The 144,179-nt window shown below is 40.4% G+C and overlaps 1 protein-coding gene, 1 non-coding gene and 3 pseudogenes across 2 annotated transcripts; 4 read left to right on the plus strand and 1 right to left on the minus strand.

The window, feature by feature from the left end:
* Nucleotides 1–7,726: 7,726 nt before the first annotated feature.
* On the plus strand, nucleotides 7,727–8,646 carry LOC148001963 (18S ribosomal RNA; annotated as a pseudogene; the record flags this gene model as incomplete).
* A 1,096-nt stretch (nucleotides 8,647–9,742) lies between these two features.
* Nucleotides 9,743–9,895, plus strand: LOC134481424 (5.8S ribosomal RNA). The gene has a single exon (XR_015635027.1). It is a non-coding gene; the product is annotated as a 5.8S ribosomal RNA (ribosomal RNA).
* A 28,867-nt stretch (nucleotides 9,896–38,762) lies between these two features.
* LOC148001964 (reticulocalbin-1 pseudogene) lies at nucleotides 38,763–41,631 on the plus strand (annotated as a pseudogene).
* A 4,759-nt stretch (nucleotides 41,632–46,390) lies between these two features.
* LOC134481229 (uncharacterized) lies at nucleotides 46,391–114,184 on the plus strand. Its single transcript, XM_087579615.1, has 5 exons — nucleotides 46,391–46,580; nucleotides 47,502–47,661; nucleotides 49,815–49,998; nucleotides 80,788–80,836; nucleotides 113,971–114,184. Exons 1-5 carry the CDS (start codon nucleotides 46,451–46,453, stop codon nucleotides 114,072–114,074), a joined length of 627 nt encoding a protein of 208 aa, XP_087435741.1. The 5' UTR covers nucleotides 46,391–46,450; the 3' UTR covers nucleotides 114,075–114,184.
* Nucleotides 54,405–54,970, minus strand: LOC134481218 (partner of Y14 and mago-like; annotated as a pseudogene).
* Nucleotides 114,185–144,179: the final 29,995 nt, after the last annotated feature.

Consider the following 144,179-nt stretch of genomic DNA (forward strand, 5'->3'; position numbering starts at 1 on the left):
TCTATAGATTCAATACAATCTCCATCAATATCCCTACTCAATTCTTTATAGAGATAAAAAGAGCAATTTGCAAAACCCAGGATAGCGAAAACTATACTCAATATTAAAAGAACTTCTGTGAGAATCACCGTCCCTGACTTCAAGCACTATTACAACGGAATCATCATAAAAACTGTATGGGATTGGTACAGAGACAGACAGATAGATCAGTGGAATAGAATTGAAGACCCAGAAATAAACCCACACACCTATAGTCACTTGATCTTTGACAAAGGAGCTAAAACCATCCAATGGCAGAAAGATAACATTTTCAACAAATGGTGCTGGTACAATTGGAGGTCAGCATGTAGAAGAATGCAAATTGATCCATTCTTATTACCATGTACAAAGCTTAAGTCCAAGTGGATCAAGGCCCTCCATATCAAACCAGATACACTCACACTAAGAGAAGAAAAAATGGGGAAGTGTCTCGAACACATGGGCATTGGGCAAAATTTCCTGAACAAAACGCCAATGGCTCATGCTCTAATATCAAGAATTGACAAATGGGACCTCATAAAGCTGCAAAGCTTTTGTAAAGCAAAAGACACTGTCAATAGGGTGAAATGGCAACCAACAGATTGGGAAAAGATCTTTACCAATCCTACATCTGATACAGGGTTAATATCTAAAACATACAAAGAACTCAAGAAGTTAGAATCCAGAGAGTGAAATAACCCTATTAAAAATGGGGTACAGAGCTAAACAAATCATTCTCAGCTGAAGATTATCGAATGGCCAAAAACAGCTAAAGAAATGTTCAACATCCTTAGTCATCAGGGAAATGCAAATCAAAACAACCCTGAAATTCTACCTCACACCATTCAGAAAAGCTAAAATAAAAAACTCAGTTGACAGCAGATGCTGAGGAGGATGTGGAGAAAGAGGAACACTCTTCCATTGTTGGTGGGTTTGCAAACTGGTGCAACCACTTTGGAAATCAGTCTGGAGTTGGAGATTGCACTACCTGAGAACCCAGTATACCTCTTTTGGGCATATACCCAAAAGATGCTCCAACATACAACAAAGACTCATGCTCCAGTCTGTTCACATCAGCCTTATTTATAATAGCCAGAAGCTGGAATGAACCCATATGCCCTTCAACAGGGGAATGGATACCAAAAAGTGGTACATCTACACAGTGGAGTACTACTCAGCTATCAAAAACAATGAGGTCATGAAATTCATAGGCAAATGGAATGAACTAGAAAATATCATCCTGAGTGAGGTTACTCAATCACAGGAAAGCACACTTGGTATGCACTCATTTATAAGTGGATTTTAGCCAAAAAGCTCGAATTACCCAAGATGCAATGGATGCTCCCACTCCTTCTTAAAAGGTATATATATATATATGTGTGTGTGTGTGTGTGTGTGTGTGTGTGTGTGTGTGTGTGTGTGTGTGTGTGTATGTGTATGTATATGTATATGTATATGTATATGTATATGTATATGTATGTATACTAGATAAGATTGATGAAGTTATAAAATGCATCTTGAAAGGAACCAGATATAGATCTCTCCTGAGAGACACATCCAGATCATGTCAATGCTAGCAGCAAACCACTGATCTGAGAGCAAGAGCCTTGGAGGGAATTAGACGAAATATTGAAAGAGTTGAAGGAGCATGCAACCCCATCAAAACAACAATGCCAACCAAACAGAGCTTCCAGGGCCTAAAAAAGTTCCGAAAGACTATACATGGAATAATTCAGGGCTCCAACTGCATATATAGCAGAGAACAGACTTGTTGGGGCACCAGGGTTAGGGGATGCCCCTGGTCTTGCCAAGGTTGGACCACCAATGCAGGGGAATATGGGGGGGGATAAAGTGGATGTTTAGGGGGAATACCTGTGTGGGGGAGGGGGAGGGGAGGAAATGGGGGCTTATATACAGGAAATTGGGAAGGGGAATAATGTATGAAATGGAAGTAAAGAAATATATCTAATAAAATTTTTAAAAAATTAAAATTTAGGAACCAAGAAGATGCCATTGCCAGTTCTAGCTATAATGTTTAGGTCCTGAAATGGAGAAAGGGAGTTAATAAAAGTGAAGACACTGACCACCTTTGATTTTCAGGCAAGTGGCCACAAATAACTTGAGCCTTCTATATTTATACAATGACAAATGTGCTTACCCAAGCAGTGATATCATTGCTTACATTATTAAAAAAAACCATAATATCCACATTTCAAAAGCTCTATCTTTACACAAAGTCCCCGATAGTTCCTCCTCCTCCTTCTCCCATTCCTTGGATCAATCACCACCTAAACTTATTTTGCATTAAAAAGCACAATTTCAGCAAGACAAAAGAGATGTCTGGCCAGCCATGTAAACAGGAAGACATAACCAGTCTGGTAGCAAACATGGTTACATAGTTATGCATGGTGAGAGGCCGAATTAAACATTTGTTGGTAAACTATCTCTAGTCATTATCTCCCATCATAATTCCCTTTTAATTGCAGACAGACAAGTTCATTTTACAAAGCAGATCTTCTAGACATCTTTCTAATATATAGATCTTTGTGAGATGTAATCATTCTAAGAGCCATTTTCAAGTCTCTATCAATCCAACATAATCTCTACATTTCCCATGTCTCCATTGATCAGATATAGCTTCTTACATATAGTTATGTAAGCAGGACATACCTCTCTCCACAACTGACACAGACTTGCTCAGTGTGACTGGGTACTTCTCTAAAGATATGATTATAAGTCTCAAATTCCCAGGATTTTTGGTAACATCTGGAGGATTGATAGATACAAAAAGAGGAGAAGAACATTTTATCCCTTGAAAGAGTTTTGAGAAAGATGTAGAATCATCCACAGTGACGTAGCCTGTGTGACCCCAGATGGCCTTGTCCATGACTGATGAAGTGATACAATTTTTATAATGACTATATGCAGTACAATGAAGGAAAGGAGAGCTTGTAGGGCATGCAAACTTGGTACTAAATATAAAGGCCACCAAATTTCCCTTGTCAACTGAGAAGTGGTTTAAATGGACTTGCCACATTAGAATCCTGTCACTGAATCACTCATATGTTATTCCTTGCAGCAGCTACATGGCCACTGCCAGAAAGAGGTAGCACCTCTGCTAAATTATTTCTGATACATGCATGAGGATCTGAGTGCAGTCTCCAGAGAACATGTAAAAAGTCATGGGACTGTGCTCCAAGCTAATCATCCTGGTGCCTGTGAAATGGAGAAGAAAGAAACCCTGTTGCTTTACAGAGCCCCAGTCTAGCTAAATTGGTAATTCCATGGTCAGCTTGAGATCATGTCACAAAATCAATACAGTAGAGAGTGACTGAGAATGATACCCAGTATTGACCTTTGACCTCCTTATTCCCACCTGTGGACATGCACCTGCAGACACATGTACCCCCACACAAACATGTACACACAAATTACTGCGACCTTATAAGCAGACTCAAGCCTCTTTAGAAAGTTTCATGACAAATATTTTCCCTGCAACATCTCTCATACAGCACACTGTTCCTTATTGTTTGCACTTTATCTTTTCTAAGTTTTAGATATATTATGCCCATTGTCTAATATAATGAATTTCATCTTTAAAAATAACCTCAGAATCATTATATTCATTCAGCCTCCTTGTCTTTAGGCAAAAGAAATCATTTTTTTTAAACTTATTTTTACAGGAGACTGGAGAGATGACGGAGAAGTTAAGAACATGTACTACTTTTGAAGAAGACCCATGTTAGATTCAAAGAACTAGATGACTCATAATCACTGGTAATTTCAGTTTCAGGGACCCAATACCCTTCCTTTTCTAGCCTCCACAGGCAACCCTATGCATGCAAATACTCACACATAATTTAATAAAGACACACACACACACCCCACACACACATTTACAATTTAAATTATTTTCTGGCCTTATTTTTTTTTACTAGGACGAAGAGGGTAAAATTATTCAGTCTTCTTCAAATTTCTGAAGGGGAACAACATTTTGCCTTCTCAATAGGAGACAAACCCCTCCAGATTTAGAGGAATCTAAATCCAAGTTGACACAAGTGTCCATCATATACATTAATGTTCCTTTTGAATTGTCTTTTACTTTTCCATAATGGGTATTGCTTGCAATTGTGTTGCTGTAGATTTGGTATTACCACAGGTTTCTTTGATGCTCTGAGCTGTTTTGATTTTAATTTCTGCTCCTCTCTCAATTAGCTTCTCAGCCTACATTGTTTTTCTATCTTATCATTCATTTTATAACATCCATGCTCCATAAATTTGAAGAAGATAACAACAATTTCTGCTTAAAGTGTACTTCTTTTCCTTATAGTCACTGTATTGAAAAACATAGACTTTTGCCTTTAATTGTTGTTTTGTTTCTTTGACTCGAGCTTTTTCCTTGAGTATAATAATATTGTTTTACTCTTTTAAATTTATCCTTTCCAAGTAAGACAATAGAAAACTTGTGGGGGTGCTTTGTAAATGAATATGAGGATGATCCCTCTTGTCTACATTTTGATGTCTTATAAATTTGAAAAATGAGTGCTGATTCAGCAACTAAATCCTGCACAGGCAACCACTGTGGAGAGTCCAGTGGAAGTACTCCATGGCTCCTGATGGATGTCAGATCCCCTTGGACTCATACACTTGACATTTTAACCTAATATATTACCCTAAACCCAGGTTGTTGGGGGTATTTTCTTTCATCCTCTACCTCATATCTCAGAAAGAATGAAGAATATTATATTGGAACAAGGTCACTTGATTCTATTTCACGATGTGACTAAGAAACCTGGAATCTCCTAATAATATTCCTGATTTGGGTATAAAGGAGAACATTTTGTTTTATTTCTCTAGTTACATATAGTACATTTCAGTGTAGATGCCTATTCCTCCACCATGCAAGGAAATGTCACTATAAATCTAAGTGATACAAATGCAAGTGCTATTGTCTGGTCACCCTGGTTACACAATTCCACTGTGGAAAAGTTTCTGGAATCTACATGCCCCATATTTAAGTTTTTTGATTCACCAATCTGAGTACTACATGTTGATGAGTCTGCGCTTATAGTATCCAGGAGTTGTTTAGCTTATCTCTGCAAGACCAAGTTGCCTTCATATGAACTATATGTATTCTTTTTTTAATTCTCAATATTATGTTCTGTTGCTCTGTAATACTAGGCAGGAATTCCATGTATGTAATTTTTTTTCTTGCTCCAGAAATGGGAGAAACGGAACACACATATGTATAGAGATACTTTCTCTAAGTCTGGGTATGTATCAGCTTTACAGAATTCTTACCATATCTCATGTCAATCTATTTCCTTACTTTAATTTATGCATATATTTTAAGTCCTATATTTATAGAATTCTAATTTTCTGATTCTTTTAGTTGAGTATTTGCTTGTTTCTGCATGTGATTGCACACATGTGGATGACGGAGTACAATTTATGGCATCCATTTCCTCCTTCCATTGTGTATGTCCCAAGGACCAAACCAAGGTTAACAGCCTTGGTAACAAATATCTTTACCTACTGAGCTATTTCACTCTTCCTAGTATATTTCATAATTTATCGTTGCAAGCCCAATTGCTACCCCATGCCAAAAAATGAATGTTTTCTTGCTGGTGTGTGCTATAATCTAAAGCATTTCTTTAGATTAAGTCATTGTCCTCTTTAAATACCTTATTATGATACATATAATATCTGTGGGCATGCAGAAACACATATACATACATAATTTCACTGACATACACTGTCGGTGCCCCATGCCTGCACCGAGACGGTACCAAGAATCGGGCGAAAGCCTGCGGAATTAAAGAAACACACACACACAGGTTATTATTAGCCATTATTTTGTAAAATTTTTAATATCACTTCAATACACAAGCTTAGAGATATACGCCCACAAACTCTCACCTACAAACTATATAGGAAGGTTTTTTATCAATATGATATAATACTAGAGATAACTTGGAAGAGGAAGAAGAAATCTTTTTTTTTCTTTTTCTTTTTTCTTTTTTTTCAGAACCCAGGGCCTTGGGGCAAGCGCTCTACCACTGAGCTAAATCCCCAACCCCAGAAGAAGAAATCTTAACTAAGAAAAAAATTCTTCATAAGATTGTCCTATGAAAAAGCCTCTGGGCACTTTCTTGATCAATAATTTTGTTGGAGGGCCCAGCTCCCTGTAGGTTGTCCCACTGCTGGGTTTATTGTTCTAGCTTTTATAAAAACACAGGCTGAGCAAGGCATAAATATAGACCAATAAACAATCTTCTTCCCATGTCTCTCTAACATTTCCCGCCTGCTTAATCACTGGGATATCTTCCCACCCTACCTGATGCAACTAGGATTTGTTTTAGTGATTTTGTGTTTTGGACTTATGGCTGCTAATGGGATCATAAAGCAAGACTTAAGTTGAATCTTTCAACGTTCTAGAAAATGTGTAGAATAATTTTATTCTAATACCCCCATCTTTGAGACACAGGACATCATATATGAAAGGTCAGAAAGTTTCTGCCATAAATATAGGCATCCTGAAAGGTTAATTCTTTACAACCAATAGGTCCAGGTAAGAACTAGGTAGACAAATATTAGCAAAATGATTGTACATTGTAATGTTAGTTCATATAAGGAAGTAGCCATGTTTGAAAGTGTCATATAATTGAGGGCCATGTGAAGTAGTAATTCAAAGAAAAAAGTGACAGAATGTATCACAGATAAAATATGCCCAAGTCACATGAGAACAGCTTAGGAATAAGAGAATACACAAGAGTAGAGAAAGAGAGACAAAAATAGATAATAGAAAGACAGAGAGAAGTAGAGCAAGAAAGAGAAGTTGTGTGTGGCATGTGTTTACGGAAGCTTTCTGGACATGATTTTACAGATTCAGGTTCTGAGAGAACAAACTATTCACTGGGGAAAACAGAAAAAGCTGGAGAATTAGAAGGATCCAGAAGATTGTAACACATTGTCCAAGTTAATGTGAGTCCAAGTAGAACAACTCATGAAGATGCCAAGAGAAACCACATTGAATCAGGCAGCTTGGAAGGTTGGATTACATGTAGGCTAGAAGCTCCTAGTATTAGGTCTATAAATAGTAGAACAGAGGGAAAAAATACTCTGGCCTCAACCTAAAGGACGTATTTGCATAGCTTGGGTAAGACTCTTATCTCATCACTTTATCTAAGAAAAGAAAAGTGACATTCACTTAGAAAGACATACAGACGGGCACACAGACAGACAGACAGACACACAAATACACAGAGACACACAAACACACAAACATAGAAACATAGAGCAGTGTGGGGAGGGAGGGAAGAAGAGAGGGAGGGAAGAAGGGAGAGAGAATGCTCGCAGTCAAGCATTGAACTGAGAACAAGGTTCCAAAAAGAGAAGTTAGAGAAAGAACTGAAGTAGTTGAAGGGGTTTGTCACCCCATAAGAAGAACAATATCAACCAACCAAACCCCTGCCCTCGATCTTCCATGGACTAAACAACCATCCCAAGAATACACAAGGATGAGCCTATGGCTCCATCTGCATATGAAGCAGAGGATATCCTTTTCAGACACCAATGGGAGCAAATGCCCTTGGTCCTGTCAAGGCTTGATGCCCCAGTGTAGGGACCTGTCAGAATGGGCAGGTTGGAAGGTGTGAGTGGGTGAGTGAGGAACTGCCCTCATAGAACAGGAGGCATGAGGGGAAATAATAGGTGGTTTCTAGAGGGCAAATCAGGAAAGGGGATAATATTTAAAATGTGAATTAAAAAAATCCCCTCCCCCAATGAAAGAAAAATAAAGAGAAATAGAGAAAGAAATAGAATAACAAATGGGGGTGCATAACTAAACAGAAGCAGGCTGGCAATATGGCGGCATTATTCCCATGATAGTCAAGCAGCTTCCGGGAAACCAAAGTCTTAGGGTTCCAGGGGAGTATGGTTGCAAAGCTGAAACTTAACGGAATTGAGGGAAAGGCACCACCAGGAGTGGAGCCTGCAGCTTAATTTGACTCAAGAGGGGAAACCTCACCCAGCCCGGACACAGACAGGATTGACAGATTGATAGCTCTTTCTGGATTCCATGGGTGGTGGTGCATGGCCGTTCTTAGTTGGTGGAGCGATATGTCGGGTTAATTCCAATAAGGAATGAGATGCTGGTTAGCTAACTAGTTACGCGACCCCCGAGCGGTCGGCGTCCCCCAACTTCTTAGAGGGACAAGTGGCGTTCAGCCCCCCGAGATTGAGCAATAACAGGTCTGTGATGCACTGAGATGTCCAGGGCTGCATGCACACCACACTGACTGTCTCAGCGTGTGCCTACCTTACACAGGCAGACACGGGTAACCCATTGAACCTCATTCGTGATGGAGATCAGCGATTGCAATTATTCCCCATGAACCAGGAATTCCCAGTAAGTGCGGGTCATAAGCTTGCGTTGGTTCAGTCCCTTCCCTTTGTACACACCACCCATTAGCTACTACAGATTGGATGGTTTAGTGAGGCCTTGGATCGGCCCCGCCAGGGTAGGCCCAAGGCCATGGCGGAGCGCTGAGAAGACGGTCGAACTTGACTATCTAGAGGAAGTAAAAGTCGTAACAAGGTTTCCGTGAACCGGCGGAAGGATCATTAACGGAGAAGGCCGAGGGGGTGTCCGGTCCTTTCTTGGGCCTGTGTGAGTCCCTCCTCTCACCAGGAGGCGTGTCCCCGGGTCCCAGTGGCCTTCTTGGCGCGCGCTGCGGCCGGTCGGCCAAGTGAGTGTTTCGGGAAAGGCGGGGGACGTTACAGAGCGGTGTGGTGGGGGGTCGGGTCTGGTCTGTCCAGGGACCTCCTCTGTTCTCTCTCTCTCCCTCCCTCCTCTGCTTCTGTCCTCGCCTCTGTGTGCCTGCCTCTGCCTCCGCCTCCGCCACTGCTGCCTCCACTGTAGCCGCCTGCTTCTCCCTTGCCCGCCAGCCAGCCACGGCCCTCGGAGGACCGAGGTCATTCTGCCTCTCTCTGGACCGGCTCCGTAATCTCATCTCGTGTGCACCGGGGGCGGTACTTGATCTCTTCCCGGTCGGAGGCCGGGACGCGCTCGCAGTCCTCATGCCACCTGCTGCCCCTCCGCCACAGCTCTCCCGCTCTGACGGTGCTGGGGTGGCTCTGTCCCGTGCGGGGGGTGCCTGTGCCGCGGGTGGGCTCACGCACCCACCCCGCCTTCTGGGCCTCGCATGGCCGCCCCGCACTTGTCCGGTACCTACCTGACCTGTTCCAGCGTGGAGGTTTAAAACCCGGGGGGGGGTGTCGCCCTACAGTCCGTAGGTCGTCCGTGGGAGGGCTTCCTGGTTCCTCCCCGCACCTGGTGCTCCCTCAGACTCAGCGGGCCCCCTCCGGCTGCCAGCGCTTCCAGAGGCGGCGGTCCGGGGTCCGTGTCGCGAGCCCCCTCTGGGCGCCCGTGGGGTCCCAGCCCGAGCGCCCTACTTGTCCACCCATTGGCCGGCCGCCGCCAGGTGCTGGGTTGGCAGCGTCCCATGTCCCATGTGTCCTGCCTTTCCGTTGCCGACCCTGTCTTTTTTTTTTTTTTTTTTTTTTTTTTCATTTCACATGTATCCTTTAGTTTCCCGCTGGCTGGCCTGAGGTGGAGCCGCCTCGCCATGGCCCCTCTCTTCCCATGCAGCAGGGGCGGACGGGTGAGCTGGTGCCATCTTTAGCACCCATACGAGTTCGCTCACACCCCAGATACCGATACGACTCTTAGTGGTGGATCACTTGGCTCGTGTGTCGATGAAGAATGCAGCTAGCTGCGAGAATTAATGTGAATTGCAGGACACATTGATCATGGACACTTCGAACGCACTTGCGGCCCTGAGTTCCTCCTGGGGCTACACCTTTCTGGGAGTTGCTTGAGGATCTATTGCCACCCCCCTGCGGTTTCACTGTCTCGGGGAGGGGGGGCGCGTTGCTCGGCTGGGACTCTGCTCGCAGGGCCTCTCCCCTCGGCCCTCAGTCTCCCTAAGTTCAGATGTGGGCGGCGTACGGCGGTCCTCCACGCCCGGTGGGTCTGGGATCGCCTTGTCCTCCCTGTCCACCAGCGCCGCTTGCCGGCCACCCTCCTCGTGGCTCCTTCCTGCTCGCTCAGCCGCTCCCGCTCCCATTCTCGCCCGCTCTCCCCCACAGTGGGGACGTGTTGGCGTGGGCTGGTCGGGTGCCTGGGCGCGAGACGGGCCCTGTCCCAAGGGTCGGTCACAGTGCCTCTGGTCTGGTGGGAGGCGGGCCCCGCCCACTGGCTCAGTGCATCCATCGCCTCCATGCACCCGCCAGTGCTCACAGAGAGAGCGACCTGGGAGGGTCGGATGGGGGTAGAGGGGCATATCGCACCCGCCCGGGCGGGTCTCAGGTACCTCTCCTCCCCCCCTCCCTCTGCCGGGGGGCAGACCGCTCGGGTGCCAGCCGGCGGGATGCCGCAGCGTCCGTGCGCTGATGTGACTTGTCCCCGGGATGTGGGAGCTGGCCGGGGTAGAGAGGTGGCAGGCCCCAAGCCCTCTCGCTCTCCTCTCCATCCGTCCGCCCGCGGCCACCCGTTCCTTCTTTTCCTCCTTCCCCTCTCTACCGAGACCTCAGATCAGATGTGGCGACCCGCTGAATTTAAGCATATTAGTCAGCGGAGGAAAAGAAACTAACCAGGATTCCCTCAGTAACGCCGAGTGAAAGAGCCCAGCGCCGAATACCCTCCGCGTGCCGTGGCTCCGGAAATGTGGCGTACGGAAGACCCACTCCCCGGCGCCGCTCGTGGGGGGCCCAAGTCCTTCTGATCCAGGCCCAGCCCGTGGAGGGTGTGAGGCCGGTAGCAGCCCCCCAGCGCGCCGGGCCCAGGTATTCCCGGAGTCAGGTTGCTTGGGAATGCAGCCCAAAGCGGGTGGTAAACTCCATCTAAGGCTAAATACCAGCAGGAGACCGATAGCCAACAAGTACAGTAAGGAAAAGTTGAAAAGAACTTTGAAGAGAGAGTTAAAGAGGGTGTGAAACCATTAAGAGGTAAACGGGTGGGGTCAGCGCAGTCCACTGGGAGGATTCAACCCGGCAGCACGTGTTCGGCCGTGCAGGTGATCCCAGCGGATCTTTCAAGCTCCCCGTTCCTACCGACCCCTCCACCTGCGCGTTTTTTCTCCCCCCTCCACGCGTCCCGCTGTCACCGTCCCTGCTCCTCCTAACAAGGGGGTCGGCGCGCGTTCAGGCGGAGGGCGCGGTGTGTGGTGGGGGCGCGCGGGTTGGGCCGGGGTTGGGGTTGGTGGGTGCGGCACCCAACCCACTCACCCCCCACCCCCGTCAGTTACTGGCCTCCGCCGGGCGCACTTCCACCCTGGCGGTGCGCAGAAAACAGCTACGGGGCCGCTGGGAAGGCCCTGCGGGGAAGTTGACTGGGGAGGCAGTGTGGCATCACCCGTGGGCCCCGGAACACCCCATCCCAAGTGTTACAGCACATGCTCTCCATACAGAAGACACTGACAGACAGACAGACAGACAGACAGACACACACACTCACACACACACACACACACATATTTAAATATTTAAAATGATGTTTAAAAAAAACCGTCTTCCTGTTTAACAGAGGTTTAAAGGGAAGTTGGCTGACAGAACGTTTTTGTGGTTTTTTATTCTCTTTTTTACCAAATAGGAGGTAGATTTGTTGGCCCTTCTATTAAAAGCCAAAGTATTAAGTGGCCAGCCGATGTTTCAACTTTTCCCATTCTGTTCCTTTCACGAAAACCAGGGAGTGTTGTTTCTTTGGCTCTTCCTTTTTGAAACAAAATGCAAGGAGCTCTACCAGTTGACCTGGTTTCCCTGTTCCTTTTCCGTCTTCCACGGTATGCTCGATGAAATTAAGTAAATAAATGAAGTTTCTAGTTATTTATTTGTTTGGGAGACCTGAACTCTCACTCGAGATATTTCCATCCCCCCCCCACACACACACACACACAAGTCCTCCTCCCTGTATGTGGGGGAAGCAGGATGGGTGGACTGGAGCTAGCTGAGAGGGGGTGGGGTGGGGTGGGGCTGGAGAATATGCATGTCCCTGAAGGTCTATCGGGGAAATACTGCTGCTGCCCTAGCATGCTTTGCTTCATTGCTGAGTCAGGTGGTGCCTCTTTAGGGGGGGCAAGTTTTCTACCTCAAATCAGTGAGTGATGATTTCAGTGTGAATGTCTGATCCCTCTATGTCCTTTCAGTGCTCTGGCTCATGGCAAATGACTGAAGAAAACCTTAGTTAGACTCACACCCAGCTGTTTGGAAAGGGTAATGGAGTTGATAGCACACCCTCAGGTGTGCTCACTCTCAACACCCAGCCTCGCCCTGCCAACTCTGGATTTCTAAGTAAGGCTGAATCTGGACCATATTTACAGGATTTGGCATTTCTGATTCATGTTTAATGTTTAGTTAAATAAAGCTTGTGAAGGGCTGGAGAGATGGCTCCGAGGTTAAGAGCACTCACTGCTCTGCTCTTCCAGAGGTCCCGAGTTCCATTCCACAGAAATCATATAGTGGCTCACAACCTTCTGCAAAGGGATATCCCATGTACTCTACTGCCGTGTGTATATGAAAAGGGCTTTAGTGTGCTCATATAAATGAAAATAAATAAATAAACCTTTAAAAGAATGAAGCAAAATGAAGCTTGCACAGAAATTGAGCATCTTATAATGCCAGGCATGTCTACCCACTCCTTTTATTTTATTTCGTGGGTGGATCACATAACCACAGAGGTGGTTCCCCTTTCCTTAACCTCGACAGCCCAACTGGGACAGAAGTGCAAACTATCATCTACCTATCTGGGAGTGGAGTGGTTGGATACAGGGAGATGGAGAATTTGCAGTTAGTAAAGTTCTGCTGTCGGTTTTTATTTCCTTTCATTTTTGGATAGATATCGGGAGCCTTTTTTTTTTTAAGTACAAATTTTGTTTTCTGTGCAACATTCTGATCATAGCTTCCCATAGCAAAGCTCGTTCCAGATCCTTCCTCCCTATCCACCACCCTATTCTACCCAAGGCCTGCCCTTATATGTGGTTGATGCATACCCAGGTGAATCTCCATTGGAGAAAGCATGATATTCACATCTCCTATGACTGTCAATGGCAGATGACTTAAATGCCAGTGACTTCGGACATGACTCCATTTTTCCCTTGGAGAACTGTGTTTGGATTTGTTGAACGAAGGCAGGCCCTGTGATTTGAACCAACCAAACAAACACACCAAAAAAATATTTAAAGCAGGCAACAACTGCCTGCACGCCAAGAGACTGTTGACTCCTCTTTGGAGCTAGTACGATGTGAAACTTGCAGAATCCACACAGCACCAAGGGAACACTTTAACAAATTATGAAGGAGAGAGAGAGAGAGAGAGAGAGAGAGAGAGAGAGAGAGCGAGCTGTTTATCTACCTCCTCTAGTTTTTCAGACTAGAGATTTCATCTTCAACTGCTCTGGTGCTGGTGGTTTTACCGCTGGTTTGGGGGGATTGGGATAGGGATAGGAAGAAAAAAGGCTTGAGTGCTGATTTTAAAGCTCTCTTTCTCTCTAAAGCTCTCTCTCTCTCTCTCTCTCTCTCTCTCTCTCTCTCCCTCTCCTCCCTCTCTCTCTCTCTCTATACACACACACACACACACACACACACACACACACACACACACACACACACACACTTCCTAGGATGAAAGAAAAAAATGAAAAGGAAGGCACCCATGGTGATTCATGACTTTGATCTCACTTTGATCTCAGCACTGGAGAGGAAGATAGGAAGACCTATCTAGATGCAATGTGAAGAAGGCCTATGTCAGATGAGTTAATGGCTAGGGAACTGCTACCTGGCTAGTCTGCCATTTTCTTGCAGTTGTTAATATTATAAGGACACTTTCTCATTGGTTGTTTCTGCTGTTACTGCCAGAATTCATTACATATTCTGTTAGGTTCTTCTGTGTGATAACACACTCAGAAACCAAATACTGTAGAAGTAAGTCTAACTGCTTTCTTTGTTGTCTAGTTACCCGCAATAATCTTGGACCTGAACTGAACACCCAGCAGCATTTCCCGCACCCACCCATGTGTAAGCTTTTATAAGCTGGACCACCAACACTAGAGGGACCGTGCAGACAGAGACTATTTGGAACCAGACTTCTATTTTGAGTTTTTGTTTTCTTGTTTTTTTCTCCTGTCCTGTCCTGTCCTGTCCTGTATGTCTGTCTATCTGTCTGTAAATCCACACATATAGTTCTTTCCACGTCTTATATTTCAATACAAATAATGCTTGTTGTGATCCTCTCATTTCATTCAAGGGTACTACTCTCTAGATAAGAGAAGCCCCCTTACAATTCTCCACAGGTAGTGATGACCCGAGTGTTCAGTGTGACTAAGCAGGAATTACATGGTTGCCGCCATTATACTTGATCTTACCGAAGGTAGGGTTGTGGGGCATGGTTGTCACGATGGTGACCAATAGACAGTGATTGAAGAGATGGAACAATAACCTACAATTCTCCCTCTCTGTCAACTGTTTCTCTGTTACTCTCTGTCTCTCTTCCCTCCTTCCCTCCCCCCTCTCTCCGAACTGAATGAACATTGGAACTAACGTAAATGTACATGTGAAAAGAAGCCAGGTGTGGTGCTGCAGGTCTTTAATTGCATCACTTGAGAGGTGGAGGTGGGTAGAACTCTGTGAACAGGCTGCAGACCTGATCCAGGTACTGATTTCCAGGGCTTTTGTGCAAATACCCCTTACTCAACTAAAGGAATGAAGAGGAAAATAAAGAAACAGATAAACCAAACAAACTAAGAAAAAGGAAAGGCAGTAATGGGGTGACCTGGCTTACAGAGGAGGGGCAAACATTTATCTGTCATTGCCTCCTCATTTGAACACACAAGGGGGAGAGAGAGAGAGAGAGAGAGAGAGAGAGAGAGAGACATCTGTTAATCTTTTTGTCTCCCTCCCCTAGTTTTTCAGACAGGGTTTCTCTATGAATTCCTCTGTAGACTGGTGGCTCAGAGGGCAAAGCTGCTGGCTGTTAAAGGTCTAGGTAAAATAATGTGATTGCCTAAGGGAATTGTTAAGGCCTAGATGCCGTGTGAAGGAGGCCTACATCAGATTGGTTACGATAACTCTGACCTGATTAACCTGCCCTTTTTTACAGTTATTATTATTGCAAGGACGCCTTCTCATAGGTTGTTTCTGCTGTCACTTCCAGAGTTCATTACATATTTCTCTTAGGTTCTGTATGACACAAACTCAGAAACCAAACATTGTAGAAGCCAGTGTGTCCTTGAGTGGGTGTCTACAGTGCCTGTGTGCGTGTGTGCGTGTGTGCGTGTGTGCGTGTGATCGTGCATGCCCAGGGCCATTCTAGAGCCCACCCCAGATTTGTGTTTCAGAGATCCTTACTTATTTATTTTTCCTGCCATGGCTTGTGTAGGCACTAAGTCACCACACTTCCCAAAAAACAAAATGAAACAAAACAAAACAAAATCCACCAACAAATGGACCAAACCGAAACCCCAAGCCAAACAAACAAATATTCCTGCCTACCTGTCTGTCTATCAGGGCTACAACAGAGAAGTGGAATCTTGAATAAACAAACCTTGAATACCTAAGTCTGCCTGTTTCCCCTCTTCCCGCCCTCCAGTGCCCCCAGCCCATCCCCTAGAGCTGTGAAAGCTGAAGTGGAATCCAATCTATCATGTATAACTCACTGTGCTATCAGGATTGAGGCACATGTTCTCTCAGCTGCTGGGAATTTGATCCAAGGGCCTTTAACTCTCCTGAGCTAATGTCCTCTGACCAGGATCCTAGTCCTTATTCAATGGCGAATTTAAGACTGGGCCTCCTGCTTGTTCCAATTCAGGCTAAGAGTTCAGGGTCAGGCCACACTCCTGAGCCCCACACAGGGCTGCCTGCATACTCTTGTGACTGCAATAGAGGCAGAGTGCTCTCTGCCCAATTCTCTTCTCTCCTCTTTGTCACAGCCATGGTCCCCAAGAGCACTTGTCAAATACATCTATCTCTGTCTAAAAGTTAAGTTCCCAGAGAATCAATCCCCATAACTGACCATAAATGAGGATTCACTCTGTGTATGTATATATTGTTGCAGTTTGTTGCAGTTTCCTCTCCAACGCGAATCGGCCAGTACAATGAAAACGCAACTCAATTAATATGAAAACAATCTAGCGTCTAGATTGGGCAGATCCACCCTACACTGTCCTATTCCTAGCTCCCAACTCCCTCATCCCTTGCACCTTTTATTTGCCAGGTCTCCAGCTTCTCCTTCTCCCAGTACAACTCTCTCCTCACTTCTTTCCTTTCTCCTCCCTGACTCCTCCTCCTCCTGACTCCTCCCCTCTCCTGACTCCTCCCCTCTCGCTCCCGACTCCTCCCTCTGCCCAAATCTCGAGTTCTTGCCTTTATTTTACAAATTCAGAGAGAACTCCAAGGCAAACCACAACATTTCTCCCTTTCTGTCCAGTTAAAAAACCTTTTCCCTATACATATGTGAACTAAGTATTATTACCATTCTGCAATTTATAAAACCAACAATACACTCATCACCCAGTCCATCAATTTTGTTCATCAACCATGTCATCTATACTAAAAACTATACCTGACTATATCCTGGTTCTAGATCCTATGCCACCTGAAAACAACCCTAACAGATTCATCATCTTTCCCAATACTAAACCGCTTGGGTTGTCTATGAGACTACCAGTCTCCAACCACATCAGAAATCCAAGAATGATTAATATTACCTGAAAATATGGGAAGCACAAAACATGGCTTCCAAGCTTAGCCAATTTATAGAGACTACTGATCACCTGGACAGTCCCCCTATTCCTTAATATGTCAGAGCTTCAGTCTTCAGCCTTCGGGCCCAGGATCATCTGACAGACCTTTGTAATGCAGATTTTGAAGGGCTGATCACCCTGCCTTGGCAGAGATTATCAGTCGAGTATTCTGCATAATTTGTCCTTTTCTGGACAGTGCTTTGTCTGTATATGAATTGAAGCAATTTGCTCAGTGGCTGTGTCACCACGATTTGAGCAACTCCATTGATGCTCAATTTCTTCTTCGAGTCTAAGGGGTCCTGTCAGGGGCAGAAAGGTCTCTAGTCAAATGATCTAGATGAAGAAATGTCCATAAATGGGTTATTCTGTTGACTTCTGATTCCCTTGAAGATTTCCTATCTACATAGGCGTTTCTGAACTGTTAAGCATAGACTACAGTTGGCCCTCTCTAATCGAAGTATTTCCAAAACCCATCTAAACTGAGTCAGAACCATGACTTTGCTATCTGGTCTTTAGTTGGTACTGGTTAATCAATTAAAAATAATGTATAATAGCATTTATAGGACTGGGTCTAAGACTTGTATTTTTAGATGCATAGTGGAGGCACAATGCTTATGTTAAAGTAGCAATATTAATCTCAATTATAAATCAATAAGAAAGTATACCAATGAAAACCTCGCATTTGTGTAAAATGCATTCTATACCAATGAAAAGATTGCAGCTTCAACTTTGTATCAATTACAAACATTTCTATCAATGTAAGATATAGCTGTAAAATTTTGTTTAAGAGTAAGTTTGCTAATCTATCCCTGTTTGTCTATTTCTCTAAATTCTATGAATTACTATATCACCCCCCCTTTTTTTAAACTAAGAAGGATAGAAAAGAGGAAAGGAAATGTAGCAATCCCTGAGTTTAAATTCTCTAGTTCCCCCTGACCAAAGCTACATTTGTATAGTATCCCTTAAAAGAAAACATAGCCACAGTTCTTAGAATAACCAGAACCATCCACCCCAACATAAGGAACTGGGACAATGATCTTCCTCATCTGATTCCAGCTGAATTGTGGTGAAGAATTCCCTTCTGGGGCCCAAGGGGAATTAGGAAAATTTGGCTTTGTCGAAGTAGAGCTAGCTGGGATTCGCCTGCCAGTCACTCTGTGCTGAGAAAGTTCATCGCTTAGCTGACATCTTGACTATGACAGTCTGAAGGACTGGATAAGTAAGCTGGCCATTCTGGAAAAGTTCTGAAAGCAAGCCTTTAAATGAAGCAGCTTCAGTGTAATTGAGGGAGAATCAAACACGAAGTTGGACTGGAAGGTCCCGGAATCTCAGCATCCCAGAGTGTGGATCATTTCAGGGCTGTCTTTCTCTTCTTTCATCCTGCAGCACACAAAACTTTACAAGCATCATATAGTTCTGTAAGCACATTCACATGGAGTAAGCAGGGTGCACAGCTTAGTTAATAAAGATCAACAAAGAAAGGTGACTGCCTTTCTTCAGGTTAGTTTGATCATATAATCAAACCGTAACATAATTTTGTAATACATGCCATTTTACAGGATGCTTGTAATAACAAGTTATGAGAAATTCGTACTCAAAATGTTACTGGCTGTTTATAGACATTTTAGTCTCAGCCAGTTCATACACGGAGACCTAAACATCCTCATATATACATCACCTATTTGTTGATTGTCTTAGTCTCCCTTTTCTTCTGTGTTGCCAAGGACTTCAGGAGGTCTCCCCTTGTCATGTCTGATCTTTATCAGCTTGGAAAGAACCCACAGCTTTTCTTCTCCTGTAGAAACATAGGCATAACCCCTTCCCCAGAATAACACATTTCCCATTTTCCATTCTGACGTCAGAATATCCTTAATATAAGCAGGCTGGTTTAGTTCAGTAGCCTTTTCCACAATCCAATGTCTTTCAGCAGCTGTGCTGTTTTGTTCATCAGCATTTAAAAAATTTAAGGTTAATAAAGCACTATGTAGCCTATCTCTGGGAGTTTTTACTGCCCCTTTTTGCCTGTTAAGCATCTCCTTTAGACTTCGATTAGATCTCTCCACAATTGCTTGTCCTGTAGGATTGTGTGGTATACCTGTAACATGTTTTATATTATAATATTCAAAGAAGCGCTTAATCTTGTTAGAAATATATGCTGGACCATTGTCCGTTTTAATTTGTATGGGTATTCCCATTATAGCCATAACTTCTAACAAATGTGTAATTACAGAATCGGCCTTTTCTGATGCTAAGGCAGTTGCCCATTGAAATCCTGAATATGTGTCTATAGTATGGTGTATGTATTTCAGCTTACCAAACTCTGTAAAATGGAGAACATCCATTTGCCAAATTTCATTTCTTTGGGGGCCCTTAGGGTTAGTTCCTGTAGGCAATGCAGTTTGATTATATAACGAGCAAGTAGGACATTGTCTCACAATCTCCTTGGCTTGTTGACAAGTGATAGAGAATTCTTTCTTTAAGCCTCTGCTGTTAACATGGTGTTTTTTATGGAATTCTGAAGCCTCTAGTACACTTCCTATCAGTAGCTGGTCAATTTCATTATTACCTTGCGCCAGAGGGCCTGGCAGACCTGTATGGGATCTTATGTGTGTTATATATAGTGGGTAACTCCTATTTCTGATCTTTTGTTGTAGCTGAATAAATAGCGATGTCAATTCAGAATAATCCTGAATAAGTTCAGCAGTCTCTATGTGTAAAACAACCCTTTCTGCATATTGAGAGTCAGTTACTATATTAAGAGGCTCTTGAAAATCTGACAACACCATGAGTATTGCATACAATTCAGATTTTTGAACTGACTTATAGGGACTCTCAGTCACCTTGCTTACATTTTCTGATTTATATCCTGCCTTTCCTGACTTACTGACATCAGTGTAAAATGTAGGGGCTCCCGATATTGGAGTTCCCTTTATTATACGAGGGAGGATCCAGTTAGTTCGTTTTATGAACTGAAGTCGCTTGCTTTTAGGGTATCTGTTGTTAATCTCTCCTAAGAAGTTACTGCATGCTCTTTGCCAATGTTCATTTTGTACCCACAAAGAGGCAATTTCTGCATTAGTAAAAGGTACCACAATTTCAGCCAGATCCATTCCAACTAATTGTCAAAGTCTCAATTTTCCTTTAAGTATCAATTTAGAGACCTTCTCAATGTAGGTTTTCAGTTTCTTACTCTGTTTATGTGCTAAAAATATCCATTCTAAGATATAATCTTCCCTCTGCATGAGAATTCCTGTAGGGGGATGAGTAGAGGGTAAGATGACTAATATGCAGGCCATCTTTGGATCAATACGATCTAGATGTGTGTCCTGCAATTTCCTTTCTACCAAAGCTAGCTCTTTCTCAGCCTCAGCTGATAGTTTCCTTGGGCTATTTAAATCTTTATCGCCTTGTAACTTTTGAAATAAATTGCTTAACTCTTGAGTGGTCAAGCCAATCACAGGCCTCAACCAGTTAATATCTCCCAGTAGTTTCTGAAAATCATTAAGTGTCCTTAATTGATTTCTTTTGATTTGCACCTTTTGTGGCCTAATCTTTTGTAGACTTATTTTATACCCTAGATAATTAATAGAATCCCCTCTTTTATTTTCTGAGGAGTGACTTGTAATCCCCAGCAAGGTAAGGTTTTTTTTCACTTCATCAAACATTCTTTCCAGGATATTTATATCTGAATCAGACAATAAAATGTCATCCATGTAATGATAAATAATAGATTGGGGAAATTGTTTGCGAATCATCTCCAATGGCTGCTGTACAAAATATTGACACAAGGTAGGGCTATTCAACATTCCTTGTGGCAGGACTTTCCATTGATATATTTTTATGGAGCGACCTCTATTGAGGGTAGGCACTGAAAAGGCAAACCTTTCCTTATCGCCTTCATGTAGAGGTATAGTGAAAAAACAATCTTTTAAATCAATCACTATAACAGGCCACTCCTTAGGCAACAAAGAAGGCAGTGGGATCCCAGGCAGCAGGGAACCCATCGACTGAATAATCTTATTAATTGCTCTGAGATCTGTCAACACCCTCCATTTGCCAGACCTTTTTTTAATGATAAATACTGGAGAATTCCAAGGGCTGGTGGACTTCTCTATATGCTGAGCCTCCAGCTGCTCCTGGACTAGGTCTTCTAATGCCTGTAGTTTTTCTTTTGTCATAGACCACTGATCAATCCAGATGGGTTGGTCAGTCAGCCACTTTAGTGGCAAGGCTGTTGTTGTCTTAACAGCAGTGGCTCCTTGGGGTAGCACTAAATTGTCAGCCTCTGCTGTATCTTGCTTATGGACAGCTTGGACAGTCTCTGACTGTCCTTGATAACATTCCCTGACTGATTTAAAGTTTTTATTAGGAGCCTGATGAATTTCGGGGCCAGACCCTGAAACTGAGGGGATATTAATTTGAGTTTTCCACTGCTGTAGTAGATCTCTTCCCCATAAGTTAATGGCTATATCAGCCACGTATGGCCTTAATTTTCCTACCTGACCTTCTGGTCCTATACATTTAAGACACCTCGTGCTTTGTTTCATGTGGGATAAAGTGCCAACACCTTGAAACTGCATATCCACTCCTTGAAGTGGCCAACTAGTGGGCCAAGATTTTGGAGAGATGATGGTAACATCTGCTCCAGTGTCAACCATTCCTTCAATTTCAATATTGTTTACCAGTATTTTTAGTTTTGGCCTTTGGTCCTCTATAGACGTTTGCCAAAATATTCGTTTTTCGCTCCCTTTGAGACTTTTGGAATTGTCCATAGGACTTCCCTCAGCCTCCTCTGGTCCCAGAACATCTATTTTTGAAGTCGTGCCATTTAATTGTTCTGAGGAAGAGAAGTCTCCCTGCCTGGCATTGGGCCCTGCGAGAGCCCCCCCTGGGAGTTTTTTGGGAGGATGTGGCCCCATCTGTCTGTTATTGCTCTACATTCCTTAGTCAAATGTCTACCTCTGCCACATCTTTGACACATTCCAGGAGGCATAGTCCCCCTTTTGGTATTACTTTGGTTTTTCTTGCAGTAATATCTGAGATGACCCTGCTCACCACAATTAAAACATTTGAAATCTTGGGTCATCTCTAGCTGCCCAGTGGCAGCTTCTCCTATCACAGTCGTATCAGGAGAACAAGATCCAACAATAGCTGTATATCTAATCCACTCATCTATTGGTGCAAACCTAACTTCAGTGGTCTGATTACTTCCCTGCATTCGGTATTTGCATTTTCAAAGGCTAAAGACTCAATTATCGCCTTTCTTGCCGCTGAATCTGATACACTCCTTTCCACAGCTGAGGTAAGCCTTTGTAAAAAGTCAGGAAAGGTTTCTTTAGGACCTTGTATGACTTGAGTGAATGTTTCAAGTCTTTTCCCTGATTCTGCGACTTTGTCCCAGGCCTTTAAGGCTGACAATCGACACCATGACAGAGTTTCTTCATCATATACAGCCTGCACCTCTACTTCAGCAAAGCGGCCTTCACCAAGCAGTTGATCTGTGGAAATCTCTCTGCCCCTAGCTCTATTTTGTCGTGCTGTCTCCCTCACTTCTTCTCTCCACCACGAAATCCATTGTAAATATTCAGCAGTTTCTAGAATTGCTCTTACCATATCTTTCCAGTCTTGGGGGACTACTCTATTTTTAATAGCCCAAGAAATCAAGATTTGTTTTACAAATGGTGAATGCATTCCAAAATTAGTTATGCTTTCCTTAAATTTCCTCAATTCTAACACATCCATGGGTTGCCATTCAAATTCTTCATAACCCTGTGGATGATCATCGTCTGGAGGCCTTTGTTGTACAGTAACTGAATAGACTAAAGTTTGTTTCCTAATAACCTTAGGTTGGCTTTCCCTAATTTTATCTTCTTTCTCTACCTGAGGTTTTTCTTTAGTTGTAATTTTAAATTCCTCTCTTAAAGTCTGTACCCATGCTTCATATCTCTCCTTCTGTCTTTCCCCCTGTTCCTTGAGTTCCTGAATTCTCTGTTCAAGGCTTTGCTTCCACACTTTGAATTTTTCTTTATATTGTACTTCTAATAATCTGCTATCCATTATCTTTTGATTGATTAATTTTAAAAAGTTATTCTCCAAGTCTTGCTTCCAAACCTCATTACTTTCTCTCTGCTGTTCAGTATTACCTGTGAGCTGTTGTATGTTCTGTTCTAACATCCTTTCCAGTTCCTGTCTACCACCTTCATTTTCATCTTTTTGTCTCTTATTCTGATCTATAATTTCCTGTGTCTTCAATTCTATTGTTCCTTCTAGGCTACATTGCCAAGACTTAATTTTCTCTTTCTGTTGTTCATGTTGTTCCATAATTACTTGTATCTTCTGTTCTAAGCCCTGCTTCCATAATCTTAGCTTCTCTTTATGTTGTAATTCTGATATTGCAGCCTCTGCCTTATTTTGATTTGCTAGTTTTAGTAAGTTATCCTCTAGACTTTGCTTCCAGATTCTATCTCTATCTCCCTGATGTTCAATTTGATCTACGAGTTGTCGAAATCTTTTTTCTAGTGCCTCTTCTAGCTCCTGTTGCTAAGACTTAAGCTTATCTCTCTGTTGTTCAGAGTCATGTATAAATTTCAGAAATTTCTGTTCTAGCATTACTTGTAATTTCTTTTCTAAGGCTAGAAATTTGCTATTTAGGTCCCTGTCTTTGAGAAGATATAGTAAAACAGAAGAATGAGTATTGCAATACCGGTAAATGATAAAGTGTCTATTTCCTCAAAAGTCACAACCGTCAGACCATTCAAAATATCATCCCATAAGGCCCAAAAGATATTCATTGTGTTTCTCATCTTTAAGTATCAAAAGGTTATATATCTCTCTTACATCAAAGTAGTACCTGATCCGAAGCCCTTTATACCTTTTTCTCCCTCCACCTCAGAACATGTGCAGTCCTCTCGATTCTTTGTTCCCAGAGAGGGGCCTCTTTGGGTTGTCTCCGGCTTTGCTTGGTCGTGTGGTGATCTCAGGAATCCTGTTCAATGTGCCGGCCAGAAAACTCCCTCACAGGTAGTTGTGCTCTAGGTTCTCCTATCCCTTTCCTCGATTCTAGATGATGCCCTCGGCTGTAGCTCTCTGTCTGGGGTTTGGGGAAGGAAGCCTCTCTGCAGTTCTCCGTAGACCCCTCAGACCCAGTCACCTCCCAATCCACCAGTACTCCTGCCTAGATCTCTATCAGAGCCCTATTCTGGGGGTGAGAGGGAAGTAAACTTTTATCTCATGTTAGTTGAGTTCTAATGGATACGTTGGGCGCAATTTTGTTGCAGTTTGTGGCAGTTTCCTCTCCAACGCGAATCGGCCAGTACAATGAAAACGCAACTCAATTAATATGAAAACAATCTAGCGTCTAGATTGGGCAGATCCACCCTACACTGTCCTATTCCTAGCTCCCAACTCCCTCATCCCTTGCACCTTTTATTTGCCAGGTCTACAGCTTCTCTTTCTCCCAAGACAACTCTCTCCTCGCTTCTTTCCTTTCTCCTCCCCTGTTTCCTCCCCCTCCTGACTCCTCCCCTCTCACTCCCGACTCCTCCCTCTGCCCAAATCTCGAGTTCTTGCCTTTATTTTACAAAGTCAGATTGAACTCCAAGGCAAATCACAACAATATATAATGTTGTAGAACACAGAATAGGGATTCTTGGTGAAAGCTTTGTGGATATGTGTCTTTCCTAGATGTCTTTGCCCTGGGATTTTTCTACATGACTTAGATATCCCCGCCACCTTGCCATTTCAGTTTTGTTTTTCTTTTGGATGCTAATGCTGTTTGACATAAGATCCAAGGCTGAACTTCCATACTGGGCTATGGTTTCAGACTTGATTTATAGCCATGTGGCCCTCGGGTTGCTTCCTTTTGATCCTAGAGGTTTATTAATCTTTCTCGAAAAGCTTCCAATACTTGATAGGATTGTGCTATATGCTGTCAGAGCAGAGTTACACAGAATTCATATGCTGACCTTCCTCTGATGATGCTTACCATTTCCAAGTCCTCAAACAGGGCAGCGCTTGGAAAAAAAAAAAAAAACCAAAACACCGCAGGCAAAGAAATCATATATGTGGGTCTACCCCTGGCTCCATGAGAAATGAAAGAGGAATATATTCTTGGCTTACTGGTAGTATTATCCCAAGTCTAGGGAAGGGGACTCCTAGAGAGTACTAAGCCTTCTCCTCATCCATCAGAGTCTGTATAGCTTGTAGCTTTCATTTGGTCGGTGTGGTGACCTTAACATGTTCTAGGTATTTCTGCCATGTTACTTCTCTATATCTAGACAAGACCTCAGGTGTACAGTCACATTGGAAATATAAAAAGCCTCTCATCTGAACTGTGAAATTCAATGTGTGTTATATTTAAAACCACAATAATTGAGTGGCCATTGCCACAGTAAATTATTCGGGGGTTTCTACCCCACCATAGATCATTTAGTTCCCAAATAAAAGACACAAAACTTTTAGATTTATAAGAAGCCTGAAAGTACTAGAACTGGGCAGACATCAACCCTCTGTGCTATTTTTCCTGCTTCCCTGTCAATAACCCTGAGGTATGGATTGCCATGCCCTGCCTGGGCCACACCTGTTCTAACATTCTTGCCCTCATGGAAATATACTCACGGTCCACCTACCCTATGGGGTGGTGTCTCCTTCCTTCTCCTCCCATGTCCTTTCCTTCTCCTCATGGACCCTGCCTGAGCCCCCAAGCCCTGGAAAACTTTGCTCTGTCCCCTCTCTTCTGCCCAGCCCATGTTGTAGGGATATTTATTAACCAGTAAGGGATAACTCGGGAGACAAAAACAAACAAACAAAGAAACAAACAAACAAACAAAAATCTGGTATACATGAGGATCTCCTTGTCCTGGAGCAACCAGATCTTCGGGTACAGAATTTAGCATTTGAATATACAGCAGGACCAGACCAACCCATTATATGCCAATCTACTTTTAGCTGGACTCAAACCTTGGCTCTCACACCAGTTAGATGTTCAACTGTGGAGAAGTTATTTTACCTGTGTGTGACTCAATTCCCTTATTGCACAGTGAGGATGAAAATGAGTGTTTAATTCAGACTTGTCTTGGGGACTGATGAGTTAATGTACCAGTATTAAAATATTAAATACCATCTACTTTGCATAATTAATAAAAGTCTGTGGAAAGGGCAAAGTAATAAAGCCAGAAGAACATTTGATTAGAAAATAGAGCCATACAACTACCTCTAATAATAAACTGAGAATCAGGGAATGGTGGAAGACTAAGACCAGAGAATTGGGAAATCAAGGCAAGCCTGGGTCACATAATAAGATCCTATCTCGAAATATCAAGACAAGTCATTATCGTAGTAATTATAAATCAAGAAATAGCCATTGAAAAAATTTACAAAATCAAGGCAATGGAGCAGTGTGGATACTGTGTGTCAAGTCCCTCTGCTGTCCATCTCTGGGACCAAGTATGCACCAGATAAGTGACTGGAATTGAGTGCTGAGTGCCTAGAGCAAAGGGATGCTGGCTGAATGGCCACATTTGAACAGCACTAATACAGGACTAAATGCTAAGAAAAAAAAGTGATATCCAAAACATGTAAATTTTAATGTCCTCCAGAAAGGCAAAACCACAATAATTTTAGTTTGTCAAGGTGCTTGTGTCCCAAAACTTCTAATATTGGTAAGGATGCGAAAAACTCTTCTGATGCAAACCAGTTGCCAATAAGAAGAACAACCACTGTCCTTACCAAGGTGACCTGGATGCTGTCAAATAGGCCGAGGCAGCCTGAACAGCCATCAGAGTAAGTTAAACACACAGATATCTGTCATTTCAAAAAGGGGAAAATGAGGACTGACCACGCCCCCCCTTTAAGGAAAACCAAGAATACTCCAGCATTGAGGCTTACAAATCAAAATATGCCAAGAAACTTCATAGAATATACATTTATCCTGTGTGCTACTGAGTGTGCGGGTGTGTGTTTTGTGTGTGTGTGTGTGTGTGTGTGTGTGAGTGTGTGTGTGTGAGTGTGTGTGTGTGAGTGTGTGTGTGAGTGTGTATGTGAGTGTGTGTGTTTGAATGTTTGTGCATGTGTGTGTGTGTGTGTGTGTGTGTGTGTGTGTGTGTGTGTGTTTGTATGTCTTTGTGCACTAATGCTTCAATTAGCTGCTATGGTGAATACTATCCCCAACTCAATTATGAAGGTTAATATTAAGTTGTAAGTAGTATGTGGAGAGTGGTCACAAAGAATAATCAGGAGTCTTCTTCTGTTAAGTTGTCTGAGACTTCCAATTGCTGCATGCTGTGAGTGGGCCTCACATCTCAGCACACGAATGTTTTTATGTACAATTCCCGTGTGTTTTACTTAAACAATTTTCTATGAAAAACTTTAAGAATTTTTTTCTCCCTTTCATTTTTTGGGGAGGAGCATGGGTCTTTTTTTAATTTTTTTTGTTGTTTGTTTTTTGTTTTTGTTGTTGTTGATAGTGGTGTGTTTTTTTTTTTGTTTGTTTGTTTTTTTGTTGTGGTTGTTGTTGTATTTTTTTTATTTATTTAATTTTTTTTTGCTTATTTTAGGTCCACAGGATTTTCTGTAGCCTGTGAGGAAATCCTAGATTTAGGACACTGGATCTGTACACCTTAGAGAATTAACCACTTCACTGCCCATTTTTTTTTTTTTTTTGGTTTCTGTTTTTCTTTTGAGATCTCACTGTGTGAGCAGAGGAAGCCCCGAGGAAGTGAAGCCCTGAGTGGATGTGTGCAGTAAGCATGAGCATGTCCATGCCAAGGACACAAATCCATTTATCCATGGGGAAAAGGCAAAGGCCCCCATGCCCCTTGAGGCTCAGACACATGCCAAATCCTTCTCAGGATGGTGTTGATAGTGTGTGCAGAAAAAGTCTACTCTACCTTTCTTCCTGGCCCCATCTGGATATTTACAGCCTGAAGACTGCTCCCTGCAGAGACTGCTCCTACTGAGATTAGCTAAATCTGCCCCTTGTCATTTACATATACATAGTCCTCCCCTCCTTGTTTATCTGCAAGTAATGCCCACCTCCTTGCTGCTGTGTGCAACATCACTGCTTTCTGGCCAACTATATAATACACATGCTGAGCTTCTGGGATGCTGCATTTTCTCCAGCCCATGGACCCAGCCTTCCCCATGTATGTGTGTCCAATGTCATTCTTCATTTCCTCCTCTCTCTCGGTCAGGCCCAAGTCCCTGGAGCCACGCAAAGGACTTGGCAATCTCAGTCTGCTCCACTTTGAAGGAAGTGCTTACTAAACTGAAATCTAAAGGACACAGTGGATTAAGCTCCCTATCAAGTGTCTTTGGTGAGGGTTGGGGTGGGTGTGAGACCAGTTACATTCTGACTATTGCAGAAGAGTAAAGGATTCACAGTTTGCTTTTGGTAAAGGTAAGCTCCCCAAGAGGCTATCATTGCCAACGTTTTCCCAAGTCACTTCTAGGAGGTCAACTGACTCCTAGGTGAGTCTTTGGTTACACTGCTTCAGTTTTCTGTGGCTACACTGTCCAAATGGCACCCACTGGTCACACATGGCTATTTGAGACAAACTAAACTTAGAACTAAAATCTTCCTCTTTAATTACAGCAGGCAAACCAGGAGCAAACAGCCAGCCAGAATCCATAGCCAGAAGCACAGCAGATATTGAATATTTCTATCATCTAGAAATTACTCATGGACAGCAGTGGTCTAGGTTCCTGCTGTCTGGTTTTTCCTTCAGGGAGAATTACTTGCTGTACCAATATCCAAAGATTTATTTTTAAAACAACTTTACCAAAATATGACTTACTATCCCCTAAATTAATCCAGTTTAAGTCTACAATGCAATGGTTCCCCATAAATCTACCCAAGTTCATCACTAGACCACGGAACAAAAGAAAGAGAGTGTATGCAGTTACATAAAATAGTATGCAACAGTAATGACCACTGCATATTTATACTGCACTACTTTTGAATTCTTCAAAATTCATGCCTTTTATTGCTAGTTGTACAAAAATACAGTATTCTAGAGTTGAAAAAATATTATACAGTATTTCATTGAGACTTTAAAATTTATTATCTTTTGCTAGTATTTTTAGATTCTTTATAAGAGTTTTACTTTGTGGATTTTTTTTTTTTTTTTTTTTTTTTGCCAATCTGGTCACTATTTGATGCCATTTCAACGTTCTCAGGATTTTGTCGAAAATATTACCACAATGATATAGTGATACTCATTTTCTTTAGGCATTTACATATGTATATACACATATATGGGAAGTTATATATACATATTTTTATGCTATACTGTTAGAATCCAATTCTATTATACATCAACATATACAGTTTGCTCAATCTGATTTCTGCGAATGTCATCAGTCATGGGGAAATATTAAGAGCCTGAATAAACATGGACAATATTTGCAGAATTCACATAAAATTGAAGATGGTATATAAGCAAAAATGTGAAGTATATCACTTACAGCCTTCATATAGAATGCACTTTAAAATGTTTAATGGATGAAAAATATTTCAATTATCTTTACCTACTTTTTTGTTTTTTTCTTCAAAATGTGTCTCCTAGATGATTTGAATTATATATGTCGCTCAAGATTCTTTTGACAACTGTAACCTAATGCCTTAAATGTGTTTCTGATATTTCTATTCAGTTGATCACTGTTCAGTAACTGTACCAAGTTGATAGGTGTAATTTTATTATCACTTTCAGAATGTAAATTTCATGGGTGAGTATACACTTTTGATTCTAGCTCTTGGGTGGCATAGGCAGGTGGATCTGTTTTTTGAGGTCAACCTGGTCTACATAGCAAAACCCTATCTTAAAAAATCAATCAATAAATAAGCAAATAAATAAAAAGATTCTAAAATATTTGAAATTTGTATGAACACAACCACATCTTTAATAACAATTGAGTTTTATTGCAGATAATTAGTATAATTAATATTTACAAAATGTTACATAGTGTCATATAGGAACTCAATTTCATTGTAAATTAAACCTGCTTTTCTCTTTTCATTGGTTGCTCTTAGTTAACATTTTTATACACATATACAATTTATTCCGATTATTCTCTCCCCCACATCATCTCATCCCTTCCCCTATGACTTAAACATACATAGTCTTCTAAATTTAGGCTTTCCAATGTCTGATTTCTCTTTTATTTATTATACATTCTTTTACTTTTCCATCTACATTTTATGGTATCATAATAAGAAATCTATTCTGTCATTAGCATTATCTCAGTGTTTGGTAGGAGACATTCACATTCTTCAGTAGCTTGTCATCAGTGCAAGAAATGACATTGAGGTATCTCTCTGTGTCTCTGTCTCTCTCTGTCCCTGTCTCTCTCTGTCTCTGTCTTTGCCTCCCACTCCTATGTCTCTATGTCTCTCTGTCTCTCTGTCTCTCTCTCCATCTCCTCCCCAATTGTTTTGTTTTCTAATATAAGGTCTCAGACTGTAGTCTAGGCTAGCCTTGAACACAAGGCAATCCACCACCCTCAGCCTTGTGAGTGTTGGGATTCCAGGCATACACCATCTGGCCCAGTGAATTTTATGACTCCCTTATATCCCTTTACCATTTCTGAATTATTTTTAATATTTCTCTGACCCTTTTCTAGCTTCTAGATGTAGATACATTAACTTGATTAGAAGGTTTTAGTTTTTAAAGATTTATTTATTTATTTATGTACATGAGCACTCTGTTTGCGAGTGTGCCTGCATGTCAGAAGAGAGCATCAGACAGAAGAGGGCATTGGATCCCACTAAAGATAGTTGTCAGTCACCATGTGGTTGCTGGGAATTGAACTTGGGAGCATTGGAGAATTAGCACTCTTAACCACCAAGCCGGCTGGCTCTCCAGCCTGAAAAAAAAAGATATTAAAATTTCATTCTTTTTTGTGTTTGTTTGCAATCTTTCTTCTTGAGAACATTGTGATGGAATGTCCAAATGGTACTTAGTGGCAGTTGGTGTAGAAGGAGCCATACCTGTGTTGCTAATTTTTTATAATCAAGTACACGGATACAAACAGTCTACTCCAGGGAGAATCTTGACTGTTTCTCTGTTGGATGGGTTCCCTCCTCTTTTTCTTTACTTGTAAAATGTTACTGAGGTTTTGTACTTTTATGATGAAGTTGGGGCTCAAAAAATTCATACTGTTTTGAAGAAAGCATGCTGTACCTTAAAACTTTATCTTAGAGCAATTTAAGTAGTATAGGAATGACTTATTTTTTAAAAGCTTTGGAAGAACTCATAACTAATGTACTGGGAAAATATCACCTAGCTCACCCAACTGTTTTCTGTTTCTGACTCTGTGTTTTTATTACATGCCTGTGCAAAATCAGGAAAGCATGACTATTAAATCAATTAGTCAGACACTTGCAGCTCAGAATAATGGCTTTTTGTTGGTTCCTTTGTTTGCAGGCTAGGGATGAAACCCAGGGCAAACCCTTTACCACTAAGCTAAATAACTAACACTGAACAGTGTTTCTTAAAATGTAATAAAAATCAATTTAATGTTCCGCTGATCACAGTACCTTTTTGCTGTTTTTTTAGTGGTTAATACTCTGCCAGTTTGTCCTGATTTGTCAGAATGCATACTACTTTTGTGTTGGATTATTTTATATGATTGTGTTTTTACTTTCTTACTGTGTTTTGGCTCATTACTTCCGTGCTAGGCATTTTGCGTACAGAGTTAATATGTGTTCGTTGTTACTCTAGTTTCCTTCTGAGAGGACTAGTGTGGAACATTGGCTTTTATTTTTCTGACCTTGTCTCTGTAGAACACTATTCTTTTTATTTAAATGTAAATGTAATGGGAGAATATGCTGTCATAGAATTCATGCTCTTGTTTCTTGTTTCAGCAGAAGGGCATTTGTCTATTTCTATATACAATTAGTTTGTGTAACTAAAGAGCATGTTTTAACCCTTTGTTCTCTGTATACTCTCCATATGTTGCGTAGTCTGCTTTACTTCTCCTGTTCCCCTGTCAGCCGTGGACTTTCTTTTCAATTTGTCTGAAGATTCTGTCATATATTATAGTGCCTTCACCTGCAGTCATATTTCTCAGGGTCCCCTGCTGTTCCCATATGTGCTTACAGAGGGAGCTTCCAGGATGTTATGACCCACCCATAGGTTCCTATTCTCAGCATTCAGTTTAATTCTTGCTGATCATCTGCTCTCAGTGTCCTGGGATTCTTAGTCATCTCAGCACTTGCCCTTTGCAGAGAGCCCTCCTGCCTGAGTCATGTAGCCAACCCTGTGCAGTCAATGGCCTTGCTGAGGTACATTTTGTCACAGGCTGATTGGAGATACTTTGTTGGACTTCCTAGATAAGCCATTGCATCATCTAAATGAAATAGGACTCTGGCAGGCAGTTTGGGGAAAGTTCTCTCGTTAGCCTCCTCCCCGACCAGGGTGAAATTAGTACAAGCAGTTCTCTCTGTGTCTCCTTCATTTAATCTCAAATGTTCCCTTGTTGCTTCCAGAGGAGCTTGAGGTCAGATGTCCACCAGATGGGACCGAGCTCAAGCCCCACCAGTTCTTTAGTTTGGAGCAGCTGGAGTAAAAGGAAGCTCGGGTTTTAATCTTTTTCTTCCAGAATCCTTCTGCCTTAATTACATCCCACCATCATCCTGGAAGTCCAAGTCTCACACTCCTTTAAATACAGGAGGAGTGGAGGAGGCAGCTGAGTCTTCTCTGTGAGTTCAGAGATTGGAGATGTCTTTGGTAGAGTAGGGTGGGGTTTAAGCTACTCCAGAGTGTAAGAGAGATCTCACTTCTTTGTCAGGACACTCATAATCCTGACTCCTTATTTCTCTCCATAAAATGGGGAAAGAGCAGTAACAGCCCATGTGTATTTGTGTGAGTTAAGAGAGGTGACTCTGAGAAACCTTTAAACGAAACCAGGTGCCTAATACAAACTCACTGCTTCTTTGCTGAGCTGCATGGACGAGCCTCGAGCTTACCAAGATGGTGATGGTTCCTGGATATTCGGAAGTATCTTGTTGTCCTGTTGTTCCAGGGAGGAAAATGGGGAAAGAACAAGAAGATTGGCATTCTCCAAACCTCAGTGCTCTGGTTAAGGTATTAACTATCCAGGTGACTGTCGTGGGACTGTTCTGGAAACGATGGTCCTGTCTACAACTACCCATTCTATTGACCTGTACTTTAGTGGATGGCGTCCTTGAAATTGATCAGTAGTGACATAAACAGGGTTGGCTCAAGAAGAGCTGCATAATTTCAATTATGCTTTAGCATCTTGTCTGTGAAATGGGAACAAATGTCTGCCTGCTCTTGCTATGCTGTTTTTCCTTCTGTCACAAGGGCGTGGTGTCAGCTCAGAGGGACATAAGCATGCTTTGCAGACAACCTGGATGTGAACTACTCTCTGATGCCCTACTCACCCCAGAAATCTTAGATGTTCTTAGAATTCTTGAATTCTTAGAATTCAAGCCTCTTACCTGAGGCTTGGAATCAGCCGCACATGCCAGGAGGACCACTAATACACCTTTCAGTCCTCTCTGCTGTTCTGTTCTTGCCTGCATTCGATGACTGAGCTGGCTGCAGAAGGAAGGCCCTAGTTCTCATATGTTCTTTCATTTTCATCCTGGGAATATTCCCAACCTGTGATCCTTGTTACACCAACCTGCCTTTCAGAATTGATGAGTGCACTTCTCTAAGACAGTCTCTGTTTGCTAAGCAGGCACCTCTCTTTTTCAAAGAGATCATCTGTTTCTCTCAGGGTTCTAGTTCTCCCTCTTTGGAATCAGCAGCTTAGATTTAGAAGACTAAAGCAGTTTTTATTTTTTAGGGATTCTTGTTTTTTTTTCCTTGTTTCTTTTTTTTTTCCACCTTACATCCCAATAAGCCCCTCATCCCTCTTCTCCTCCCAGCTCAACACTTACAAATCCTTCCCCCACTACCTCCTCCTCCTCCCTTCTTCTTAGAGAAGGGGAAGTCCCATTGTGTACTGCCACACCCTGGAACCTCCATTCATAACAAGACTAAGTGCATCCTCTCCCACCGAAGCACAAACAGGCTGTCCAGTTAGGGGAAGAAGAACCAATAGCAGGCAACATAGTTGGCAACAATCTCTACTCCAATTGTTAGGGGACCCACATGAAGACCAATTAGCACATCTGCTACTATGTGTAGGAGGCCTAGGTCTAGCTCCCTGCATGCTCTCTGTTTGCTGGTTCAATCTCTGTGAGCCCCTGTGAGTCCCAGTTAGTTGACTCTGTAGTAGAAGACTAAAATGTTTTATAGGTCAATATGGATGGATAAGTGGATGTGCAAAGAACTCTAACTTCTATGAAATTTACAATGCCATGAAAACACTTCAGCAAAAATTTTGGCATGCTATTTACAATCTCTTGAACACCATTCCTCACAGAACAGGCGTGATGGAAATCCCATAGTAACTGAAGAGGCATAGGCATGAAGGAGGAGAAATACTTGCTTACTCTATTGTTTGTAAGGAAAAAAACCTCTTAACTGAGCTTAAAAATCCGGTTGCCAGCCAAGAATTGCATGTTCCAAGAACATGCCTCTTCCTGTCACCATATCAAGGTACCAAACCGTTGGCTGCTTGTGGAGCCAGTATCTTTCTAACCCACGTGTGAGCAGGAGTTTGTGGGAGACAAGTACTTAGGTCAGGGATCAATCAGAACCTGGTACAGGTCTTGGGTCTCTGGCATCATTAGTTACAGATATGCCAAGATGCTTTGGGGAAGGTTTTAATTTAAATCCCAAGTTTATTTCAACGAAATCTCCCTGATACGATCTGTTGGGAATTTAGAGTGAACTAGACAAGTGTTCATTTTGGAGGGCATTTGTGAATTAGACAGTAGGTCCATAAACAACAACCAAACAAACAAACAACTAAAACAACAACCCATTCTGGGTGTATGACTCTCAGGATGCCCCTACTCAGTTCAGAGCTCTCAGTGAAAGGGTTGAAGAATCTTTGTTGGCTACATCAATTTTTTAATTGACATGTAAATGCAGAAGATTAGAGTCCACTACAGGAGTGGCAGGATCCTTTAGGTGATTAGTGAAAACATCACTTTTAGAGAACTCCTACAGGAAGACCCCTTCATTCTGTCCTGTTGGGTTTAGCAGTCCAGGGACATAAAAGGAATTGATTTCTGTATGTGAAATGGGTTTGCTCCACTGAGGAAGTTCAGTGGGAGCAGGATGGCAAGGGACCGGGTTGTGAGTGGGGGGCTGGCAACAAGGTGCAGAACGAAGACCAAGGCCCGGTGCCCTGCGGCCTGCCTGTGGGATGTGAGCTAGCTGCCCCCTCAGGATGCCTTCAGGTGAGGACAGGTGGGGGTGGCTTGTGCCCTGCTGAGCCGGTTTAGGAGAGTGTCAAACACAATCCCAATGCTCGCACTGGAGCCTGAACAGGTCCCCGCAGCCTGTAGGGGGCAGCGTGCAGCTCAGCAGGCGATGGCCGCGGGCAGATCATGGTGTGCCTGGGCCTCCGAAGAGCCACGAGAGGGGACTGAAGGGCCTTGGTGGAGCCCGGACCTCCGCGTTACGCGCCTCCCCGCGTTGCCCGTGTTGCGGAGTGGCTGCATGTATCCTCCCCACCCCGGCTCCACCGAGCATGAGCCTGGACTGAGGGCACACAGAGCTCTTCAAAGAGCGTGGGACCTTAAGGCACTGGGAATTCGTAGGTGAGCGCAGGGCCTGACGGGAAGCGGCGCGCGCGATATTTTTGGCGACTGCAGTGGCGCGTGTGCTTGGGCGTGTTTTTCTTTCACATGTGCCAGCAGTGGGGTCGCAGCTGAGAGTGACTAAACTCTCTCTCCCTCTCGGATCGCCGCAGGCCAAAGAGGTGATTCTGCCTGCATGTTATCCTCCTTGCTGGAGGCGAGCTCTTTAGGCGCCACATCGCGATCAAAAAGGGAAAGAAAAAAAGAAATGAAAAAGTGGAAGAAGCAGCCAGGTAAGGGGGTGGTAGCGGCGCTGGGGGTCACCTGGGCCACGGTCAGGCGCGCTTTGATTGTGGCGGGGTTTCCAATGGTGACCTCAGCCTCGGAGTGTCCAGGGACGTAGCCCAGGCCAGTCCTGCCAGGGTACCTCGAGGCATGGCATTCGCACAGACCCCTAGCCTTGCCGCAGGTCTGATCCCCAGGGACAGCAAGCTGCCAGAGCAGCAGCATCAATGTAGGTAGGAGACCCGCGGGCATTCTTGAACTCACTCTCACAGCCCTGGGGAAGCAGTGCCAGAAGGAGGCGTTGCAAAGTGAGCCCATTGGGTAGGGGAAGCGAGGATTCAGGGATGTTTGGAGAGCTGAAGCAGGGATTGCAAAGCCCATGGCATTGAGAAAGAATGGACAGGTGATTTGTTGTGTGCATGAGAGCTGTGCTCTGACATCCCCAGAGCAACTTGGGGCTCTCACCTCTCTCTAGATTGACTTGAATTAAATTGCCTTGTACCTCCCAGGGCAGGACAGGCTTTTCAGAGGCAGCTTAGCCTGGTGGCGCCCTCCATGTAAAGTTTCTATTGTATGTTAAAGAACGGGAATCGGGGATCGTGGGAAAATATTTTCTTAAAACCTCAGGCAATGAATATATATATATATATATATTATTTAATAGATTTCTTCTAATCTATTTGTAATTGGTTGCGCCTTGCAAGGGATTGTATTGGGAGGATGTGAAATACCCCTCCTTCACTTACTTGGAGAAAGGGAACAGAAACAGAGATTCCCTCTTTTTTAGCCTGCAAAGCTCTGAGAGATTACAGCTCCGCATAATTTAATTCTTCCCCTACCTGCTCTGAGCAGGCCTCCAGATCAGCAAGTGCCTTTGGAATGGTTTTGCTTGTTTTCGTTTATTTTCCATGGTGCTGTTTAGAAGGCCACGAATTGTTATGTGAATTTTAAATTTCAGGAGGTGACACCCAGAGTTTATGGTGGTTTCGTTCAAATATTGCCGTGTAGTTGCAGCGTAAAAAAATATTTCCTGTGACAAGAAGTGGAAAAAGAAAGTTGATCAGCTAAGAAAAGTAAAGCCTTGAGCCAGACCAACCATTTGGCTTCCTAAAATATGGAGCAAGCATGGAATGTCGCTTTTTCAGAATCGAAAGGGTTTTTAGAACAGGGAAGTGAATACTGTGTGGTGCTAACCCGTCCTTTTTGTGGCTGACAACAATTAGGATACAGGTCAGAATGTGCCAACAGCACAGAGTTGGCGCTGGAGGTATTTGAACTAAGAAGTGCTCAGGAACTGTGAACGTTTCTCTGTTATCACCCTGGATCCATCTAGTGAAGTAGAGCACTTTGATGCCGTGTAAGAGGCCGTTGTGAGGGCTGGAGAGATGGCTCAGTGGTTAAGAGCACCAAGTGTTCTTCCAGAGGTCCTGAGCGCAAATCCCAGCATCCACATGGTGGCTCACAACCATCTGTAATGAGATCTGATGCCCTCCTCTGGTGTGTTTGAAGACAGCTGCATTGTCTAACGTATAAGTAAGTATATTGTACAAAAAAAAAAAAAAAAAAAAAAAAGAGGCCATTGTAAAACTGCATCTAGCCTTGTCATCTACTGCTTCAGTTTCTATGCGGACAGGGCACAGTTGGAGAGCTTCAAGATCAAGTTCATTGCCTGTCTTTAAAGATCAAGTGTATCACCTAACTTTTTTTTTCTTTTCTTTTTTTTTTTTTTTTTGGAGCTGGGGACCGAACCCAGGGCCTTGCGCTTGCTAGGCAAGCACTCTACCACTGAGCTAAATCCCCAACCCCCATCACCCAACTTTTAAACCAAGAAATGTAGTGTCTTTTTTGCTGCTTGTGTAGCTTTTAGTGATGTATCTTATCTCCTAGTACATCCTTTGTTTCCATGATAGTTGTTTTCAAGTATATATGATTATTGATCCTATTTGTAGACCTATTCAATATTTCTGCTTTTATTGGTTAAATATTTTTGGTGAATTTGCATTGTGATATCAGTAAAATCCTATGTGAATGTTTTAGAGAATATACCGGTTTGTGTAATTTGCCCTCAAGGATTTTTGGTGGCCTGTATTCACATTTAAAAGACTCGAATTTATACCATCCATAACAGGATTGATAGGGAAGCACAATGGACAGTGACAGTGTTGTTCCCGTTGACAGTTGTGGGAGCCAAGAAAGAAGTGTGACTTGCATATTTGCGACTAACAAAATCGAGACTGAGTATCATTACTGTTGAAGCCCATGTAAAAATGATGAAATTTTCAGAAATCACCAGTTAAGAAATCGTAGTGTTGCTTAAATGGAATCTGAGTTTCAAAGTTATGTTTCATTTTTCTTTATTCCTTAATGAAGCTTTTTATTAAGTTTTTTATTCACCATTTCACCCTTAGATGCACAGTGCTAAGATCATAGTAGGTGCTCAATAAATCACTTAACCATCAGGGCAGAGGAATGGTAAGAAAGTATGTATTTTCTATAAGTTCTGTTAGTTTTGGGAACAGGTGGTTTTAGGTTTACCAGTCATATCTTGGTATCTTGTCCCACATAAGACAACTTGACAGAATCCCCTTTCTGGCCATTATGTTCAAGTTATTTTTGTCTTAAGCCTTCTTGAAAATCATGGAAGTAGTGTAGAAACTTGATTATACCTGCAATATAGCAAAAAAGGTCAGTCTAGATAGGTAAGCAGTTATGTTTCTCCATGAGCTGATGTCTTAAAACATGTAAATTTTAGGAATTTAGTGTTGTGTTTTCTAAAGATACATCGTACAACATACAGATAACATTGTAATAGAATAAAGGAATCTTTTGATTTAGCACCAAATTCCATAAAGCAACGACTACTGCACAGCTCTCTTGGCCATATGAATAGCAGAAATTGTATTTCACTTTTTTAAAGCAGTAACAAAAGTACTTAAGGTTAAGCGGAGCCCATGGGAAAAGGTCCCGGTGGTGTTTCTCTTTGGTTTCTTGTGCTCTTTCTAGAGAATGGCTTTAAGAAATAAGTGCGGTCAGGTGGTCAGTGTGGCCAGGCAGTCATGAGCAGATGGTTAAGCAATGTGCTAGGACCCCATAGACCACTGAGCCCAGCTGAAGAGGAGAGGCTAGGCAGTGAGCCCAGCTGAAGAGCAAAGGCTAGGCAGTGAGCCCAGCTGAAGAGGAAAGGCTAGCCAGTGAGCCTGACTGAAGAGCAAAGGCTAGCCAGTGAGCATGACAGAAGAGCAGAGGCTAGACAGTGAGCCTCGCTGAAGGCTGAAGAGCAGAGGCTAGCCGTTGAGCCTGACTGAAGAGCAGAGGCTAGCCAGTGAGCCTCGCTGAAGGCTGATGAGCAGTGATTTTAACATTTCGATATAAGTTCTTCAGTTTTCCTAAAAGTTTGTACAAAAGTTTGCCTCCAAAAAGTTCGCTTAAAAAGTTCTCTTTGCACTCTTCTTATCTCCTTTCCTCTTGCTCTTATGTCACAATAATTTCCTTACTCTCAAGGCCTTATTCTCAACGCTATGCCTTTACTTCTAAGTTCTTCTTGAGTTCTGTCCTGTTCGGTTCAGTTCTGTGTAAAAAGCTTTCTCTCTCTTTGTCCTCAGCATTTGTATATCTTTCGGAATACATCATCACATGGTAAAAAGTTCACCACAAGTTTGCACACGAATTCAAATCATAAGTTGAATAATAAGTTTACAACAGAGAATATTTACATGCATATCCATTAAGAGTAATTATCAGGATAAACTGTCATCATCTGTCACTGGCTCTACAGGTTCGTGGAGAGTAAAAACTGTAATTTTTGTGAGAAAAGAGTAAGTGAAATTACCTATAGGCAAATCCAGTCAATTTTTTATGGTCGGTCCTTGCACCTACAGTAAGTCATTAATTCTCTTTTTATGAACTTTGGTTAATTGGTTTATACGCTCTTAGAATGGGCTCTAATTTGGAGATGCCTGCTTGGTATTGCAGAAGCAATTTACTCATGACACTTTAAGAATGGAAGAGTTTTCAATGCAATTTTGATTATCAGAGAGAACATAATAGCAGTCCTATTATAAACAGGCTTTGAATTACTAATCTAATTTTAGGAATTCTTTTACAATCATCATTAAGAAGTAAGAAATCATCTATTTGTCGATACAACATCACTCCAAGACAATACATCTTTGTTCTTCTGTGGTGATCTGTTCAAAAAAGTAGACTAAAGAGCATGACAAATACAGAGGAAGATGCTTACAGCCGACCACTTAGCTGAGAACAGGGTCCTCAATGGAGGATTGAGGGAGCTGAAGGGGTTTACAGCCCCATAAGAACAACAATAAGGAACACCCAGAGCTCCCAGGGCTGACACCATCATCCAAAGAGTACACATGGACAGACCCATGACTATAGCTGCATATGTAGAAGAGGATGGCCTTGTTGGGCACCAATGGGAGGAGAAGCCCTTAATCTTATCAAGGCTTGATGCCCCCGTGTAGGGGAAAATCAGAACAGGGAGGCAGGTAGGCCTGGGTGGTTGGGTGGTAACACCCTCATAGTAGAAAGGGGAAAGGGGTGTTATAAGGGGTTTTATGGATGGGAAACCAGCAAAAGGGATAACATTTGAAATGTAACAAAAGCCCTCTGTGGGTAGGGGACAGCGGATAAGGTGCTGCTAGCCCCCTACTTCCCTGCTGCCTCCCTTTGTTCGTGACTCTGGTGCCAGGTGTCATCCTGGGACTCTCCATGGGCTGCTGCTGGCACTGGTGCTGGTGTTCAGGGCCAAGAGCATGATGAGCAAGGAGCACATAGTTTGTCCCGATTCAGAGCTGGGCCAGTGGCCACCAGAGGACAAGCACAGCTTCCTGTACGATCATGAGGTCTTCCTGGGCAAGGAGGACTCCAAGACCTTTGATAGCTAAGCCTGGATGAGAGCAAGGAGAGGCTGGGGAAAATTGTTGATTCAATTGACAGTGATGGAGGCAGCCTTGTTACTACTGAGCAGCTGAAAGTTTCGATCAAACAGGTACAAAAAAGATACATCTACCATAATGTGGCTAAACTCTGGTAGGATTATGATAGGGACATAGACGAAAAGATCTCCTGGGAAGAATACAAGCAGTCTACTTTTGGCTACTACCTGGGAAACCTTGCTGAATCCCAAGATAGCTCTGATCTTCACGCCTTTAAAAAAATGCCTCCATGAGATGAGGAGGTTTAAGGCTTCAGTCATTGACAGCAACCTGACAGCTACTCGAGAGGGATTCATTGCCTGTCTGAACTCAGAGGAGTTGAAACATATGAAGGAGATTGTAGTTCTGGAAACCCTGGAGGATATCGACAAGAACAGGGAAGGACTTGTGGACCAGGATGAGTATATTGTGGACATGTTTTTCCCACGAGGACAATGCCCCTGAGCCAGATTGGGTTTTGTCCAAATGGGAGCAGTTCAATGATTTCCCAGATCTGAACAAGGATGGGAAGCTGGACAAGGATGAGATTGGACACTGAATCCTCCCTCACAACTATGACCATGCAGGGGCTGAGGCCCGGCGTCTGGTGTATGAGTCAGACAAAAACAAGGATGTGATGCTAACCAAGGAGGAGATTCTACAAAACTGGAACATGTTTGTGGGAAGTCAAGCCATCAATTACAAGGAAGATCTTACCAAAAATCATGATGAACTTTGAAAGCTACTCATCCTCATGTGGCCTACCGTCATGGGCTTTGGGCAGATGTTCTGGGTGATTGCTATAGTTGTCAGTTGTATAGCAGTTGTGTCCCTAAACCATGAGAAACCTTACTAAAGCTCAAATCACACATTGCACCTCAAACAATAATAGTTCTACACCCCACTTTCATCAATGGACAGTTTGGGGAAACAGAAATTAACCAGAGACATGGAGAAACTAACAGAAGTTATGAAACAAATGGATTGAATAGATATTTATAGAACGTTTCACCCTAAAACCAAAGGATATACCTTCTTCTCATCACCTCATGGTACCTTCTCCAAAATTGACCATATAATCGGTCACAAAACAGGCCTCAACAGATACAGGAAGATAAAAGTAATCCCAATCATCCCATCAGATAACCATGAACTAAGGCTGGTCATCAATAACAACAAAAATGACAGAAAGTCCACATATACATGGAAGATGAACTCAATGTCAACTTAGTCATGGAAGAAATAAGAAAGAAATTAAAGACTTCTTAGAATTTAATGAAAATGAAGATACAACATACCCAAACTTATGGGACACAATGAAAGCAGCACTGAGAGGAACACTCATAGCTCTGAGTGCCTGCAAAAAGAAACAAGAAAGAGCATATGTCAGTAGCTTGACAGCACACCTAAAAGCTCTAGAACAAGCATTAAATAAACCCAAGAGCAGTAGAAGGCAGGAAATAATCAAACTCAGGGCTGAAATCAACCAAGAAGAAACAAAAAGGTCACTACAAAGTCAACAAAACCCGGAGCTGGTTCTTTGAGAAAATCAATAAGATAGATAAACCCTTAGGCAGACTAACCTGAGGTCACAGAGAGTGTATGCCAATTAGCAAAATGAGGTCTGAAGAGGGAGTCATAACAACAGAATCTGAGGAAATTAAATAAACTCATCAGATTGTACTACAAAAACCTATATTCAACACAACTGGAAAATGTGGAAGAAATGGACAATTTTCTAGACCGATACCAGATACCAAAGTTAAATCAGGAACAAATAAACCATGGAAAAACCCCATAATTCCTAAAGAAATAGAAGCAGTTATTAAAAGTCTCCGATCCAAAAAGAGCCCAGGACCAGATGGGTTTAGTGTAGAATTCTATTAGACCTTCATAGAAGACTTCATACCAATACTGTGCAAACTATTCCACAAAATAGAAACAGACAGAGCACTACCAAATCCCTTCTATGAAGCCACAATTACTCTTTTTTTTTTTTTTGGTTCTTTTTTCCGGAGCTGGGGACCAAACCCAGGGCTTTGCGATTCCTAGGCAAGCGCTCTACCACTGAGCTATCCCCAACCCCGTCACAATTACTCTTACACCTAAACCACACAAAGATACAACAAAGATAGAGAACTTCAGACCAATTTCCTTTATGAATATTGATGCAAAAATGCTCAATAAAATTCTTTCAAACTGAATCCAAGAACACATCAAAACGATCATCCATCTTGATCAAGTAGGCCTCATCACAGGGATGCAGCAATGTTTTAATATACGGAAATCCATCAACAAAATATCCATGTAAACAAATTTAATGGAAAAAAACCCATGATCATTTCATTAGATGCTGAGAAATCATTTGACAAAATTCAATACCCTTTCATGAATAAAGTCCTGGATAGATGAGGAATTCAAGGCCTATATCTAAACATAGTCAAAGCAAAATACAGCAATCCAGTAACTAACATCAAACTAAATTGAGAAAACTTGAAGGAAAATCAGGTTTTCTAAAATCAGGGACTAGACAAGGCTGCCCACTCTCTTCCTACTTTTTCAATATGGTACTTGAAGTCCTAGCTATAGCAATCAGACAATGAAAGTAGGTCAAAGGGATACAAATTAGAAGGGAAGAAGTCAAAACACTAATATTTGAAGATGATACGATAGTATACTTACGTGACACGAAAATTCCACCAGAGCATTACTTAATCTGATCAACAAATTCAGCAAACTGTTGGAGTATAAAATTAAGTCAAAGAATTAAGTAGCCTTCCTCTATTCAAAGGGTAAACAGGCTGAGAAAGAAATTAGGGAAATGATACCCTTCACAATAGGCCCAAATAATATAAATTATCTTTCGGTTACTTTAACGAAACAAGTAAAAGACCCACATGGGGTGGGGGTGGGGCGCTGGAGGGGGCTTATGGACTGGACACCTGGAAAGGGAATAACGTTTGAAATGTAAATAAAGAAATATATCTATTAAAAGTTAAATTAAAAAAATAAAAAATAAACTGAGAAATAATCAAAAAAGAAAATATGAATAAGAAAGAAATTTTTGGATTTGAAAAATGATGAATGCCAGGCATTTGACAAACTGTATGACCATGGTAAACCCTTTAATATACTTGAGAAATTTTTTTTACTTGTTAATGAACTGGGTCTTTTTTTTTTAATAGTGAATAGAAATATAGTCCCTTTCTGAGTGTGAGGCTAGGAATCCAGGTGTAGTGGAATTTATTATTTGTTAAGTCCTGAACCATTGAGCCTGCCCCTAACACAGCTTATGCTAAAGCAACAGGCCAAGGTGATATCTAAGCCATAGACCAAACTATCTGGACTAACAATTACAGATGAAATTCCTACTTGTAAATGGGAGGAGAGGAATAAAGGATACCTGCGAGGATTGAAAAAAAAAAAAGAAATATACCCAAAAAAATCCAATAAAAATGTCAAAAATAAAAAAAAAGAAATAAAAGAACTTAGGAAATGCAAAAGATTGGGGTGTAATTCCACAGTCATGATGTGTTTCTTCTGTGATAGCTTACAGATTAACTCACTTCTCTAAGACTGTTTTCTTATTTGAAAGTAAGTAATGGCATCATCTGTTGACTGGTTGGTAAGAACAAAAGCTTTGCCTAACTTGAATAATAGGTCCCTCCAGAGCATGTGCTTAACATTCTAAGCACAGAGATATTTGCTGAGGGGAGTAAAAACAATATCCAAACATAAAAAAGCGATTTAAAAAAATTCTGCACGCTGATATTAAAGGCATGTTGCAACTTTAACCAGCTTTGTAGGTATTTCTAATAAACAAATTAAGAAACAAAAGCCCTATTACTCTTCTAGCAGTTGCATCCAACAAAGAGAGAGCTGTGAGGTAGTGTGTGCTGCTTCTTTCCCCAGATACCGCTGGGCCTCAGGCCTGCATCCGGTGAGCTGGACCTAAGAGCAGCCTAGTTGAAACTCCTACTGCCATGGCAGGATTCTGCAGGAATATTTTCCTTTGACAACAAGGAATCTGTGTTGAGGAGACCTCTTGGTGGGTCCTCAAGGACTCTACAGTTCCTATTCTACAGGGAGAAGCCCTGCCAGGTCTTTGAGTAAGGCCAGCCAGTTGTTTGGGGAAATCTCTGGTCTTGTGGCAGAGATGAAGGACTGGGTGAAAGAATGGCAGCTCCACTGAGACCAAAGGCAACCCCTTCTAGGCCTATGACCTCCTAATTGATCTTTTTACCTGATGCCTTATTCACATTTTCTTAGTATCATACCACTATGATCTTGAAGAACAGCTTGTCTCTTGTTTTCTCAATCAGGTCTTTGTCGTCACAGACTTTTTTAACTTACTCCAGCACGTGGGACTTATTCATACCTTCTGTATGGAGTAGGACCCTTGGTGGGCCTGTCATATCTAAAATACAAGCTCTGGTAATCCAAAAATTGGACCCCAGTATATCTCAGGCCAGGAAAGATGTCATCCATCATTAGTGAAAAAGAAAGGGGAAAAAATTACATAGGAAAAATATGTGCCTTAATCAAAATAAAAGACCCTCAACTTCCAAGGACTCCACAATCTCCACCCCTCTGTTTTGAGCTTTGCATAGTGATATTGTACAAATGGAGATGGTAGTAAAAGGCATTTCTCTGCCCACAAATGCCATACATGAGCTTCACTCTGACATTAGTGAGGTTAGGTGGCATTATAGCACACATTCAGGTGGCATTACAACTCCTCTGATAAGAACACAGAATCCATATATGACAATGCCATATGGACTCCCTCATGAACTTCTGGATCCATTAAAATTGAGGTTTAACCTGACCTTAGGCCTTTCCAGTCCGTGCCCATCCTCCGATTTTTATGTGTGATATGAGTAAAAGATCACAGTGCAGTCCCCAATATCCTTAAAATAGGACTTGGAAATTCAGGAAGAATGGTATTGGAGAAGTGATGGCTATGTCGTTACAATGTAGTAACACAAGGTCCAGGTTGACGTTTGCTCACTGATGTCCAATTTAATTGTCTTGTTGTGTTTCAAAAAGTGAGGATGTCCAACTTAGTATATAAAAGGCACAGAAATTTATAATTTTATATATGCCCTGTAGTTGATCCCTATATTCCCAAGAAAAGGGAGTTTTATTACAAAAAAATAGGATTATAGACCATTGATTTTGTGGAATACATGGATGTCTAAATGAAACAATGTCAAGGTGTGAAGGACTGCACAGTAAGCAAATATTTCCAGGTTTTACACAATCAAAGTATAGAAGAAAGATATTGGCATCCAGAAGAAGGGAAAACCTTGGGAATAGAAATGTATATCACATCCATTGTCTAAGGTGGTAGATTTATTTTTAAGAAAAATCTCCCTCGTCCATGGTCCCTAGAGATTTGGGTGCTAAGAAAAATCTCTTATCCAATTCAGGGTTGTAAGCCATTCTCAATGCCATCAAAAGCATTGATGACTTCTAGTGAAGCAGAGAGAAATATCTAGCTTCGGAATTGAGGTTGCCAAACGGTATTTCCGGTGACACATTAGAGACTGCAGGAAAGGGCCCCCACAGAAATTGATCAATTTGGGGAGAGCTAGTTAGCAGGTAGGCCATAGAACTTCCCAGTGACATCATCAGTAAGCCCTTCATTGGACAATCTATTGTATCTAAGAGATCCCTAGAATCTTCTGTGATTGTGTTGTGGTGACACCAACTGCCTTTGGGAAATTACTTCAGTTCCCTTTGGGTTCACAAACAGGCATGTTTTGCCAGCTGCTCAGGCTATTTTGGAAGGAGAGTGGAGATCAAGGAGAGACCACACCAAGGCAGAAGGAAGCTGACCTCCTGTCTACTAAAACAGGAAGGATGAAATCATTCTGGGGAAGGCTTGGTGAGTCCTGGGCAGAGTTGGGGAACTTCCTTGAGGAGGTAGGTTTGAGATGTGCCTTCTAAGAATAGGCCTTACAGCATGAGCCTTGGGATTTCTCAAAGGCAAAACAAGAGTCAGGAGTTCCTGATTATTAATTTGAGAGAAAGTCAGAAATTGGTAAGCCTTCAGTTTCTTTTCTAGAAGCTTTTTAATTGTTTGTGTCAATGAATGGCAGAGGAAGGCACTGTGAGATTAACAATGTGACCATCCATGGTTGGGAATTGAATCCCTTCGTCCTCTAGATTATTGTAGGTTACATAAGTCTCTGATAACAAGAACAAGGAAAGATGCACCCCTAGTCATGAGTTTAGGTCTTAGACACTTTGGGCTGGAACACATATGATTAGAGCTTGATGGTGCTAAACATTATGAACTCCAGGATTTATCTGCACCACATCTGATATGACATAACAATGTCCCACAAGTTTATGTCTGAGTCAGGTTATACGTTTCAGGGCGAGGGGTTCTATAATAGTGAACTTGGCACATGTATGGCATTAGAGTTTGGAAAGAGGGACATAGCTTAAGAATCCAGCTCGAGGGCTGGAGAGATGGCTCAGTGGTTAAGAGCACCGACTGCTCTTCCAGAGGTCTTGAATTCAAATCCCAGCAACCACATGGTGGCTCACAACCATCTGTAAAGGGATCCGATGCCTTCTTCTGGTGTGTCTGAAGACAGCAACAGTGTACTCATATACAAAATAAATAAATAAATCTTAAAAAAAAAAAGAATCCAGCTCAAAGAAAGCTTTTCTGCTGTTTCAGGCATTCACCCAGTCTCTACCATTTCCTCTTCCTCAACCTCCTTTTGGGATTCAGAATGCTCTTTACCTCCCATGGGCCATCAAATATGCAAATTCACTTGGGTTTATCTATCTACAGGTTTTGGTAGGAAGGCATCATCCCCAAATGTCATCAGTAAGCAAGAGAAGCGTCTAAAGGAACTGGAGGAACTCAAATTTGAAATCCAGAAGTGTAAATTCGAGAGGCATGCACTTTATCAAATCCTGGACCTTTATATCTATGATGATTGGGACTACAGGTAGCCCAGTAACCTGTCCACTGTATTGTGCTCTGTCTCTGCTAACCCAAGATTTCCTCATATCACGAGAGAGTTTCACCTCTCATCCTGGATTTTGAGGAGCCTTGGCAGGCATTGGCTTGTGAGATAAGCTAGGTGCTGTGTGTTTAGGGTCAACCTCCTTTTTACTTGACCCTGAGCTCCTTGGATAAGCATAAGTTCTGTCAATAGCTGGAAGGACCTGGTTAGACTTGATGCATCTAAGTGAGGGAATGAAATTCCTGCATGCCATCACTCATTTACTCTGATTTTGTTCACTATACACTGATTCTATGGCATCTCCATGGAAGTAGTTGGCATTCTAATTGTGTTTGTATATGGGTTGGTATGTATTTATATGAACATATTTCTGGGTGTTTTGCTCAGGACCTGGAGACTGGGACCTTTGATGGGATCTGAGGATCTGTCTGATGGACAGTTTGCAGGTCATGATAGCGTGGAAGCCCACATGGACCAACAGAACTCTTTGCACCTTCTATTTACTTTGGTGGTAGATAGGACTCTCCTGAGGGAAGGAGGGGTTACAAATCCTCTTCCCTGTCTAAGTAGTTATGCCCTCTGGGAATTCATGTAACAATAGGAAGCAAGGTTTGAGAATCCCTGCTTTCAAAACAAAAGAAATGTCATCATAACTATCTGTTGGACCCAAGGCTGTGGCACAGACTGGAGGAAACTTCTTACAGAATTAGTCAATGCCTTCATGCTTACCTGGCCAACTCTTGACAGTCAGCTCCTTGGACCTGGTAACCTGGCTCTGTTGTCCTGTGCTCAGGATAATAAGTTTAATCAGCACAAATAGGACACAGTTCAAAGGAGCAAGTATGTGCCATAAATTGGCTTTAAGTAATCAAGTCAATAGTCTGATTTCAGGTAATCTTTTTTTGACTGATTTGAACTTCATTTATTTTTTGACTTTACTTTTTTTTTTTTTTTTTTTTTTTTAGCTATCAGGGACCGTTATTGTGACCTAGAAATGGTGATTGTGGTAATAAATTCTGGACATTTGTTATTCCTAAACAGGCATTTCACAGGCTCCACCCACTCTAGTACAGAGGGGTCTTTGCAGAACCATATCTCCACAGCCTTTTAAAGAGTCCTTTTTTCAAAATAAATGTTTGCTGATTTGCGTAGAAATATTTCCTTGAAAGAATTGATGTTGTCTCACTGTTGTGGTTTTGCTCTGGTCTTTGTGTTTGCCACATTCTTCCCTCCCCACTCTTAAATTTGAATTTTTAATGGATATTTCTTATTTACATTTCACCTAATTCTGAAATCATGAATTCACACAGTTATTTGTTCCTTGGGCCATGCCCTAAGACAGGCCGGATCTCGAATTGCTAATACTTCAATCCAAACATGAGATGAGAATGATGGCTATGCAAATGGTGACCAACTCAATAAGTTATGCCATGGAGAGGTACAAGGAACTCATACAAGTGAATAGTTCCTACCAGTGAGTCCCTGACAGAGATGAGAACCCAGCACTAGGCAGGGAATGCTTCTGTCCTGTATGACTTTGAACAAAAGTCAGGGCTCTGGTTCTGTAGTGTCTGACTTTTAACAGGAAAGCCTGCCTCCTGGCACAGGGTCTTGGATTTGTAACTTTAGGACTCAGTGGTCCTACCTGTGAAGAGTTTAGAAGACCCTCCAATTGTTATTTTCCCCATTATCGATTGCTCCTCTACATAGAAAAGATTTGCACCATGATGGGAATATCAATCAACTCTCAACTTCTAGGACACTGACAGGTTCTCTGTGATCCATGAGATACACATGCAAAGATTGTATAGCTATTGGGTCTTCTATCATCCATCAGAGGGGATTTGCCCTCTACTTGCAGATGGTTTTAGCATACTATGGACATATGAGCACCCATATGGTCCAATTCTTCTACCTTGATGTAACATCTTAGTGTCAGGATTTTCAGAAGTACTTTGATTCACAGGGAATGTGGCCTCTGGATTTGGCCTCCTCTAATTGGTGCTAACTTGTATACTGTGGCTCTAGCCTGTTGGTGTCTGGAGATGAGGGCCCTTGAAGGGATGATTGTACTTGCAGGAGTGACAGGCAAATAGAAGCTTCCTGGGATTTGACATTTATTGTTTGTGGTTCAGCAACACGCACTGCCAGCTCCTGCGTGAATGGATTCAATTGAAGAACAATATAAGGATTTTGCTGAATGAGAACAGACAACTGCTGGTGGAGCAGACTAAACTGCCAGCATCCTATGAGAAAGCAAAGAGGTTCTGTGAGGAGGCCAGCAATTACATCTGTGTCCCCAGAGCCAAGCAACAGCAGGTAATGTTAGGCCTCAGGGACAGGTTGTCCTCATGTCTTATCATGAATTTAGACCAACCAATGTAACTGTCCATTACTGTTACATGTACTGACCTATGTCCCATCCAAGTGTTCATTTATGTGATCATTTACAAGGCTTTCTGTGGAGATAGCCCTTTTTCAAGAAACTGCATGTTTGGAAAGCAAATGCTCCTGCTCTTTGAGAATCTGCAGTTTATTAAGGGAGATAGGTTGATCACACATCACAGCACTACATGCCATTATGTGTGGAGAGTGCTATGTGGGAGCCACTCTTTAGACTTGCACAGGGCTTTGATGGATGAAGCAAAATCCTGGAGCTCATTTTCTTTACAGGGATCCTGTGAGATTCCAGGAAGGTAGTAGTTTGCGAGGAGGAGAGCCTGGTGGAAATGCTAAAGAAATGGTTCTCATTGTCTTCTTTTGGTGGATTTGTTCTTTCTCCCCCATTTTCCCTGTATATCAAGACCATCTCTTCATGCTTCGTAAATCTTAGGTACCAGACAGAGCCTGAGTAGCAGCATGTCAGTCCTGTTTTGTTTGAGGTTTCCTAGAGAGTTCATATCTTGTCCTTATACTCTGAAGCTGGTTGGAAGAGCAGGGATGTGGGTTCTCAAACTGAGAATTGGCATGAGAGATTTGGGACTTCAAGAACAAAGCTATCCATATATACCCCCATTCTCATCAAGAAGAGTGCAATCTAGGCCCTTTTATTCCTTTAGGGAAAAATAGCTGAGTAGAAATTCTTAAAATACCTTCTTTGAGTAGTCTATATTATGTTGTTCCTCAGCATGATGGAAACTTCATTGTTTTCTGCCAACTTATGATTTTTGGTATGTATGTGTGTGTGTGTGTGTGTGTGTGTGTGTGTGTGTGTGTGTGTGTGCGTGAGAGAGAGAGAGAGAGAGAGAGAGAGAGAGAAAGAGAGTGTGTGTGAGTGTGTTTCTGTGTGTGTACATTGCTGTGGTGACCTACAATTTGTGGGTATATGGGGACGCCAGATAATGACATCTGATTTTGTCCAGTCATTCTCTAACTTAGACCTAACTTAGTCCTTTTAGCCTAGGTCTTTCAGCAAACCTTCAGCTTCCTGTTTTGTGCTGGCCAGCAGTCTTTGCATCACTTGTCCAGTTCCAAGTAGAGCCCTCTCTCTTATTTGTCAACACATTCTTTAGCCATTCAGCTATTTTAAAAATAAGGATTAGATTTCTTCACTTTACCTGAGTAGAGGTATCCTCCTTGAAGATTCTGGTTTGTCTTATTGGCTTCACCATGATCTTGCATGGAATCTTATAGTGCATCCCTCTGCTGACATTGTTTTCCTGACTATATCGTTTGCCTGTCATTCTTTCAGGCTAGATTCCCTCTCAGTCTTGTACAGAAAGTTGTAGTTCAGAAAAGTCACTGTAGTTTATTTCATTATTCTCCTTCTGACTGATATTGAGGTTGTTTTAATATCATGTGAACTATAATGTTATGAAAAGTTCCTGAAAACTGACTATGAGTCACTGTCTTCTTCTGATGCTTCCAAGGTCTTCTATGAAGGAAGCAGGTTAGTTTTAGTGAGGGGCCTATGATGAGTCAACATGAAGCTTACTGAAGGCTTTTCTTCAAATCCTCTCTCTGGGGAATTTGGTGTTGTGTTGTTTATGTTATCTGTGCAAAGTTTGTAACTCAGGTAGGACCAGCAAGTATCTGCATAGAAAGATTTTCTGAAGTGGATATAAGTACAGGCCAGGGCAGCACAGCCTGCTGGAGTCTAAGAGACTTGTACACATAATAGCTCCCACTAATTCCTCACTGAACCGGAAACCTGCTGGATAAAAACTTAGTTTTCCTTTGTGTGTGTGTATGGGGCAGTGTGTGTGTGTGTGTGTGTGTGTGTGTATTTGTGTGCATGTGTGTCAGTATATGTGTGTGTGTGTATCTGTGAGTGTAAGGGTGCATGTATGCTTGGGTGTGTGAGAGTGTGTGTGTTTATGTGTGTGTATGTGTGCGTGTTTGTGTGTGTGTCTATGTGTGTGTGTGAGAGAGTGTGTGAGGTTGTGTGTGTGTGTTTTTTTGTGGATGTATGTGAGTGTGTGTGTGTTTGTGTGTCTATGTCTGTGTGTGTATGTGTGTGTGTGTTTGTATGTGTGTGAGAGTGTGCATGTGTATGTGTGTGTATGTGTGTGTGTCTGTGTGTGAATGAGTGTATGAGTGTGTGAGTGAGTGTGTGTGTATGTCTGTGTATTTGTGTGTGTGTGTGTGTCAGTGTATATGTGTGTCTCTGTCTGTGAGAGGGTGCATGTGTGTTTGTGTCGGTGTCTGAAAGTGTGTGTGGGTATGTGTGTGAGTATGTGTGTGTGTTTATGTGTATATATGTATGTGTGTGTGTTTATGTGTTTTTATAAGTGTGTGTTCGTTTGTGTGTGTTTCTATGTGAGTGTGTGTGTGTGTCTGTGTGTCTAGCATTCGCCTCTATAATTGACATGGTTCATCTGTGCCTCCCAGTAGATCGCTATAGCAGGCTCCTGTCTTCATGCACTCCTTAGCTTCATGAATCTTATCTACTTTTGGTTGCAATATATATGTGTATATATGTATATGTGTGTATGAACACACACACACACACACACACACACACACACACATATATATATATGTGTGTGTGTGTGTGTGTGTATCTCCATCCATTCTATATACCCATGTGGGTCAGTCTCTGAATGATCATTTGTTCAGTGTCTGTTCCAACCTTTTGCTTCCATATCCCCACCTATGAATATATTTGTTCTCCCTTTTAACAAGGAATGAAGCATCCGCATTTCGGTGGTCCTGCCTCTTGAGAGGTGAATGCTAGCAGCAAACATTGAACTGAGACTGGCCTTCCCATTGGAGGAAATAGTGAAAGTACTGGAAGAGCTGAAGGGGTTTGCAACCCCATAAGAACAACAATGCCAACCAACTAGAGCTCCCAGGGACTAAACCATTACCCAAGGACTATACATGGACTGATCCATGGCTCCAGCTGCATATGTAGCAAAGGATGGCCTTGTTGGGCACCAATGGAAGGAGAGGCCTTTGGTCCTGCCAAGGCTGTATCCCCCACTGTAGGTGTATATGGGGGGGCAAATTGGGTGGAGAACACCATTATAGATGAAGGGGAGGGGGATGGGATAGAGGGCTTATGTCCAGGAACCAGGACAGGAAATAACACTTGAAGTGTAAATAAAGATATTCAGTAAATGACAAAAATACTGAAAAAATGAATTTGTGACCAATGGTGCTGGGTTAATTCCTCACAAGTTGATCAGATCTTGAAGAAGCTCAGATTGATAGATTTCTAGGGTAGGAGCGCCCAACATTCCCTGCTCAATAAAAATAGGGCTATGTATTCAGGCCCTTCTCAGCTTAAGAGATACAGGCTGTCCCTTCATAGATCATAGGAGACAGAACAAAACAAAACAAAACAAAACAACCAAAAGTTCAGAGCCTATACACTGGAAAAAGGAGGCTGGGTGTGGTCGTTGTTTGGCCTTGTCTACCTGGATGGTTAATCACAAGAGTTCCACTTTTCTGTATTTGAAATATGGAAATGAGCTGGAGAAATGAATCAGAAGTTAAGCACAGTGGCTGCTCTTTCAGAGGACCTGGTTTGGATCCCTAGTACCCACATGGCAGCTCTCAACACTCCATAACTCTAGTCCCAGGGATCTCATGCCCTCTTCTGATCTTTCTACACATCAGGCACACACATTAGTGCACAGATATACATTTAAGCAAAACAACTGTGGACATAAAAACAAAGAAACAAACAAATACAAGCGAATAAATAAATCTATGGAAACCATTATATCTCAACAGGACATAGGTTTGCTACAAACAATAAGTGAACTTTTTTTTTGTCGTCTACTTGAATTTATTTCTACATTCTTAAATAAAAGATGAAAAGGAGGAGGAGGAGGAGGAGAAAGAAGAGGAGGAGGAGGAGGAGTTGGTGGAGGTGATGGTGGTTGTCTTGGTGGCCACAGAAGTTATTCATAAACACTGAACAGGAACTAAGACTCCAAATCGTGGGTACTCCTTGTACCCTCAGCCTCAGATCCCTGACAGACTCCCACCCTCTCGGGGTTCCTTTTCAACAAGACACCCAGATCAGCAGCAGAGGTACCTGGGGTCATCACTCAGATTGTGAACAATGGGATAGAAGGGAAAAGTTCAAAAATGGGAGCTGAGAAGGAGAAGGGATGAAGAAGAGAGATACTAGGCTCTAGAGGACAGAGTTGGGCCACAGGAGGGGAAAGTGAGCCAGTATGGGAGTGCCCCTCCTGACTGTTGTGGCCCATGCCCCCTGGACCCCACAGTACCCCATGGTTTGTTCTTCAGTCCACTCCACTATTCCTGAAGCCTCACAGGCCCAACTCCAAGTCCTCCAGCTCCTCCTCCAGAACCCTGTGCCATGTCAGCTTCTCCAGCTGTTCTCTGCTGAACTTCCCAGCCTGGAAGTGCTACTGCAGCTCCTCCACCTATCAGATTCTTCCTTAGGTGCTTGATCTTCTTGGCTTTCTCTGTGGTAGCAGCAGAATCGGGTGCATGGAAGGCAGCTAAAGATGTGGCTTGGGGGCCATGGTGAGCACTGGGTGTCTGGGCTGAGTGTCCCACAGACACCTTATCAAGGGTCCTGCTCAAGGCCTCTGCATCTTTCTCCTGTGGCTGGCTCCTCTTCTCCTTCCACTTCAGATTGCATTCGTCTGTCTTGGAGAGGCCTGCTTCACCACTGTGGCGTCAGGGCGTTGCCCTGGGGGAAGTTCTGGTTTATTCTTGAAAAACTTCACATACTTGTTTTCATAGGCTAGGATTCTTGGAGCACGTATCCTTCTTTGACCCTCCGCTGCTTGTGCCTTGTCCGATCCGGTCTCTGTGTTGAGGCAGTGTAGTTGCCGCTGGTCTCGTCAGTTACATAGAGAGTCGCCATCGAACCCAAAACATGAATTTCTAGGGGTAATAAGTGGAATTGTCCTGCTTTTAAGCTCTTGATAAATGGCAGCATTCATTCCTTTTTAAAATTGCTTTTTAGGTGACCTGGGTTGGATCTGGAATTGTGTTGGCTCGTTTTGAGTTCGAGAACTCAAGTAGACTAGGCCTTTTATATGCATCATTGTTGCTGTCTAGTGGATGAGTTAGGTTCATTTTAAACCTAATGCAGGCACCACAGAGTGAGTTTGGAGAGGATATACTTAGGACAACTCCCTGGCCTCTGGGTTAAAAATTCTAGCTGTCTTCTAGATAACCCACTGTCTCTACAGGGAAACCTTGCTCAGGCTACCTTCTTAATTTCCACCACCTTATGCCACTGACATGACGGATGCCTGAAGAACACTTTTCTTCAGCCAGATCTGCTTCTTCCCAGGTGCCCCCTTGTTCTATGTGTAGAAGGCTCATTCATATTCATCTCCTTCCACAAACCCTGTGTATCCTTCAGAACACAGTTGAGTTCTTCCCAGCATATGGGAATAACACCAGACAATGGAGACTCTAGAGTCAGGAAAACATGTAAGAAGCCAGGACACTCAGATTGCATATGATCCTGATAACCAATGGGGAAGACTGGGTGATTAGACAGATAGCCACTTCTCTATTCAATATTTGAGAGCTCACATGCACTTCATAATTCAGGAAAGACTCTCCATGTATACCTGTAAATATCTCAGCTGATTACTACTAATTGCTGGTTTGCTCTGAGTTAACGTCTAATCCAGGAATACTTCAAGAGGAATATAAGGTTTGACGGCCTTTGCGTATTCAAACCCAGCTGCAGAAATACCAAGGAGGGAGAGTTACAGGAATATTAAATACAGAAGCCCCTAGCATGAATCTCAGGAACAAGGCAGCTGCCTAACCAGAGGAGCAAGCTTGAGCTTTGAAATGAAGGACTTTGCTCCCACCCACTCCTGGCTGGAGATGAGATGGAAGTTAGGACATTAATCTCAGATCTCTAGCTCCCAGAGCATAACACAGCTTCATGGTTCAGTTCTTTGTTAGCTGTTGTTTTCTTGCATGCTGCTTTTAGGATTATTTCTTTTAATTTTCTTTCCTTCTCTTTTCTCCCTTCCTTCCTTCCTTCCTTCCTTCCTTCCTTCCTTCCTTCCTTTCTTTCTTCCTTCCTTCCTTCCTTTCTTTTTTAAGGCAGGGTTTTACTGTGGAGCTGTAGTTTTCCTGGAACTCAATCTTTTCACCAGTATGGCCTTGAACTCACAGGGATCTGCCTGCCTCTGTCCCACAAATGGTAGGATTAAACACAAGGCATGCACCATCACTGCCTGGCTAGAATTATTTCTTTATTTTGTATTTTTGACATCCTGATTGTATGTCACAGAGAATTTCTTCTCTGATTCTGTCTGTTTGGATTTCTCCATGGCTGTTATACTTGCAAGCTTAATTATTTCTATAAATTTGTGATGATTTCTGCTAGAATTTCACTGAAATATAAGTCTGTCTCATCCATTCGATGTTACTTTGGCTGTTCCCTGCTATACCCCATGAATTCTTAGGTTTGGAATCTTTATTGTGTCCCAGGATCTTTGGAATATTGTTTATGCTTCTTATTTTCCCTCTTGTCCTCTATGTCTGAGATTTGTTCTTGTGTATGATCTTATATCTTTTTTTTTCTTTTCTTTTTTTTGGAGGTGGGGGCTGAATCCAGTAATCTTATCTCTTAATGACAGTCTTTGTTGTGGTTTCTACCAGTTTGACCATCCTCTTCAAATATTTTTATTAGTTTAGTTTTCAAAGATTCAATCTCCTTCCAAAGTTTTTCCTCTATATTTTGAAATTCTACTACTGTTCTGTTAACTATTACGTTTACTTTTGAGGCTATCTGGACAAGTTTTCAGATATATTTCCTTAATTCATGAATGTATTTGACTCCTTATGATCATCAATTCTTTTGAATAGTAAGGCTGTAAATTCTTTCTTGGACATTTCAATTATTTCTGTATTGGATACTTTGGTTTCTGTAACTTAGATCTGCGTGCAGTCCAGCTATGATGACTGGGGGAATTTGACTTTGATTTCAGATGAGTGACTTAGGCAATCTAGTCCTCGCTATGTGCCAACAGGATCAAGCATGGAGAAACACCTTAAGCACCAAGGTGACCAGATGGAGTCAAAAGTTTGGTCACCCCCAGATTCTACAAACCTGTTGGAGACTGGATACCCAATTTCAGACCAGATAGCCTGTCTACAATCAGGTGACTAAACACAGAGCTACAGGCCCAAAGTAACCTCTAGAACCATAGAAAGGGAGACTTGAGGCCTGGCAGTAACCTTTGGCAACTCAGACTTCAGGATTTCATACCCATATTGATGTCAGATACCACTGGAAGCAAAATTGCAGTATTTCGAGGGAAACCTGAGCAATCTGGAACCAAACCTCAGGCCCTGTACTGACCTGGTCTGGAAATGTGGTCCTGTAGGAATTGGAAGTCTGGATCCAGGACTAAGTCCCACATAAGCTGGAGGCTCAGTCACAGGCACACTCTAGACATCAGACATTTCTGCAAAAAAAATAATTTTTCATCGGTTCATGTGGTGATAAACTCTGAGGCTGACTCCATATTTTCCCTTGAGTATCCACCAGGAGTGGTATATATGGATTATGATTGTGGTTTTGTTTTTAGTTCCTTCAGTAGCCTCCATATTAGTCTCTACAGCCATTATGATAATTCACATTCCTACCAGCAATGTAAACCTATAGTCATTTATTTCTGTATTAAAAACTAAAACCACAAATACTATTTGGATGTGTGACTGATATATATGTCAGGGGATATGTGTACCACAGGACAGAGTTAAGGGTTAAGGAGAGTCTGTATGGAATCGGTTCCTTTTCCCACCTTTATATTGGTTCTAAGAATTGAACCTGGGTCAACAGGCCAGGATCTAAGTTTCTTTACATACCGAATCATCCTTTAGCATGAGGCGACATGGAATTTCATTGGAGTTTCTGTTTGTATTCCCTTGGTGGCTAAAATCATATTTATTGGTTTTCTGTACATCTGTTTAGGAGTTGAAGGCTGGAATTGTGGCTTAGTGGTAGAATATTTACCCAGCATCCAGTTCTGGCTGCAGGCCCGAGTCATACACACACCCTCACACACACACACACACACACACACACACACACACACACAATCACACACACACACACACAGAAACACACACACACAGAAACACACACACAGAAACACGCACACATGCTCACACATGAGAGACAGAGTCACAAAGACACAGAGAAACAGAAACTGATAGACAGACAGACAAATTTTTATTCAGATCATTTGCCCATCTACTAATTATATTGTTTATTAGCTATCATTGTTTTATTTTGGTTTTGTTTTTAGATAAGATCTTACTGTAAAGCCCTAGATGGTCTAAAACAAGCTATGTAAAGGGGATGGCCTAGACTTCACAGAGTTTGCCTGTTTATGCAGACACTGGTTAGGATTGGAATGTGCCACACTGTCCTTCCCTACTTTACTTCTTTATAGGATGGAGATTAATCTGGGTTAGATGAATGATTGAGCAAAGATATCCTCTCCAGAATACTTTGGGGTCTTAAGTTACCGAGTTTGATCCATTTTGAGTTGATTTGCATGGAGCAGGAGAGACAGGGATCTAGTGTTAATCTTCAATGTGTAGCTACTCAATTTGCCTGACATCACCTGTTTAAGAATACCTGTTCTCCAACACACCTTTATTAAGTAAGGATCAGATGGCTGTTACTACATGACTTATTTCTCAGTCCTCTCTTCTATTCCATTGACACATAATGCATGCGTTTAAATAAAATCCTGCCTTTTATTATCCTGACTCAGTCTAATTTTGAAATTAGGTAATGTGATACTGGGAGCATTTGTGGTCTTGATCAGGATTCCTCTGGCTATTCAAAAGAATCTTTTTTAACAATAAAAGAAGACCTTCAATATTGATCTCTAGCCTGTATATCAGTGCTTCTCACCCTTCCTAAATCTGTAGCCCTTTAATAGAGTCCTTGTGCTGTGGTGACCCCTAACTATAACATTACAAAGTGGTTGCAATCCACAAATTGCAAAACGTTACTCTAAACACACCGACACACTTGACCTCACTCTCCAGAAGGTATAAATGGACTCTCTCCATAACAAGTACATCACACGCACAGACACACACACACACACACACATACACACACACACTCACACACACACACACTCACACACACACTCACACACACTCACACACACACACACACACACACACACACACACACACGTGCGCGCACGCGTGCGCGTAAAGTCTTAAAATATCTGGTATAATTCAACAGTTCATCTGTCCCATCTTATCCTTGTTGGAGAATTTGGACACCATTTTTTTTTTACTACAGCTTCAATATCATTGGTTTTTAAAGGAATATATTTGGAACAAGGTTTTACTGTGCAGCCCTGGCTATCCAGGGACTCACTCTGTAGACTAGGCTTTCCTAAATCTCACAGAGATCTCTGGGCTTCTGCCTTCCAAATGCTGCGATTAAGGTATGTGTGTCACCAAGATCAATAACATTGTTTTTTACATTTCATTTAGGTGTTTTTATACCCTGCAAATGGTTATGAGTCATGAAGTGGGTGCTGAGACTTGAACTTGGGTGCTGTGGATGAGCAACTGGACCTCTTAATCACCAAGCTATCGCTCCAGTCCCTTACATGGTTTTTGGTCAAAAGAATAAGATATGAATTATATTTTTCTCTCTGAGTGGAAACATGACTGTCTGAATTATTCAAGGCCTATAATATAGATACATAGCATAGGCTCCTCCCATCAAATTAATTCAGATGGATTTGTCAATCACATGGACAGAAAACAAACTTCAAAAACTATAGCCTTGAAACATAAGTCATCTAAAGACCTTAAAAGGATACAAAGAATAACTATCCCTTCGATGAATTGATGTACTTATACATTCCAGGCGCCCCTCCCTTGATGCAGCTGCTTACAGATTGTCCCAGTTAGATTTATTTTTTCTTTTTGGTCACCTTGGCAAAAACCAGGATCAACAGGTAAGAAGGAACTTCTGTTGAAAAATTCTCCCCTTAAACGTGGCTATACAGAAGTCTGTGGAGGAATTTTCTTGAATGAGGGCTAATGCAGGAGGCCCCAGCAAATGTGTTGTTGTTGCTGTTGTTGTTTTGTTGTTGTTGTTGTTGTTTTGCTTGTATTGTTTTGTAGACACCGTTTTGATAAAGAGTGGAGAGGCATGAGGTCAGCTTACATCAGATGATAAAGGAATAAGTGGGATCCAATGGGGAATTTAGGAAGGATTGTATCAAATTTAGTAAGTAGTTTTCTCCTCTGTGTCCCTGTGTCTGACAGGATGAGGTTGGTCCTTTTCCCCAGGTATACTGAGGGAACTATCTTCTCAACGACAGCCGCTTCTCAAATGCCAGCACAGCTCAGCAGTGAGGGGACAGAGACACAACTCCATTCTGCTGACCTTGGCAACTTGATGAGTTCCCTGGGAATTTTAGGAACTTTGACTAAGGACAATCCAGGATTCACAGCTTCAATATTGAAAAGAATTTTGGGATTAAACAGTTTATCAGAAGAGTTGGAGCCTTTTATTAAAGATATTTTTTATTATGCACATAATCATGAGGCTTAAGAGCATGAGGCATGCTCAGAAGAAAGTAAGATACAAGGGAGATTACAGATATGGGTTTGTAAAAGAGAGCAAAATGTACCGAGGTGTGGGAAGAGGCTGCCCAAGGGAGATGGAGCAATCATTGTGTGAGCATTAATCATATGGTCAATTTTGGTGGCTCTTGGGTGTCTGCTTCTGCAGAAAAGAAGCTGTTTCTGCAGAGAATATTTGACTGAGTAAAACTGCAGCCGTGTGGAGACTTTGGGAGGTTGCTGACCCAGAAGCTAATTCCCTTACTGGAAGCTAGCTTTAGCGTCTTGAAATCCGAGCCATCCCTTGCCCACTTCTATTACTGAAACGAGGAATGCCGAATGGCCGAGAAACACCTAAAGAAATGTTCAACATCTTTAGTCATAAGGGAAATGCAAATCAAAACAACCCTGAGATTTCACCTCACACCAGTGAGAATGGCTAAGATCAAAAACTCAGGTGACAGCAGATGCTGGCGAGGATGTGGAGAAAGAGGAACACTCCTCCATTGTTGGTGGGATTGCAGACTGGTAAAACCATTCTGGAAATCAGTCTGGAGGTTCCTCAGAAAATTGGACATTGAACTGCCTGAGGATCCAGGTATACCTCTCTTGGGCATATACCCAAAAGATGCCTCAACATATAAAAGAGACACGTGCTCCACTATGTTCATCGCAGCCTTATTTATAATAGCCAGAAAATGGAAAGAACCCAGATGCCCTTCAACAGAGGAATGGATACAGAAAATGTGGTACATCTACACAATGGAAAATTACTCAGCTATCAAAAACAACGAGTTTATGAAATTCGTAGGCAAATGGTTGGAACTGGAAAATATCATCCTGAGTGAGCTAACCCACTCACAGAAAGACATACATGGTATGCACTCATTGATAAGTGGCTATTAGCCCAAATGCTTGAATTACCCTAGATCCCTAGAACAAACGAAACTCAAAACGGATGATCAAAATGTGAATGCTTCACTCCTTCTTTAAATGAGGAAAAAGAATACCCTTGGCAGGGAAGGGAGAGGCAAAGATTAAAACAGAGACTGAAGGAACACCCATTCAGAGCCTGCCCCACATGTGGCCCATACATATACAGCCACCCAATTAGACAAGATGGATGAAGCAAAGAAGTGCAGACCGACAGGAGCCGGATGTAGATCTCTCCTGAGAGACACAGCCAGAATACAGCAAATACAGAGGCGAATGCCAGCAGCAAACCACTGAACTGAGAATAGGTCCCCTATTGAAGGAATCAGAGAAAGAACTGCAAGAGCTTGAAGGGGCTCGAGACCCCAAAAGTACAACAATGCCAAGCAATCAGAGCTTCCAGGGACTAAGCCACTACCTAAAGACTATACATGGACTGACCCTGGACTCTGACCCCATAGGTAGCAATGAATATCCTAGTAAGAGCACCAGTGGAAGGGGAAGCCCTGGGTCCTGCTAAGACTGAACCCCCAGTGAACTAGTCTATGGGGGGAGGGCGGCAATGGGGGGAGGGTTGGGAGGGGAACACCCATAAGGGAGGGGAGGGGGGAGGGGGATGTTTGCCCGGAAACCGGGAAAGGGAATAACACTCGAAATGTATATAAGAAATACTCAAGTTAATAAAAAAAAAAAAAGTAAAAACATTTGGCACCATTAACTGAGGAGATCCTTGCTTCTGCCAACTGAGAAGTTAAAGATGTCATCAGATACACTCTTAGGCATATAGAAAAGCTTTCCCGTCTGGCTGCAACTACGTTTCTGGTGTACCTACTGATGTATTCTAAACTTGCTCTGATTTATGACTTTCTTTGTTTTGTAAACCTATTAAAGTTCAGGAAACTGCTTGTTAACCTGTGCTTCCAGGCCATAAGCCAATCAAGATGGAAAACAGCAACAAGAAACCACCCTGTCCTATTTCCTTAGAGCCGAGGGCTGTGCTGTGTTTTTGTCTCCTTGTTGTTTGGTTTAGTTGCATAGACAAAGGTTTCATCTCAAAACGTTGCTAAGAACCTACCTCACAAGCCCCATTTCTTTCTTCTTGGTGAGAGAGGTAGGTCGTGGTTCCAGAAGGATAGGATGGAATGACAGTCTGGTAAGGGAAGAGCATGCACTGCTGGGGTTAACAAGGAGCCTAGCTGAAGAGTCTTTCTGTAAAGTGTGGTTTCTGGTGAGATCCCACAGAACTGCAGAAAGTGGCTAGAAAGGGGGAAGGCCCTTAGTGATTGTCTGGAATTCTTGCTGTGCTGCTAGAGGAAGCTGAAATGTTCCAACAAGATTCATGACCCCCAGTATTCTGTGCCTTTCTCTTCTGCCCCATGGCCCACCAAAGCCAAAAACACAGTTTAGATTGTTTGGTGCTTTAGGCCAAAATGGGACATTGATTAATGTGAAATTCTAATTTTCATTACAGATATGTTTAATTTATGTAGTAATATACCTAATTTATGAGAGTACTAAGAGCTAACATTTCTCAGTATTCACTATGGGTCAAATCGTCGCCTCAACTCGCATGAGTGTCCCATTCACAATGACAGCCTCCTCATAGGGAATGGGGTCAGTCCTCTCGCTTACAGAGGAAGGGAGACTTGACTAGCTAGTTTTGTGTCAACTTAATAGAAGCTAGAGTTATCTGAAAGGAGGAAAACTCAATTGAGAAAATGCCTCCATAACAACTGACTGTAAGGTATTTTCTCAATGACAGATATGGTAGGGCCCAGCCCACTGTGGCTGGGACCATCCCAGGACTGGTGGTGCTTGGGAGCTAAAAGGAAGCAGGCTGAGCAAGCCATGAGGAGCAAGTTAGCAAGCAGCAACCCTCTGTGGCCTCTACAGCAGCTTCTTCCTCCAGGTTCCTGCCCTGTTGAGTTCCTGTCCTGGCTTCCTTCAGTGATGCTATGAGGTTAAATCCCTTTCCTCCCCAGATTGCTCTCCTTGTGGTTTCAGCAAGGCAGTGGTAACCCTGACTAAAACAGTTTAGATCAGTACAGCCACGGTTGTTACCTCAGACTTTGTGTGCTTCCAGAATCCATGTTCTTAACCACACAGAATTCTGGGATAAAATTAACCACTGTGTATAAAACTTTCAACTCAAAGATAAGGAATATGGGAAGAGGCAGACAGCACAAAATGGCAAAAAACAGGAATTAGCAGACCTGGACTGTCCTCAGGAAAGTTGGGTCTTGATTCCCCTGAGAAACAGAAAGAAGCCTGAAGCAAGGAGGAATCAGAAAGGACCTAGGAAGCTCTTTCAGGAGCTTTGTAAGCTGACAGGTTTCTTGTGTGTAGGTTCTGCTGCCTTCCTTCACATTCCTTTCCATTTTCCTGAACCCATACCACTCTGCCCTGGAAGGATTTCAGTGGTAATCATTCTCTCTGAGAGTGCATGAACTCACTGGGCTGCTTCCAAGGGCACCACAAGAAGAATTTACAATTTATCAGACACTGCTTTTTTCCTCTCTAAGAATAAAGAAAGAAAGAACAGAACAATGCAATATAGGTTAAGCGAAAGGTCTTAAGAGGTAATAATCAGTTTTATGTGAAGTATTTTCCTTAAATTGCCTTTTACAGAGTAGCAGGTGTCCCCCAAACTTCCCAGGGGCTCCTTAGAACATTTCTTTCTTTTCATTCTTCAGTTGGAGGTGAGGGAGGGTTGGGAAGCCACTGTGTCCACCTTCATTGTCCCTTCAGGGAGCCCAGCAGGAGGCTCTGCTCTCCAGAGTCAGCAGAAATGGCATGCATCTGAGCCAGGAGATGGAGACACTAATTCAGTGTGCTAGCTAGCTGGTGGCCTTAGGGTAAGTCTCCAGTCAAAAACCTTATGAGTAGGGCTCTGCAACAGGACAAGCTTGGGAGCCACTTGTTAAAGCAGAGAAGCCTACTGGAGGAAGGAACCATGTCACCAGTGCTTCATGGATCCCTTTCCTCCACAACGGAAAGACACTGGGGAGAAACATAACTTTCTTCTATGAAAAGGCATTTTTTTAAAAAGTTAAGCATAAGAAAAAATTAGACCAGCAACGTATAATGGAAATAAAATACAAATCACATTTGTGATTTCACATTTTCTAATAGCCCTATATTTTAAAAATAATAGGTCAAAAGAAATCAGCGAAATTTGAGGAATACATCATGGTTCTAGTCAATGCATTATCATTTAACATATGATCAGTATAGACATTACCAATGACGTCATTAATACTGATTTATTTCGTATTAAACTCTGTTTTCTAATATGCATTTTACACATGTTGGCACAAAACAAAGCTCTTGCATCCAAGGGGCTAAGAGTCAAATAAATGTGACCAGAAAGGTGGATTCAACTTGCTGGATATAAGATGAGAGAGAGAGAGAGAGAGAGAGAGAGAGAGAGAGAGAGAGAGAGAGAGAGAGAAGACAGAGGAATCTAGAAGAGTCCAGAGCAGAAAAAGAAAGCTGTAAACTGAACATTGCCAACAGACTGGACAGGGCCAGACTCTCTGCAGGAGCATAGAGAACAGAGAAAAGAGGGAGAATAGCAGGGTTGTAAGGAATTTGACTGGCTGGGGGCAGGGAGCCTGTGAACGCAGGAGGCTGGGATGCTGGCATGGACTCTGAAATGTGCACTAGTACCTGGGTACCAGTAACATTGAAGAAGCCTGGATCTCTCACAGGGTAATGAGAACCGCAGGTACCCATGTGTCCCTTCTCCTGGGTAAGAGGAACAGAAGCTAGTTTCACAAGTTCCAGAGGAATGCTGACTCTTATCTAACTGCCACAGGCTGAGCTCATTGGACTTCCCCTTGCGATTAGGGAACTTAAGTTTCCTATGGACCTGACACCAGGGGGATAGTAACATGATCTTTTATAATAATAAAAAAAGACAGTCTAGAATCAATTTACTAAGTGAATTAATAGGGAAATATAGGATAAGTCGGCTAATACCCCAGAAGGGAAATCTCTGGTACAGGTTTCAGATGCTGTGAGATGACATTTGCACCTTTAGGGTTGTTCTGATCTAAGTTACAACATCTCAAACATTTTACATAATAGTCACAAGAATGAGGGCCCACGGCTTGCCACAGAATGATACCCGGACTCATTGAGTGTTTTATTCTGCAGAAATCCAGCATGCTGGAGTCCCCCATTAGCAAGTCAGAGAAACTACCAATAAGTTTGCAGGCATGATTTAAAGTACATTAGGGAATTCTGGAGTAGGTGACTGTACTGGCTGGTTTGTGTGTCAACTTGACACAAGCTGAAGTAATCACAGAGAAAGGAGAATCAGTTGAGGAAATGTCTCCATGAGACCAATATGCAGGGCAGTGATCTCAACTAGTGATCAAGAGGGGAGGATCCAGCCCATTGTGGGTGGTGCTGTCCCTCAGCAGGAGTTCTTGGGTTCTATAAGAGAGCAAGCTGAGCAAGCCAGGGGAGGGAGCGCAGTAAGTAACATCCCTCCATGACCTCTGCACCAGCTCCTGTTTCCTGACCTGCTTGAGTTTCAGTTCTGGCTTCCTTTGGTGATGAACAGCAATGTGGAAGTTTAAGACGAATAAACCCTTTCCTCCACAACTTGCTTCTTGTTCTTGATGTTTGTGGAGGAATAGGAATCTGACTAAGAGAGTGACCTCTATGTTAATGTCAGGTCCATCTCAACTTTATGGAAGTGTCAGGGCTGGAAACTTGTCAGGCAGGTCTGAAAACTGCTGGTGACCCTTAGTCCTTGCCTCAGACTAACTTCTTCGGCCTGGAATTGCCCAGTTCATGGAAACAGATGTTTAGACCTAGTCTCCTTAACTGCCAAGTTGAAGCCTGTTGTGGAATCAGCCTACCTTTCTCAACAGTGATATCAGGGAACATATAGGCATTGATAATAAGTAGCTATGAAGGAAGTAAATATAGGACAAGATCTAGAACATTTCATTGCTTAACAATTTCCACGTTCTAATCAGACTGTGATCTTTAACTCAGATGTGGCTTATGCTCTACAGTGGCTCCTGTTGTGCTGAGACAGAGCAGAAGCAGATGCCGATTACGGTCCTTGCAGGTGTGCATCTCCAGAAACTGACCTTCCTTCCATCCACTCTTTGGGGCTTTGGTAATTGAGTTTGCAGAAACAAATCAACGATTGGCAGAAATAAAGGAACAGAATTACTAATGTGCAAGTAGACAGCTGTCACACTGAGCATTAAACTCAGAGACGAGCCCTGACGATTGTGGCTCAAGGATTCTTTATGAGGAGGACAGAAGTGAGGCCACACCAATTTCAGAGGAGGAGTCAGTGCTTTATAGGGGACATGGGCCAGGCACATAGAAGTGACAGCATCTGGGAACACAGTCTGCCTGGGATCTATGGGTGCGAGTTCTCTTCTTGTCTCCTGCTTGTTATCCTTCAGGAAGATTATCCTTAGGAGCTTTACACAGATAAAGGAGCTTCAGAAATGATACCTAGTATTTATTTCAGGTGCAAAGGAGGACTGACTGCAAGCCAGAACTCCTGAAGCTGGTTTGTTAATTTAAAAAACAAACAAAAAACAGACAAACAAACAAAAACACCAGGCTTCACTTTGAAGTATTTGTGTTTTCTGAGTTCCAACACATTGCTTTACTCAGCTCTTAAGAACAAGATCCAGGATTTCTAGGAGCATGACATGTAGTTCCACATTACTTCAGCTTTTGCTCAAGTAAATAGCAAACACCTTGAGTACAGAGTCGTCCCTTAACCCAAGTCCTACAGTCAATGTCTGGGCACTGGGCACTCTAACAAGTTTGGATAAATGCCCACCAAATGTGTGTGTTCCTGTGCGTGTGCGTGTGCGTGTGCGTGCGTGCGTGCGTGCGTGCGTGCGTGCGTGTGTGTGTGTGTGTGTGTGTGTGTGTGTGTGTGTACATATACAACTAGCCACATTAGGAACAAACCAAATAATGAGACCCACTGACTCATCCAGCCAAGTCCATCTTCAGGCTCCTGCACAGGATTAGGCTTGAATACAGAGTGGTCAGGATGTGGTCCATCCCACCCATTGTTGATCCTGGCACTGGCTCAGTGGCACTCTCTCCTTGTGAAATCTCTTTCTAGGGAACAAGTTCCTTTCTTTCCTTCTTCTTCTTTTTTCCCCAAGGAGACTCCTTGGAAAAATGCAATTCCTTGGAACCTCTAGTCCCAGGGGCAAAAGGCACAAGGATGTCTCTCCTTAGAACATCTGATGCTACAATGGTGGTGATAATTTGCAGCCTGATTTGAATTATTCCCATGTTTGAAAGCAGTGTTTAGAATTTAGTGGGTGATTTATCTGTCTGTAGGGTTTATATAAATACTAATTACTAGTCTTTCATATTATTTGTTTTTCTTTTAATTTTTCTAAGAGAAGACATGATGAATCCATGGCTGGATTTGAACTCCTGATCTTTCTACTTCTGCTTCTGCCCAACTTCTACGTGCTTGCAAGTATTATAATGTGCTTTTAGTATTGCAGGGCATGCATGTGCCACCAGGCCTGGCTAGTCTGCTAGTTTTTATCCTATTCTATTTTAAATGTCTTATTTTTGAAGTGATCTCTATACATTTGTACCCAACCATCTATACAACTCCAGGAAAAGGTGCACCCCATATAATAAAGCCAATACTAATATATATCCATATCCATATATATATATCCATATATATATCCATCTATATCTATATCTATATCTATATCTATATCTATATCCATATATATCCATATATATCCATATATATCAAAGAAAGACTTTCTCTGCTTTTCCTTCCTTCCTTCCATAGCCCAGGCTGACCTTGTCCTCCCTATCTAAGCCTCTCATGTGCTGGGATTGTAGGTGGATGCCATCACTCCCAGTCTTGATAGTTTTACCTTGAAAAGCTCTTGTAAGTTTATGAACTTTAAATGTCTGTTTTTGTTTCACATCAGACTTCTTGGGTTGGTTCAGAACACACTATCCAACACAGGACCCCTTAGCATTAGTAAAAACAGCAGCATAAGAAAAGTAATTCTCACCCTCCCTTCTTCCTTTCACAAACTATAACATCTAGGAAAAAATTCCTAGATTTCCCATTTTCCTTCTCCATACCGGATAATATGACCCTCATTTTAAGAGGCGACTTTCCTGTACTCAGGTGACAAGAGCACTCTACTCTTTTAATCTTAATCTCTTCCTTGTACTAAAAAGCCATAGATTATGTAATTTATGAACAACAGTTTAGGTAATTTAGCTCTCAACTCTAAAAGTTGGCCTCCAATGCTATTTCTCTATGACAGACCACTCTTCCTTATGACTGAGCACGAAACTGCACAAGTCAGGACAGGAGAGTTGGCTAAGTAGTTAAGAATGCTTGGTACAATTACAGAGCATGCAGGTCTGTAGGTTGATGGTATTATGCAGGTGAAGGTAGGCCAGAAAAAAACAAGGCCTGTCATTGGACAAAAAGGAAGGGAAGTGGGAACTCTTTTTAGAAGTGAAGGAGAAGCAGGGGAGGAGTCAGAGGGAGGGAAATGACCTGGGAGAACATGGCAGCAGATGTTAAGATTCTTTTCTGTGTACAGATACAGGTTATAGTGAATATTTCCAAGGGATGGGTATGTATAGGACTTTGTGTTATCTAGATGGGCAAATTATCTTATCAATTGGATTAGAGGTTATTATGTGATGTGTTCTTTCATGTGGTGACTTAATTGAGTTCAAGAGAAGGTGTGATGGCAGGAAGCACCAAGCCTGCCACGAAATTGGTGGTGTATGCTTGGTGTGGAAACAACCTGCCTTGGGGACTTAATGGGTAGATAGATTGCGGCCGGTCTCAGAGAGTAGCCATCAGCAGTGTGAGATGGGAGGGAGCTTAGCAGGTGACATATTTGCTGACTGAGATGAAAATAACCCAAAGATGCCACATGTGTTGATACTAGTGGGGAATAAAAGAAACCATTTTTATTTTTTATAATAACACAGGTTTGGTACCCAGCACTCACATGGTGACTTCCAAACATCTTAACTCCAGTTTCAGGGACATAATACCCTCTGAAGACACTCTTCTTCAGAGAGCCCCACCGTGACCACTCATCATAGTTTTCTCGAAACTCCTATCTAAGGGGACCTGCTTAATTCTGCTCTCCTAAGTCTACTTCCTTCTCTATATTCCCAGTGTTATCCAGTCTACTTTCCCCCACATGTCCCTGAACACTCCTCTCTCATCTATCCACACCCATTCCCTCACTTAGAGGATAGTACATGGTATAAACCTGATGAATATTTATTGACTGCATGAATTTATGCTATGAAAAATGAAGTATACTGTTAAAACTTCTAAAATAGTTTAAAAATATTTATTTTTTCCCCACACCTTCCATAAAAAAAACTTATGTCCAATTTTATTCAATCTTGTGGGAAAATTTGTCTTTTTTGACAAGGTGCCCTGATGTCTTTGGTTTTCTCCTGTATGTTTAAGGAATTTTATTTAGGGCATTAGCCTGAGGGCAACAGAAAAGTGACAGATGTGTTCTTTGTCCTCATTGTTGAGTGCTGCAGCCACCAGGCAATGTGCGGTGACCAAATACTCGAATACACCATGTAGCTCGTGCAAGTGAGAAGGAGAATTTTTTTATATTATTTCACTGTGATGGGTTTGCATTTCAATGGCTGCATGGCTAATGGCTTATACATGGGAGAGAGCAACTCAATCCTTAAATACTGTATATAAGCTGTTTTGTTACCAAACTGGCCGACAATCTCCTTCTTATTTAAGTGCAAGGATACCGGTTAAAATCACCTCCTATCTGGAATATGTGAAAGTTTTGCAGAAGAAATAACTGGTTGAGAATAAAATTATCAGCAGACATAAAGCTTTTAGTTAAATCAAGATGGTCAGTACTCTGAAGCAAGGCAGGGCAGATCCCCATCTCTTTTCCTCTCTTCGCTGCCAACCACAGCAGTGACAATAAATAATACCCATGCTCCTCTGCAAGCATGGTCATCATCAGTCTCATGGGCACAACCCCTAAGGCTGTCATCACCCCATTTCCCAGATGCAGAAAGTGAGGTTCCAAGAACACTACTTGGCAACAGCAGACCCAAGATGCTAAAAGTTTATGTGGTCCCAGGGACAGGCCGCATGTGCCATATCACTTCCCTTCCCACACCAAGATCCCAGATATTCTTAAAATAGATGAAAGATAATTTAAGAGCATCTCTTGCCAGCACTGCTTCTTGTACACATCAATGCTGTATACACACAAAAGACTAAGTGGATTCAAATCACAAAGCAAAACTGAATTCCACGTCATTCATTAAATTATTGAGCGTATTAAAAATGGAAGTGTGAGAGGGGCATTGGGACTCTAATTTTGCAGCACAAACACTTCCACCCACATGCCAACCTCTCATTATGGTTCTGGGAAGGGGGCACAGATGATATTCATAGCCTTCATTTCACTCAGCTCTTGCTAAAACTGTGAACATACTAAGTCATCACTGTAGTTCATAGCAACAAGGAATCCAGCCCACCCCATCAGGCTCTCCTCTACCAGTAGGGGAGCCCAGCACTTCATAATTCCACATTAATGAAGAGCAGACTCCGTCCTTGTTTCGATTTTGCATTTCATTTCCACAATAACTTGAAGAGCATGCGGAGTGGGGATCACGTGATGAAATGTAAACAGTGCTCAGTTACCACAGCTCTGAAAGATATGTTCTTCCAACAATGTACATGACTACTGTATCAAGCCTCAGGGCCATGTCCTTGACCTGGTTACTCCCTGAACTAACACATGCATAAGATATACTTTTTCAAAAGCTGACTCCCTGAGTGTTCTCTAAACCTGCACACATGCAACTGGAGAAATGGCCAGAGGAATCTTACCAATACATACGACCTTTAAGTTGTCTTTCGAGTGTATATATGTTGTTCCCTAGTCTAGACATTCTGACTCTATCCTACACTTTCCTACATGACAGTGGCTGCTCTCCATCTTCCTCACTCTCCTTCCCTATCTGTGCCTTCAGCCATTGGCCTATTTCTCAGAGAAAACAGAAATGGTCAGAAAAGAAGCTTTCCAAACTCCTTCGGGCAAGTGTCCCATGGACCCCGTGTCCCCATCTGTATACAGTGCTGCCTTTATCTGAAGCCATTTCTTTCTCTTCTGTTAAACTTCCAGCCCATGAGTGCCAGGGTTAGTCTTGTGTTTGTCAGACTTATTGGTGGGACAAACTGTCTGTTAGAAATCATGTAAAGGAGGGAAATCTTTTGCTTTTGTTTCCTTGCTTGTGGTTTCAGTCCAGGTCAGCTGGTTCCTGTGGAGAGGCAGAATATCCTGGGAGGAAGCTAGGGTGGGAGGAAAGCTCCAATCGAGGAACAGCCAATTGACGTGGGGGCCAGGAACCAGAGTATAATCTTGACCTATCTCCCAACATCCTTTATCTGAATTGGAACCCACAGCCTCTGGAGAGCCACCCACATCCATGGTGAGCTGTTCCTTTCTAAGACCGCATCCCAGCCACTCAGAGGCATGCTTTACTAATCTCCTAGGTGCTTAATACCATCAATTCCATAAGCAAGAGCAGTCGTCACAATTCCCATTTTAAACACTATGTGCTACTTACCTTCTTATACAAACAAACACTTCTGTCAACCCCACTGCCACAGCTAATAACCCTTCTTCTCCTATCTTCTAGAGCAGAACTCCCTGGAAGATCCCTTTCTGTGTCCTATCCCCTTTTGCAATTCTCAGTTGACTCACTGTGTAACAAACTGCTTTTGTTCAAATTAGCTGTGACTGCTACATCCGGAAATCCAGTGGCTCTTAGTCCTGTTTTCTGTTTTGATACTGGCCGCTCCATTGTCTTGTATCTGCTCTCCATTTGGTCTTCAGGAACCCTGCTTTGCTGAGGAATCCTCAGTTTCCCCACTGTTCTCCCCTGGATTGAAGAGCCACACAGACTCTTGTTCGTCATCTCCTCTCTTCTCCCATTACCATGCATTTTCATGGCTTTAGCTACATGCTGGCATGCTGCCCTGTGTAATCCAAAGGCAGTGTCCCCAGACTCATAGCCAGTTGCTCATTTCCCCTGGGAATTCCAGTGTCTGGTAGATCTCTCAAAACTTAGCTTGTCCCAAACTAGCCAGGGACAATCCTGAAACTTGAACGACTCTGTCTTCTACTTTCAGAAGTTTAGAAGAAGACTTGTCTATGACAAGTCCAGCCTCCTGTTTACTAGGTCAAAGTCTTACCTGACCCCCTCTCCTTCTTTCTCTCATGTCCCAGGCAATGCACCACGGTCCACAGTGTTTGTGATCCAAGTGTGCTGAGCCTCTGTCCACTTTTCACCCTCTCTGCTCTTGCTCAGCCCCACCAGGTCCTCATTAGCTGACCTCAGCTGTGATGGCTTCCTGAGTATCTCCCTGCTCCTTGCGTTGCTCCATAGTAGTCGATTACAACAGTCAAAGTAGCTCCTGTAAGATGTCAGTCAGAGAGTGTTCCTTGTAATGTCATTTGCCTTAGTATAAAAGCTGGAGTCTTGGGTGATGGAGAGATGGCACAGCAGTTAAGAGCATTTGTGACTCTTCCAGGTGACCCATATTTGGTTCTTAGCCCTAATGTCAGGTGGCTCTCAACTGTCTATAACTCTGACTCCAGGTGATTTGATGCCTCTACCTTCCAGGAACCTGCACTAACATGCATGAATCCACACATAGACATGCAGACATAACTAGAAATAAAATAAATGTTCAAAAAAATCCAAGCACCATTATCTTCCCCCAGCCCCAAAACCTCCCACCCAATCCACAGGCTTGCTCTACTCCACTGAGCTCCTTCATGTCTTCTGGACAGAGGGTCTCTAGAAGGCTCTAATGTATGGTGAGTGCTTAGGCCAGATTGATAAACACAGCCCACAAGGCACAGGACAGTCCTCTCTATGAAGAATAACCAGATCTAAAAGTTAAGAGTTAGGCAGAGACTTCATATAAACTGAAGCACAGACAAGAACTCCAGGCTAAGTTGGAGCCTGTGGCAGTTGACTAGATGGCTATTCCTGCTTCTGATGTCATAGTGAAAGTATTCAGCTGCTGGATTAAACACCTTTGTCACATAGCTGGCCATGCAACCGACTCCTATTGGAGATACTGGGAAGGATCTAGCTGCAGGCATTTTTTTCAACAGCTCAGCCCATGTCAGCACACAGGAACAGAATACAAAGGGGATTAGGCATGCTGTCCTTGCTCCCCCTTACTCTGATGAGACCCCCAGTCTATGGGACACTTCATATTCATCAAAGGAAAAATCCACCAAGATGAACTCTCAATCCTAAATGTCTATGCCCCAAATACAAGGGCACCTACATTCGTAAAGGAAACCTTACTAAAGCTCAAAACACACATTGCACCTCACACATTAATAGTAGGAGATATCAGCACCTCACTCTCATCAATGGACAGATCATGGAAACAGAACTTGAACAGAGATGTAGACAGACTAAGAGAAGTCATGAGCCAAATGGACTTAACAGATATTTATAGAACATTCTATCCTAAAGCAAAAGGATATACCTTCTTCTCAGCTCCTCATGGTACTTTCTCCAAAATTGACCATATAATTCGTCAAAAAACGGGGCTCAACAAGTAAAGAAAGATAGAAATAATCCCATGCGTGCTATCATACCACCACGGAGTAACGCTGGTCTTCAATAACAATAAGAGAAGAACGCCCACATATACGTGGAAGTTGAACAATGCTCTAATCAACAATAACCTTGTCAAGGAAGAAATAAAGAAAGAAATTAAAGACTTCTTAGAATTTAATGAAAATTAAGGTACAACATACAGAAACTTATGGGACACAGTGAAAGCTGTGCTAAGACGAAAACTGATAACTCTGAGTGCCTGCAGAAAGGAACAGGAGATAGCATATATCACCAGCTTCACAGCACACCTAAAGGCTCTAGAACAAAAAGAAGCAAATACACCCAGGAGGAGTAGATGGCAGGAAATAATCAAACTCAGCTGAAATCAACCAAGTAGAAACAAAAAGTACCATAGAAAGAATCAACAGAACCAAAAGTTGGTTCTTTGAGAAAATCAACAAGATAAACCCTTAGCCAGACTAACGAGAGGACACAGAGAGTGTGTCCAAATTAACAAAATCAGAAATGAAAAGGGAGACATAACTAAAGAATCAGAGGAAATTCAAAAAATCATCAGATTTTAGTATAAAAGCCTATATATAACAAAACTTGAAAATCTGCAGGAAATGGACAGATACCAGGTACCGAAGTTAAATCAGGAACAGATAAACCAATTAAACAAGCCCATAACTCCTAAGGAAATAGAAGTAGTAATTAAAGTTCTCCCAACCAAAAAGAGCCTAGGTCCAGACGGGTTTAGTGCAGAATTCTATAAGACCTTCATAGAAGACCTCATACCAATACTATCCAAACTATTCCATAAAATTGAAACAGAAGGAGCACTACCGAATTCCTTCTATGAAGCCACAATTACTCTTATACCTAAACCACAAAAAGACTCAACAAAGAAAGAGAACTTCAGACCAATTTCCCTTATGAATATCGACTCAAAAATACTCAATAAAATTCTGTCAAACCGAATCCAAGAGCACATCAAAACAATCATCCACCATGATCAAGTAGGCTTCATCCCAGGCATGCAGGGATGGTTTAATATACGGAAAACCATCCACACCATCCATTAAAAAAACAAACTGAAAGAACAAAAGCACATGATCATTTCATTAGATTCTGAGAAAGCATTTGACAAAATTCAACACCCCTTCATGATAAAAGTCCTGGAAAGAATAGGAAATCAAGGCCCATATCTAAACATAGTAAAAGCAATATACAGCAAACCAGTTGCTAACATTAAACTAAATGGAGAAAAACTTGAAGCAATTCCACTAAAATCGGGGACTAGAAAAGGCTGCCTGCTCTCTCCCTACTTATTCAATATAGTTCTTGATGTTCTAGCCAGAGCAATCAGACAACAAAAGGAGGTGAAGGGGATACAGATAGGAATTGAAGAAGTCAAAATATCACTATTTGCAGATGATATGACAGTATATATAAGTGATTCCAAAAGTTCCCACAGAGAACTACTAAAGCTGATAAACAACTTCAGCAAAGTGGCTGGGTATAAAATTAACTCAAATAAATCAGTAGCCTTCCTCTACACAAAAGAGAAACAAACTGAGAAAGAAATTAGGGAAATGACACCCTTCATAATAGACCCAAATAATATAACGTATCTTGGTGTGACTTTAACCAAGCAAGTAAAAGATCTGTACAATAAGAACTTCAAGACTCTGAAGAAAGAAATTGAAGAAGACCTCAGAAGATGGAAAGATCTCCCATGCTCATAGATTGGCAGGATTAATATAGTAAAAATGTCCATTTTACCAAAAGCGATCTATAGATTCAATGCAATCCCCATCAAAATACCAATCCAATTCTTCAAAGAGTTAGACAAAACAATCTGCACATTCATCTGGAATAACAAAAACCCAGGATAGCTAAAAATATCCTCAACAATAAAATACTTCAGGGGGAATCACTATCCCTGAACTCAAGCAGTATTACAGAGCAATCGTGATAAAAACTGCATGGTATTGGTACAGAAACAGACACATAGACCAATGGAACAGAATTGAAAACCCAGAAATGAACCCCCACACCTATGGGCACTTTGTTTTTCACAAAGGAGCCAAAACCATCCAATGGAATAAAGATAGCATTTTCAGCAAATGGTGTTGGTTAAACTGGAGGTCAACATGTGGAAGGATGCAGATCGATCCATGCTTATCACCCTGTTCAAAGCTTAACTCCAAGTGGATCAAGGACTTCCACATCAAACCAGATACACTCAAACTAATAGAAGAAAAACTAGGGCAGCATCTCAAACACATGGGCACTGGAAATAATTTCCTGAACAAAACACCAATGGCTTATGCTCTAAGACCAAGAATCGACAAATGGGATCTCATAAAACTGCAAAGCTTCTGTAAGGCAAAGGACACTGTGCTTAGGACAAAATGGTAACCAACAGATTGGGAAAAGATCTTTACCAATTCTACAACAGATAGAGGGCTTATATCCAAAATATACAAAGAACTCAAGAAGTTAGAACACAGGGAACAAATAACCCTATTAAAAATGGGGTTCAGAGCTAAACAAAGAATTCACAGCTGAGGAATGCCAAATGGCTGAGAAACACCACTCCAGTGAGAATGGCTAAGATCAAAAACTCAGGTGATAGCAAACGCTGGCGAGGATGTGGAGAAAGAGGAACCCTCCTCCATTGTTGGTGGGATTGCAGACTGGTACAACCATTCTGGAGGTTCCTCAGAAAACTGGACCTTGAACTACCTGAGGATCCAACTATACCTCTCTTGGGCATATACCCAAAAGATGCCCCAACATATAAAAAAGACACGTGCTCCACTATGTTCATAGCAGCCTTATTTATAGTAGCCAGAAGGTGGAAATAACCCAGATGCCCTTCAACAGAGGAATGGATAAAGAAAATGTGGTACATCTACACAATGGAATATTACTCAGCTATCAAAAACAATGACTTTATAAAATTCATAGGCAAATGTTTAGAACTGGAAAATATCATCCTGAGTGAGGTAACCCAATCACAGAAAAATACACAGGATATGCACTCATTGATATGTGGCTATTAGCCCAAATGCTTGAATTACCCTAGATGCCTAGAACACATGAAACTCAAGACAGATGATCAAAATGCAAATGCTTCACTCCTTCTTTAAAAGGGTAACAAGAATACCCTTGGTAGGGAATAGAGAATCAAAGATTAATACAGAGACAGAAGGAACAACAATTCAGAGCCTTCCTCACATGTGGCCCACACATATATAGCCACCCAATTAGACAAGATGGATAAAGCAAAGAAATGCAGGCCAACAGGAGCCGGATGTAGATCTCTCCTGAGAGACACAGCCAGAATACAGCAAATTCAGAGGCAAATGCCAGCAGCAAACCACTGAACTGAGAATAGGACCCCTGTTTAAGGAATCAGATAAAGAACTGGAAGAGCTTGAAGGGGCTTAAGACCCCATATGAAAAACAATGCCAAGCAACCAGAGCTTCCAGGGACTAAGCCACTATCTAAAGACTATACATGGACTGACCCTGGACTCTCACCTCATAGGTAGCAATGAATATCCTAGTAAGATCACCAGTGGAAGGGGACTGTAAAACAAACAATAAGATCAAACTCAGGAAAGGCAAAGAAACTAGGGCCTTCAGAGGAGGACAACGCTTCTAAAGCTGAACTTTATTCTAGTGGGAATCTTTCAGCCACCTAATAACCAAAATGTAAATGGATGGATTTGTGTTGCTTAGGCATCTAGGTTCAAAGTAGAAATAGAGAGACTATTTCCCCCTTTCTCCTATCTATGTAACAATCCATCACAGGCCTGGAGAACATTAAGAACATTGTATTCTTTGCCTGAAAGAAGTTTCCACAGCAGGTGACATCTGTTTAAAATAAACCAGGTGCTCGCCTTTGTTCTTCTGAGGTCTACAGTATTCATTGGGAAATCTCTCCACATCCTGTTAAGCTAACTCTTGAATGTCACACTTTTTACAAGCAAATATTCTTTTGTAAAAAAAAAAAAGAGTCCTACTTACAATTATGTATATTCTAACTGGGCAATATGACTGGCAAAGGCCTTAATTGAAGATCATCATTCACACCTAGTGTATTATTAGGCCTTTCCTACACATTGGCATTTGTGAACATTGTACCATGGCCCTGTCATCTGCACAGCTTCTTGCAATTCCTGTGATTACAAAGGACTTGTGAAAGCTGAGGTGACAAAGAATGGCATTCCACTCACCTGAGGGACACATCCTTTGCTCACACTAATCTAAATCCAGAAGAAAGGCTTCCACATCTATCCACAGGAAACTGGTTAGCTGTTCTTATATTTTACTGAGATACAAAGTAGTTAAGAATGCGGCATGGGGAGGAAGGAAGGATTTCATTCAAATCCAGGAACACTCAGGAGCATGGCTCTGCTGATATTTTGAACTCTGGGGAATTCTACTCTGGGGAATTGGAAAAAAATTATGATTTCTTTTCAAATTTTAAGTTATCCTGTTTCTTGTACAGTTATCTTCTGCATAAAAAGCAGAAACCCTGATAACCTGAACTCGATTCCTTGAACCGATATAGAGGTGAGAGAATATCAACTCCATAACTTTTCTTGGACTTCCACAGGCACCAGGGTACATATCAATCCTCTTTGTGTGTGTGTGTCTTTCTGTCTCTCTGTCTCTCTCTCTCTTCTTACACATATACATACACATACACGTAAATGTACACACTCTTGCGCATGTACACACACACACACACACACACACACACACACACACACTCATGCTCACACTAAATTACCCAAAATGTAAGCTCTCAGTTGGTCTTGACACCATGGCTTCTCTCTGCCATCATGGACTCTAACCTTCTGGAAACATCATCCTAATTTTAGTTTTAATGTGCTTTGGCCATGGTGTCTTTCAAAGCAATAAAGACATAAATAATACATACTGTCATAAATAATACATTCAGTCTTTAATGGATCAAATGTTGCTGTGTGTCCAGTTGTTAATGTATACTTTAACTCCACTGTGTCCCAGCAGCCCTAAGAAAGCAGTGCAACACAGATACCTACAGTGTCCAAAGATAAGAAATAGTCTGACAAGACTTCCTAAAAGCTGACTGGAAGCCAGTCTTCTCCTATCTGCCCTCAGAAGATGTTGAACTCTCAGCTTCTCCAGCCCCACATCTGTGTGGACACTGTCCTGCCCCCGCCCTGATGATAACGGACTGAACCTCTGAACCTGTAACCTGGCCCCACTTTTTCCTAAAAGCAGGAACCATAGAGGTTGGAAAGGAAAAAGACATTAGAGTACTTAGCACTCCTTGAAGGAGGAGATAGTGAAGATACACTACTTTACACCTATCCTGTGATCAAAAATTATTACACAGATCAATAAGGAGGCAACAGAGAATCATTGATAGAGTCTTTGTCTAGCACACACAAGGTCATGGTTACCAGCATCAGTACTCAAAAGAATGGAAAGAAGGGTGGGAAAATGAAGGAGGGTGTGGTTGAAACATTAGAAACTATAGCGTGTCAAATGACTATCTTTCCAGTACCTTCTTCTCCCTCAATGACCTGCTCCACCTCACACTGTACACAGTGTACTAATGAACGCTCATGAACAGATCATAAGCACAAAAACACACGTGTCAAACTATGCTTTGAAGTCAGAGTAAGTTATAATGTGGGTTGCCTCAAAAGGTATGGTTTCTAAAAGCAAAGATAGATCATCTTTGACTGGTCCTTTAGTTTTTATCTAATACCTGTCTGCAATTTTCATGTCCTCTTTACATGGGTACATGGGTATGTTACCTTCTTCATCTTCTAGATTTTCCCAGCATTCTCTGCTGACTTAACAGTCAGTCTGTAAGAGAGGGTGTGTGCTCCAGGCACTGTTTGTTGCCAGCCAAGGCAGGCTGGTGTGCACTTGTGTGTTTTTTCTTCACACTCAAGAGAGAGGAAAATGGACTCCCATTTTGGAGTGATTTCTTTAGAACTACCTGCAAAAGCAAAAAGACTCTTAAAAATCCCTCTGGTGCATTTGTATCTTTGGCCTTTTGCAAGAAGGGGAGAGAAGGAAGAGAAAGGACGACTGACTGAAAAGGTTGTTCTCATTCCCACTGCTGGCGAGGGGTTTGATTTCCTAAGTATTAATCAAAATCACTCTTGATTATAGCAAAAACAACCTTTGCTATAATTTTAATGAAGTTAATGAGAATATATGGTAATTCTGAGCAATCTTGCTCTAGAGATTAAAGAACAGCCTGCCAGGAAACATACGAATAAAGCTTTAGGACCAAAATGAATTTTTGTCCTGTTTTTGTGGTGGTGGATGTTTGTGTAAATCACTGGACTGTAGATAGGTATATCCATAGCACCAATCTTTATACAATTTTTTTTAAATGACTTTCCTAAATCAGGTAATTTCATTCACACTTATTGAAGTTACCATTTCATATCTCTTTAATTACAGATAAGAGGCTACAGAAATAAACAGAAGTTGATACTCAAGAATATTGGAGGTATAAAGAATACAAATTTTATTCTGGCAAGTAGTTAATTATGAATTTCATTTACATTCATTTCGGTTGGACATATTTTGGGAAATCACATAGTATGTATGAATTATGGACATTACATACTATAGTATAATATTGTAAAATGTCTGAAGATACATTTATGAATCAATTATTTCCTTTAGTGATTTAAGTTAAATGAGTAAGACAAGAATCTGAGAAATTGTCACTGTAAATGGCACATTAACATTAAAGAAGAGGTGTGTAATGGAAATCATTGTTTAGGGATATATATCTGAATAGGCCTTGTGAACGAGGTTGAATTTGACCAGGGTATTCTAGGGCAATACTATTTTCATAGTGGTGAAATAAACAATTCACATGGATAGATACAATGAAAGCAAAATGGTACTCACTTGAGAAATGAGAGATCTGTAAGACTGAGATGTAAGTTTGTGAGGGACTTTTGTGTAAAATTTCATGGGTTCACATTGCATTGTTCTATTAAAACAAGTTTCTTGGTAAAATATAAGTATGGCAGATAACCAGATGTGGCAGACTCTGAATGGCCATTGCTTCAGTCTCTTCTCAAAACGCTATGTCCACTTACCTTCCTATGAATATCTTTATTTCCTCTCTTAAAGAGGACTACAGCATCTCCACTTTGGTCTTCCTTCTCCTTGATCTTAATGTGGTCTGTGGATTCTAGCCCGGGGAGTATGAGATATTGGGCTAATAACATATCACTGAGTATATATCATGTGTGATTTTTTTCTTTTCTTGTCTTTGTGATTGGGTTACCTTACCCATGATGCTACATCTCAAGATCACTGTCACAATGTTATTTATTGAACTTAGCTTGCTACTTCCCACCCTGTTGAACTTTTTCTGTTGAATGTCAAATATATTTTCTAGCTACAGGAACACTCTCACTTCCAAATCTTGGCTACTTTTAGGAATTCCAGGCCAATGATCTGACCAGCCTGGCCTCTGTACATAGAGAGAAGATTCAAGCTGTTGTAACGGAGACAAATGTGCACTGTGAAATATTTGTGTTAGACAGGTGTGGCAAGTACCTTTCCTTAATGAATAATGATTTAAGAGTACCAATCACTGGGTAAGCAGAGGGGACTTTCAGGTCAAATGGGGAAGAAGAGAGTGGGACAAATGGGATTTGATGCTTTTGGGATGGAGAGAGAGGTTAGGGTTAAAGATGTCACTAACTGGAGGCCTTAGATGAGCCACCATAGGATTTACTTTTTAGGATGTTTGTAATTGCAGCCAATGGTTGAGTTACCTGTTCTTTCTAAACTAATTTTGTATAGTGTTTTTCTACATTGGTATGGAATCCAACTGTTTTGAAGAGGGTGGTAAGGGCCATGCAGAATTTAGATGTGTGGGGCTGCTGTGATAGTGACCTACCAAGGGAACTTAGCAAGTTCAGGGAAGATATTTCAAGAGCTCTGGGCAAGAAATGGCTAGAAATATGAACAGCGTCTGAGACAAGAGAGCCCTAGGATTGTGGTCTCTACAAGGTGCTACATGGGGCCAGAGAAAAGCAAACTGGGATATTGCATGCATTTTTTCACTATTTCTCACTATAGACATGTTCAGTAATTTGGATGATTTAGTTAATGAAGAGCAAACATTAGACCTAGAAATCTACCATCATGAGGTACTGTAAACAACATCACTAATGAAAGGAAATGACATGCATTGTGGGGAAATTTATTTTTTTACATTAGTTATTTATTTGTTTATGTAGTCATTCATATATTCATTCCATCATTCAATTAAAAATTCAACATCAACCCCTTCTTCCTAGTCCCCATCTCACAATGTTTTTTACTCAATACCCACTCTCTTCTACCCATTCGCTCCATTCGACCTCTGAGAAGAAAGAGCCACCTTATTATCTCCCCACCCTGACATGTCAAATCAGCAGAGGATTGCACACATCCTCTACCACTGATACCAGACAAGAAAGCCTATTTAAAGGTATAGGATCTACAGGCAGTCTACAGAATCAGGGAGACTTTCCACTTCACTTGGGACCCAAATAAAGACCAAAATGCATGTCTACTACATTTATGGCAGTGGCCCAGGTTCTGTCCATGTATGATCTTTAGTTGGAGTTTACGTTTTTGAGTCTCCATAGGTAGAGGTATGTTGATGCTGCTGAACTTCCTGTGGAGTTTCTACCCACTCAGGTATCTCAATCTCTCCTCAAACTTTTCTACAAGACTCTGTGAGTATCTAATGGTTGGGAGTGAGTTGCTGTAACTATTTCCATCAGCTGCTAGGTGGATCCTGTCAGAAGACAGTTAAGCTATGATCCTCTCTGCAAGCATAAGAGAGTATCATAATGTCAGGAATTGATTCTTGCCCATGGGGTGCATCTGATTTGGGTTAGACAATGGTTGGCCATTACATCAGTCTCTGCTCCACCACTGTTTCTGTATACAATGTAGGTAAGACACTTTCAGGATGTAACTTTTTTCTAGGTGGGTAAGTGTCCTTATCCCTAAAGTGGAAGTCCTGTCTGCCTATAGGATGTGGCCATGTCAAGATACATACCGCTCACTGATAGGAAATCTGCTAGTGTCACTTCATAGACACTGCCCTCCACCCTTGCCCATTGCCAATTTTTATTCTCTCTCCCCTTCTTTCCCTTTGTTTGATGTACCTATTCTGTTACCCTTCCCACACCCTCTCCCACTGAGTTGCCCCTACTCCTCCACCCCCAATTTCAGTTTATTTCCCCTTCTGTTAAATATTCAAGCATGCTCCTCTGACTTTTTATTTTGGCTTCTTTGAGTCTGTAATTGCAGTGTGGTTATCCTGCCCTTTATGGCTAATATTCCCTTATAAGCAAGAACACACCATGCACTAAGAAGCATATTTCCTAGTCCATCAATTTGCTTTTGAATTTCATGACATCTTTGTTTCTAAACACTTTATACTATTGCATTTTATAAATAGACCAAATTTTCTTTATCCATTTATCAGCTGAGAGACATCTGGGGTGTTTCCAGCTCCTGGCCATCATAAATAAACATATATATATATATATTTGTATATATATATTTATATATATGTATATATATGTATGTATATATACAAACATAATATAAACATATATCCACATATATGTATATATTAATATTCATATATCCAGAAGAGATATAGCTTGGTATGGAGGTACTGAGGTAAAATTGTTTCCAATTTTGTGAAAAATGGCCAAGTTGATTGGAGTACAGTAGTTTGTACGCCAATCACCTTGGAGGCGTTTACCCATACTATGTAAAATAAGTTTTAAAAAGTTATGTAGACACCGGCGGATCCCGGACCGCAGCAGCTCTCTGCTCCCAAAACCCGTGGGAGAGAGACCTCACCGCCTGATCAGGTGGGCACTCCTGAGGCTGCAGAGCGGAGGAGACCACCAACACTGCCCACCCCTGCCCACATCCCTGGCCCAAGAGGCAACTGTATAAGGCCTCTGGGTTCCCGTAGGGGAGGGCCCGGGAGCGGCAGGACCCCTGCGCCTGAGACACTGCCGGAACCTGAAGGAAACAGACCGGATAAACAGTTCTCTGCACCCAAATCCCGTGGGAGGGAGAGCTGAACCTTCAGAGAGGCGGACACGCCTGGGAAACCAGAAGAGACTGCACTCTGTGCACATCCAGGCGCCAGAGGAAAACACCAAACGCCATCTGGAACCCTGGTGCACGGAGGCTCCCGGAAAGAACGGCACAGATCTTCCCGGTTGCTGCCACAGCGGAGAGGACTTAGGCAGTACCCCACGAGCAAACTTGAGCCTTGGAACCACAGGTAGGACCAACTTTTCCCCTGCAAGAAACCTGCCTGGTGAACTCAAGACACAGGCCCACAGGAACAGCTGAAGACCTGTAGAGAGGAAAAACTACACGCCCGAAAGCAGAACACTCTGTCCCCATAACTGGCTGAAAGAAAACAGGAAAACAGGTCTACAGCACTCCTGACACACAGGTTATAGGACAGTCTAGCCACTGTCAGAAATAGCAGAACAAAGTAACACTAGAGATAATCTGATGGCGAGAGGCAAGCACAGGAACCCAAGCAACAGAAACCAAGACTACATGGCATCATCGGAGCCCAATTCTCCCACCAAAGCAAACACGGAATATCCAAACACACCAGAAAAGCAAGACCTAGTTTCAAAATCATATTTGATCATGATGCTGGAGGACTTCAAGAAAGACATAAAGAACTCCCTTAGAGAACAAGTAGAAGCCTACAGAGAGGAATCGCAAAAATCCCTGAAAGAATTCCAGGAAAACACAATCAAACAGTTGAAGGAATTAAAAATGGAAATAGAAGCAATCAAGAAAGAACACATGGAAACAACCCTGGACATAGAAAATCAAAAGAAAAGACAAGGAGCTGTAGATACAAGCTTCACCAACAGAATTCAAGAGATGGAAGAGAGAATCTCGGGAGCAGAAGATTCCATAGAAATCATTGACTCAACTGTCAAAGATAATGTAAAGCGGAAAAAGCTACTGGTCCAAAACATACAGGAAATCCAGGACTCAATGAGAAGATCAAACCTAAGGATAATAGGTATAGAAGAGAGTGAAGACTCCCAGCTCAAAGGACCAGTAAATATCTTCAACAAAATCATAGAAGAAAACTTCCCTAACCTAAAAAAAGAGATACCCATAGGCATACAAGAAGCCTACAGAACTCCAAATAGATTGGACCAGAAAAGAAACACCTCCCGTCACATAATTGTCAAAACACCAAACGCACAAAATAAAGAAAGAATATTAAAAGCAGTAAGGGAAAAAGGTCAAGTAACATATAAAGGCAGACCTATCAGAATCACACCAGACTTTTCGCCAGAAACTATGAAGGCCAGAAGATCCTGGACAGATGTCATACAGACCCTAAGAGAACACAAATGCCAGCCCAGGTTACTATTTCCTGCAAAACTCTCAATTAACATAGATGGAGAAACCAAGATATTCCATGACAAAACCAAATTTACACAATATCTTTCTACAAGTCCAGCACTACAAAGGATAATAAAGGGTAAAGCCCAACATAAGGAGGCAAGCTATACCCTAGAAGCAAGAAACTAATCGTCTTGGCAACAAAACAAAGAGAATGAAAGCACACAAACATAACCTCACTTCCAAATATGAATATAACGGGAAGCAATAATCACTATTCCTTAATATCTCTCAATATCAATGGCCTCAACTCCCCAATAAAAAGACATAGATTAACAAACTGGATACGCAACGAGGACCCTGCATTCTGCTGCCTACAGGAAACACACCTCAGAGACAAAGACAGACATTACCTCAGAGTGAAAGGCTGGAAAACAATTTTCCAAGCAAATGGTCAGAAGAAGCAAGCTGGAGTAGCCATTCTAATAGCAAATAAAATCAATTTTCAACTAAAAGTCATCAAAAAAGATAAGGAAGGACACTTCATATTCATCAAAGGAAAAATCCACCAAGATGAAGTCTCAATCCTAAATATCTATGCCCCAAATACAAGGGCACCTACATATGTAAAAGAAAACTTACTAAAGCTCAAAACACACATTTCACCTCACACAATAATAGTGGGAGATTTCAACACCCCACTCTCATCAATGGACATATCATGGAAACAGAAATTAAACAGAGATGTAGACAGACTAAGAGAAGTCATGAGCCAAATGGACTTAACGGATATTTATAGAACATTCCATCCTAAAGCAAAAGGATATACCTTCTTCTCAGCTCCTCATGGTACTTTCTCCAAAATTGACCATATAATTGGTCAAAAAACGGGCCTCAACAGGTACAGAAAGATAGAAATAATCCCATGCGTGCTATCGGACCACCACGGCCTAAAACTGGTCTTCAATAACAATAAGGGAAGAATGCCCACATATACGTGGAAATTGAACAATGCTCTACTCAATGATAACCTGGTCAAGGAAGAAATAAAGAAAGAAATTAAAAACTTTTTAGAATTTAATGAAAATGAAGGTACAACATACCCAAACTTATGGGACACAATGAAAGCTGTGCTAAGAGGAAAACTCATAGCGCTGAGTGCCTGCAGAAAGAAACAGGAAAGAGCATATGTCAGCAGCTTGACAGCACACCTAAAAGCTCTAGAACAAAAAGAATCAAATACACCCAGGAGGAGTAGAAGGCAGGAAATAATCAAACTCAGAGCTGAAATCAACCAAGTAGAAACAAAAAGGACCATAGAAAGAATCAACAGAACCAAAAGTTGGTTCTTTGAGAAAATCAACAAGATAGATAAACCCTTAGCCAGACTAACGAGAGGACACAGAGAATGCGTCCAAATTAACAAAATCAGAAATGAAAAGGGAGACATAACTACAGATTCAGAGGAAATTCAAAAAATCATCAGATCTTACTATAAAAACCTGTATTCAACAAAACTTGAAAATCTTCAGGAAATGGACAATTTCCTAGACAGATACCAGGTATCGAAGTTAAATCAGGAACAGATAAACCAGTTAAACAACCCCATAACTCCTAAGGAAATAGAAGCAGTCATTAAAGGTCTCCCAACCAAAAAGAGCCCAGGTCCAGACGGGTTTAGTGCAGAATTCTATCAAACCTTCATAGAAGACCTTATACCAATATTATCCAAACTATTCCACAAAATTGAAACAGATGGAGCCCTACCGAATTCCTTCTATGAAGCCACAATTACTCTTATACCTAAACCACACAAAGACACAACAAAGAAAGAGAACTTCAGACCAATTTCCCTTATGAATATCGACGCAAAAATACTCAATAAAATTCTGGCAAACCGAATTCAAGAGCACAACAAAACAATCATCCACCATGATCAAGTAGGCTTCATCCCAGGCATGCAGGGATGGTTTAATATAAGGAAAACCATCAACGTGATCCATCATATAAACAAACTGAAAGAACAGAACCACACGATCATTTCATTAGATGCTGAGAAAGCATTTGACAAAATTCAACACCCCTTCATGATAAAAGTCCTGGAAAGAATAGGTATTCAAGGCCCATACCTAAACATAGTAAAAGCCATATACAGCAAACCAGTTGCTAACATTAAACTAAATGGAGAGAAACTTGAAGCAATCCCACTAAAATCAGGGACTAGACAAGGCTGCCCACTCTCTCCCTACTTATTCAATATAGTTCTTGAAGTTCTAGCCAGAGCAATCAGACAACAAAAGGAGATCAAGGGGATACAGATCGGAAAAGAAGAGGTCAAAATATCACTATTTGCAGACGACATGATAGTATATTTAAGTGATCCCAAAAGTTCCACCAGAGAACTACTAAAGCTGATAAACAACTTCAGCAAAGTGGCTGGGTATAAAATTAACTCAAATAAATCAGTTGCCTTCCTCTATAAAAAAGAGAAACAAGCCGAGAAAGAAATTAGGGAAACGATACCCTTCATAATAGACCCATATAATATAAAGTACCTCGGTGTGACTTTAACCAAGCAAGTAAAAGATCTGTACAATAAGAACTTCAAGACACTGAGGAAAGAAATTGAAGAAGACCTCAGAAGATGGAAAGATCTCCCATGCTCATGGATTGGCAGGATTAATATAGTAAAAATGGCCATTTTACCAAAAGCAATCTACAGATTCAATGCAATCCCCATCAAAATACCAATCCAATTCTTCAAAGAGTTAGACAGAACAATTTGCAAATTCATCTGGAATAACAAAAAACCCAGGATAGCTAAAGCTATCCTCAACAATAAAAGGACTTCAGGGGGAATCACTATCCCTGAACTCAAGCAGTATTACAGAGCAATAGTGATAAAAACAGCATGGTATTGGTACAGAGACAGACAGATAGACCAATGGAATAGAATTGAAGACCCAGAAATGAACCCACACACCTACGGTCACTTGATTTTTGACAAAGGAGCCAAAACCATCCAATGGAAAAAAGATAGCATTTTCAGCAAATGGTGCTGGTTCAACTGGAGGGCAACATGTAGAAGAATGCAGATCGATCCATGCTTATCACCCTGTACAAAGCTTAAGTCCAAGTGGATCACGGACCTCCACATCAAACCAGACACACTCAAACTAATAGAAGAAAAACTAGGGAAGCATCTGGAACACATGGGCACTGGAAAAAATTTCCTGAACAAAACACCAATGGCTTATGCTCTAAGATCAAGAATCGACAAATGGGATCTCATAAAACTGCAAAGCTTCTGTAAGGCAAAGGACACTGTGGTTAGGACAAAACGGCAACCAACAGATTGGGAAAAGATCTTTACCAATCCTATAACAGATAGAGGCCTTATATCCAAAATATACAAAGAACTCAAGAAGTTAGACCGCAGGGAAACAAATAACCCTATTAAAAAATGGGGTTCAGAGCTAAACAAAGAATTCACAGCTGAGGAATGCCGAATGGCTGAGAAACACCTAAAGAAATGTTCAACATCTTTAGTCATAAGGGAAATGCAAATCAAAACAACCCTGAGATTTCACCTCACACCAGTGAGAATGGCTAAGATCAAAAACTCAGGTGACAGCAGATGCTGGCGAGGATGTGGAGAAAGAGGAACACTCCTCCATTGTTGGTGGGATTGCAGACTGGTAAAACCATTCTGGAAATCAGTCTGGAGGTTCCTCAGAAAATTGGACAATGATCTGCCTGAGGATCCAGCCATACCTCTCTTGGGCATATACCCAAAAGATGCCTCAACATATAAAAGAGACACGTGCTCCACTATGTTCATCGCAGCCTTATTTATAATAGCCAGAAAATGGAAAGAACCCAGATGCCCTTCAACAGAGGAATGGATACAGAAAATGTGGTACATCTACACAATGGAATATTACTCAGCTATCAACAACAACGAGTTTATGAAATTCGTAGGCAAATGGTTGGAACTGGAAAATATCATCCTGAGTGAGCTAACCCACTCACAGAAAGACATACATGGTATGCACTCATTGATAAGTGGCTATTAGCCCAAATGCTTGAATTACCCTAGATCCCTAGAACAAAGGAAACTCAAGACGGATGATCAAAATGTGAATGCTTCACTCCTTCTTTAAATGAGGAAAAAGAATACCCTTGGCAGGGAAGGGAGAGGCAAAGATTAAAACAGAGACTGAAGGAACACCCATTCAGAGCCTGCCCCACATGTGGCCCATACATTTACAGCCACCCAATTAGACAAGATGGATGAAGCAAAGAAGTGCAGACCGACAGGAGCCGGATGTAGATCGCTCCTGAGAGACACAGCCAGAATACAGCAAATACAGAGGCGAATGCCAGCAGCAAACCACTGAACTGAGAATAGGTCCCCCATTGAAGGAATCAGAGAAAGAACTGCAAGAGCTTGAAGGTGCTCGAGACCCCAAAAGTACAACAATGTCAAGCAACCAGAGCTTCTAGGGACTAAGCCACTACCTAAAGACTATACATGGACTGACTCTGGACTCTGTCCCCATAGGTAGCAATGAATATACTAGTAAGAGCACCAGTGGAAGGGGAAGCCCTGTGTCCTGCTAAGACTGAACCCCCAGTGAACTAGACTATGCGGGGAGGGTGGCAATGGGGGGAGGTTTGGGAGGGGAACACCCATAAGGAAGGGGAGGGGGGAGGGTGATGTTTGTCCGGAAACCGGGAAAGGGAATAACACTTGAAATGTATATAAGAAATACTCAAGTTAATAAAAAAAAAAAGTTATGTAACAGATAATGAAATTATATCCATTGTGTAAATACCACAACTGAATTATTATAAAGGCTAATAAAACATGTTTTAAATGTAGAATGTACTTTTGATCAATTATAGTCATTTATATGGTCAGAGGAAGTGACAGCTCTTGTGCAATCCAGATTAACATGGGTCACTGATTTTTTTTTTATCTTTACTAACTTGAGTATTTATTTTTTTTAAATTAACTTGAGTATTTCTTATTTACATTTCGAGTGTTATTCCCTTTCCCGGTTGGTTTCCGGGCCAATCTCCCCCTAAGCCCCCCCTTCCCTTCTTTATGGGTGTTCCCCTCCCTATTGCCGCCCTCCCCCCAACAATCACGTTCACTGTGGGTTTAATCTTAGCAGGACCAAGGGCTTCCCCTTCCACTGGTGCTCTTACTAGGCTATTCATTGCTACCTATGAGGTCAGAGTCCAGGGTCAGTCCATGTGTAGTCTTTAGGTAGTGACTTAGTCCCTGGAAGCTCTGGTTGCTTGGCATTTTTGTTCATATGGGGTATCGAGACCCTACAAGCTCTTCCAGTTCTTTTTTTGATTCCTTCAATAGGAGTACTGTTCTCAGTTCAGTGGTTTGCTGCTGGCATTCGCCTCTGTATTTGCTGTACTCTGATAAACATTGATTTATCAGATATCTTACAAAACATTTTGCCCTAAAACAAAAGCTTACACCATGTTCTCATCACCTCCTACTACTATACAAAAACTGACCTTGTAATCAGACATAAAACAAACCTCAACAGATACAAAACATTGAATTAATCCCATGGATTCTATTGGACCAGCATAGGCTAAGGATGTTTTTCGGAATAACAAAAATATCAAAAAGCCCACATGTACAAGGAAGCTGAACAACTATCTATTTAATGTTTGCTTGGTCAGAGAAGAAAGAAAGAAAGAAAGAAAGAAAGAAAGAAAGAAAGAAAGAAAGAAAGAAAGGAAGGAAGGAAGGAAGGAAGGAAGGAAGGAAGGAAGAAAGAAAGAAAGAAAGAAGAAAGAAAGAAGGAAAGAAAGGAAGGAAGGAAGGAAGGAAGAAAGAAAGAAAGAAAGAAAGAAAGAAAGAAAGAAAGAGAGAAAGAAAGGGAGAGAATTGGAAAGACTTCTAGAGTTTAATGAAAATGGAAGCACAACATATGAGATAGAATGAAAAATTCAGGTGAAAGTAGATGCTGGAGAGGATGTGGAGAAAGGAACATTTCTCCATTGTAGGTAAAAATTTTCAATCTGGTACAACCACGATCAAAAACAGTCTGCTGGTTCCTCAGAATACTGGACATAGGACTTTCTGAAGACCCAGCTATACCACTTCTGGGCATATACCAAAAGATGCTCCAACATAAAACCAGGACAAATATTTCACTATGTTCATAACATTATTTACTACAGCCAGAAATTGGAAACAACTCATGAGTTCTGCACTGAAGGAATGGATACAAAAAAGGTGGTACACAATGGAATACTACCTAGATATTAAAAGCAATGACTGTGTAAATGTTGCAGACAGATAAATGGAATGAGAAAATATCATACTTGAATGAGGTGACCAATTCACAAAAGAACACAAATGGTATGTACTCATTGATAAGTTGTGTTAGGCAAAAAGCTCAGAATGCCCAAAATACAACTCACAGACAATATGAAAAAGAAGATTGAAGACCGAAATGTGGACATCATCAATTTACAGTCTTATATTTGATATTTATAGGATCTAGTATGAATTTTGTGTCAAATTAAACATCCAGAAGAGTAATTAGATATCCAGAACAGTTTTTAATCTTACTAACAATAGAACAATTCTGTAAAACCGTTTTTAGTAAAGCATTTCTGAATTAACGCAAACATTCAAATACATAACTTTTGAAGTTCATACTTCAGTTTGAACTTCATAGATTTTAAATTAAAATTTCTTCATTTTTAAAAGTATCCTTTTTTGGTTTTTGTTTTTTTGCTTTTTGTTTTCTTTTTTTAGTTTTTTTAATGTAATGTTTGAAATTTACATTTCAAATATCATTCTTTTTCTTGGTTTCCCAGACATAAGCCCCCTATGCCATTCCCCTCCTCTTCTTCTGTAAGGGTGTTCCCTTCCCCGTACACCTCCCCCTTCCTGCCCTACCGAACATTGCCCAATACTGGTTGTCCCAACCTTGGCAGGACAAAGGGCTTCTTCCATTGGTGCCCCAACAAGGCTATTCTCTGCTACATATGCAGTTGGAGCCCATGGTCAGCCCATCTGTAGTCTTTTGTTAGTGGTTTACTCCTTGGCAGCTGTTTGGTTGGTATTTCTGTTCTTATGAAGCTGCAAGACCCTTCAGCTCTCTCAATCCTTTCTCTAATTCCTCCACCAAGAACCCCATTCTCAGTTCAGTGGTTTGCTGCTAGCATTCTCCTCTGTTTCTGACATGCTCTGTCTGTGTCTCTCAGGAGAATTCTATATCTGGTTCCTGTCAGCATGCACTTCCTAGCTTTATCCATCTTACCTAGATTTGCTGGCTGTCTATATATGGGCCCCAGGAGGGGCAGTCTCTGAGTGGCCATCCCTTCAGTCTCTGCTCTAAACTTTGCCGCCCTATCACCTCCTATGCGTATTCTTGCTGCCCGTTTAAAGAAGTGGTGGACGTATGTGAGTATTGGTCATCCTTTTTCTTGAGCTTCATGTGGTCTGTAGATTGGATCTTGGGTATTTCGAGCCTTTGGGCTAATACCCACCTGTCATTTAGTGCATACCATGTGTGCTTTTCTCTGATTGGGTTACGACACTCAGGATGATATTTTTTAGTTCCATCCATTTCCCTGTGAATTTCATGAAGTCATTGTTTTTGATAGCTGAGTAGTACTCCATTGTGTATATCCACCACATTTTCTGTATACATTCTTCTGTTGAAGGGCATCTGTGCTCTTTCCAGCTTTGGGCTATTATAAATAAGGCTGCTATGAACTCAGTGGTGCATATGTCCTTGTTATATGTTGGAGCATCTTTTGGGTATATGCACAGTAGTGGTTTAGCTGGGTCCTCAGGTAGTACTAAGTCTAATTTTCCAAGGAACTGCCAGAATGACTTCCAAAGAGGTTGTACCAGCTTGCAATCCCACCAACAATGGAGGAGAGTTTCTCTTTCTTGACATCCTTCTCAGCATCTGCTGTCACCTGAGATTTTGATCTTAGCCATTCTGACTGGTGGAATCTCACAGTTCTTTGGAATTGCATTTCGCAGATGACTAAGGATGTTGATCAATTTTCATTTGACTCTCAGTCTTTGTTTAGCTCTGTACACCATTTTGTAATAGGGTTATATGATTCTATGGAGTGTACCTTCTTGACAAATTTATGTATACTGGATATTACCGTCTATTAAATGCAGGGATGGTAAAGATCTTTTCCTAATCTGCTGGTTGCTCTTTGGTTCTATTACAGTGTCCTTTGCCTTACAGAATTTGGCAGTTTTATGAGGTCCCACTTTTGATTCTTAATCTAAGGGCATGAGCCATTTGTGTTTGTTCAGAAAAATTTCCCCTTTACATATGTGTTCAAGAGTCTTGCCACTTTCTCTTCTGTTAGTATCAGTTTATCTGGTTTTAGGTGGAGGTCTTTGATCCACTTATGTTGGGCTTTGTATAAAGAGATAAGAATGAGTCAAATTGTATTCTTCTACAGGCTGACCTACTGTTAAATCAGCACCACTTTTTGAAACTATGTCTTTTTTCCACTGGATGGTTTTAGCTTATTTGTCAAAGTTTAAGTGCCCATAGGTTTGTGGGTTCATTTCTGGGTCTTCAAGTATATTCCATTGATCTACCATCTCCTTTCTATACCAACGCCATGCAGTTTTTACCAGGATTGCTCTACAATGCTAGGACAGGGATGGTGATTCCTGAAGAATTCTTTTATTATCGAGAATATTTTTCAGTATCCTGGGTTTTGGTTATTCCAAATGAATTTGCAAATTGCTCTTTCTAGCTCTATAAAGAATTGAGTTGGAAATTTGATGGGAATTCCACTGAATCTGTGCATTGATTTTGGAAAGATGGCCACTTTCACTATATTAATCCTGCAAATACACGAGCATGGGACATCTTTCCAGCTTTGAGATCTTCAATTTATTTCTTCAGAGACTTGAAATTCTTGTCATACAGACTTTCACTTACTTGGTTAGTGTCCCACTAAAGTATTTTACATTATTTGTGACTATTGTGAAGGATGTTGTTTCCCTAATTGCTTCCTCAGTCTTGTTATTCATTGAGTATAGGAAGGCTGCAGGTTTGTTTGAATTAATTTTATATCCAACAACTTTGCTGAACTTATTTGTCAGATATAGTTGTTCTTTAGTGAAATATTTTTGGTCACTTAGGTATACTATCATATCTTCTGCAAATTGTGATATTTTGATTACTTCAATTCCAATTTGTGTCCGTTTGAACTCCTTTCCCTTTCTGATTGCTCTGGCTAGGACTTCGAGGACTATATTGAATGAGTAGGGAAAGAGTGGAAGCCTTATCTAGTCCCTGAGTTTAGTGGGATTGCTTCAAGTTTTCTCCATTTAGTTTGATGTTGGCTACTGGTTTGCTGTATATGGCTTTTACTATGTTTAGCTATGGGCCTTGAATTCCTATTCTTTCCAGGACTTTTATCATGAAGGGGTGTTGAATTTTGTCAAATGCTTTCTCAGCATCTAATGAAATGACCATGTGGTTTTTCTTTGAGTTTGTTTCAATAAGGGATTATGTTGATGGATTTCCATATACTGAACCATCCCTGCATCCCTGAGATGAAGCCTACTTGATCATCGTGAATGATTGCTTTAATGTGTTCTTGAATTCAGTCTTGAAAAATTATATAGAGTACTTTTACATCAATATTCATAAGGGAAACTGTTCTGAAGTTCTCTAACTTGGTTGTATATTTCTGTGGTTTGAGTACAAGTGTAATCGTGGCTTCATAGAATGATTCGGTAGTGTTCCTTTTGCTTCTATTTTGTGTAATACTTTAGAATATTGTCCTTAAGTATTTTTGTAGGTCTACTCTTTATTTTTAAATATAAATTTGTCATGGGATCTAAATATTTTCTTATATATCTTACATTCTGAGGTTTATTATTATGTGATTCTAGTTTCTTTTTATTTATGCAATGGATGTTTCACCATTCCTATAATGAAGGATGGCTTCCCTAATCAATATGTTAAGGAATCCTGTTATTGATGGGATGCACCCTGTCTTGCTCTTTCACTGAAGTTAATGTTCACTATAAGTAAGAGGAATTACAAAACCTAGCAGTAGAGTCTTCAAACTTAGGCTGATTTTCTTTCTTTATCTACAGAATATTATACCTGGACCAATCCCCAGAGGGTTAGAGGCCTTTAGATTCAACAGTTAGTTTTAGGATAGTCAGTAGTGTTTAGAAAAAGTATCTCAAAATCCCCCTAACTGAAGAATTCCTTGAAAGGCAATGAAAACAAAAACAAAAAATCAAACAAAAACAAAGTAGTATGTGAAGTCTGGGGGTAACACTATCCACCAGAGATAGAAATAATGCAAAGTATTAATGACTTTTATCTTGAGTATGTGGTTGAGGCCTAGAAATTTACAAGGTACCACAAAGTTTGTTTGATTAGTTGATTGAAATTCTAAATTAAAGTGTATAACATACAACAAGGAAAGTTATTTTTTTCTCAGCACTTTGGATCATATGCGGTTATGGGACAAGGTCTAGAACCGCAATACACCAATAACATGGTCTTACTTGATCAAAAACATTTTGTATGTTGATTGCTAGTTGATGTTTGCAGTTATGGTTGCTATAGGTATACACACATAATTTTGATGTGATTCGAAGAACTTTTGCACATAAACATGTTTGGGACAAATGTAAATTCCTATGATCAATATAAAATCTAGAGAAATTTATCAAAAACTAGGAGCAATCGTTCTTCTAAGAAATGTAAAGAAATTCATAACAGGTATTGATATATTGCACAGAAAAACTAAACCTTTTTTTTAGAGTAATGTAGCGAAGAAAGGTGAGAAAAATGTCTCCTTTCCTGTTTCTAGGTTCCTTCTAGCAGACAATAGGAGCCAAAATGCAGAATATGCCTGCCAGAAAGCAAAGTAGACTGCATGCTTGTGTACTTTCCTCACTCTCTAACTAATACAATAGTTAGCTTGCCTTCCCACCTTGCTGCTAAATTCTCCATACATCTCAAGCGGAAACCTATGGCACAAGCTTGACTATGTCTACCAGAAGACATGGAGTCTTCTTTGCTTAAGGTACTCTATTTTCTCTCTAGTTCCTCAGCCCTAAAGACATTCTTCCCTCCCTCTTCTTCACTCATGTCCAAGTTTCCAACTCAGATTACAGATAAACCCTGCTGTCACCGAAATACATGCTACCAAACAGAATTCCAAGTCTGCTCCTGCCAAAAGATTTCCTCCACTCTCAGATTTTTTTCACACTCTCTCCTCAACAACTCCTCTTTTGATGCTTTGTCCTAGTTTGTAGCTCAGGGAGAAAGTCCCCATAGTCAAAAGGCCACACTAGTCACCAAAACAACAGTAAAAGCTTCCTGCCCAGCGTCCCTCCACTTTCTTTGTGTACAACCACAGTAGGCCTGGTTGGTTGATATTGTAGTTATTCCAGTGTAGTTGAAAACCCCTTTAGCTCCTTCAGTCCTTTCCTGAATAGCTGCGCTGGGTACCCAAGCTCAGTCTAATGTTTGGCGAGGAGCACCCACATCTGTATTTGTTAGCCTCTGACAGAGTTATACTAGGCTCCTATCTGCAAGCATTTCTTGGCATCAGCAATAGTGTTTGCATTTGGTTTCTTTAAATGGAAGAAGGACCCAAGGGGGGGGGGGCAGACTTTGGATGATGTGTTCTTCAGTATGTGCTCCACTCTTTGTAGCCATACTTCTTTTCAATAGGAGCCATTCTAAGCTAAAAATTTGGAGATGAGAGGTGTCCCAATCCCCCAACTTAGGGCCTTGCCTAACCTCTTTTTATGGTTTCTAGAAGTTTTTCCTTATATTTGTTGAGCATTTTAACAAATTTGATCTGCTTCGGGTCCTCAGAGCCAATTGCTTTCGTGAAATCTGGGACTTGTTGGTGGCCACTGCCCATTACTCTTCACCCATTGCTACACACATTTGTTTAAATTCCTAACCCTCTGTATATTATTCTCATCTATTCACATACCTGATTCTGGCCCCATTTTTCCCCATTCCCTCCTTTCTTTCTCCCAAATCCTTTCTACCCTCTATCTTCTGTAAAGATGTTGCTCCATTTGCAAAGAAGAACAGAAACATCCACACTGTGGTCTTCCTCCTCTTGAGCTTCATGTGGTCTGTGGATTATATAATGGGTATTACAGAGCTTTTAGGCCAATAACCACTTATCCGTAGTACATACCATGTATGTTCTTTGGTGACTGGTTTCCTTGCTTATGATATTTTCTAGTTCCATCCATTTGCACAAGAATTTCAAGAAGTCTGTTTATAATAGCTGAAAAGAACTGTGTGGTATAAAAGGACAACACTTTCTGTATCCATTTCTCTGTTGAAGGGCATCTGGGCTCTTTTTACATTCTGGCTATTAAAAATAAGGCTGCTATGAACATAATGTACTGTATGTTCTTGTTATATGGTGGAACATTTTTTTCCGTTTTTTTCTTTATTAACTGAGTATTTCTTATTTACATTTCGAATGTTATTCCCTTTCCCAGTTTCTGGGCCAACATCACCCTAACCCCTCCCGCCCCCCCCATCCTCCCCCCAATTACCGCCCTCCCCCCAACAGTCTAGTTCACTGGGGGTTCAGTCTTGGCAGGTCCAAGGGCTTCCCCTTCCACTGGTGCTCTTACTAGGCTATTTATTGCTACCTATGGGGTCAGAGTCCAGGGTCAGTCCATGTATAGTCTTTGGGTAGTGGCTTAGTCCCTGGAAGTTGGCATTGTTGTTCATATGGGGTCTCCAGCCCCTTCAAGCTGTTCCAGTCCTTTCTCCGATTCCTTCTATGGGGGTCCTGTTCTCAGTTCAGTGGTTTGCTGCTGGCATTCGCCTTTGTATTTGCTGTATTCTGGCTGTTCTCTCAGGAGAGATCTACATCCGGCTCCTGACAGCCTGCGCTTCTTTGCTTCATCCATCTTGTCTAATTGGGTGGCTGTATATGTATGGGCCACATGTGGGGCAGGCTCTGAATGGGTGTTCCTTCTGTCTCTGTTTTAATCTTTGCCTCCCTATTCCCTGCCAAGGGTATTCTTGTTCACCTTATAAAGAAGGAGTGAAGCATTCACATTTTGATCATCTGTCTTGAGTTTCATGTGTTCTGTGCATCTAGGGTAATTCGAGCATTTGGGCTAATAGCCACTTATCAATGAGTGCATACCATGTATGTTTTTCTGTGATTGGGTTACCTCACTCAGGGTGATATTTTCCAGTTCCCTCCATTTGCCTATGAATTTCATAAAGTCATTGTTTTTGATAGCTGAGTAATATTCCATTGTGCAGATATACCATATTTTCTGTATCCACTCCTCTGTTGAAGGGCATCTGGGTTCTTCCCAGCTTCTGGCTATTATAAATAAGACTGCTATGAACATAGTGGAACATGAGTCTATTTTATATGTTGGGGCATCTTTTGGGTATATGCCCAAGAGTGGTATAGTTGTATCCTCAGGCAGTTCAATGTCCAATTTTCTGAGGAACCTCCAGACTGATTTCCAGAATGGTTGTACCAGTCTGCCATCCCACCAACAAGGGAGGAGTGTTCCTCTTTCTCCACATCCTCACCAGCATTTGCTGTCGCCTGAGTTTTTTTTTTTTTTCTTTTTTTCGGAGTTGGGGACCGAACCCAGGGCCTTGCACTTGCTAGGCAAGTGCTCTACCGCTGAGCTAAATCCCCAACCCCGTCACCTGAGTTTTTGATCTTAGCCATTCTCACTGGTATGAGGTGAAATCTCAGGCTTGTTTTGATTTGGATTTCCCTTATGACTAAAGATGTTGAACATTTCTTTAGGTGTTTATCAGCCATTTGGCATTCCTCAGCTGTGAATTCTTTGTGTAGCTCTGACCCCATTTTTTAATAGGGTTATTTGTCTCTCTGCGGTCTAACTTCTTGAGTTCTTTGTATATTTTGGATATAAGCCCTCTATCTGTTGTAGGATTGGTAAAGATCTTTTCCCAATGTGTTGGTTGCCATTTTGTCCTAACCACAGTGTCCTTTGCCTTACATAAACTTTGCAGTTTTATGAGATCCCATTTCTCGATTCTTGATCTTAGAGCAAAATCCATTGGTGTTTTGTTCAGGAAATTTTTTTTCTATTAGTTTGAGTGTATCTGGCTTGATGTGGAGGTCCTTGATCCACTTGGACTTAAGCTTTGTACAGGGTGATAAGCATGGATCGATCTGCATTCTTCTACATGTTGACCTCCAGTAAACCAGCACCATTTGCTGAAAATGCTATCTTTTTTCCATTGGATGGTTTTGGCTCCTTTGTCAAAAATCAAGTGTCCATAGGTGTGTGGGTTCATTTCTGCATCTTCAATTCTATTCCATTGGTCTATCTTCCTGTCTCTGTAACAATACCATGCAGTTTTTATCACTATTACTCTGTAATACTGCTTGAGTTCAGGGATAGTGATTCCCCCTGAAGCCCTTTTATTGTTGAGGATAGTTTTAGCTATCCTGGGTTTTTTGTTATTCCAGATGAATTTGCAAATTGTTCTGTCTAACTCTTTGAAGAATTGAATTGGTATTTTGATGGGGATTGCATTGAATCTATTGATCGCTTTTGGTAAAATGCCCATTTTTACTATACTAATCCTGCCAATCTATGAGCATGGGAGATCTGTCCATTTTCTGATGTCTTCTTCAATTTCTTTCTTCAGAGTCTTGAAGTTCTTATTGTACATATCTTTTACTTGCTGGGTTAAAGTCAGACCGAGGTACTTTATATTATTTGGGACTATTATGTAGGGTATCATTTCCCTAATTTCTTTCTCGGCTTGTTTCTCTTTTGTGTAGAGGAAGGCTACAGATTTATTTGAGTTAATTTTATACCCAGCCACTCTGCTGAAGTTGTTTATCAGTTTTAGTAGTTGTCTGGTGGAACTTTTGGGTTCACTTAAATATGCTATCATATCATCTGCAAATACTGATATTTTGACTTCTTCTTTTCCAATCTGTATCCCCTTGATCTCCTTGTGTTGTTTGATTGCTCAGCCTAGAACTTAAAACTATATTGATTAAGTAGGGAGAGAGTAGGCAGCCTTGTCTAGTCCCTGATTTTAGTGGTATTGCTTCAAGTTTCTCTCCATTTAGTTTAATGTTAGCGACTGGTTTGCTATATATGGCTTTTACTATGCTTAGGTATGGCCCTTGAATTCCTATTCTTTCTAGGACTTTTGTCATGAAGGGGTGTTGAATTTTCTCAAATGCTTTCTCAGCATCTAATGAAATGATCATGTGGTTTTGTTCTTTCAGTTTGTTTATATAATGGATTACGTTGATGATTTTCCATACATTAAACCATCCCTGCATGCCTTGGATGAAGCATACTTGATCATGGTGGATGATTGTTTTGATGTTCTCTTGGATTCAGTTTGACAGAATTTTATTGAGTATATTTGCATCGATATTCATAAGGGAAATTGGTCTGAAGTTCTCTTTGTTTGCTGTGTCTTTTTGTGGTTTAGGTATAAGAGTGATTGTGGCTTCATAGAAGGAATTTGGTAGTGCTCCATCTGTTTCAATTTTGTGGAATAGTTTGGATAGTATTGGTATGAGGTCTTCTATGAAGGACTGATAGAATTCTGCACTGAACCCGTCTGGACCTGGCCCTTTTTGGTTGGGAGACATTTAATGACTGCTTCTATTTCCTTAGGAGTTATGGGGTTGTTTAACTAGTTTATCTGTTCCTGATTTAACTTCGGAACCTGGTATCTGTCTAGGAAATTGTCCATTTCCTCCAGATTTTCAAGTTTTGTTGAATATAGGCTTTTATAGTAAGATCTGATGATTTTTTGAATTTCCTCTGAATCTGTAGTTATGTCTCCCTTTTCATTTCTGATTTTGTTTATTTGGACACACTCTCTGTGTCCTCTCGTTAGTCTGGCTAAGGGTTTATCTATCTTGTTGATTTTCTCAAAGAACCAACTTTTGGTTCTGTTGATTCTTTCTATGGTCCTTTTTGTTTCTACTTGGTTGATTTCAACTCTGAGTTTGATTATTTCCTGCCTTCTACTCCTCCTGGGTTTATTTGCTTCTTTTTGTTCTAGAGCTTTTAGGTGTGCTGGCAAGCTGCTGACATATGCTCTTTCCTGTTTCTTTCTGCAAGCACTCAGCGCTATGGGTTTTCCTCTTAGCACAGCTTTCATTGTGTCCCATAAGTTTGGGTATGTTGTACCTTCATTTTCATTAAATTCTAAGCAGTTTTTAATTTCTTTCTTTATTTCTTCCTTGACCAGGTTATCATTGAGTAGGGTATTGTTCAATTTCCATGTGTATGTGGGCATTCTTCCCTTATTGTTATTGAAGACCAGTTTTAGGCCGTGGTGGTCTGATAGCACGCGTGATTATTTCTATCTTTCTGCTCCTGTTGAGGCCCGTTTTTGGACCAATTATATGGTCAATTTTGGAGAAAGTACCATGAGGAGCTGAGAAGAAGGTATATCCTTTTGCTTTAGGATAAATGATCTATAAATATCGGTTAAGTCCATTTGGCTCATGACTTCTCTTAGTCTGTCTATGTCTCTGTTTAATTTCTGTTTCCATGATCTGTCCATTGATGAGAATGGGGTGTTGAAATCTCCTACTATTATTGTGTGAGGTGCAATGTGTGTTTTGAGCTTTAGTACGGTTTCTTTTACGTATGTAGGTGCCCTTGTATTTGGGGCATAGATATTTAGGATTGAGAGTTCATCTTGGTGGATTTTTCCTTTGATGAATAAGAAGTGTCCTTCCTTATCTTTTTTGATGACTTTTAGTTCAAAATTGATTTTATTTGATATTAGAATGGCTACTCCAGCTTGCTTCTTCTGACCATTTGCTTGGAAAGTTGTTTTCCAGCCTTTCACTCTGAGGTAGTGTCTGTCTTTTTCTCTGAGGTGTGTTTCCTGTAGGCAGCAGAATACATGGTCCTCGTTGCATATCCAGTTTGTTACTCTGTGTCTCTTTATTGGGGAGTTGAGGCCATTGATGTTGAGAGATATTAAGGAATAGTGATTATTGCTTCCTGTTATATTCATATTTGGATGTGAGGTTATGTTTCTGTGCTTTTCTTCTCTTTGTTTTGTTGCCAAGATGATTAGTTTCTTGCTGCTTCTAGGGTATAGCTTGCCTCCTTATGTTGGGCTTTACCATTTATTATCTTTTGTAGTGCTGGATTTGTAGAAAGATATTGTGTAAATTTGGTTTTGTCATGGAATATCTTGGTTTCTCCATCTATGTTAATTGAGAGTTTTGCAGGAAATAGTAACCTGGGCTGGCATTTTTGTTCTCTTAGGGTCTGTATGACATCAGTCCAGGTTCTTCCGGCTTTCATAGTTTCTGGCGAGAAGTCTGGTGTGATTCTGAAAGGTCTGCCTTTATATGTTACTTGACCTTTTTCCCTTACTGCTTTTAATATTCTTTCTTTATTTTGTGTGTTTGGTGTTTTGACTATTATGTGACGGGAGGTGTTTCTTTTCTGGTCCAATCTATTTGGTGTTCTGTAGGCTTCTTGTATGCCTATGGGTATCTCTTTTTTTAGGTTAGGGAAGTTTTCTTCTATGATTTTGTTGAAGATATTTACTGGTCCTTTGAGCTGGGAGTCTTCACTCTCTTCTATACCTATTATCCTTAGGTTTGATCTTCTCATTGAGTCCTGGATTTCCTGTATGTTTTGGACCAGTAGCTTTTTCTGCTTTACATTATCTTTGACAGTTGAGTCAATGATTTCTATGGAATCTTCTGCTCCTGAGATTCTCTCTTCCATCTCTTGTATTCTGTTGGTGAAGCTCATATCTACAGCTCCTTGTCTCTTCTTTTGGTTTTCTATATCCAGGGTTGTTTCCATGTGTTCTTTCTTGATTGCTTCTATTTCCATTTTTAATTCCTTCAACTGTTTGATTGTGTTTTCCTGGAATTCTTTCAGGGATTTTTGTGTCCCCTCTCTATGGGCTTCTATTTGTTTATTTATGTTTTCCTGGAATTCTTTCAGGGATTTTTGTGTCTCCTTTCTATGGGCTTCTACTTGTTTATTTATGTTTTCCTGGAATTCTTTCAGGCATTTTTGCGATTCCTCTCTGTAGGCTTCTACTTGTTCTCTAAGGGAGTTCTTCACGTCTTTCTTGAAGTCCTCCAGCATCATGATCAAATATGATTCTGAAACTAGATCTTGCTTTTCTGGTGTGTTTGGATATTCCATGTTTGTTTTGTTGGGAGATTTGGGCTCCGATGGTGCCATGTAGTCTTGGTTTCTGTTGCTTGGATGCCTGCGCTTGCCTCTCACCATCAGATTATCTCTAGTGTTACTTTGTTCTGCTATTTCTGACAGTGGCTAGACTGCCCTATAAGCTTGTGTGGCAGGAGTGCTGTAGACCTGTTTTCCTGTTTTCTTTCAGCCTGTTATGGGGACAGAGTGTTCTGCTTTCGGGCGTGTAGTTTTTCCTCTCTACAGGTCTTCAGCTGTTCCTGTGGGCCTATGTTTTGAGTTCACCAGGCAGGTCACTTGCAGCAGAAAAGTTGGTCTTACCTGTGGTCCCGAGGCTCAAGTTCGCTCGCGGGGTGCTGCCCATGAGCTCTCTGCGGAGGCAGCAACCAGAAAGATCTGCGCCGCCGTTTCCGGGAGCTTCAGTGCACCAGGGTTCCAGATGGCGTTTGGTGTTTTGCTCTGGCGTCCGAGATGTGTGTGCAGAGTGCAGTCTCTTCTGGTTTCCCAGGCTTGTCTGCCTCTCTGAAGGTTTAGCTCTCCCTCCCACGGGATTTGAATATTTCTTTTTTATTGAATATTTTATGTATTTACCTTCCAAGTATAATTCTGTTTTCAGCCTCCCCCAAACCTCCTCACCCCTTTTGGCCTGCTTTTATCAAGATGTTCCCACTATCCACCACCCACTCCCAACTCAATGCTCTAGCATTCCAATACATGGGGAAATGAAGCCTTCGCAGAACCAAGGGTTTTTCCTTCTATTCATTGAAGACAAGGCCATGCTCTACTACATATGCAGAAGGAGTCCTTGGTTTATCATTTTGTACTCATTTGTTGGTAATTTTCACCGTGGGACGTCTGAAGAGGGTCTGTTGGTTGATAGTTTTATTATTCATAAGGAGTTGCAAACACTTTCAGCTAATCAGTTCTTTCTCTAACTCTTCCATTGTAGTCGCCATGTCCAGTACAAAGTTTAGCTCTGAGCATCCTCGTCTGTTGATAGCGATGCCCTTGAAGCCCTCCATTGTTGATGTTAGAATTAAGTATGACTAAGTTCATGGAAAATCCCCAGCCAGCTCCAGAAGACTAATACAAATCTGGTGGTCAAGAAAAATAATCATATGATAAAGTTGTCCTGCTGACTAATAATATGATAAACCTGTGACCGTTCTGACATCCTGTCAACATCAGCCAATTCCCTGACCACACGAATACTGTGTCCTTGGCCTGCATAAATGTTTCTTACTTCCACCTTCCCTCTGTTACCCATGTTATGGTATAAATTCAGCCTTGGGGAAAAATAAAGTTGTCGCCTTGATCAGACTCTTGTCTTGGCATCCTTCTTCGCATCTTTTGTCCCCCATTCTCTTCCAGGTACACCCAATACCCATCGTTTACACTCATCTGTATCAGTAAGGCTCTGGCAGAGTCTCTCAGGAGATAGCCATATCAGGCTCCTTTCAGCAAACACTTCTAGGCATCAGCAATAGTGACTGAATATAGTGACGGCCTATGGCATGTATCCCCAAGTGGGGCAATCTCCGAAGGAACTTTATTTCAGCCCCTGCTACAGTCTGTGTCAATGTAAATTTTCCCATGAGTAATTTGGTCACCCTTCTAAGAAGAACTGAAGCATCCACATTGTGGTATTTTTTCTTTAGCTTCATGTGGTCTGTGGATTGTATCTTGGATAATTTGAGCTTTTGGGTTAATATCCCCTTATAAGTGAATGCATCCCCATGTGTGCTCTTTTGTGACTTTGTTACCTCACTTAGCATGATATTTTCTAGTTTCGTTGATTGACCTAAAATTTTTATGTAGTCATTGCTTTTATTAGCTGAGTAGTACTCATTTGTGTAAATATACAACATTTTCTATATCCATTCCTTTGCTCAGGACATCTCAGTTCTTTCCAGCTTCTGACTATTATAAATAAGGCTGCTATGAACATAGTGGTGCATGTGTCCTTGTTATACAATAGAACATCTTTTGGGTATATGCCCAGAACTAGTACAGTTGGGTCCTCAGGTAGAACTAGGTACAATTTTCTGAGGAAAATCCAGACTGATTTTTAAATGAGCTGTAGCAGCTTGCAATTCCACAAAAACATGGAGGAGTGTTTCTTTTTCTGCACATCCTGTAGAGCAGCTACTGTTACCTGAGTTTTTGGTCTTAGCCATTCAGACAGGTGTGAAGTGGAATCACAAGGTTGTTTTGATTTGCATTTCCCTGATGACTAACGATGTTGAACATTTCTTTAGGCCCTTCTCAAATATACATCATTTGAGCATTCTCTGTATAGCTCTGAAATCCAATTTTAATTGGGTTAATTGTTTCTCCAGAGAAAAAATTCTTGAGTTCTTTGTATATATTAGAAATTAGCATTATATTGGATGTAGGATTGGTGAAGATCATTTCCCAATTTGTTGGCTGCTGTTTTGAGCTCTTGAATGTGTCTTTAGTTTTACAGAACTTTTCATTTTTATGAGGTTCCCTTTGTACATTCTTGATCTTAGAGTATAAGCCATTGCTCTTCTGTTTGGGAAAAATTCCCCAGTGCCCATGTGTTCTAGGCTGTTCTCCACTTTCTCTTCTAGTAGTCCTGCTGTATCTGGTTTTATGTGGAGGTCCTTGATTCAGTTGTATTTGTGCTTTGTACAAGGTGATATGTAGATCAGTTTGCATTCTTCTAGATGATGACCACCAGTTGAAACAGCACTATTTGTTGAAAATTCTTTCTTTTTTCCACTGGACGGTTTTAGCTTCTTTATCAAAATCAAGTGACCATAGGTGTGTGGGTTCATTTCTGTGTCTTCAATTCTATTCCATGTAATTTAACTGCTTTTTTCTGTACCAGTGCCATTTGGTTTCCCTCACTATAGTTCTGTAGTAGAGCTTGAAGTCAGAGATAGCAATTCCCACAGATTTTTTTTTTTAAGATTTATTCATTTATTATATATAAGTACACTGTAGCTGTCTTCAGATACACCAGAAGAGGGCATCGGATCTCTTTACAGATGGTTGTGAGCCACCATGTGGTTGCTGGGAATTGAACTCAGGACCTCTGGAAGAGTAGTCGGGTGCTCTTAGCCGCTGAGCCATCTCTCCAGCCTTTTTCTTTCTTTTTTTTTTTTATTGTTGAGAATGGTTTTATCTGTGCTGGGTTTTTTGGATTACCAATTAATTTCGAGAATTGGCTTTCTATCTCTGTGAAGAATTGAGTTGGCATTTTGATGGGGATTATATTTAATCTGTTGATTGTTTTTGTTAAATTGTCCACTTTTAATATGTTAATTATGCCAATTCATGGACATGGGTGATCGATCTTTCTTCTCAAAACTTCTTTGATTTCTCTTTTAGAGACTTGAAGTTCTTGTCATACAGATCTTTCACTTTCTTGGCTAGAGTTACACCAAAACAGTTTATATTATGTATGACTATTTTGGTGTGTGTGTTATTTCCCTAACTTCTTTCTCTGCACATTTTTCTTTTGAAGAGAAGAAGGCTGCTGACTTGTTTGAGTTAATTTTTATATCCAGACAGTTTGCTGAAGCTGTTTATCAGCAGTTGGAGTTTTCAGGTGGAATTTTTGTAGTCACATATTATTATATCAACCACAAATAGTGATATTGTGTCTTCGAGCTTTCCAACTTGTATTGCTGTGACTGCCTTTTGTTATATACTTGGTAAGGCTAGACTTTTGAGTACAATATTGAATAAATAGGAAAAGAATGAGCATCCTTTCTTGTTTCTGATTGCAGTGGGATTGTTACAAATTTTATCCATTTAATTTAATGTTGACCCTTTGTTGGCTGCATATTGGTTTTACTTAGGTATAAACCTTTAATTTCTTATCTTTTGAAGAATTTTAATATGAAAAGGCATTTTTGTCAAAGGCTTTTTCAGAATCTAATGAGTTGTTCATATATTTTTCTTTGTATTTCTTTATAAAGCAAATTAATTTGCCATATTTCCACATATTGAAACAACTATTGATCCCTGGGATGAAGTTTACAGGGTGAATGATTGTTTTGATGTGTTTTTAGATTTGGATTGAAAAAAATTAATTACTTTCACATCAATACTCATAAGGGAAATTAGTGTGAAGTTGTCTTTCTTGGATCTTGGTGTGGTTTAGGCATTAGCTTCTGGGCAGTGTTCCTTCCTTTCTATTTTGTGGAATGATTTCAGAATTATTGATATAAGATGTTCTTTGAAAGTCTTTGAGAATCCTGCACTAAAACCTTCTGGCCCTAGGATTTTTTTTTTTTTTTTTTTTTTTTTTGGTTGAGAGACTTTTATGACAGCTTCTTTTTGTCTAGGGGTTATGGGAAAGTTTAGATGGCTTATCTGATCCTGATTTAACTTTGATACCTTTTATTTATCTAGAAATTTTGCATCCATCCTAAATTTTTAGTTTTGTTGAGTTTAGACTTCTGTTGTAAGGTCTTATTTGAATTTCCTCTTTTCTTTTCTAAATATGTTATTTGGATAGTGTCTTTGTGCTCTCTATTTAGCTTAGCAAAGGGCTTCTTTATCTTCTTTATTTTCTCAAAGAACCAGCTACTAGTTTTGTTGATTATAAAAAATCTCTTTGTTTCTACTTGTTTGATTCTATTCCTGAGTTTGAATATTTCCTGCAATCTACTCTTCTTGAGTATATTTGTTTCTTTTGTTTCTAGAACTTTCAGATATGCTTTTAAGCTACTAGTGTATGATTTCTCAAATTTCTTTATGGAAGCAGAGATGGGTTTTCCTCTTGGCTCTGCTTACATTTTGTTTTAATTGTGTTATAAATTGTAAAAAAAATAATTTATTTCTTCGTCGAGTTGAGGCTTACCTTCTGTGCATATGTGAAATTTAATTCTGTTGTTGTGGATGTTGTTATTGTTGTTGTTGTTCTTGTTCTTTTGGTTATTATATAAGACCAGCCTTAGTCAGTGAAGATCCAATACAATGCATTGGATAGTTTCGATATATTTTTATGTATTGAGGCTTATTTTGCATCTGATTATATGGTTCATTTTTGATAAAATACTTTGAAATGCTGAGAATGGGGTGCCCTTGCATTTGGGTCATAGATATTCAGAATTGAGAGTTCATGGTAAAATTTTTCTTTGAGTAGTATGAAGTGAATTTCTTCATCATTTTTTAAAACTTTTGGTTGAAATTCAATTTTATTTGATATTAGAGTGGCTACTCCAGTTTTTTCCTTGGGACCACTTCCTTGGAAGTATTTTTCAGACATTAGCTGTGAAGTAATATGAGTTTTTGTCACTGAGGTGTGTTTCTTATATGCGGAAATCTGTTGGGTTCTATTTACATATTCACTCTGGTAGTCTATGTCCTTTCATTGAGGAATTGTGTTCACTGATTTTGAGAGATATTAAAGATCAATGATTGTTTTTGTTTTGTTTTGTTTTGTTTTCATTTTTGTGGTGAGAGGTGGAATAATGTTTGTGTGGTTCTCTTCTTTTGGGTTTGTTGTGAGAATATTAATTTCTTGGCTTTTCTTGTGTGACATTTTCTGCCTTGGGTTAGAGTTTTTCTTCTATTATCATCTGCAGGGTTGGCTTAATGGATATAAATTGTTTATAATTGGTTATGAAATGTCATATATTGCTTTCTCCATCTATAGCAATTGAGAGATTTGCTAAGCATCATAGCCTGGCACTTGTGTTTGTTTATAGACTTCCTGATACCTGTGAAAGTTCTGGCTTTTTGAGAATCCTGGTATCATTTTATAGGTTGACTTTATACGTTATTTGGCCTTGTTCCCTTAAGTCATTTAATATTCTTTCTTTGTTCTGCGCATTTAGTGTTTTGATTATTATAACATAGGAGTAATTTCTTTTCTGGTCCAATGTATCTGGTATTTTTTATGCTTCTTTTAAGTTTATGGCCACTGCTTTCTCAGGTTAGGAAAGCTTTCTTCTATGATTTTATTTCAGATGTTTTCTGTCTCTTTAAATTTAGAATCCTCACTCTCTTCTATTACTACTATTCTTAGATACTGTTTTGTTCATTGTATCCTGCATATCCTGGATATTTGAATTAGGAGCTTTTTGCACTTTCTATTTTCTTGGACTATTGTGTCAATATTTTCTATGGTATCTTCTATTCCTTAGATTCTTTCTTGTATCTCTTGTATTCTGTCAATATTGCTTGCATCTATAACTGCTAATTTCTTTTCTATGCTTTTCATCTTGTGGGTTGTCACCCTTTTTTATTTCTTCATGGTTTCTATTTTCATTTTTAGATACTGGATATTTTGTTCAGTTTCTTACCTTGTTGGATCATATTTCCCTACATTTTAAAAGTGATTTATACATTTCCTGTATAAGGACTTCTACATGTATACCTATTTTTTCCTATATTTCTTTAACGGAATCATTTATGATCTCCTTAAGGTCCTCTATCATCTTTAGGAAATGATATTTCAGGTAAGAATCTTACTTTCCACATGCTTTTGCTCATCCAGGGATACTGGATAGGGGAACTGGTGAAATTGGTATCTGATGCTTATGTTCTTTTGCTTGCCCCTTGCCATCAGGTTCCAACTGGATATAACTAGCATGTTGGCTCTGACTGTCCATTCAGTGATCCTCCTTATAATGGACCTCCCAGAGGCAGTCTGCCTCTGTTTATGACCTCCAGAGTGTCATTCTCTTGCTGGGTATTATTGGGGAGAATAGTGGTTATAGTACCGAATTTGAGTCCAGGCACAGTTGTAGGTAGACTGGAAGGATGATCTGTTTCTGCGAGGGCAATAAGTCCTGCATTTACAGGGCTCTGTGAGGGTACCAATAAGGTTAGATATTGTGTTGGGCAGGGTGATCTCACCTGTTAGCTTCATCATGATGGTCCTCCTGGGAGTCATCCTGTCTCTCAGGGATGACTCCCGGGAGGCCTGTTGTTATCAGGGAGAGCCAAATGAGATAAAGAAGCCAAATCCACTGCCTTCTCAGCCCCTAGCAAGGCCAACAATCTTGGACAGTGGGAGCTGGAGCATGAGATCTAAGCCCAGCAGAGATGCAGGATGAAAGGCAGGTTTGGTCTTCTTATAGTGTTCAATTTCCTGGATGAGTTGTGGTAGAAACATTTCAGATTCAGCATTTTCTATGTCAAATTTTTCAATTTCTTCTATTATGTCTCATATGCCCAAGATTCTCTCTTTTTCTCCCTTGCACTATGTTTGTATTGCTTGTGTATGTATTTGCTCTTCTTTATTATAGGTTTTCCATTTTATATCCAGAATTGGCTCAGTTTTTGTTTTCTCTATTACTTCTCACTACATTTTCAGGTCTTGAATAACTTTGTTCATTTATTTTACATCTCTGATTGTTTTTATTATACTTTCTAATATCTATTCATTTCACTTTAAAAGTCTACCCATGTTCGGTTATAGTTTCCTGAATTTAATTAAGAAATTATTTCTCTCCACTTAGAAACCTTTATTAGTTTCATAAGATTAGATTTAATTTTTATATTGTTGTAGTTGTTGTTATTCAAGTGTTTTAGACTACTGAGGGTTGTAATAGAAAAATAGCTGTGCTCTGGCAGTCCTGATGAAAGCATGCTCGTTCTGTCCTAGAAAGCAGCAGGAAATTCAGTGCATAGGAATGGGTTGGGAAGTGGGGGAGGGTGGTTGCTGTTGGCTTTATATATTTAGGATTGTGTTGATCAGTGTTTCCTGGAAGAGTCCAGAGTGGCCACAGCAGACCTAAAGATGGTTGGCCTTGCTAGGGGTGGAGCAGGCAGAAGATTTTGGCTTTTTGATCCCATCTCCTTGTCCCCAGGGTCAAGCAGTCACCCCAGAAGTGGAGTGTCTTTTAATTGTTCTTGTTCTTGCTCTTCTTCTTGTTCTTGTTCTCATTGTTGATGTTGTTGTTGTTGTTGTTGTTGTTGTTCTTCTTCTTCTTCTTCTTCTTCTTCTTCATCTGCTTCTGCTTCTTCTTTTCTACTTCTTCTTTTCCTCCTCCTCCTTCTTCTTGTTTTTCTTCCTCCTCCTTTTCTTGTTCTTCTTTTTCTTCTTTTCTCAACCTTCCTGATTTCTTCCTCTTCTATTTTTTCTTCCTTTTCTTCCCTTTCTTCTACTTTTCTTCTTCTTCTTCTTCTTCTTCTTCTTCTTCTTCTTCTTCTTCTTCTTCTTCTTCTTCTTCTTCTTCTTCTTGTTCTTTTTATGGTTCTTCTTGGTTTTGGTCTTGTGCTAGGTCTTGTTCTTTTCTTGTGTTTCCTTTAATTCTTCTTCTTCTTGTTCTTCTTGTTCTTCTTCTTCTTGTTCCACTTCTTCCTCTTCCTCTTCCTCCTTCTCCTTCCTCCTTCTTCTTCTTGTTCTCCTCCTCCCTTCCTCCTTCTTGTCCTTCTTCTCCTACTTCTTCTTCTCCTCCTCCTCTTTTTCTTTGTCTTTCTCTTATCCTTTTGTTCTTTTTCTTGTTCTTTTTGTTCTGTTGTTGTTGTTCTTTTTCTTCTTCTTCTTCTTCTTCTTCTTCTTCTTCATCTTCTTCTTCCTCTCTTCTTCCTTTTCTTTTCTTTTTCTTCTTCGTCTTCTTCTCCTTCTCCTCCTTCCTCCTTTTCCATCTTCTCTTCCTCTTTCTCCTATTGCTCCCACTCTCCATCTCAATCTTAACTCCGTTCCCCTTCCTTTTCTCCTTCCTCGCCCTTCCCCTATCCCCTTCTTTTTCTTTTTCTTCTTGTTTTTCTTCTTGTTCTTTTTCTTCTTCTTCCTGTTCCTGTTCCTGTTCCTGTTCCTCCTCCTCCTCCTCCTCCTCTTCTTCTTCTACTTCTTCTTCTTCTTCTTCTTCTTCTTCTTCTTCTTCTTCTTCTTCTTCTTCTTCTTCTTCTTCTTCTTCTTCTTCTTCTTCTGGATATATCATCCTTAGTGACGTAACCCAATTATAGTAAACCACACATCGTATGCACTCATTGAAAAGTAGATATAAGCCCAAATGCTTGAATTACCCAAGATTCACAGAACACATGAACCTCAAGAAGGAGGACAAAACTTCTTCTTTAAAAGGGTAACAAGAATACCCTTAGGAGGGGATAAAGAGGCAAAGTTTAGAACAGAGACTGAAGGAACACCCATTCAGAGCCTGCCCTACATGTGGCCCATACATATACAGCCACCAAACCTGATAAGATGCATGTATCAAAGCGGTGCAGCCTGACAGGGACAAGATGTTTATCTCTCCTGAGATACCCAGTCATAACTTGTCACATAGGCAAATGCCAGCCACAAACCACTGAACTGTGAATGGGACCCCTGTTGAAGGAATCATGGAAAGGACTGAAAGAGATGAAGGGGCTTGAGACCCCATATGAACAACAATGCCAACCAACCAGAGTTTCCAGGGACTAATCCACTACCCATGGACTGACCCTGGCCTCCAAATTCATAGGTAGCAATGAATATCCTAGTAGAGGCACCAGTGGAAGGGGAAGCCCTTGGACATGCGAATGCTGGACCCCCCAGTGAATGTGATTGTTGGGTGGATGGCAGTAATAGGGGCACGATTGGGAGGGGACCACACACATGGAAGGGGAGGGTGAGAGGTTATTGGGATATTGGCCTGGAAACTGGGAAAGGGAATAACATTTGAAATGTAAATAAGAAATATACAATTTAATAAAGATGGACAAAACAATAAGAATCAAAAAAATTAATGGAACATTTAAGAAACGCCCTGCATAAGGGACCAGGGTGTGTGTGTGTGTGTGTGTGTGTGTGTGTGTGTGTGTGTGTTTGTGTGTGACTGATAGGTAAGTATAGGCCCTAATCTAAGGAATACAATGAAAAATGAAGTTCAACTGTTAAGAAACACCTTGTGTAAAGGACTGCTGTAAGTATATGTGTGAGCCCGATAGTAATATGCCCTTAGGAAATAATGTATGTGACCTAAATAGGATTGGCCAAAAGAACCTTAAAGAACCACCTCTCGTCACTGCAAAACATTAACTCCTGGAATCCATCTCATTTACAGTGACACTGAGTCTACCAACCCAGCTGCCTATTGGTGAACAAGAGGAATCCATAGAGCAGATTGAATTTCAGCAAGCAGAAGCACAGTTTTGTCACAGAACTTAACAAATATGCCAAAATGACTATGGACCAGACCAGAGGTTCCTAAGGAATGAGTATTGTGTGAATGTGATTATATGTCCTCATCAACTGGGCAAATAAAGAACTACATCCTTTTACCTTACTTTGGGAAGGAGGCATCTCATGTGCCCTACCTCATGACAGTTGGGGAAGCCTGCTGGATCGGTCTTCATAGTTCCTAAGACAGAAAGTAGAAAACTAAACTGGAGCCTGGCTAGACATATACTGCTAAACGTGGTCTATCATATTAGTGGCAATATAATTTGGATATTCTCTTACTTGTGACTTAGAACTCTCATTCATCATGCACTTTCTTGTGTATCTTGAATTTTGAATTACTTGAGTCTAAGGGATGCTACGAAGCCAACCCGAACCTGAGTCACGGGAAGAGAGTAGGTCAATAGAGCAGCAGTAGGCCAAATTTCTTGAGCCTCTAAAGTTGAGATGAAGAGAAGTGGAGAGCTAGATCCAACAGCCCATGGCTGAATGACACCATGATACCAATAGACCTAGGTCCTGGGAAGAAGAGGTCATTGGTGCCAACATAGCTCAGAAGGATAAGGGTAGAAACCCCTTGCCTGATGAAAGAGTGGCTACAGAAAGGAGAGTGAGACAGGCAGATAAATTATTCAAAAACTTATAAAAAAGCGCATCCAAAATTAATTTTATTGGATATCTGAAAAAGGAGGAAGTCTGTACCACACTGCCAAAATACTGACCCAATGAATTGAATTAAAAGTCTCATCAATAGTTTTTAAAAAGATAAAAATAGAGGATGAGGAAACCTCTGACTTAGTGGAAAGGGCTTGGCAGTATACTAACCATATAATTAAAAAGAAAACTAAGTGCGAGAAGGTTAAAATGGACATACTCCTAACAACACCACAGCAGGTGGAACCTATAATGAAAGAGCAGCACAAAATGAAGTCCTCAGTATACTTATGTAAAGTATAGTCAATTAAGACAAAGACAGACCTAGGGGAAAAAGCTAGCCATAAATATTACCAAGAAATTGAAGTACTCTAACCACTTTAAAGATGCCCTGGAATCTCATGATAGAGGAATAGTCACCTCATTACCAGTAACAACTTCCCTATTCTAAACACCAATATGGGGAGCAGGGCAGACCAAACCTACAGATGCAATACTTGAAAATTAGAGCATACAACTCACAGGAATTAAATGAGCTAAGGAAATATTATGCACAAAATGTCAGGAAGGATGTGTCTTATATAGCAAAACTGTGAGAGAGGGAGCAGACACCATATTATTTTCAGATAAGGAAATGTGTAAAATTAGTAATATGGTGGAAAATCCCACCATGTTCAAAGGACTGGAGCACATATTGGAAAGCTCCCTAGGAGATATGCACTCACTGATCGATTGGATAACTGCAGCTTGGAGACGTATTTCCTTCTTTAGATTTACCTCAATTTGAGGTGTCAGTTAAGTGGCATATCCTGCAGGAAGCAATAAAATTAGCAAGAAAACTAGGAGTACTTCATTATATCTATAACCAGGTGTCTTCCACTCAAGCAGCACCAATGTTGCCCCAGTTTATGAACATCCTGTTAAAAGGAGTTCCAAAACATCTCAGAATGACACTATCTGGATCATTGCAAGGATGGCAGACCATGGCAAACATCATATGCCTCTTAAAAGCAAACAGAGACTTAGACTCAGAGAAAGTAGTATCTCTAACTATTAAGGGTAGAAAGGTGGATAGAATAAGGAGAGTTAAAAATATTAGACTGTTTGGAAAAACAAATACCTACCTCCAGATTAGACCAGGATCAAACAGATCATTTAATACCACAAGATGCCTCTTTGAACAAACTCCTAGAAGTCTTTTTTTAGGGCTGACAGGGCCAAATGGCTGAGTACCTACAAACATAAGATAAAAAAAAAACAAAAAACAAACAAACAAACAAACAAACAAACAAAAACCAAGAGCTGATCGCAGGACCAAGACCTTGGAACAAGCTCCCATTCAGGAACAGGCTGAGATGCCATCCCACATTCAAACCCTTCAGGTCTCAGGGTTGCCACATCCAAAACCCAAAATAGCACTACCAATTCTGCTTACCAATGGCACCACTAAGATGGTAAAATGGCTACTGGACACTGTTAGTGAAATACATGTTTATACCTAAGGTGAAGCACAAATTTTAAGCACAGGAAAAGTGTTAGGCCATATAGAAGTAGAAACAATTGGAGGAAGAGTTACAACCTTCATAACCAAATTAACATTACAAGTTTAAGATAAAAATTATGAATTGGACTTCACTTTATCTAGTTCCCCCAAGAATATTTTAGGACTACTATTTTAGGAATAATCACCTCATTACCAGTAACAACTTCCCTATTCTAAACACCAATATGGGGAGCAGGGCAGACCAAACCTACAGATGCAATACATGAAAATTAGAGCATACAACTCACAGGAATTAAATGAGCTAAGGAAATATTATGCACAAAATGTCAGGAAGGATGTGTCTTATATAGCAAAACTGTGAGAGAAGGGAGCAGACACCATATTATTATTTGTGTATTTTAGGAATACAGAAATTGTTACCAAATTTTTTAAATTACAAGAGAATACCAAGGATAGCCACAGTTAAAATCTCAAAGATAGAATTTCCCAAAACACCACCCTCCTTCACATCACAATACCCCATAAAAGGGGAGATGGAGGAAGTAAAAGAGACCATAGTATCTTTACTGAATGAAAATCTCACAGAACCACACATAGCTTCAAGTATACTAGCCCTATTTGGGCAGTTAAAAAACCAAACGGCAAATGGAGATTAAGAATAGACTACAGAAACATAAATAATCCTACACAACAAATGCAAGGACAATTAACAGATGTAGGAGACATATTTCTAAGAATAAGATAAGAGGCAACATAAATGACTAGCCACTGTAGATTTAACAGACAAATACTTTGGAATTCCTTTACACCCTAATTCTAGGGAAATAACTACATTTTCATGGGCAGGAAAATAATACCAATTTACAAGGGTTCTATAAGGATATAAGAACCATCCAATGATAGCACATAATGAATGCAATTTGATGGCATTAGAGTCATTTCGAACACCACAGTAAGTCAGCATCTTTTCATATGTAGATAACCTCTTACTAATATCAAATGAGATACAGATACTATAGAAAACAATGGCTGACTTAATAGCAGACTTAACAAATGAAGGATGGACCATTAATAAGGATAAGGTGAAGGAAACAGCAGAGGAAGTAAAATACCTCAGGATCCACTAAGGGACAATCCTACCACCTGAAGTAATTAATAAAATAAAACATTTACAAAGACCACTAAATAAAACAGAAACACAACATCTCATAGTCCTATTTGGATATTGGAGACAATACACAAACTATTTATAATTGTTGCTCCAGCCACTATATAACATAGTGAAAAATACATCTGGCTTCACTTGGGGACCACCACAGTAAAGACCATATTAGAATACATAGAGCAGTATAGTAATTTAAACTATATTAATACAGGTGATACAGTAGTAATGCATATCCAGTTTATGAAAGGCATGGAAATTGGAATGTTTTTGTAAAGCAGCCTCAAATCAAACCAGTTGGATTTTATTGCAAATCCTTCCCTTGGTCAGATACCAAGTATTCACTGTTTGTAAACACTGTGTGTCAAGCACTCCAAAGCTCCTGCAGTATCCTAAGAGGAAACCCAGTATTTCTCTGATCCACTGTACACGTTCTAGAATGGGGAAAGGCACTAGAAAAAGGATGGACATGTCTACCCATGGAAGGGTACCCTTCAGTGGAAATGGTACCTTTCAGAGATCCTTCGAGGAGCAAACCTGACTGCAGAAGGGATGGTAGCAATGGTGTCAGAGCACATACTGGCATCACTCAATGAGAGCCGAATACCCATCACACTCAACAACCCCTCTCCCCAGCAACAGATATTCATAGGATAATAGGTGTCAGGTCAATACATCCCCTCCCTGGTTATTGCCTTGTTTGTTGATGGCTCAGCCACTAATAAAAAGAACCTGGTGTGCTGAAAAGTAGCATCTTTCAGGCTAGAAGACAAATGGTGAAAATAGAGGAAGGAAAAAGCATATCAGCCCAGCATATGGGATTAATAGCCTTTCTGACAGCTGGACAGCCCCTTGATCATGGAAAGGATATACACCTTTCCACAGATCCTTAGTGTCTATCTAGTGGTATAACAATTTGGTCAGGGAAATGGAGACTGTCTAATTGGAAAAATCATGGTAAAGACCTTTGGTCTAAAGATGCCAGAAAAGAATTACCACATATAGTCAAAGACATTAAAATAACACTATATTAGGTAGATGCTGATCAAAATGGAGATGACCTGCAAACCAAATAAAAAATGAGGTAGATAGTTTAGCAAACTTGGTACTGAAACTCAAATCCCAATATCAAAGAGAAAATATAGGACCCACAGAACTTAAGGTCAAAAGACAGTTGGTTAAACAACATTCTCATACACAAAAGAACATTACAAAAAAAGAAATAGGGCAGATACAGTAATTGTTTGGACACACAGGCACCTCTGCACCATACCAGTGGTTCATTCAAATCAACATTGCAGTAATTTGGAATAAGATCAAAAATGCCATATAGGAAAGTGAAGGAAGCCCTGGTACTAAAACCAGTTTTACATACAACTACAAAAGGATAGAAACACACAGATTACATGTCCATCACACACTGAAAAGTGATTTCATAGGACCATTTAATTAATTCAAACAGCAATATGTTTGCACCATAGTAGATATCTGCACAGGATTAGGTACGGCCAAATCGGGATCCAAGCCAGAACAAAAATGAATTATTTTAATTTTGTGGTCATGGATCTCAGTCTGTAGAATACCTTAACTAATCCAAAGTGATCAGCGAACCCGTTTTACATTTAAGATTGTACAGAGACTAGCTAAAAACCTAACATACAAACCCACAGCAGCAGGCAGCATTGAGATTCAATGGACTACTAAAGGTAAAATAATGATGCATAAAGACAGACCATTGACAGAAGCATTAACAAAGGCTATCTTTGAACTCAACAACATACCTAGAATAGATAATAAAAGCCCAAAAGAAGAAGTCCTCAGCATGAAAACAGATATAGATTACCTAAACAGAAGAACACAGGAATATAAGTCAAACTTATACTTGCATCTGCAGGCAAAAGAACAAATTGAATCACACAGAAATCATAGCCCCCAGAACTGGAAACACTGTGTGGACCACAGACACCAAGGGAAGATTACAGCTAACCAAACTGGAGGACTTAATACATGCTAGTAGGCAAAGAGTGTTGGTGGCATGCATGTGTGTTTGTGTGTGTGTGTCTGTACATGTATGTATGTATGTGTGTGTGTGTGTATGAGTGTGTGGGGGTTGAAAGAGAGAGAGAGAGAGCACTTTTTTATAGAAAAACCCTGAATGCCATCATTTTCCTAGGAATTGTTCCAGTAATCAATCTGGAATTAAACTTTTATGCAAAATTATATAACATTAATGATGCTATGAGGCTTATTGCCAATTATATAATTTGCTGGTTACATACAGAGGTACAGATCAAGAGTTTATCATTACTCTTCTGCTTCTACATTTATTAGTAATTTCTACTATCTTTTTGCTTGTTAAATTGTGAATTGTTGGTTATATTATATTGCTGAATTTATGAAATAAGTACATATTATGTATTTACTTATCCGGAATTACCTGTTTCAAAATTCCAGTATGGGGAAAAGAATAGCAGTACAACCAGGAGTGCCAAAACTCATGCTCATGTTTCCAATCACACTCCTGCTGGTACACCCAGGGTCACTAGTGATAGCCATCAGCACTGGGAATATCATTAACCCTGCTACACATGGTGCAAAATCCACCACCATTATCCCTAGACCACAATTATCATGGCCTCCCAATAGACCTAATATTTTAGACCCACTGTATAGGATACCTTGATGGTGGATGGATGATAGAATATGGGCAACATTTCAATTGAGAATTAATAACTTATGGATGAAGTATGCTCATTCCTTCAATTACTATTGGTACAAAGGGTACAGACATGGGAGACAACAACTAGCATGGTATCACCCCAGTGAGACATACAGGTAAGATGAAAAGAATGGATATAATACAAATATGTATGAAAGAACCCAAGGAAATGCCACTGTTATTAAGTATGGCCCAACATTTCAAGTGTTAGAGCTATGTTTAATAAGTGCATGCATAATTCTAAATATTACAATATTTAGAAGAAACATATCCATGTTAGCAAAACAGTCACCAAATAACTTTGGATCTAAGAGAGAAAGTATAACCTTAGAACCAATAGGAATATATTTTACATTAAAATTGCAAAATATAACTTAATATAATGAGCATCATTACAAGAAGATATGTAATGTAGAATTTAAACTATTAGATACATTTGAGATACAGCAGTAAATGGCACATGAATGGAATTCCCTGTACCCTTGGATAACAGGAAATTAAACCACTGTCAGCTTTCCAGCAAGGAACATATCTGCAAGATTCAGCTCCATGCCACCATGTATCCCTTGCATGAGTGATTGGATAAATATACCTAGCTTAATTACACAGGGCTAAATAATATTAGATATGAAAAACACAACCTGACAGCAACTCAAACAATGGCAGTACTCTGCCCATATGTTTTGGACAGGCTGTCACCCAAACACTGCATCAAAGCACTGGAAAATATGGTGTGATGGAGGAACACATGGGCAATTACAGGAAATAGTGCAAGGACAATACATCATTCAGGCCTAACATATTACGTTAGTTACATAGTGCCATATCCTCAATACCAGGATTGGCAAATGTCAATAACAGGACTGGACAGTACAGAAACACAAAACAAGTCCGATGTTATGACCAGATGACTGGAATAGGATCATATATCTACACATGCCATTACAAGATTGCCACAAATCAGAACACTCACATAACACTCCTTGCTTAGTTGACATAAGAGGATTTAATATTACCACAAATTATGCTGGAATCTATAAAACTAGTATAATCATGACAACATATTCCCCACTGGGAAGTTTAAATCTAGTACCTGGATCAGCCACAATAAAAGAAGCCCCTTTTGTAGTACCAGATACAACTTTACCAGTAGAAATTACACTATGAAATAGAATTTGGAAAATCTGGAGTTCTATATCATTACAAGCATTTAAATCACCAAAATTATATTGTGGAGAAATAGATAATATTAATTATCAGTAAAGCAGCCTAAATAAATTTAGTAGAAAGTCCTTACAAGCACTTGCAGTAGGAGAATTTATGGAAGGCACCATTATACAAGGTTTAATGGGTGGACCTGTAGCAGAAACAGTCACAGCCCCTATCAAAGCAAGAATGATTAATATAAAGAAAAATAATAATACATCAGTTCAGGCACTCCACACGCTTTCAAGAAGCCTGGACCCACTCCACACTATAGTAAACACCATGAATACAGAAATGCAAGTATTCAGAAATCAATTTAAACAAGAATATAACAGAACTCGAAATCTTATAACATAAAACCGTAATCTGATAATGTGTCAAATGTACATAGTAATCTTGTGATTGAAGAAATAGAGTTGGACATCCTATAAAGCACATGACTTGTGAGAAGAACCACAGACTTCAAACACTGTAAGTCCAGGAAAAAGGAACATTTTGCTCAGAATGCATATGTGATGTACACTTAATACACGTAATTCTGGATAGTTTATACCCAGATTACCATAACAAAGCAATACCTCAAAAACTACGCAATAAATTCATAATATCTGTCAACCACTTTTTATGGTCAGCTGTCAGCACTACAAATGGCTTAATTTACATAACACTTGAGGATACAATAAAACTAGGAGAAAACACATATGTCTACGCATACTTACAAGACATGAAAATGCAACACACATCTTTTGCCATGTTCAGGTTATCAACAAAACATGGGGAATTATAATTTCATGTTATGCACCAACACCAAAGATAACTAGATGCAGATGGCTAAATGAATCCGATTTGAACACTTCTGAAGCATAATTCAACATAACAGGGGGATGCTACCTAATGAAATATGACTCACAAGTTACAAAGGATAACACCAGTATTATGGCCCTATTTATTTGATTTATTGAAAACACGTTATTTTGTTTCAGACAGACCAGTTGCTTTTGAATTAAAAATGGAACAGTTTCATGTAAAAGATGAACTAAATCCTAGAGATTAAAACTTAAAATGAGAAAAAAACTGAAATCTCTAGAAGTCAAAATTAGGAAGGAGCTCATTGTTCTGGGCAACAGCCAGAGCATAGTATACAATCTAGCTGGCTTATTGGAAGGAAATAGTATAATCAATAAAAATGGAAACAAACAAAACCTAGTGTAACCTGTGGGACACCATCTGCAGATTAGCACATCTAGACTTTGTTTGTACCCCAGTGTACTCATGGGAATATTGGGTTAAAAAAGAATATTTTGGTTCTTTGTATTTCTGATTTTTTTCTTTATAATACTAAAGATATTTTTAGTTTGTTTTAAAAGCAATTATGGAACATAAAAGAAAATCAAGAGGAAAAGGCTCCAGACAGAAATATGATCTTGGAACTGTAGCCAAAGCCAATAATTTCATTAGAAGTATATTCTAGGCAAATGCTTTATTATTTGAAATTTGATTTGATAGAGTAAGAACAATTAAGTTGTATGAGTCAAGTGATTGTGTGTTTTGTATAAGGCCATATTCTATTTGTTTGGTTTTTTTTGAGATTTGATTTAGAAGTCAGATTATTTACTTTGTTTCATCATTGCTTTTATCATATCCCCACCTTATGGGGCTGTGGAGCCTTTGGGAATAAACAGACCTATTATTGCTCTGGTTTTAGCAAAGCTCCAGAGTATGGAATGTATGTAATACATTGAAAAATAATATTTAACGTTTAGTAAATGTCCTGTATAAGGGACAGCTATAAGTGTGTGTGTGTGTTTGTGTGTGTGTGTGTGTGTGTGTGTGTGTGTGACCCCAATAGCTAAGGATAAGCCCTAATGTAAAGAATACAATGAAATATAAAATGTAACATTTAAGAAATGCCTTGTATAAGGTATTGCTCTCTGTGTGTGATAAGAATGTTCCACAAAGGAGTAATGTATGCACACCAAATATGATTGGCCAAAAGTATCTTAAAAACCCTGGTCTGTCCATGACAAAATACAATTCCAGAGTCCTATGGGGATACCTTCACTCTGAGAAGGAATTTTCCCAGAGTCATTGAATCCACCAACCCAGACCCACCAATCCATAGGAATCCAATCAGGGGTTCTAGTTCAGAGAGGCACAAAGGCACATCTCAGTACTTATCTGATCACAGAACTATGGGCCAGGACAGAGGTTAGTGAGGAAAGAATGTTGTGTGGATGCGGTCCTATGTTCCCATCTACTGGACAAATAAAGAACTACATCCTACTACCTTCTAAGTCCAAGGCTTCCTTCAAGCCTCCCGTGATCCCCTTTTCATGACGTAGATGCAGATATTCACAGGCAACCATTGGACAAAGCCTGGGGATCTCACTGAAAGAGTTATGGAAAAGCCTGAAGCAGGTGAAGTGGATTGGAACCCAATATGAAAATCAACAGTATCAATTAACAAGAGCCCTCAGAGCTCCTAGGGATTAAACTACCAACTAAAGAGTATATATGTTCCTGATCATAGCTCGTGCTAAATAAAGAGTAGAGCATGTGTAGAAATAACTGACTCATCTGCCATCTCTGGGAAGGATGGAAATTGGTCCTGTAGAAACTTGACGTCCCACAGAAGGGCAATGCTAGAGCAGTGAAGTGGAAATAGGTAGGTAGATGGAGAAGCACTCTCTTACAAACAAGAGGATGAGGATGGCATGGGAGTTCACGGTGGAGAGACGAATTATGGGGATGTCATTTAAAATGTAAACAAATAAAAAGACTAATATATACAAAGATGTTAACAGATGTCTCCATAAGGACTAGATATTCATTACCTATAACATAGGTTCATTGAACGTTGAAATACATAACTGTTGTGACTTACTTTTAAGTTGAAATTTCATATTGATAAACCCAGTCAAATATTTTATCTTTCTGTTCTGGCACCTATAATAAGAAATTACTTACCTTTCTAAAACAATTTAAAGGAAATTAGGATTTCTAGTCCATTAGGCGTCCATACAGTGCCTCAAATGACCCTTAATTTTAGCTGTAACTCTCTCTATTCCCTCCTTTGTCACCCTCTTCTCTGTCTCTTCACATTTGAAATTCCTGTTTCTAGCATGGAATGTCTGCAATTCATAAATAAATTTCTTTTTCCCCAAATTATAACAGTCTGTCCTACTTCTCTGATCTCTACAAGACACTAAACATATTTTACACAGATGGAAGAATTAATGGCTAACATCCACATTTAAGTGAATGTGTTCCCCATTTGACTTTTTATGTCTGGAGTACCTCATGCAGAATGAACTTTACAAGATTCATTCATTGTTCTGAAAATTTCACGCTTCCTTTTTGCCTTTTGTAGCTGTTAAGCAGTACCTCACTAAATGCACCATATTTTCTTTATGCAGTCATCCATTAGGGGACGACTTGAATATTTTCAAATTCTGACTATTATAATGGAGTTTCAGTGAACATGGATTGAGCGATGGTCTCTATACTAGGATGTATCAATATGTGGATATAAGACCAGGAGTTGTACCTTAAGGTATATCTTCTTCCTGAAGAACCATCATACTGATTTCCAAAGTTGCTATAGTAGGTTGCAGTTCCACCAGGAGAATAAAAATGTTCCCATTGCTCCATAACCCAGTCAACGTGAGTTTTCACATGTGTCATTAACCTTAGTCATATTGACAGGTGTGAAATGAAATCTCACAATAATTTTGATTTGCACTTCTGTGATGTACAAAGATGATAAATATTTCTTATGTATTTCACAGTTATTTGAATTTCTTCTATTATGAATGTTACCCTTAGTTATGTAGCACATTTTACTTATTTTTCTTGATGTATAGTGTTGTAATTTTTCAAATATATTTACGTATTAGCCCACTTTTGGATGTACAACTGGAAATAATGTTTACATTTTTTAAAGAGTCACTTTAAAAATTTATTAATGACAAATTAGATGATGCTCTCTCACTGAACTCAGAGAATTGTCAGACATGTTGTAGTTAACAGAATTCATTAAAGTCACTTTATAAAACATTCCTATAAAATAAAACATTTTCTACGTTCATAATATTAACAAACATACTTTAAATTTTTATTATTTGAGAATTTTCACCAATATATTTTGATGGGAATCCTCCCATTTCTTCCAGATTCACGATTCTCCATATTTTTGCATCCTACAATTGTTTTTCTTCTGATTAAATTATTGTTTAATTATCTCATAATAAACCCTTACAGAAAATTGCTCAACCATCGACCAGAAGACACTGACTCTTCATAATATTTCAGTTATGAATAGGAGCTCTTGTGACTTTCCACTGCATTCTTGACTGTTGACTGTCTTGAAACTGTGCATGTAACCACAGCTGCTATATGTCATGAGGGCAGCACTCCTCATATCCAGAAGTCACTGATTTCATTGAATCCTCTGTGACTTCAGGCACCTACTTTCTCTCTGCCCCACATTTCATGACGGCCTTAAGCATTGTGGAAGCGATATAATATATATCTCCAACTTGTCCTGGCTGAAATCAATAGAACACAAACAAAAATATTAAGAATCAATGAAAGGAAGAGTTGGTTCTTTGAAAATATCAACAAGATTGTCATAACTTCTGGTCTAGGTAAGAAAAGCCGGGAGTTAATAAAACTGAAAAGCTGGCAAAGGAAAGAAAAGCCGGGAATTAATAAAACTAAAGAAAAAACACAAGCCTTTTGAAATTTACGTTCCACAAAATTAACATATTCTTTTAAAGTATTGATGATTTACTGGATGTATATGGTAAACCAATATTAAGTCAAAACTCGTTGCGTAATTTAAGTAGTACCATACTACCCAATTACATAAAGTCAGGCATTTAAAATCTCCCATCTAAGAGATTACAGGAGAGCATGTATTTTGTTTTACCCATGGATCAGACATTTAATGTGCATTTAATGTTTCTTGGACTATTACATAAAAGAGAAGAGAAGGATTTCATACAATAAAATTCTTTTTTTGAATCATGTATTACCCAACAATTGAGAAAGAAAAAAAAGGAGGGGGAAGTGAGGAAGGGAGGGAGAGAGAGAAAGATAGAGAGAGAGATAGATAGATTGAGAGATTACAGACGATACAGAAAGAAAGGAGGAGAGAGTATTATGACCCATTTCCACCTATTCACATATATTCTGAATTAAATTTGTGAGAAAAATCTAAAAAAGAAATGGTTCTGTGTAGGCTGTCTAGCTGAAAGTCTGCCCCAATCAGAAGATGGAGTTTTTTTCTGAGATTTTTTGTAATGATTCCCCAAGGTCTGGGTAGAAAGTAACAATCCAAGACTGGACATAAACCACTATGTTATAATTGTGCAACAAATGAGTGCTGCTATCATTTTTCAGGATAATGAAATAGCCAATGAATGTACAATAAAAAGAGAGTATTTAGTTTTACCCTGAGGAACTCTCTGGAATGAATCACTTTTCATTGTGAATGAGCATAGAACCTCTGATTACAGGACTGCCCATGAGCTAAGAGAAATACATAAGAATATTGCAACCATCTGCCCCACACATCCAAATCCATGTGTTCTCATGGTCTCAGTCCTTAAGAGAAATAGGTGTAGTCTGTCTGGGACCTAAATCATGAAATTTTCAGTCAGTGTAGGTTAAATTTTTCAAAACCTAATATTTTAAGTGTTTTCAATGACTTAGAGACACCTTTTAGCCCCAAATCAAAGGGTAGGAAAGAAAATAAAACACAGGTAAACAGGCAAGGGGATATGGATCTGTTTATAAATATTTCTTTGCGGTCAATACAAATCTCCTTTGTCAGGATACCAGTTCAGTAGAATCAGGACACCAAAAATAAAACATCAGAAACAGAATGCGCCAGTCATTGTGAGCAATAGAATCAGCTGAGACAGGAGGAGAAGTGCTCTGTCTTGCCTCATAAATGTAAATATAAGGGAAGACAAGGACCAAGGAAGCTTTTCCACTCTACCTATTCAAGCACCCCATTACTGTCCATGAGTCCTATTTATACTTCTTCCAAACATATCATGTTCTCTCCAGGGCCTGACCTCAGAAAAACACCATATAATTTATGCTAAGGAAAAAGCATGAAGCTGCGCACTCCAGACAGTTCTACTTTAAGCGACCCTTAGGCAAAATTGATTAAATTACATTTTGAGTGACAGAATCAGAGGTTGGTTAAAGTGTGCAATTTACTTAGAACAGATATTCCCAAGGATTTACATTTTCTTCAGCTCTCTTTGATGAGACACTAATTACTGACTTCCTGCCCTATTATCATGAGTTTCATGACCCAACTCTTGTAGTATGTACATGGTCTCCTCCTATTTTTGATCCTGAACAATTTTATAAATGAGCCTTGGAGGAACTGCTGCAAGAGGTATAGGCAATGGTCTACAGAGTCAGCTTAGAAAGTTCATTGTCCATCAAGGGATAACTGTATTACATACCAACTGAGAGGAAGCAAGGGAGCTCAGCAAAGGATTCCAGATATCCTACAGACGCCATACTAAGAGACAGGTTTGACTAATTCCATGTGGTTAGGTATTGCAGACCCTGAATAATAGGGCTTACAGATATTGCAAAGCCTCTACACACCAGCACAAATGAGGGGACTGATCCCTTAATCAGGAATTAACTGTACAAAATGTGCTTAGGACTTTTAACAGAGGTGATTTTTGATCAAAACCTACCATTTCCAGACGCTTCTAAACCCCTTTACCTGTTTGTCTATAAAACAAACAGAACTGCAAATTATGTTTAAACAAATACTTTTAGTGCCACGGAATTGCCCAAGATTGTGCATGCACAAACTACTGGAACCTATAAGTCCAGCGTGGCCCATTTGTCTAAGAGCTATAGTGACTGCTACTGTTAGTGAAAGAAGCAGAATGGTTGAGTCTGGTCAGAATCTTAAACTCATATCACCCCATAGAGTTGTGTCTGTCTTCAAAGGGACATGGGTAACCCTGGTTGTTTAATGCGTTTGTGAACATAGCAATTCCTTCTCAGGAAATCTCCTGGAGTCTGGTTTGAAAAACATACTGACATCAATCCTTCTAACTTCTAGCATTTAGGACCTAAGGATACTTCTCAACAGTGATTATATGAGTTTATAACCTTGGTCCAACATATCTGTCTATACCTAATGGACACTCACCCCATGAAAAATTCTTTAGGGTTGGAAGCAGCATCATTAAACATAGAACCACATACATATGGTCTCCAGCAGTTATTTTAATGAAATTATTTGGACCCAAGCCTTAAAACCAGGAATCTCTGCCTAGAGTGCAGAAATTATCACTCTGAATTAGATAGTCAAAATATCAAAGGGAAAGTCTATAATCACATAGCTGGAAAATCACTATGCTATTATTACAGCACATAGGTATGCTATAATATACAGGGAAAGAGTAATCCTCACTGCATACTTCATAAATAATTGCAGTTATCCTATTCTAGCAACTGAACTGCATATCTAAAAGCTCCTGGAAAAAAAGCAGACACAAACACACGAAAGAAAAGAAGGGAGGAATTACTGAAACTCAGTGCTGAAATCGTTCAAATAGGAATACAGAGAAAAAATGCAAAGCATAAAAAAACCCGTTTTTTTCAAAAATCAACAAATAGATAAAACCATAGTGAAGTAAACTATTGACAAGATATGGCATCCAAAGTAACAAAGTCAGCAATGAAAAGGGAGGAAATAATAACAAAAAATGAGGAAATTAAAAAAAATCATGTTTTATTGGAATACCTATACTTCACAGAACTGGAAAATCTAGAAAATATATGATTTTATAGACAGATGACATATACCAAAGTTAAATCAAGTTAACTTTGATAAATTTCATAAACTATCTAACCACTCCCAAAACATCTAAGGAAATAGGAGTGGTCACTAAAACGCTCCCAACCAAAAAAACCCAGCACATATGAGGACACTAATTCCCTAATCTGGAAGGAGACTGTACAAGATGCGTTTGAGACGTGAAAGACAGGCAATTTAGATTCAATCCTATCACTTCCAGATATCTAGAAACATTTTCATTCACATGTCTGTGAAAGAAAAGTTACCGCAAAGAGTATGTTCCCACTCACTTTAATGAAATGTGAACATTGTTTAGTATACCTGCCCAAATTAAGGAACTCTTCAGCCACAGGCTGGCACATTTGCCTAAAACTATGGTTACTACCATTATTGTGAAAGAAGCAGAGATTTAACGCTGAGTCTGAATCTTAAACTCACATAATCCCATGACATTGAGGCTCTCCTCAACGGAGCACCAGAACCTTGCATTTTTATTACATGTGTGAAACAGTAGCAGGTTCTACTCCTGAACCAACCTGGAGTATGGTTGGAAAACCCCACTGCCAACAATCCTGATAATGTCTTACCTGATGTTGACACAAACATGCTCATAAATGATTGTATGAGGAACCCAACAAAGTGTAAGTAATCTATCTAGACAAAATGGAAACTCCCACATTCTATGAAAGGTTCTGATGCAATGTTCCACATGGATAGTAACACCTTCATTTAACATGGAACCAGGTAAAAAGAGTTTTTGGCAGTTATTGAAAATGAAATGATTTGGATACAAGATTTAGAGACTGAGTACATGGTGAAAATGAAGACGTGTCATCACATAACAGGAAAGTCATTATGCTTTTGATAGTGTTTGGACTTGCTATAATCTATAGGGAGAGAGGTCTCCTCACAGCTTCCAGAAGGTCATTAAAAGTAAAGAATAACTTTTGGCTTTCCTAGTAAATATTTATCTTCCTCCATGTGTTCCTTGGTTTCAAAGCTGAGAGTATCAACGTAATGTCTACCTTGGGGCCAGGGGTTAAAAGGGCACTGAACTGTCTGCCCCAAAGTGGCCCAAAGAATAGTGGGATGTACTGACATTCTGCTGACATACTGTGTCCCCATGTTGCATGAGAGTCCATGGTATAACCATGAGAAAATTGAAGATGTAAAAAAAATTAAAGGCGAACTTGCGCCCATAGGTTGGTGGTGGACATTATAGAAAAGAATAGCTCTGTCAGAAATTAGTGTCAGAACTGTGGTAACTAACCTTTACCAGGCTCCCTGACTGGAGATCACAATACTGAGTTGCTCACACTAAGATATGTTGTAGCTAGACTTGATAGGCTGGCCCTGTATTTCAAAGCAATCTCTCATGTTTGTAGTAATGTAAATCAAAATCAGTGATACTTCTTTCAGAAGTAGGCATTTATGAGGGGAAAAAAGTATGGTCAAGTCTGGGAAACTAAATTCACTGATACCTGCTGGAGAGAGGAAGCTAAGATTACATGATTTTTTTTTTTTTTTAGTAAAGCCTTTTGTGTGGGAAGCTGCCTTTTCCAAAACACTGAAAATTCCCCAAAAAATAGTTAAAATTTCCTCCAGATACTGTTTCAAACTTTTAATGACTCCCTCAAGATTGTTTCTTGCAATAGCTGAATATTCATAATCAAAACTAGCCAATTAAAGGTGAATGAACAATGTATGGAAGAAAACCGTCAATGTGCATGCAGACTTTAAAACTTTGGACACGTGCAAATAAACAAAAGGACATTACTTAAACAGTAACAAACACCCTAACCCTATTCACTGAACTATCTCAGAGATCTACTGGGCTTTTGACATCCTCAATATACCCCCAGTCCCCATTTTGTGCTTTGTCATTGTGATGCTGTTCAAGGGAGTAATCAAAGGTAATGAAAACAATGTTGAAACGGTTTACATGATTCTATCCCTCCTGTGTGATTAGGCAGGATTTTACCATGGCTTCTGCAGACCCTTGGCAAGAAGGCAGAAGGCCGAGATGACAGTGTCTAAGGGACTCCTTCAGGCACCTAAGAACCCATGAAAATCGAGGTTTTACTAGATCTGAGGCCTTTTCATCCTCTATCTATCCTTGTTAGCTACATTATGAATACAGGATCATGGTCTAAGCCCCAACTACCTCGGGCCTGGGCCTGGGAATTCAGGAAGGTAGATAATGGTGAATGCATAGCTGATGAGGCCACAGAGCAGCAATTGTCAGTGCCTGTTCAACTCTCTTCACTGATGTCTCCATTAATCCTGTGGTTGTATGTGAGATTGTTAGGATGTGGGCCTTTACCTTTTAAGAATTGACAGAATGATAACAATTTGATATTTGCCCTATGCCTGATCACCTATATTGCCAGGATAAGGGAGTTTTCATTGTACAAAATGGGATCATAAGACAGAGATTTCATGAAAACCCATGGTGAATATATTGAAAGCATACCCCCTCTCAAGAAATGCTCAGTGAAAAAAATATACTTGATCTAGAGTAAATTTAAAGGTGTAGGGAAAAATATCAGCCTCTGGGAAACAGCAAAAACTGTGGGAATTGTACTGAATGTCACTTGAATGGACCCTTGGGATAGACATTTCAGGGTGAAGAATCTCCATAATTCAAAAACTTTAGATCTTTGGGACTTAACACAGATCTGATACCCATATCAAAGCCTTAAGCAACTCTCCTTATGCTAAAAAATTGAATTATGATGAAGTATATTTAACTCTTTAGCTTTGGAAGTAGAGTGTATCAATAGATATCCCCTGGATCAAAAGTGGGTCTCTGGAAAAGGCACTCCAGAGACTGGACAGTCTGGGTAGAGTTAGTTAGCAAGTAGGTTATGGCATTTCCCAGTGACACCTCAGTAGCCACTTACTGGACATTTTCTTGTATCCAGGAGAACCATAGAATGTTCTGTGATGTACCCAGTGCTGTGATGTCACTAACTGCCTGTGGACAATAACCTCAGAACCTATTGGGTTCACAAGCAGAATGTTGTCCAGGCTGTTCAGTGTATTTCTGACGGAGAATCAAACACATGCAAAGACCAGTCCAAGCCTTCTCTCGTGATGTACAAAGAGAAGGAAGAAATAGCCCTGGGGTATGTCCAGTTTGTCCTAGGCAGGTGTGTAAGGGAGCTTCCAGGAGGATGTATGCTTGAGACGGTTCTTCCAAGAGCAGGACTTAAGTTTTGGAGCCTCGATCTTCCTAAATCTCTCCCCCCCCCCCAGACTCCACAGCTTCTGATGAATAGTTTGGCAGAGAGCCAGGAATTGATATGTGTCAAGTGGCTGTCCTTGGAGATATTTAATGTCATGGGAGTGTCAAAGACTATCAGGAGGAGTTTCTGTGAGAATAACAGTGACCCTCTCAGTCCCCCCTCTTGAAGCACATCATTCTCAGCAGTGTCCTTTAGCATACATGAGTATTTGAGGCCAAGAGGAATACTTTCCTTGGCCATGTATCAAGATGTCAGTTAATTTGAACTTGAACACACATGATTAGGTAATAGGGATGTTAACCAATTTGGACACCAGGCCTTACCTGTATCACATCAGACATTAGCCGAGAATGTACTGCAATTCTTCTTGTTTGGGCCATCTTTTGCATTTCAGGGCAGTGGAAGGGCAGTTGGGATTGTGCTATATGTTTATGATGGCATATGTGATCATATGGTTATGATGGTTGGGAATAGGCACACAGGTGAAAATTAAGCTTAAAGATAGCATTCCTGCTCTATCAGGGATTCACTGTGTCTCTAGATCTCTTCATCTTCAGACTTCTATTTAAGATTAAGCATGGTATTTCCTGGTCCTGTGCCCTCATATATGCCAGTTTACTTGTGTTTATCTACCTACAGAGTTTGTTCTGAAGACATCATCACAACCTTCCACTACCACTGATGAGGAAAAGAGAATGAAGTGTTTGGAGAAGTTAAAAATTGTTCTCCACAAGATTTAAAATGAGAGAGGAACTCTAGGAAATCCCTTCCCATTAGCCACACAAAGATCTAAGTAACAGCTCTGATGACTCACATTTTTTGTTGACAGTCCTGAGATGTCTGTTCAGCCAATATTTCCTCACATCACAGGAAACTACTAGTCCAGGGTATCCTAATCGTCAAAATCATTTTCCTGATTCCCTCTTAAACACAGAATGTTAAATTCACATAGGATTGAGACGGGGGCCAAGGTATTTTGATTCCTCCAAGAGTAAATCATACCCTTTGGCCTGAATCACAATCTGGGAATAAGAATATAAGTGTGTGAAATCTGATTATGTACTTTAAGAAGCCTGGACGGTTGTTGACTTGTGGAAATTTTTGGGTGCTGTGTTTATGACCAATCATTGTTGTAATTGACATTGAGGTGCTTTGGGTTCAATTGGTGCTGTGAATAGCTGGAGGAGCCTAATCCCACTCTCTGCCTCTCAGTGTGTGACTGGATTGGCAACAGGTTATCATTGGTTTTGTCTGATTTTGTTCATTGTATTTGAAATAATGCCACATCATTGTAGTTTTGGCATTCTAAGTGTGTTGTGCGTGTGTGCGTGTGCGTGTGTGTGTGTTTGTGTGTGTGTGTGTGTGTGTGTGTGTGTGTGTGTGAATGTGTTTGTGTGTATCCCTTAAGATCTGAGATTCTATGGCCTTGACTTGGCCTGAGAATTAGCCTGACTCAATGTCCATGGCATGATAGTCATCAGTCTGAGGGCCTCACTTTGAGCAGAACAGCATTTGACCTCTGCTCACCTTGGAAGCACATTGGAATCTCTTGGTGTGTGTTATAAATTATTTTCCCTGTAAATACTGATTATGTTTCTTTGGTGTTTTGTGTAACAATAGATTCTACAATTGAGAATTCTTACCTAAGAAAAGGAGAATAATCTTCACAGGTTTAAGTTGGAGCCTGGACTGTGGCAGAGGTTCCTGAAATCTTCTCGGCAAGCTAGTCTATTCCTTCAAGATCACACAGGGAGCTCAAGTCGATCAGATCCCTCCTTTTGTTTGCTGGCTCTGCTGTCCCTGTGTCCATAATAATAAGCTTAATCAGTACCAAATGGATCCAGTACCAAGGAGCAAGGATGTGTCATGTCCTAGCCTGGGGTTGTTCAGGATCCAGTCATAATTCATATAATCCTTGAATCCTTAGTTCAGAAAGTTATTTGATCCTTGGACAATGCCCTACAACAGAATGAATTTTGGGTCCAAAATATTCATGATGCAACACCAGCAAGTGATGATTGACCTACAGAAAATGTGCTGACAGATCAATAAAAGGTGGTACAAATCTAATCAACTCATATGAGAAAATCAGTGTTACTGGTGAATAACTTACAGGATTTTGACACCAGTACTAGTCACCGAATGTGACAGCCCATTCGTGTCTTTGAACTAAAGTGGAGATCAGGTTCTATACTGTTTGACGTGTACCAGGAAGCCTGGCTCTAAGGCATGGTCTAGGAATTTTACCTGTTTTAGTTAGTTTGACCAAATGTAGAGGGGCTCTGAATTTCTCCAATCATTGTCCTTCCCAACTTGGGATCCTATAAATAGAAAATGTGTGCCCCATGATGGAGTTATCAATCAATTTTGATGCTCTGGGGACCTGACTAACTATATATATATATATATATATATATATATATATATATATATATATATATATATATATATGCATTATGTCCTCTTTTGGGACAAATTTGAATCCTTGGTATTAGGCTTTTGAGAAGTACCCTGTGTCTTCAGGAATTTGCTCCATGGCTAACATGGACTTGGACTACAGTCTGGGACTGTGTTTGGGTCAGGGCCTTAGACTGAGTAATGTACTTTGAGAGTGGGAGAAAAATGTATCCTTGCTGGGATTCACAATTTTTTGTTTTTGGCTCAGCCTCAGGCACTGCCTGCTCCTAAGTGAGGCTATTCCGATGAAGCACAGTATAAAGAGAGCATGGGATGAGAACAGAGAGCTTCTGTGGGATCAGTTTGCACTGGAAGCATCCATTAAGGAAACAACCTGGTTCTGTGTGGAAGTCAATATGAAAATCTATGATGTATGTTCCAGGGAGGATCAGGTATGATGAATGAAGCATCTGGGGTAGGTTTTCCTGTAATCTAACAAAAAACCAAGTCAAACCAATTCAACCATTCTCCAACTTATCCAGACACTCTTATGTCACATCAAGCTGTTCATATCTTTGATCATTTCCAAAACTTTCTCTGGTGTTAGCCTCATGGAAGAAACTGGAGGATTGACAGCCAAATCCTCCTCATCAACTGTATACTACATTTACTTAGGAGAGATACAATGATCACACATTGCGCACTTACATGCCATTATGCTAGAGGCATGCTATGTGCTAGCATAATTTGTAGTGCACAGAATTGATTAAAGCCTAGTGAAATTGCCTAAAGAATGGTTATCATTTTCCATTTGATAGGGCTTCTGTCCTCTCATGTCTTTTCCCCCTACATTGCAAGATGGTCCTTTCTGTGTACGAAGATCCTGGTTCATAGTGATAGAGCTTGAGAAGCAGCCTGTCAGTCCTGTTTTATGTAAGTGTTCTAGAGTTCTTTCCTATAGCTTATATCCTGGAGCTGACTGGATGAGGAGGGATGTGAGAAAGGCTTTTCTGAGGTGAGGGTTTGTGTGACTGGAGACAAAATTTTCTCTGAAGCAGAAAGAACTGGTCACTGAACAAAATGCCTTCACTGAGAAGATGCAGCATTATTTCAGTGTCACTGACATGAGGTTAGAGCAAAGGATGGGATGACTCAAGTAGATTACCTGTACTGTAAACTGTCTCTTTGGGTGTCTGATTTGCTACATAGTTATCAGCATCTGTTTGCTACCAGCAGCTCAGAATATTGTTCTGTTCCAGTTTAAAAGAATTTCTGTCCTTGAAATATATGTGATCCCTAGAGATTATGGCTATTGTGCACTGATCCCTCCAGTTTGAGCTCTCTAGTATTGTCTGAGCCCATTGCTTGTAAGTCTCCCCAGAAACAGGTTTACAGTGGCCATAAGCAAAGGAGGGATATTTTCCTTTTCTGCACGAGCATCACCTTTCAAGTTCAATGCCTCCCACTGGGAAGATTTCCATGCAGCATATGTTTGGTGATTATAATATCACTTGAATGTTCATATATTTCTTGAGATATGGTTTCTGCGGTTCTTCTCAAATATAGAGGTTGTCAAGTGTAACCTATGCAGACTCCTGCACTCGTGACATAACAACAGCCTTCACTTCAGTGGTGGCCATTCTTTCAAGAAGGCCTTCATTTGTTTTTATCTCCTGAGCTGATAATTAGACAGTGCAACTTGATTTTTAAATTGTAATATGTATGAACATTTGGAGAAATGTGATTTTTCACACTTCAGTTTCCAGCAGTTTTTAAAAGTTGAAATAATAAACAGACCCGAGTGATTTCTTACCCTTCTCTATTGGGTATGAGATAATGGCCTAAGCTGAAAGATCATACTGGATTGTCCTGCTGAATAGTGCTGCTGTAGGTTGGATAACTGACGTGGCAGGTCCTCACCAGATCTTTATATCTTCCTCCCCTACTTCTGAAATACTCCAGCAGAAGATTGAACAGGGCACAGTTCAGGACTACAGCTCTCAGTGAAAAAACTGTAAACCAGGAGCCCTGAGTGTGCAAAGAATGTCAACAACTCCCCCATCTCAGTCTTAATAACCATGGCAATCTTGGACTTACCCGCAATGTCACCTGTTTATATTCATCTTGAAGAGATTGTTACCATCTTGCCTGCCTTTCTGCTATGTTTGCAAGGCCAGGAACAGGCTGCAAGTGCATGTTGCAAATTATTCAACAATTGGATGCTGCTTAACTTACCTGTTTTGCTTGGGTCTTGGTTTGAAGTTTGATTGCTTTATTTGGTTTTGATTATTTTCATTTAAAATTTTGTCATTTGTTAATTTTTGTAATTAATTTGCTATATTCTTTAGAATATATACACTGAAATCTTTCACTCCCACTTTAAGATGTTGTTGAATAAAATAATGTGTGCTTATGAATAAAAATGTGACCTTGAACCCTTCACTCATAAGTACCTCCTGTATATTCATGTGTGGTTCTCCATCCTCTAACAGCACAAGTATCAGGCAACAAAGGTTTTCTGCAAATCTCCTGCAGCTTAGGCATCATAATCAGTTTGTAGCCAGTCAGAGCTGCACAGAAAACTGCTCTCAATGAGCATAGTATGTCATACTCTGTGGATCCCAACTTCATGATGAAAAAGGATTCTTGCTGTATCCTTGTGCTCATAAAATTAGTTATCCTTATAATATATTACTGTGTGGATATTCATGTTGGACAAAGAAAGGAGATACTCAGTAGTAATTCTCTAATACATATCAGGAAATAAAAACAGTCAGTTAAGGAGCATAAATGAAATCAGGAAACACAGAGTTGTATAGCTCTGGTTTTCATCAAATATAACATTAGCTACAACAAGAGAACAAAGATAATGAATTCCAACACACTTGGAGAGACTAATATTTTGATTATTATTGGTAGTGGTTTAGTTCTTGTTATTTTTGATGATGATAACTTTGTTCCTAGGCCTTCTCAATATATTTGATTGCTTCTTGTTTTGGGGGGCATAGATGCCAGCAGAGGTACTGGATTGCTCCTACAAATGAAGTGACAGAGGTCAGTAAATTGCCATTTAGTTCCTCTGCGATTCAAATGATTTTTTAATAAATTTTACTTTCTTAGATATGTTTTTATTTATTTACATTTTAAATGTTTTGCCCTTTTCCGGTTTACTACCCATAACCCCCCTATCACGTATCCCCTCCCCCTTCTATGAGGGTGTTCCCCCACCAAATCACCCACCCCTTTCCACCTCCCTGCCCTAATATTGCATTAGACTGCAGGATCCAGCGTTGGCAGGATCATGGGCTTCACCTCTAATTTGTGCCCAAAAAGGCCATCCTCTGCTCCATAGGCCCCTGACGCATTGGTCTATTCTTGTGTAATTTGGATGGTAGTTTATTCCCTAGGAGCTCTGGTTGGTGGGTATTGTCCTTACTAGGATTCAAACCCCTTCAGATCCTTCAGTCCTTAGTTTAACTCCTCCAATGGGGACCTAATTCTTAGTTCAATGGTTAGCTATAAACGTCTGACTCTGTATTTGTCATGATCTGGCAGAGCCTCTCAGAAGACATCAAAATCCGACACCTGTCAGCTTGTATTTCTTGGTACCCCATTAGAGAAATTGGTGTGATGGTTTTATGGATATATATATATATATATATATATATATATATATATATATATATACATTCCTGGATTCTCAGGTTGACCAGTCTGTGAATGGCCATTCCTTTAGTCTCTGCTCAAAACTTTGTCTTCATATCCCCTCCTATGAGGTAAAATATCAGGGTTGTATTGATTTGCATTTCATTGATGACTAAGGATGTTGACTATATCTTTAGGTGCTTCTCAGCTATTGCATGAATAACGTTTAAAATAGTAAATGTTTGCAACTCATAACCAATGTCTTTTCTTTTTTCCCATTTTATTATGTATTTTCTTTATCTATATTTCAGATGTTATCCCCCTTCCATATTTGCTCTCTGGAATCCCTCTATCGAATCCGCCCTCCTCCTGCCTTCACTAGACCATCAAGGCTTCACAGCAAAAAGGGCTTCTATTCCCATTGATGCTCAACACAGCCATCCTCTGCTAAATATAAACTGAAGTTACAGGTCCCTCCACATGGATTCTTTTGTTGGTGGATTAGTCCCTGGGAGCTCTGGCGTACCTGGTTGACTGATTTTGTTGTTCTTCCTATGGGGTTGCAAACACCCTAAGCTATTAGTTATTTTTCTAACTCTTCAATTGGGTATCCTGTTTTCACTCCAACAGTTGGCTGTGAGCATCGGCCTCTGTATTTGCTAAGTTCTGTCAGAATCTGTTAGGAAACAGCATATAAGACTTCTGTCAGCATACACTTCTTGTCATCTGCAACAGTGTCTGAGTTTAGTGATTGACTGATCCACCAGGTGGGTTAGTCTCTGGATGCCCTTTCCTTCAGTCTCTTCTCTGCATTTTGTCTCCATAATTCCTCCTGTGAGTATTTTGTTCCCCCTTCTAAAAAGTACTAAAGCACCCAAATTTTGTCTTTGTTCTTCTTGAGCTTCATGTGGTCTATAAAGTGTATCTCAGGTTTTAGCCTTTGGGCTGATACCCACTTTTCAGTGAGTATATAGCATGTGTGCTCTTTTGTAATTGGGTTTCCTCACACAGGGTAATTTTTAGTTCTGTCCATTTGCCTAAGAATTTCATAATTTCATTGTTTTTAATAGCTGAGTAGTACTCGATTGTGTAATTATACCACATCTTCTGTATCCACTCCTCTGTTCAAGGACACATGGGTTCTTTCCAGATTCTGGCTATTATAAATAAGACTTGTTTGAACATAGTGGAACATTTTTCTTTCATATATATATATTGGAGCATCATTTGGGTAAATGCCCAGGGGTGGTATAGCTGGGTTCTCAGGTAGTACTATGCTCAATTTATTACAGCCAAGGAAACAGATCAGCAGCTTCACTTCTGCTCTGAATTTCCCTCCAGTTGGAAGGTATCACTGTAGGTCTGCTACAGGAAAAGCCATAGGCTAGAAGCAGACTTGAAAACCCACAGACAAAATACACAGACTCCTGCCAGTGTCACTCAGACTTGCAAACACTAGGGATAAGAGGCAAGCACAAGATCTTAAGCAACAGAAGCCAACATAGGTGGATATCTTCATAATCCAGTTCTCCAACCACAGCAAACCCTGAATACACCAACACAACTGAAAATCAGAAAGCTGACCTAAAATTATCGCATGAAGATAATAGAGTCCTTGAAGGAGGATATAAATAACTCACTGAAAGAAATACATGAAAACACAGGTAAACAGGTAGAAGCCATTAAAGAAGAAACAATAAAATACAGGAAAACAAAAGCAAACAGGGGAAGGGATTGCATAAAGAGGTCCAACACCTAAAAGTAGCAGTTGAAACAAAAAAGAAACACAAATGGAAACAAACCTGGAAATGAAAACCTATGAAAGAGATCCAGAATTACAGATATAAGTATCCCCAAAAGAAGGCAGCAGATAGAGTCTCAAGTATAGAAGAGAGTGTAGAAGAGATTGACAAACTTATCAAAGAAAATTTAAAATTTAAAAATCTTCTATCTCAAAACATCCAGGAAATTCAGGACACAATGAAAAAATAACAAATCTAAGAATAATTGGAATAGAGGAGATTGAAGATTCTTAACTCAAAGAACCTGAAAATATCTTCAACAAAATCATACAAGAGAACTTTGCCAACCTAAAAAGAAATGGAGTACCAAAAAGGGACAAAAAGCCCATAGATATACCATACAAATGGTACCAGAAAGGAAATTCCTCTTGCCATATAATAATCAAAACACTAAATGCACAGAATAAAGAAAGAATAGTAAAAGCTGCAAGGGAAAAGGCCAAGTAACATACAAAGGTAGACCTATCAGAACTACAACAGATTTCTCAACAGAGACTATGAAAGCCAGAAGAGTCAGATCAGAGGTCATACAGACTCTAAGAGAACACAAATGTCAAGCTACTATACTCAGCAAAACTATCAATCAACATAGATGGAGAAACCAAAATATTCCAAGACAAAACCAAATTCAAACAATATCTATCTACAAATACAGGCCTACAGAGAATCCTAGTAGGAAAAGTCCAACAAAAGAAAGATCCCTCCCTAAAGAAAAGCTATTAAGAATCTCACAACAAATGAAAGAACCACAATTACATAAAGCCACTTACAAAAACAAATATAACAGGAGCCAACAGTCATCTGTCTTTAATACCTCTCAATATTAATGGACTCAACTCTTCTATAAAAAGAAATAAGTAAACAGACTGCATAAAACGACAATATCTCAGAGTAAAAGGATAGAGAAAGGTCTTCCAAGTAAATGGTCCCAAGAAACAAGCTGGAGTCGCCATTCTAATATTCAATAAAAAAGAATTTCAACCAAAATTTATCAAGCATAATGAAAAAGGACACTTCATATTAATCATAGGGAAAAGTCCCCAAGAGAAGTCTAAATTCTTAGCATCTATGCCCCAAATGCAAGGGCACCCACATACATAAAAGAAACTTTACTAAAGCCCCAAAAATACATTGAACTCTGCACAGTAATGGTGGGAGACTTCAATACCTCACCAATCCTCAGGTCATTGAAACATAAACTAAACAGAGACACAGTTAAACTAGTAGAGATTATGAATAAAATGTATTTAACAAATGTCTACAGAATATTTCACCCTAAACAAATGTATTCACCTCTTTCTCAGCACCCCATGGTCCATTCTTAAAAGTTAAACATGTGGGGTTGGGGATTTAGCTCATTGGTAGAGAACTTGCTTAGCAAGCGCAAGGCTCTGGGTTTGGTACCCAGCTCCGAAACAAAAAAAAAGCAAAAAAAAAAACAAAAAAAACACAAAGTTAAACATGTAATTGTTCAAAAAACAATCCTCAAAAGATGCAAGAAAATTGAAATAATCCCATGTATCCTATTAGACCACCACATGCTTTCAATGGCTTTCAATTACCAAAAAAAATAAAAAAAGCTCACATACAAGTGGACACTGAACAATGCTCTACTCAATGATAACTTGGTCAGAGAAGAAGTAAGAAAATTAATTAGAAACTTCCTGAAATTTAATGAAAATGTTCACACATCATACCCAAACTCATGGGCCACAATGAAAGCAGTGCTAAGAGGAAAATTCATAGCACTAAGTGCCCTGGTAAAAAAAACAGGAGGTATCTTAATGAAAGCAACTTAACAGTACACCTCAGAGCTCTAAAATAAAAAGAAGCATACTCATCCAAGAGGAGTAGATGGCAGGGAAGAGTCATACTGAGGGATAAAATAAACCAAATAGAAACAAAGAGAACAATGTAAAGAATCAACATAACCAAAAGCTGATTCTTTCAGAGATTCAACAAAAGAAATAAACTCCTATCCAAATTAACTAAAGTGCCCAGAGCCAGTATACAAATTAATGAAATTAGAAACAAAAGGGAGACATGAGAACAGAAAAGGAGGAAATTAAAAAAAACATCAAATTTTACTACAAAATCCTATACTCAACAAAAGAGGAGTCTAGGTGAAATGGATGGTTTTCTAGACATATACCACATAACAAAGTTAAATTAAGAGCCGGTAAACAATATAAACAGGACTGTATCCCAGAAGGAAATAGAAGAAGACATTTAAAACCTAACATCCAAAAAAGCCCAGTGCCAGATGGATTTAGTACCGAATTCTACCAGACATTCAAAGAAGACCTGATACCAATATTCCTCAAAGTGTTCCATAAAATTGAAATACAAGGACCAGTGCCTAATTCATTCTATGAAGCCACAGTTTCTCTAATACCTATACCACATAAGGACTCAACCAAAAAAGATGATTTCAAACCAATCTTGCTTATGCATACTGATAAAATATTACTCAATAAAATTCTTGCAAATTGAATTCAAGAACGTATCAAGCCATCATTCTTCGTGATCGAGTAGGCATTATCCAAAGGATGCAAGCTTGGTTTAATGTATGAAAATCCATTAACATAATCCACAAGATAAATAACCTCAGAAAAAAATCACGTGATCATCATTTTTGATGTAGAAAAGTCATTTGACACAATACAACCCCTCTTCATGTTAAAAGTATTGGAGAGATCAGGAATTCAAGGCCCATACCTAAACGTAATATAAGATTTTTACTGCAAACTAACAATCAATATAAAATTAAATAGAGAGATACTTGAAGCAATCCCAATAATCTCAGGGACAAGAAAATGATACCTACTCTCCCTGTATCTATTCAATATATACTCAAAGGACTTTAAGACAACGAAAAGAAATCAAGGGTATGCAAATTGGCAAAGAAGAAATAATGTTTTGCAAATGATATGATAGTATTTATGAGCAACCATAAGATTTCTATCAGAGAACTTCTCTATCTGATAAACAACTTCAGCAGTGTGGCTGGATATAAAATGAGCTTAAATAAAATAGTAGCCTTTCCTTATAAAATGATAAACAGGATGAGAAAAAATTACAGAAATGACACACTTCAAAATAGCCACAAATAATGTAAAATATCTTGGGATAACTCTTACCAAACAATTGAAAGATCTGTATGACAACCTCTTCTGAGAGACATATCCAGAGTGTGTCAAAAACGGAGGTCAATGCTAGCAGCAAACCACTGAACTGAGAACAGGACCCTCTTTGGGGGAATTAAAGGAAGGATGAAAGAGCTGAAGAACCTTGCAACACCATAAGAACAACAATGCTAACCAAGCAGACCTTCTAGGGACTAAAGCACTATCAAAGGACTATGCATGGATTGACCCATGCCTCGAACTGCATATGTAGCAGAGAATAGCCTTGTTGAGGCACCAGTGGAAGGGAAATCCCTTGGTCCTGCCAAGGTTAGACCCTCAGTTCAGGGAAATAAGGGGGGTAAAGGGGATGAATGGAGAGAACACAAAACAAATAAACAAACAACAAACAAAAATTCAAATCTCTCAAGGAATAAATAGAAGATCTCAGAAAATGGAGAGATCTCTCATGCTTATGGATTGGCAGATTAACACAGTAAAAATGACCAAACTATCAAAGGCAATCTCTAGATTCAATGCAATTCCCATCAAAATCCCAACCAACATCTTTAAATACATGGATAACAATTCTCAAATTTATCTAGAAAGTAAAAAAAAAAAAAACCAGAATAGAAAAACAAACAATCAAACAAACAAAAAAACAAAAAAACAAAAAACAATTTTTAACAGTAAAAAGGAAAAAAAAAAAAAGAAAAAAGGGCTAGGGCAATCAGCATCCCTGACCTCAAGCTCTACTACAGAGCAATATTGATAAATACTGCAAG

The sequence above is a fragment of the Rattus norvegicus genome, chromosome 12 (assembly GCF_021556685.1).
Source record: "Rattus norvegicus strain SHRSP/BbbUtx chromosome 12, alternate assembly SHRSP_T2T, whole genome shotgun sequence".
Taxonomy (NCBI): Eukaryota; Metazoa; Chordata; class Mammalia; order Rodentia; family Muridae; genus Rattus; species Rattus norvegicus.

Excerpts from the sequence above, each read along its gene's own strand:
- LOC134481229 (XM_087579615.1), top strand. The coding sequence starts at position 46,451 with ATGTTTTGCCAGCTGCTCAGGCTATTTTGGAAGGAGAGTGGAGATCAA. Across the intron at positions 49,999-80,787 it reads CCAGAGCCAAGCAACAGCAG|ATAAGAGGCTACAGAAATAA; the intron begins GTAATGTTAGGC and ends CTTTAATTACAG. Across the intron at positions 80,837-113,970 it reads GATACTCAAGAATATTGGAG|TGACACTGAGTCTACCAACC; the intron begins GTATAAAGAATA and ends TCTCATTTACAG.